Source organism: Hibiscus syriacus, unplaced genomic scaffold (genome assembly GCF_006381635.1).
Source record: "Hibiscus syriacus cultivar Baekdansim isolate YM2019G1 unplaced genomic scaffold, ASM638163v2 tig00111841_pilon, whole genome shotgun sequence".
Lineage (NCBI taxonomy): Eukaryota > Viridiplantae > Streptophyta > Magnoliopsida > Malvales > Malvaceae > Hibiscus > Hibiscus syriacus.
This window is the reverse complement of record NW_024063196.1, coordinates 1282426-1426604: the sequence shown is the minus strand read 5'-3', so window position 1 is coordinate 1426604 and position 144179 is coordinate 1282426. Positions and strand designations below refer to the sequence as shown.

The 144179-nt window shown below is 34.0% G+C and overlaps 5 protein-coding genes, 1 long non-coding RNA gene and 2 pseudogenes across 6 annotated transcripts in view; 5 read left to right on the top strand and 3 right to left on the bottom strand.

The window, feature by feature from the left end:
- Positions 1-2508: 2508 nt before the first annotated feature.
- On the bottom strand, positions 2509-4924 carry LOC120171977 (annotated as a pseudogene).
- A 49344-nt stretch (positions 4925-54268) lies between these two features.
- On the top strand, positions 54269-56011 carry LOC120172041 (nuclear pore complex protein GP210-like). The gene is made up of 6 exons (XM_039179614.1): positions 54269-54402; positions 54473-54689; positions 54826-55168; positions 55403-55582; positions 55716-55854; positions 55938-56011. Exons 1-4 carry the CDS (start codon positions 54283-54285, stop codon positions 55461-55463), a joined length of 741 nt encoding a protein of 246 aa, XP_039035545.1. The 5' UTR covers positions 54269-54282; the 3' UTR covers positions 55464-55582; positions 55716-55854; positions 55938-56011.
- Positions 55833-59934, top strand: LOC120172060 (annotated as a pseudogene).
- Positions 59935-62746: 2812 nt separating this feature from the next.
- LOC120172042 lies at positions 62747-68300 on the top strand. The gene is made up of 5 exons (XR_005520931.1): positions 62747-62774; positions 62867-62935; positions 67615-67761; positions 67877-67996; positions 68202-68300. It is a non-coding gene; the product is annotated as an uncharacterized LOC120172042 (long non-coding RNA).
- An 8827-nt stretch (positions 68301-77127) lies between these two features.
- LOC120172059 (nuclear pore complex protein GP210-like) lies at positions 77128-78978 on the top strand. Its single transcript, XM_039179633.1, has 4 exons — positions 77128-77144; positions 78296-78476; positions 78554-78616; positions 78763-78978. Exons 1-4 carry the CDS (start codon positions 77128-77130, stop codon positions 78961-78963), a joined length of 462 nt encoding a protein of 153 aa, XP_039035564.1. The 3' UTR covers positions 78964-78978.
- Positions 78979-79440: 462 nt separating this feature from the next.
- On the top strand, positions 79441-83595 carry LOC120172058 (nuclear pore complex protein GP210-like). Its single transcript, XM_039179632.1, has 15 exons — positions 79441-79451; positions 79709-79856; positions 79978-80121; positions 80368-80470; positions 80552-80661; positions 80806-80877; positions 81169-81255; positions 81330-81426; positions 81550-81691; positions 81892-81972; positions 82059-82275; positions 82429-82495; positions 82873-82964; positions 83070-83130; positions 83209-83595. The coding sequence occupies exons 1-15, from the start codon at positions 79441-79443 to the stop codon at positions 83256-83258; spliced, it is 1482 nt and encodes a 493-aa protein (XP_039035563.1). The 3' UTR covers positions 83259-83595.
- A 57643-nt stretch (positions 83596-141238) lies between these two features.
- LOC120172022 (cyclin-dependent protein kinase inhibitor SMR6-like) lies at positions 141239-141995 on the bottom strand. Its single transcript, XM_039179602.1, has one exon. It carries the CDS (start codon positions 141663-141665, stop codon positions 141348-141350), a length of 318 nt encoding a protein of 105 aa, XP_039035533.1. The 5' UTR covers positions 141666-141995; the 3' UTR covers positions 141239-141347.
- Positions 141996-143832: 1837 nt separating this feature from the next.
- The window catches only part of LOC120172021 (40S ribosomal protein S17-like), a 625-nt gene continuing 278 nt past the window's right edge, over positions 143833-144179 (bottom strand). The window contains exon 1 of the mRNA XM_039179600.1: positions 143833-144179. This exon is cut by the window's right edge and continues 278 nt beyond it. Within this exon, the coding sequence (XP_039035531.1) occupies positions 143952-144179 (228 nt within the window). The 3' untranslated portion in view covers positions 143833-143951.

The window sequence follows — 144179 nt, the reverse complement described above, 5'->3', positions numbered from 1 at the left end:
CATTTTCAGTGTGTAATTAAATTTTTTAATACATAAAATCTGAAAGTTTACAATTTACTTATTAAATGACATTTATTATATTTAGGTTTAAATTTTATATTCTATCGTTTATAATTTAAATTTTATACAATTTTTATATCAAATAATTTTTAGTACAGATAAGTTTAAATTTTTTAAATTAAATTTATTTTGGATTTATGTGTATATGTGGATGATGTTTTTCGTCTGAGTCTCTCTTGGTCTTTACATGTTACTGTCATTCGTCCTCTGGCAAGTGTTCTCATGACCCATCATGCGACAAAGATAATGTAGAAGCCCCCGTCGAATATTTGGTGTTGATATAAATCGATTGGCATGACTAATTGGTTTTCATAAATCTCTCTCTCCTTCAAGTTGAACTCTGTGTCATTTATATTGGTTTACAGTGTTGGAAGTCAAACTCAACATCTTGGAATTGTGTAGAAAGCTTAACGTGGCAAAACATGATGGAGGCAGCAAGTAAGGTTTTATCACAAGTTCAAGGTGACTGGTAAGTCATCAAAGCATTACGATATATAAATAAATTAAATGGCAGTTTGTGAATCCATGTGGCAACAAATTAAGAAAAGTTTGAGGCGGCAAACAAGTAAAGAATTTCAACAAGGCAAGCGAAGTGACCACGTGAAGAAATTCAAGGCGGTGGATTGAAGCAAATTCATTCACGGCAAGCAATTGGTCAGGCGGCAAAACAAGGTCAATAATGGCAGCATATATGTCGGTTTAGTTTCTTTATAAATATGTGTGTTCTGTAATACGAGTGAAAAAAAATAGAGAGATTTCAGAGGTAGGTTGTGAAGCTTAGCAAAATTTTAAATAGTGTGGTTGTGTTTGTAAATTAATCATAGTTAGTATTGTAATATTAAGGTAGTATCGTTGTAACGTATTTTATTTTATATCAATAATAGTTCAAGTTATAAATTATCGAGTGTCTAAATACGCTTTCAACATACCGGAGGCATGATTTTAAATTCTTGTAAGTCATTTATATTGATTAGCAAAACATTTTCATAATTTATATTTTATTTTAACTATTTTTACAGTTATATTCAAAATAATAAATATAACTATACGTATATATTTATACGTTTATTATATAAGTCATTAAGAAATTAGAAATTAAACTATAAAATATATAAAAACAATTAAAAGTATCAATAAACTCAAAATAATATATTAGAATATCAATGATTCAATATACGTTATTACTAGAACAAAATTAATGTTGATATTGATGATGTTGAGAAAACCTTATACGATCTCGTGTAGCTGAGTTTATGATTAAAATGGATTTGATTGGAAGTCAAAATTATTATTAGTACTATTTTTTCTCCTTAATGCCTAAGTCTCAAGAATTGAATAAGGAAGATGTTACATTTTCTAGCAACATATTAATAATCTTTTATAATTGTCAGGCCCATCTATCTGTAAGTATAGCATATGATATGTAACATGAATTTTAAGGATTCATATTTTAAAAAATATCACGAGCGTTTGAAAGATTATAATTTTTAATTAAAATATTGTAAATTTAGATATTTTAATTTCGTCTTATTATAAAATATTTTAGAGGTCTCATTTTTAAAAATAGCATATATGGTCTTTACATCTGTCAGAACGGGCATGATAATTGTAATGATTCTTCATATTTTGAAGGGACGAATAGAAAGAATCGATGAGAATGAACGATAAGAGTTGATAGAGGCAATCATTCTTTTTTAAAAAAAAATTAAATTTTTATATAATTTATATACTTTTATACTTTCTATTGATAATTTACTTTCATTTATAAAATTCTATAAATTCACCCATAAAAATTATATATCATCATTCAATTTTCTTCTTATTCTTATTTTGATCACTCGAGTTTAATATCTTTTTAATTCAACAATTAAACTATATAATATTGAAATTTTTTAATCATTCATCTATTAATTTATTAACGGGGTCGGTTAATTCTCACTTATTTGACTTTTCAACCTTCTAATTTCTTATTTTTCTTATTTCAACGCCATTGGTATCTACTGCTCTCATTTTTTCCTTACTCCTCCAAACTTTAACTCTCACCATTGGAAATGCACTTCCAGTAGCCTCTAGAGGTCCACAAACTCTTCAGACTATTACACTTCATAGACATGCATCGACTCCCCTACTACTATCATTGTAACTATTGTCTAGTCCACTTTAAACAGGAAAGTTAGAACGAGAAAACTTCAGGAAATCAAAGAACTAATACTTCATATTACATTTAAGAAAAATTATTGATTTTTGTATGACTATTTTGCCTATAAGAAAAAAAATACAGAGAACTAATACACTGATTCATTTATTTTGGAAATTAATTTCACAGTTGGAGAGTTTGCATTCTAATGTCGGTCAAAAAAGATAAAATCAGACCACTTAGCTCTCACAGTTCGGCATTGAATTAAAATTTTTAAGGGTAAAGTGGATGATCAAATGCTTGAATTTTGAAACCTATGAAAAACTCAACATGACAAAAAAGCTACAATGGTACAAATTAAGACAACATTTTGTAACTTCTCCCCCAATAGAGTTCTTTTTTCAGGTTTTTTCCGGGTCAGCCTATCTTCCATAGGGATGGTATCGACCACTACCTGCACCGCTATATCCCCCTCGACTCCCGTAGAAGGAACTTCCACCTGCACCACCACCACCGTAGCTGCCACCAAGGCCGGTATCATAGCTACTACCATATCCACCACCACCAGCTCCAGCACCATATCCCCCGTAAAACTCACCATGGCCTCCGTAGCCACCTCCCATGTCATATCCTCTGTTGAAATTTCCTCCATAACGACCCGAGTATCCAAGGGACGGCTCTCCCCTGTAAGGCCCCTACACCACCACTGCCAGCACCACCATAACCTCCATAACCACCAAAATCATCTCCACCATATGCCCCATAACCACCAGCTCGTCCTCCATAAGCACCACTTGATCTATTGTAACCACCACTACCTCCATATCTACCATAGCCATCCCCGAACCCGCCACCATATGCAGTCCTAGAATCATTATGTCGTTTAGATAGAGGTGGGGGCGGGTTCGGTTTCTTTGGTTCTGCCCTTTTTATCTCCACCTACCAGCAAAGGGACACATCATGAGACTCAGTTTAGTGTTTCCAAAATTTAACATAACATAATGGATTCTCTAAATTCACCTTACTCGTTTTCTGCAAGGGTAAAAAGAACTACAGCTAAAATGTAATTAAGGTCTCAAAGTAAAAGCTCCTCAAAGCAAAATGGTACGTGTTATGGCAATGCCATCATTTGGTAACATCTCAAAGTAAAAAAAAATGATAGCCCATAAAAACGATAAGGTATTTCACAAAACATCAATTCAACTGGCAATCTACATACCTGAGCTCCGGCAAAGTCGATCTTGTTTCCCTTCTCCAAGAGATCATCAACCGCTTGTTCCGTTTCAAAAGTGATGAACCCAAAACCACGGGAACGATTGGTGGCATGATCCCGCATGATTTTGGTGTTCTCTGACTTCTCCATATTGTGTAAAGAAGTCCTTGAACTCATCTGTCAATTTGCAACAAATGGATTAACATTTACGAGAAATATCTACAATGAATCAAGGCATTCCGGACAAAAGGTGTGAAGCTTCAATGTTATATGCTTTCAAGAAAGGAAAAACTGGTATCACCTTCGGATACAGTTGAAGGAATTCCACCTACAAAAATCTTCCTAGTCTTGAAATCTTTACTTCCAGCGGCTCCTTTAGGTATTGTTCTCTTAATCTCTACCTAATACGACAAAATTTAGGCCAAAGAGCAGTAATTCAAGTGAAAAACGAAGCAGCATACACCGGACTACAGTAAGGAAACATAACAATAAACAAAACATTGAGATTAAAGCTGAGTCTTACTTGCTTCCCATTAATAACATGAGTGTCCTCAATGACTTTATCAACCACAGAAGGCTCTGCATAAGTCACAAACCCGAACCCACGAGGCTGTCCCGTTTTCCGGTCCTTCATTATCACAGAATCCGTAATTTCACCATATTTACCAAAATGCTCAAGAAATTGTGCTGCAGAAAATCCGTAAAACAGCCAAATCGGTACAGACTACAGGCAAAGCAATTTGAGCTATAATCATATCCAAGGAGATTAATAAAAATATCTAACTAACAAGCTAAAGAACTAACCAGAACTTGTCTCTCTCGCTAAACCTCCTACAAAAATTTTGCTGCAAATTTCCAATATCGAATATAAATCACAAATCACTTCCAAAGTATTCATGCTAAAAGGGACCTTTCAAAGAAACAAATACCTCTAAACATATCAATATAACCCTACATAAGTCTAAAGAAGAGAAAATATGAACCCTAATTCTTCCTCTTTCATTTTTATTTTAAAATGACATAAATACCAAACTTTTAACAAAAAAAGAAAATAAAAAATGGGCATTTCCATTTCACTAAAATTCGCTTATATTTTCCAAGTCATTAACTAAAAGGTAAAGGAAAAAAGACTCAAGTTCTTCATTAATTTTCTATAATTTCCTCGGGAAACAGAGTAAATCTAAAAGAGCATATACATATGTATATACAAAATAACGAATCAATTTAAGTTTTTCAAGTTTAATTAAGAAATGAATAATCGATCATTTCAAGATTGTCCTTGACCCCTTCCCTCCAAAAAAAGAATTTCTCAAGAAACAAACATAAGAAAGGGAAGATATTTACCCAGGACTGGCGCCATCGCCGGTGTGAGGATTAGACTTGTCGTCTTCAAGATGGTCAGAGGATCTAAAATGGTTGGTTTGGGCGTCGGGAAGGGATTCACCGCCTCGAGGGTCCATTGGCAGAGTGGGAAAAGAAAGAAAGTGTAACCCTAAAAATGTGTTTACAAAGTTTTTGAAAGCATTTGAAGTTAAAATAAAAACCCACATAGAAAAACACCGACAGTTATTATTAGCTAAACAAAGACAATGTTGTGTAAGAACGTTATTCAATGTTAAGGTTAAATTACATCATAGGTGGCCCAATTAATTACTAAAATTATAAATGAGTCCTTTAATTTTATAAAACTACAAAACATTCACTTAATTAATCATGTGTTAGAAAGTGTTGTTAGGAACTATTTTTCAATGATTTTTTAATTCGGTAAATTACACTTCCTGTCGTTCAATTATTAATAAGAATACAAATTATTCATCCATTTATTAGTAAGATTAAAAGTAGGTCATTTTAATTTTAAAAAAATAACAAAAGAATCACTCAATTAATTGAAAAAGAAAGTCGGTTTTGGGTTTTAGGCTTCTATTTGATAATATAATCTGTGAGAGATTATCATTAGTGAGATGAAGAATGTATCTCGATACAGTCATATGATAGTAAACGAAATTGATTAAGGTTTAAGAAGTTTGAAAGTTAATTTTAGGAATCTAATCAATTGAATTACACGAAGATTAAGGTGAATCTTATAGTGATATTTGAGGTTCATCGGTTATTATATATGATAGTTGATACAGTGACATGTGATTTGATTATTATAATCAAATAATTAATTGACTTTATTGTAATTCTCTAAAATCTAATATTTTTATGAATAAAAAATTCTATATTAAAAATAATATAACATTAACTTCCAATGGTATATAACAATTGATTAATTTAATGATTCACTTATAACTTTTAAAATTAAGTGATATATTTATAGTCTTATTAATAATTAATTGATATTTATTATAATTTACATTAATTTTTTTTGACAATTCGAAAGTTTTATTTTTATTATTTTCTTTTAGTTAACTATTTATGTCCAATTTATTGACTAATTGATCTAGATTAGGTTTTGTAAAGACTCATAATGAGGGCAAACCTCCTAATTTAGTTTATTTCATTCACAATTGTCAAGATTCGAACCTCTTATTTTGCTTAAGAAATCTAGTGTCTCATCCTAGTAGACCAATTGGTTGTTGATAAAAGAAGACATATTATATAAAGGCTTAATACAAAAAAAAAATGCCCAAACTATACATCTTTTCCCATTTAGGTTCCTGGACTTTTGTTTTGTTTTGTTAATTTAGGTGTTTAACGTTATAAGTGTTACTATTTTAAGTTTCTCGGCCGTAACGACGTTAAAAATTTTCATTAAGTGACACATGTTGCATTTATATAATTTTAATGTTTTTATTTAAAACAAAAAAATATATTTATATTAAAAAAGTCCAAAATTTTCTCTAATCGTAAAAAAAATCTCAAAACTTTAAAAATCCTAATTTCAATCGTATGCTCACGCCTATTTGTTGAGTTAATCGATCGACGGAATTAGCCAAGAGGGGGGTGAATTGGCAATTAAAAATTCGGTGGAAGCTTTTGCAGAAAATTGAAAAGATTTGCACAACGATTTAGAGTGGTTCGACTTTCTCAAACAAAGTCTACGTCCACTACCTTAGCTATCCACACTAAGGATTTTCCAACAAATTCACTAATTTGTTCTTTCTTTAGAGGCCAAAGAGATAACCTTACAACAACCTCAAGAATATACCCCAATTCTTGAGAACACTCTTTTTCCCAAAAAGAAGATTACAAATTTGCAAACTTACAAGAAAACCTCACAAGGTAAGATGTTTGCACAATTCTAGAACAAGAAAAGAACACTCAAAGATAATTACAAATGAGCACAAATGGTGTTCTTGAAAGCAAAATGAATATTGAAAGGAAAATTGGCTTGATTTGCACAAACTTGGTGTTTGATGCTTTCTCTCTTGTTTCTCTATGATTTCTTGTTGTTGATCAATGGCTTCTAAACTTGTTTAAATACTCCTTGAATCAATTCTGAACGTTGGTGATAATTAGTGGAGTCAATAGAGCCGTTATTGTGTGAAAACAATTAATTTTTCTAGGTGGAGCGTATCATGCATCGATGCATGATGGAGGATGCATCGGTGCATCAGTGTAAAATTCAAATATTTTGACCGTTGGAACACTTGATGCATCGGTGCACCAAGTGTGCATCGATGCATGAAATGCATTCGATGTTTGAAAATAGCCTGAGTGCATCGATGCATGGCTTGTGCATCGATGCATCAAATGCATTCGATGTTTTGAAAATATTTAGAGTGCATCGATGCATGGAGAATGCATCGGTGCATGGAATGCATTCGATGTTTCAATTAATTCACTAATGCATCGATGCATGGTTGATGCATCGGTGCATCACCTCAAATAATTGAATTTAGGCTTTGATTTTGGTTCAAAATACTTTGTGAAAATTGTTTTAAAAATAGTTTAAGTACAAATCACAATTTTACACATTTAGTAAGGTTTAAAATTGATCTTGAAAAACTTGGAGTAATAATTTGATATTCGGTTAATTGAATCGAATATAAAATTGTAAAATCTTAAAATTCATTTAACTTAATTTGTTATATCGAAATATCAAAAATGTTTTCAACAATCTCCCCCTTTTTGATATAACAAAACATTTGAGTAATTTTAAGATTTGTTTAAGAAATTATTTTTGAAATCGATTTTGAAAAACTTACTCCCCCTTACTATAGCACATCTTAAATTTTCTCCCCCTTTTTGTTAAATCAAAAAGACTCTATAAAAACGTTTTAAACAAGAATTTTGAAAAACATTAGCCAATTGATTTATTAATAATAGGCTGCTAAGATCACAATCAAAAGAGAGATTAGCCATTAGTTTTCATAAACAATATTCATAATAAAATGTGAAATGGCATAATTTGGTCATAAATTTCTAATGATGCAAAATTAATAAACAGAAAGCGTTAAAATGTCAAACTAAATATATATAATAAGTTCAAGCATCCTCAAACAAACATCCAACAACTAATCAAGTTCAAAGTACCAAACAAAGCACAAAAATCAAAATCAATCCAAGTTTTAAAAACAAGAAAACATGACAAGCAAGTCTACTCCATCGGAGGATCGGGAGGAGGAGGATAATGAGCTCGAACTTCAAGAGTCAGAGCATCCATACGATCACGCATCTCCCTCTAAAACTCAGAAATTGTAGACTCAATGGAGGCAAAACGTAGATCAAACGACTCTAGAAAAGATCGGAAATAAGGTGGCGTTTGATCATCTTGCCGAGCTGGTACTTCCTCGTCAATATCTCTCATAAGCCTTTGAAGCTCTGGATCATCATCAGCGTCAGGAGCTGGAGGAGGAGGAGGAGCACGAGAAGAACTAGGAGCAGCTCGTGAAGAACTAGCTCCCGGGGTTTGCTTACCGGGTCGAAAAGACCATAGTCCGGTGTTCTCATCCAATTTCCAATCCGATTTCTTTAAGGATGTGATATTGATTGGGTTTTGGAGCGGGATAGGATTGTCAAGGGAGACATCTAGGACGAGTTTGATAAACAAATTGCTTAGTAGACAACCATAAGGTAGGGTTTCTACATGCTTTGAGGGAATGATGTTTATGATATCGACAAGCGCGCTAAAGACAATATGTGGAAAATTGATTTTCTTTTTGTTCTTTATACAGTGCATCCACCATAAGTCTATAGTACGTAGTGTGGAGTACCGGCCTGCGGATGGTCTAAACCACCAAGAGATCATTAAGTGAAGAAATCGATCGTGGTGAGACCTAAAGGTACTGACACTAGCATTAGGGAGATATGGATATTCCACATCTTCCTTCTCATTAAATAAACACTCGTCATCTAAACCAAAATGAGATGCGATAGATTCAGAAGTAATAGTGATATATTGTCCTAAAAGATAGGATCTAATCGCTATAGTACCGCACTGAGTTGTGTTCTGAATACAAACCGCATTGGAATAAAAGATGCGGACAAGTTGGTGAAAGACGATGGGTTGAAGAGAAAAGAGTTTATCAAACTTCCATCGGCGAAGAATTGAGAGGTATTCAAATTCAAGTTTTATCATAGCTTGTAGAGAAGGAATACGCTCTTCCCTAATACGATAGGATTGGAAGGAGTTCATGTACCTAGAGTACAATTTATCCCTACGGTTTTCAGGCATGTTAAAACAAGTACTAATGAGGGATGAAGGAATATTGGATGGATTTTGAGGTCTAGGAGCGGGAGGACGGTTTTGGTGAGACCGACTCGAGGATGAACTAGGGCGTTTGGGATTAGACATGGTTAGGGAAATCGGAAAAGAAATATCACCTGCAATTTTAAAACACATGTATGCATAACAATTAATCCCAAAACTCAAATGAGTCCTCAATAATTCAAGGTTCTCTAACAAAGTCCTAATGGGCAAAGTGTTGAAAACTATTTAAAATTAATGTCATAATACGCATAGTTTTCATGAAAACAACACAATTGAATCAGTAATTTTCGATTTTTTTTTTAATTCGAAATTTCAAAAACAATTTTGAAAGATTATGCGTTTTTTATGAAATTCATTGTAGAAACTAGTTTAGAATCATCATATGGCCAATGCCCGATAATTATTTCAAACTAGAACTAATCTAAACTAGTCCTAAGTTCAAAATTTTAATGAAATAGAGTTTTTGTGAAAATACCTTGAAAAATTCGGATTGAGGGGAATGAGATGTTTTGCGCGATTTAATGAGTGTAGCAGGTTTGTAGGATGAAAATCTTGAAGAATTCGATGTTTTCCCAAAGATTATGAGCAAAAATAGAGATTTTGGAGAGAGAGGGGTTGAATGGCTGTATGTTTTAGTGTTTAGGGTTTAAGAAAAATGAAGAAGATGAGGATTTTAAACCTAAAACCCGACTGATGCATCGGTGCATGGTCTTATGCATTGATGCATATTCAAAGGGACACATCGATGCATTGTTAAATGCATCGGTGCATAAAGCACAAAAATGTCAAAAATCCATTTTAAACACTTAAAATGCTAAATAAATAGGCTCTAGTGGTGTTGGCAACTCATATATCAAAAATTAATTATGTTCAATCAATTAAATTAATCTTTAAACATTATTTGAACATAAAATTAATTTTCACTAAGAATCATAAACTCCCCCTAACTAATAGCAAGAATGCAATCAAAAATTATTATTATAAGCATTTTTCAGTATTTATTAAAAGTGCTAAATTATTTTAAACACTAAGTGAAGATAGGCCAGTTAAACCTAATTCTCTTCTAAGTGTCCAAAACCTTTCCTTGTCTAAGGGTTTTGTAAAGATATCCGCTAATTGATGCAAAGTATCAACATATTCTAGAACTACATCTTCCTTAGTGACATGGCCTCTAATGAAGTGATGTCTTATTTCAATGTGCTTAGTTCTAGAGTTGTTAGATGGGATTTTTAGTGAGACAAATAGCACTAGTATTGTCACACTTGATAGGAATGGTACCTACTTCAATTTCATAATCAAAAAGTTGTTGTTTCATCCATAAAACTTGTGCACAACAACTACCGGCTGAAATGTATTCCGCTTCAGTGGTAGATAATGCAACACAATTTTGTTTCTTTGAAAACCAAGAAATCAGTATATTTCCAAGGAATTGGCAAGTACCGGAGGTGCTTTTCCTATCTAATTTGCATCCTCCATAATCCGCATCAGAAAAGGCATGCAAGCTAAAGCTAGAGTCTCTAGGATACCAAAGTCCTAAACTAGGAGTGTCCTTAAGGTATCTAAAGATTCTCTTAACAGCTAGTAAATGTGATTCCTTAGGACATGATTGAAACCTAGCACACAAGCAAACACTAAACATAATATCCGGTCTACTTGTGGTTAGATAAAGCAATGAGCCAATCATGGATCTATATAATTTAACATCCACACATTTACCTCCTTCATCTAAGTCAAGCTTTGTAAAAGAGCTCATTGGAGTGTCATGAGGTTTCCCATTTTCTAGTCCAAACTTCTTGAGCATATCTTTGACGTACTTAGCTTGATTAATGAAGATGCCATCTTTTCTTTTCTTGATTTGGAGTCCCAAGAAAAATGAGAGCTCCCCCATCATGCTCATCTCAAACTCACTTTGCATTAGCTTAGAAAATTCTTGGCAAAGAACATCATTAGTAGAACCAAATATTATATCATCAACATAAATTTGAACTACTAATAAATCTTTACCTTTATGCTTTAAAAACAATGTAGTGTCAACCTTTCCTTTTGAAAATTCTTTTTCAATTAAAAAATTTAACAATCTTTCATACCAAGCTCTAGGAGCTTGTTTTAAACCATAAAGAGCTTTTGTCAATTTAAGAACATGATCTGGAAATTTTGAATCTTCAAAACCTGGAGGTTGTTCCACATACACTTCTTCTTTTATAAAACCATTTAAAAATGCACTTTTAACATCCATTTGATATAATTTAAATTCATGAAAATATGCAAATGCTAATAACATTCTAATTGCTTCCATCCTAGCTACGGGAGCGTATGTTTCATCATAGTCTATGACCTCTTCTTGAGTATACCCTTGAGCAACAAGTCTAGCCTTGTTTCTCACTATATTACCACTCTCATCAAGATTATTCCTAAATACCCATCTAGTACCTACAGTAGATTTATTACTAGGCCTTTCAACTAATGTCCATACTTTACTTCTCTCAAATTGATTTAACTCTTCTTGCATAGCCATAATCCAATGTTCATCATTTAATGCTTCTTTAATATTCTTAGGCTCTATGCATGAGATAAATGCAACATAATTACAAATATTTCTAAGAGAATATCGAGTTGTTACCCCTTTTGATGGATCACCTATAATTTCACCATCCTTGACATAGTTGTACTCTCTTGGATAAGATACTTCCCTTTCTTCAATCAAGAGGATCATGAGTTTCCTCATTTTTCGTTTCTTCCTTTGATGATGGTTCTCTAACGTCATGTCTAACATCATTTGTATTTATAACACCTACATCATCATTCACACAAGAATCATTCCTCGGAAGGGGATTATCATCGAAATCAACATGTATAGACTCTTCTACAACTAAAGTTCTTTTATTAAATACACGATAGGCTTTAGAATTTAAGGAATAACCCAGAAAAATTCCTTCATCACTTTTAGCATCAAATTTGCCAAGGTTTTCTTTACCGTTGTTTAAAACAAAACATTTACATCCAAAAGGATGAAAATAGCTAATGTTAGGCTTTTTATTTTTGAAAATTTCATATGGAGTTTTCTTTATAATTGGACTAATCATTACTCGATTTACAACATAACAAGCGGTATTTGTGGCTTCCGCCCAAAAATATTTTGGCAAATTATTTTCACAAAGCATGGTTCTAGCCATTTCTTCTAAAGTTCGATTTTTTCTCTCAACAACTCCATTTTGTTGAGGGGTTCTAGGTGCTGAAACATTATGGCTAATACCATTAGAATTACAAAACTCAATAAATCCAAGACTTTCAAATTCAGTACCATGATCACTTCTAACACTAGTGATAGAGTAACCATTTTCGTTTTGGATTATTTTTGAAAATGTGATGAAATGTTCTAATGCTTCATCTTTAGTACTTAAAAATAGAACCCAAGTATATCTAGAATAGTCATCTACCAAGACAAATGCATATTGTTTTCCACCCAAGCTAGTAGTTCTAGTTGGCCCAAAAAAGATCTAAATGGATCAATTGTAATACTCTACTAGTTGATACATCATTAATAGATTTAAAAGAAACTCGCTTTTGTTTTCCTTTAGCACAAGCATCACAGATTTTATCATTATCAAATTTAAGCTTAGGCAACCCTCTTACTAGGTCTCCTTGAATTAACCGTTGCAAAACACTCATACTAGCATGTCCTAGTCTCCTATGCCATAACCAACTATCATGCTCATTCTTAGCAACTAGGCATAAATTAGTCATATCAATAGAGTCTAAATGCACCATGTAAATGTTTCCTATTTTATGACCAACAAGCATAATCCAATTAGATGCAATGTCAATGACTTTACAACCATTAATTTCAAACAAGACATTGAATCCCTTATCGCATAATTGACTAATACTCAATAGATTATGCTTTAATCCATTCACATATAAAAACATTATGCAATGTTGATTATCAAAATTAAGAGCATATGCATAAAGTTTTACAAAGATGTTATGCATTAAAGATTGATATCGATTTAGAGAGATATCATTAAAACTTTGAATTACTTGCATAAACATTAGAACAAAATTTAAGGTCAAAAATCAAATTGTTTGAAAATTGATATCAATGGTTTAAAATGAATATCAATTACGTTAAAATTTTGACCAAGTTTTATTATGATGAACTAAAATTCTAAAAAAATAAATATAACTTTAAAATGTTCATCATAACCATATATTCAACATACATGAGAATAAAACAATTATGCAAAATCAAAAATTATTCAATATTTAAAACCTCATGTATGCACAAACTAAATGAGCAACCAAATAAAATAATAACATTAAGTTTAGAGGTTACCCATTCCTTTTTCATGTGTGGCTAGAGCATCTTGAATATCATCATCTTCATCACCATTGCTCCCACACATCTACAAGAGACATTTAAGTGTATTTTGGTATCCAAATTGCTTTGGATCCTTGAACATTAGTTTCAATGCCTCTTGTTCCTTTTGGAACCCATACTTGTCTAATTTTAAATCGTTTTCCTTTATTTAAAGGACAAGTATGTTCCTTATGACCATGATAATGACAATGTGAGCATATTGTCATTATTGAACTAGATGAATTATTTAAAATGATCTCTTTTTCTTTTGTTAAACATTCAAGCTTAACTTCTAAATCGAAAATTTCCTTTTCCATACTTTCAAACTTTATCTTTGAAAGCTCTAAATTCTTCTTCGAAATTTCATTTTGTTTTTCAAAATCCATTTTAGTTTCTAGAAGAAGTTTGTTTAATTTGAAAATTTCTTTTTCAAAGTTTTCCGATTTTATTTTTGAAAGCTCTAACTCCTTTTTCAACATTTCATTTTTATTTTCCAAGTCCTTTTTAGCTTTCAAAATAAGATCATTTTTAGTAATAAATTTAGAAATCAATTTATTGTATTTGGAGTTCATGGTCTCAAACTCCGAAAATAATTCATCATAAGCATCTTGTAACTCACTAAAAGATTTTGAATTTAATCTATTTGAGTTAGAAGATACCTTTGGCTCTGTGAGAGCTAATAGAGACATCACTTTTATTGGTTCTTCTTTTTCCTTGTCTCCATAGATCTCCTCAAGCTTATCCCACATTTCCTTGGCACTTGAACAAGAAGAAACTCCTTTATATACATTAGGATCAATTGCACAACACAACATATGCATAGCCTTTGTGTTTTGTTGAGCTTCCTTTCGTTCTTGATTACTACACTTCTTCGTAGGAAAAGAATATCCGTTCTCGATTATCATCCAAGCTTCTATATCATGTGCTTGAATAAACATCATCATGAACCTCTTCCAATGACGATAATTTGTTCCATTGAAGTGTGGAGGCACGCCAATTGGTCTGGATTCTTCCATGGAGAATGAACCGGAAGTGGACGCCATCTTTATCGATTTAACTCTTCCCGGATCTACTCAAGAGGTGATTAAACCTTCAAATGAGTGAGGCTCTGATACCAATTGTTGAGTTAATCGATCGACGGAATTAGCCAAGAGGGGGGGTGAATTGGCAATTAAAAATTCGGTGGAAGCTTTTGCAGAAAATTGAAAAGATTTGCACAGCGATTTAGAGTGGTTCGACTTTCTCAAACAAAGTCTACGTCCACTACCTTAGCTATCTACACTAAGGATTTTCCAATAAATTCACTAATTTGTTCTTTCTTTTGAGGCCAAAGAGATAACCTTACAACAACCTCAAGAATATACCCCAATTCTTGAGAACACTCTTTTTCCCAAAAAGAAGATTACAAATTTGCAAACTTACAATAAAACCTCACAAGGTAAGATGTTTGCACAATTCTATAACAAGAAAAGAACACTCAAAGATAATTACAAATGAGCACAAATGGTGTTCTTGAAAGCAAAATGAATATTGAAAGGAAAATTGGCTTGATTTGTACAAACTTGGTGTTTGATGCTTTCTCTCTTGTTTCTCTATGATTTCTTGTTGTTGATCAATGGCTTCTAAACTTGTTTAAATACTCCTTGAATCAATTCTGAACGTTGGTGATAATTAGTGGAGTCAATAGAGCCGTTATTGTGTGAAAACAATTAATTTTTCTAGGTGGAGTGTCTCATGCATCGATGCATGATGGAGGATGCATCGGTGCATCAGTGTAAAATTCAAATATTTTGACCGTTGGAACACTTGATGCATCGGTGCACCAAGTGTGCATCGATGCATCAAATGCATTCGATGTTTGAAAATAGCCTGAGTGCATCGATGCATGGCTTGTGCATCGATGCATCAAATGCATTCGATGTTTTGAAAATATTCAGAGTGCATCGATGCATGGAGAATGCATCGGTGCATGGAATGCATTCGATGTTTCAATTAATTCACTAATGCATCGATGCATGGTTGATGCATCGGTGCATCACCTCAAATAATTGAATTTAGGCTTTGATTTTGGTTCAAAATACTTTGTGAAAATTGTTTTAAAAATAGTTTAAGTACAAATCACAATTTTACACATTTAGTAAGGTTTAAAATTGATCTTGAAAAACTTGAAGTAATAATTTGATATTCGGTTAATTGAATCGAATATAAAATTGTAAAATCATTTGTAAAATCTTAAAATTCATTTAACTTAATTTGTTATATCGAAATATCAAAAATGTTTTCAACACTATTGCTGCCATTTGTCATCATTGCCATTGATTGAACCTCCTCTAGAATCTCCACCCGATGACAAGATGAACTCAACGTCCTTGATGAACCTGATATACCAAACTTTGAAAAATCATGACACCTAGGTGACCCGACAACAAGTGCGACGACGACCGACAAGGGAGATGATAAGAGTAGCGTCAGTGGTCATGGTTGGTAATGGATATGGTAAGGTAAGAGTTAAAGATTTGAGGGATTTTTAATGATTTAGGGTTATTTTTGTAATTTTAGAGTAATTAAGGTTTCTAAATATAATAATATTTTTATTTATTTTAAAAAATTAATTTCTCAAAATTACTTGAAAGTGACATGTGTCACTTAATGAACTTTTTTAACATTTGTTATGATCGAGACATTTGATATGGTAACGTTTATAGCATTAAATACCTAAATTGATCTAAAAAAATTTAGGCACTTAAATAGAAAAGATGTATAGTTTGTTCACATTTTTATATTTAGCCTTATATAAAAGATGTACTTTAAAATTTTATTGAAAAATAATCATAGTAGGAATAATAAAGGATTTGTATATACTTTTTAAAATACGATTTTGATCTTTAATTGTGTAGTTTATAGTCATTTAATTTAAAATTATATAAAAAATGTGAGTATAAAAATACTATTATAATACTATTAATTGTTATTTAGAAAGATATTTTGATAATTTCTTAACTACTTTGATATTTACTTAATGGTAAAAGGGTATGTGAGTCCCTCATACTTTTTGAAAAAAAATAATGTGGTCCTCGTCATTTTTTTACCCAATGTGACCATTCGTTCAACGGTTTCTATCGTTGATCGTCAAGGTAATGACAGTGGTGGGTAATGTTGTTGATGAACTAAATTGATTTTTTTTGTCTAGTTCAAGGGTTAAATTGATTTTTTTCTGAAATTTCAGGGGCTTATTTGATTTTATAGAAAAATTAAAATATTTCTAATTTAAAATATAAAAATGTTTAAAAATTAAATATAAAAATATATATTAAATTACTAAAAATTTAAAATATATCATTATTTTTTACCTCGAGTTCAACCTGAATTTTATTTATATAAACTTGAACTCGATCATCCTATACAAATTTTATTTTATATATTTACCTCAACTCATCTTAAACTCTAAATGTCTTTGTAATTTGATTTCACTAAATTTTTATAAATAAAATAAAATAAAGATTATAAAGTCTTATAAAAATTAAAATTTAAAAATTAGAATTAAAATTAAAATTAAAATTAAAATTTATGTAAAAATTATCATAAAATGTATAATTAAAAAATATTAAAAAATAGTTATACAATTAAAAACATTTTAGTGATTATAATATGGTGAGGGTCTCACATACCTTTTTTTTATATTTTTTTATTTTTCAAGGAATACAAAATTTGTCTCTATAAAATGAAAAAATAAAATAAAAATGACATTAAAATTAACATGCACGGACATAACAATATGGTTATATTGTTAAATAAAATAAAATTCACATGAGATTTTGTCTCTAAATTGAATGAATCATTTAGCAATAACATTTTCAATCACTCTAGTTAATATATATGTTTTAATTTTTTTTAGTAATTCATTTTTATTTTTAATATTTATATATTTATTTTCTATATTTTTATAGTTTAAATTTAAAATTTAAAATTTTTTCTGAAATAAATTAAATAAACTCATGATCTTTTAGAAAAAAATAAATTTGACTCTCAAACTTGACCAAAAAAATCAATTTAGCCTATCTACAACATCACCAACCATGTCACCTGCCACCGTGAAGTGTCACGTCAGCACCTTAATGGTAAATGATGAAAACCATTAATCAAAAGGTCACATTGGGTGCAAAAAAATGACAAAGACCATATTTGTTTTTGTTTTTGTTTTTTAACTACTAGTGTCTTACATACCCTTTTACCTTAATTAATCAATAACATCAATTCAATCGAGAGCATTATAAATAGTATACATTAATCAATTTACTTTTAGTTATAAAATTACAAAACTTTATCTCAAATAAGATCATAAATAATAGGTTAGTTGACTAACAATCAACACTTGTCTTTAAGGTTTTTCTTTTAGGTTCTTTTTCCTCTGCTCTGCTCTGCTCATCCACTTTTATTTTTATTTGGCCGACGGTGACACTAACCTTAGTGTTGATTGTCAACCATTGATACTTCTTGTTTTTTTTACTTATTTTATTTGTTTCTCTTTTGTTTTTTTAGTTTTTAATAAATATGTCTTTATGACATGTGTTTCTTTGCCTATATGACACATTTTTCTTCTGTCTTTTCACATATTCTCGGTCGTTCTTTTCGTTTTTATCTTTTTTAAGGGTTGGATTTAACAACACCTCGACTGATCAAGACGCCACTTATTTATTATTCTAATGATCTTCCTTACTTTGGACTCTCGTATTAGATTAAGATACGCGGTTGCATTCGTGGATAGTTTTCTCACGTCGTTCGGCTCTGATATGTGGTTTTTCGATTGTCTTTCAATAGTTTTTATCTCCTTTTGTGATTTATTTACCGATGTTGTAAGATCTATTCATATCTACCTTTATTTGAGTATTTGGTTGAGTTTTTAACATTTTCCTTATATGATTCTGGTATGATCTCAAGTGGCTTGTTTCTTGTATTAATGGCTATAGGAAAATACCCTAATTACATGTTTTGTTTATGATTATAACAGTAAACATTCATTATAATTTAAGTATTTTTTAATGAAACTAGTGACTTATATTAAAAAATCAGAAACAATAACGATCACTCTACAAGAAATTGCATTTTTAGTGATACTAAGAATGATCACTAAAAGTATCAAATTCAGTCACTCAATATCATAGTGACAAAATTTTTGAGTCGTCACTAATAACTTCGTCTCTATTATATTAGTGACTATTTATTGAATTTTGTCACAATTACTTTTGGTTTTTTTGACTATTTTTTGACAAAAAAAGTATTAATAATAACAAAATTTTAGACACTATTATTATCCTTATTAATGATAAATATTTTATCACAATTACATAATTAAATTTAAAATATTTATTTTTAACTCAATTATAGTATATTTATCAAAATACTAATCGAATTAAGTACTACATAGGCGAGAGTGACCACCAATCCAATTTGATTAAAGGATGCTGTAACATCCTCAATACCGAGTTAGTGACTAAATTGTAAAATTTCAGAATTTGGGGATAAAAGTAGAAAAGTTGAATAGTTCAATGATTTATGTAGAGATATTTCCTGAAAGTTATTAGTAATTATTAAAGGAAATTAAGGGAAAAATGGTCTTTGTTATCTAAAGATAATTATCTTATATCTTTATTAAGAGATAAGCTTGTGGGGAGAGTTATCTAGAAAACTCTTTTCACTTCTTCTTCCTCCTCCACGTAAGAGCTCAAGCAAAGGTAAGATTTCTTGTTGTTGATTATTAGCTGAAATTTAAGGTTGAGTTTTGATTATTAGGTGATAATTAAGCATAAGAAGAGCTTAAATTATCTTGAAACAATAAGATAAAGAGAATATAGGGAATTAAAGAAAAGAGAGGAATAAGTGAAATCTTGAAAGAGGGTTCTTTAATGAGGTTTTAGAGTGAATTTGACTTGTCATCAATCTAATTAACATGTATGAAGTGTTAGACTTGGATTTGTAACATGTTAAAATTTGGGTATGATTCTTGAATTTCTTAAGGAGAATAGGATATGGAGGTTAAAGAAGTGATTATTGAGTAGAAATGAGTGAAAATATGTATATGTAAGTTAGGAATATGAAAGGGGATGAAATATGAAGCATTTGAGTTGAATTAAAAGGATTTTCGGGCTTAAAATGCAAATTCTGGGCAAGGTGTATCGATGCATATTGAATGTGCACCGATGCACTCTTTAAAGAAGAAACATCGAATGCAATTGGTGCATCAATGCATAAGGAGTGCATCGATGCATCCCTTTAAAATGAAAACATCGAAGGTAATTTGTGTATCGATCGATACACATGTTAAAGAATGCATCGATGCACTGTAGAATGCATCGATGCACTTAAAGGGGAAATTGAAATAGACATTTCTTTTGGTCTAAGAAATGATAAATTAGTGTATATAAATTGGATACTGATATGTATCAATGTATGATTATATAGATATCGAGCATGAACAAGTCCGGGTCGATTGTCAAGTTAAGATTCGATCGAAAGAGAGGAAAATCATAAAGTGTATTGGAACGTAGTGAGGTCAAGGTGAGTGCACATTAGATAGTGTATTATGTTTAATGGAAATAAGACTTGTGACAAGTCTATTTCCTATAGTAGAATGCATGAATTCATTAATATGAGCATATGTTTGATATGTTATGTGTGTTATTGATTGTTACATATGTTAATGATATGAGTGAATAAATGTTTATATGATACATGTTAAGTGTCCATGATATATGCACACATGATAATATGATATAAGTTAAATTATGTAATATGATACATAACTATGAGATAAGTGAAGAATTGTTTATATGATAGAGATTATGTATGTGATAAATGAATGATATGAAAAGTGACATGAACTACGTAAAAAGAAGCTACCTGATTACAGGTACATGTGAAAGAAGTTATGAGTTTATAAGAACATGTGATATGAATGTGTATATGTGATACTTGAAAGTGAATCATATTATTATATGAATATGAGAAATGATATGATAAAAGCTATGAGCATATGAGATATGGTTATGTGAAACGATATAAAAGAGAATGCCCATGTAAGTGTTAGGAGAGCTAGAGGTATAGTTGGCATGCCAAGAGTCGAGGGTCTACGCGGTCCTTCGAGACATGTGTGTTATATGTAGTCTTTTGGGACATCTACGTGGTTATTCCGGACAAATTCTACGCGCCCCTAGTGGGAATTATACAAGCTGTGGTGACAACATACTGCACAACCTCAATAGACTAACATATCTACAGTTCTCACATGTGTACATGGGCTAATAAAAAATAATTGTGAAATCAATGTATGTGATATATGTATATAAATTTCATGATATGATATATGTGTGATATGGGTTATTGTATCTGTTACATGAATATATGTTGATGTATATGTGAGTGAGTATAAATGACTTATATATGATGATATAAGAATTTGTTATAAGTTATAGAATATGAATAAGAAATAAGATATATGAAGTATAATAGTATAGGAGCAAGATAAAAACATAAATGATGATATGCATGTAATTGTTATATGAAAAGCATATGAGTGAGATGATTTGATATGATGTGTATGATATGATAATAATAGTTGTTCCTGCATGATTACAAGTTAGAGTTTACATTATATATTTCTTCGCCTCACTAAGTCTTAGACTTAGCGTGTGAGTGTTTCACACGCAGGTTCTTATAAGCTTATGGATTGTTGAGGTGCAAGTCAGGTCAACATTTTTCCTTACAAAGTTTCAGATCAGAAAATAGATGATTTAAATGTATTTTATGGTATAAAAGTCTAATTGGCGTTTATTTAAAAGATTTGAATTGTATAAGCTCTGAATAGTTCTGTAAACGTTTTGAATAAGTTATATGTTATAAAAGTTTTTAAATTACTCACTATTTTATACAAGTAAATGTTTTAAAAAGTCAATGTGACACCTTAGACTCGGATCCAGGTCGGATTTGGGTTGGGGGTGTTACATTTAATGGTTTCAGAGCTACGGTTTAGCCGATTCTAGGCTAAAAACGAAGTCAAAAAATGTTTTAAAAAGAACACATGCCAACACAAAGTGGAAAATTTTCTGATCTGATAGGGTAAGGAGTGTGATGTCTTGTTAATAAGTTAAATTGTTATGTTATATAAGATAAGTGAATACTTGAGAATGATTTATGATATATATATATGTTTATATGATATGATAGAAGATATGTGAACATATGCAAATGACATATGTTATATGATATGAATTGGATGATCATATGCACACGTGATATGTGATAGAAGAAATGATATGAGCACATGAATCTATGAGAGGTTCCAAAGTGAAGCACAAGGTGATAGACCTAAAGGTAATAACATTCACCTACCCTGGCCAGGGAGGAAGAAGAGCGAAAACCTCAGGGAATTCATGTATATGATTAGAGAATGAATCATGATGTGGAAAGGTGTTCCAATGTGTTTTCAATTATATACTTCGTTAACTCATAGAATGACTGTATCGAAATAGTTAAAAGAGTTATGAGCACCCGATCTCAAGGGTGAATTTGAGGAAGGTTCTGTTGTTACAGACCTTTGGATAAATGATACTAAGATAATGCTAGAAGGTGTTTATTTCTCCAAAGTGGAGAAATTAAATTGAGAAGTTCGTTATTACGTGGATAATATAGAATATGGTGAACAAATGTCACCATAAGAACGTTAAAAGATCAAGAGATGTGGTTAGAATTTGAAAAAGGATTCAAGAATAAGTGCATCAGTGATACGTTTATAAGATGAATGAAATCAGAGTTATGGATATGAAACCAAGGGGTAGTATTTTGTATAAGCAAGAGTGTGAAAATAATAAGGGTTTGTACTCTAGAAGAAAGAGTTAGCGTTGGCTAACAAGATTACACAATGAAAAATATGTTGATCATATGAATGTGATATAGTGAAGGAAATAACGATTCTTATGTTTGAAGGAAAGTAAGAATTGAAAGAGAAGTATAAAGTAATATGAAAAGGTCATGTGCCTTAAAGTAAAGATAAGAATTAAGAAATGATGAAAGGTTGGATGTATATGATTGGTTAATTAGAGCTTGTGCTCTAGATTGAATAGTTGTTATTGACTAGCCGTAAGAGTAAAGGTGATAGAATTAAAAAGATTGGAAGCAAAAATAAAGTGAGTTAATTAAGTATGATATGGATTTGAATATGGTTTTGTATTTGGATTATATAGATATGATGAAGACAAATAGAAGAGTATTTACAAGTTTTAAAGAGGGCTTTGAGGAAGAAAAATATAAGTGCAAGAGATGGTGAATAATAAGGTTATGTATAAGTAAAACTGATTATTAAAGTTATAAAGATGGGATAAAGTTGTGAAAGCAACATAAGAACATTAAAAGATATGTTTTTATTGGTATGTACAATGAAAATTCGAGGACGAATTTTCTTAAAAGGATGGGAGATTTGTAACAACCTCAATACTGGGTTAGTGACTAAATTTTAAAATTTCAAAATTTGGGGATAAAAGTAGAAAAGTTGAATAGTTCAATGATTTATGTGGAGATATTTCCTTAAAGTTATTAGTAATTATTAAAGGAAATTAAGGGCAAAATGGTTTTTGTTATCTAAAGATAATTATCTTATCTCTTTATTAAGATAAGCTTGTGGGGAGAGCTATCTAGAAAACTCTTCTCCTTTCTTCTTCCTCCTCCACGTGAGAGCTCAAGCAAAGGTAAGATTTCTTGTTGTTGATTATTAGCTGAAATTTAAGGTTGAGTTTTGATTATTAGGAGATAATTAAGCATAAGAAGAGCTTAAATTATCTTGAAACAATAAGATGAAGAGAATAGAGGGAATTAAAGAAAAGAGAGAAATAAGTGAAATCTTGAAATAGGGTTCTTTAATGAGGTTTTAGAGTGAATTTGACTTGTCATCAATCTAATTAACATGTATGAAGTGTTAGTATTGGATTTGTAATATGTTAAAATTTGGGTATGATTCTTGAATTTCTTAAGGAGAATAGGATATGGAGGTTAAAGAAGTGATTATTGAGTAGAAATGAGTGCAAATATGTATACTTAAGTTAGGAATATGAAATGGGATGAAATATGAAGCATTTGAGTTGAATTAAATGGATTTTCGGGCTTAAAATGCAAATTTCGGGCAAGGTGTATCGATGCACATTGAATGTGCTTCGATGCACTCTTTAAAGAAGAAACATCGAATGCAATTGGTGCATCAATGCATAAGGAGTGCATCGATGAATCCCTTTAAAATGAAAACATCGAAGGTAATTTGTGTATCGATTGATGAACATGTTAAAGAATGCATCGATGCATTGTAGAATACATCGATGCACTTAAAGGGGAAATTGAAATAGACATTTCTTTTGGTCTAAGAAATGATAAATTAGTGTATATCAATTGGATATTGATATGTATCAATGTATGATTATATAGATATCGAGCACGAACAAGTCCGGGTCAATTGTCAAGTTAAGATTCGATCTAAAGAGAGGAAAATAATAAAGTGTATTGGAACGTAGTGAGGCCAAGGTAAGTGCACATTAGATAGTGTATTATGTTTAATGGAAATAAGACTTGTGACAAGTCTATTTCCTATATTAGAATGCATGAATTCATTAATATGAACATATGTTTGATATGTTAAGTATGTGTTATTGATTGTTACATATGTTAATGATATGAGTGAATAAATGTTTATATGATACATGTTAAGTGTCCATGATATATGCACACATGATAATATGATATAAGTTAAATTATGTAATATGATACATAACCATGAGATAAGTGAAGAAATGTATATATGATAGAGATTATGTATGTGATAAATGAATGATATGAAAAGTGACATGAACTACGTGAAAAGAAGCTACCTGATTACAGGTACATGTGAAAGAAGTTATGAGTTTATAAGAACATGTGATATGAATGTGTATATGTGATACTTGAAAGTGAATCATATTATTATATGAATATGAGAAATGATATGATAAAAGCTATGAGCATATGAGATATGGTTATGTGAAACGATATAAAAGAGAATGCCCATGTAAGTGTTAGGAGAGCTAGAGGTATAGTTGGCATGCCAAGAGTCGAGGCTCTACGCGGTCTTTCGGAACATATGTGTTATATGTAGTCCTTTGGGATATCTACGTGGTCATTCGGGATAAATTCTACGCGCCCCTAGTGGGAATTATACGAGCTGTGGTGACAACATAGTGCAAAACCTCAATAGACTCACATATCTACAGTTCTCACATGTGTACATGGACTAATAAAGAGATAATTGTGAAATCAATGTATGTGATATATGTATATGAATTTAATGATATGATATATGTGTGATATGGGTTATTGTATATGTTACATGAATATATGTTGATGTATATGTGAGTGAGTATAAATGACTTATATATGATGATATAAGAATTTGCTATAAGTTATAGAATATGAATGTAAGAGATCATATGAATAAGAAATAAGAGATATGAAGTATAATAGTATAGGAGCAAGATAAAAACATAAATGATGATATATATGTAATTGTTATATGAAAAGCATATGAGTGAGATGGTTTGATATGATGTGTATGATATGATAATAATTGTTATTCATGCATGATTACAAGTTAGAGTTTACATTATATATTTATTCGCCTCACTAAGTCATAGACTTAGCGTGTGAGTGTTTCACACGCAGGTTCTTACAAGCTTATGGATTGTTGAGGTGCAAGTCAGGTCAGTATTTTTCCTTACAAAGTTTCAGATCAGAAAATAGATGATTTAAATGTATTTTATGGTATAAAAGTCTAATTGGCATGTATTTAAAAGATTTGAATTGTATAAGCTCTGAATAGTTCTGTAAACGTTTTTGAATAAGTTATATGTTATAAAAGTTTTTAAATTACTCACTATTTTATACAAGTAAATATTTTAAAAAGTCAATGTGACACCTTAGACTCGGATCTAGGTCGTATTCGGGTTGAGGGTGTTACAAATACAGTGTCTCATCCCACTAGACCAACTGATTGATGATGATTCAACATGTTATTCTTTAATAATTTAATATAATACATGACTTTCAAGAAGATCGAACCTGGGACCTTCAAAATAAAAGTGCAACACTTAACCACTGTGCTAAGAAATAAATATTTTTTTGACAAAAAATAATATTTAGGTTAAATTATTTTTGGATTAATTTTATTTATTTTATGAAAAATATATTAATTATAATATTAATTATCATTATAATAATTTAATTAAATTTTCTATACTTTCTCATATAAAATATATTTGTGGAAGAAAAATATAAAAAATAATTAGGTTGGTTTTAAAATATAAACATATAAATATTAAGATTTAAACCTAAAATAATACTCGTGGAAGTCCTAAATTAAAAAAAATAAAGTACTAATAACTAATCGATGTTAGCAAAATTCACATATATCTCAATTAAGATCATAAATTAAATATAAAAACTAATCAATTCTTTAAAAAAATAAACAAACATAATTGAAGATTAAATGGTATCGTCAAAGTTTATAGTGACCAAATAAAAATATGTCACACTTTAATAGTGACAAAAATAGTTGTCGTCACAAATCACCAACAAAGACTAGTGACAAAATATTTTCGTCACAATTATATTTAATAATAGTGACTATTAAATATATTATCACTATTACAATTTTCCCTGCGAAAAATAAGTTGGTTTTAAAATTGTCACAATTATTGCCTAAAAAGTGACTAATGAAAAATAAGTCACAATTATTCATTTTTAAAGTGATAAAAATAATTTTTGACACAAATAACATATTTTTGTGACGAAATTCTTTAATGTCACAATTAAATTATCACAAATCTTATTTCTTGTAGTGACTACTTAATTCGATTGGTATGATTACTATTATAACATCCAAGAAAACATCAATTTAAATATAAGTATGTATATCTTTTAAATTATTATATTTAGCTTTTATACTAAATGTTTTTCTTAATATTTTTCTTGGCTAAAGTGTATTCTTATTTGGGTCTCTCAATCACAAATACATAGGAATGATACATTTCATAATGCAACTTACCAAAGTATACGTGAACATCATTAATAGGGCATGAGTGATTCATAGAATGTAATATACAATACGAGCATAGAAACTTCTATACCAATATATATGGAGCCATTTATGTATTTTCATGTGGATCTTATTGAATTTCCATGTTAAGAAAGAACTCAATCTATCCCAAATCTTTGAGCAGAAACTCAAAGCTTTTTTGTTTGACAATCGTATCAACCTCAGCCTCATCACTTCAAGTTATCGGTGAGGAATCTGCCTTAAACGTAGAAAACCCTAGCTGTCAAGTGATAAATGTTTTGATGGTGTCGAACCAACCCTTGGTGCCAGCCTAAGCTCATAGAGAGCTTTCTTAAGACGACAATATAGCATTTCTCCATTGGGACTTCTTTTCTTGAATCTAGGTGGTTATCGCATGTAATTTACTTCAGATAGATCACCATTCAAAAAGACATTTTTTATGTGTATCTGTATTGAACATAGAAGATGTTGAGTGTGATGCATATGCCAAGAAGGTTGCAACAGAGGATAGTTAGCACTCAGGTTGTTTAGCAGGCTGTTATAATTGGTTGTAACAACGGCTAGAACGTTAGGCAGTTAGTTGGTTGCAGCATAAGTGTAATGTATATAAAGCAAGAACTATACTTTGTAAAATCAAATTATCAATTTCATTCAAAGCATTCTTTACAGCAGTTTACTATCTTAGATAACATTTCAATATGGTATCTTTCACCAAAGGTCTTCAATTCTAAGCTCCGACTGCGGTAATGGCGCTTGACAGTCTGAATGTCTCTTCAATATCTGGAGGAGGTTCGTTGGTGCGATCGCTTGTGTTCACTAACAAGAAAGTGAACGTCGTCTTGGATGAGATGAACTTCTTGCTGTAGAAACAGCAAGTGCTGCTCACAGTTCGAAGTCATCACTTGGAAAGGATGTTGACTGGCTCGATAGTGGCACCACCAGAGACTGTGGTCGATCAGAATGGTGAGGTTGTGCTAAATTAAGCGTTTGAAGACTTCATGGCCCAGGACAGTGCACTCGCATCCTGGTTACTGTCCATCATCAGTCCACAACTATTACCTCAATTCGTTGGTGGTGAGACAGCAGCTACCGTATGGAACAAGGTCACGCAGTTCTTTGCTAATCGCTCCACCACAACAGTAATGAATCTGCTATACAAACTTCAATCTCTCGAGAAAAGAGATGACAATATGCGTGTATATCTCACACGTGTTAAAGAAGTGTGCGATGCGCTGGAATCTTGTGGAAGTCCTGTTGCACCAGTTGAGCAGATTGTAAGTGTGCTTAAAGGACTACCTTGTGAATACCAGTCCTTTATGGCGGTTATAACCACCATGCGTGAGAAACCTACTCTCGATGTTATCAGTAACATGTTAATTGATGCTGAACCTCAATTGGTTGGATTTGAGTTTTCAACAGACAACCTTCCAATGAGTGCACATGTGGCACAGGCTGCCAATCGGTTCATTTCTGGTTCAAGAACCAACTAAGAAGGTAATTGCAAATCTTACTCGGGTGGTCGATCAGGTGGTCGTGGTCGTCCCCGAGTGCAGTGTCAATTATGCGGTAAGACTGGACACTTAGTTCAATAATACTGGTACCAATTTGATCGTGATTTCCTTGGTGATGGCAGTGATGCACAACAATATAAAGCCAACTCTAGCAGTGTTAATTTTACTGACAGCACACAGTATGACTCCTACAGTGAAGGAAGAGCCACTGAGCTCCCTCAAGCCAAAGCAGCCTCTTCTTCGCGTGAGCATTGGGTAGTCGATTCAGATGCCACGCACCATGTGACGCCAGATGTTGCCAAGCTAGCTCAACCAGCTGACTATATAGGACCAGTTAACCTTCTTGTTGGCAATGATGCTTCTCTTCATGTTGAAACCGTTGGTAACGCTTTAGTCTTTTCTCGGTCACAAGCACTAAAGTTAACCAATATCTTACATGTGCCTGAGATAACTAAAAATCTACTTTCGGTGTCCAAGCTTGCTAGGGACAATCGAGTCTTTCTTGAATTTCATGCCAACGATTGCTGTGTTCGAGATGAAATTACTGGCAATGTTCTACTTCGAGGAAAAAAGAACGGGGGCCTTTACTCGTTCGAGCTGGCTGACGGCAGGCATCCGGTTAATAACCAAGCTAGTGTTAGCTTAGCTACTACCTCCGAGGCGCTTGATTTGTGGCACAAACGCTTAGGGCATCCCTCTATTCAAACACTAAAAGATGTTTGTAATAAGCTACATGTAAAAATTTCAACTAATACCAATAAAGTTTGCTCGGCTTGTTGTATTGGGAAAAGCCATAAACTGTCATTTCAACACTCGCAGACTGTATATTCTGAACCCTTTCAACTTGTGTTCTCTTATTTGTGGGGTCCCGTGCCTACTCCTTCAAACGATTTTCGATATTACGTTGCCTTTGTAGACGCATGCACTCGCCATTCTTGGCTCTACTTGCTAAAAGATAAGTCTCAACTTCTAACTGCGTTCCAGTTGTTTAGGAGTATGGTGGCTACACAATTTAACCTCTCTATTAAAGCCATTCAAAGCGATTGGGGTGGTGAGTACAGACCCCTGAATACCCTTCTGGCCAAAGAAGGGATTATGCATCGAGTAACATGCCCACATACCTCTGAGAAAAATAAGGTTGTGGAGCGAAAACATCGACATTTGATCAAGCTCGCCCTTGTTCTTCTTGCTCAGGCTACGTTACCATTGAAATTATGGTCTTATGCTGTGACCACAGCAGTCTATCTTATTAATAGACTTCCCACTCGAGTATTGCAAGGTACTTCACCATTTGAAAGATTGTTTAACAGGAAACCTGATTATAATTTTATGAAGGTGTTTGGATGTAAGTGCTTTCCACTTCTCCGGTTGTTTCAAAAGCACAAGTTCATGTTTCGTTCCCAGCAGTGTACCTTTCTAGGCTACAGCCCTCAGCATAAAGGCTACCAGTGCCTGGCAGCGGATAGACGAGTTTACATATCTCGCAATGTTAAGTTTGATGAACTAACATTTCTTTTTGCAGAATTTCAATTCTCTCGTGGTTCAGCCAAGAAGAATTTGCCTGCTTTAGATGTAATTCTGCAGCCAAGACGGTTACGTGTACCTATGGCTTCTTCACATGCAAACACCTCTCCTGGGATTACATTGACCCCCACTGCTTCTCGTGATCTCGTCATGCCTACTGGGTCGAGTCTACAATCAACTGAAAACCAACATGCCTCTCCTTCACAAGCATCGGTGTCTCCTTCTACAACCCTGACTCCTGATGAAGAAACATGTCATGAGTCTCGTGCACCTGAACAGCCTGAAGCTGAGCCGGTTTTTATATCTGAACAACCTGTAGCTGAGCCAATTGTACCTGAACAGCCTGTAATTGAGCCAACTCTGGTGTCACAATCGATAACCACAACCAATATGCATCCGATGTGCACACGTAGTAAGGCTGGTATTTTCAAGCCCAAATTTCTCCTTAGCAACCTTGATGAGAACATCCCAGAAACTGTCTATGAAGCTTTTCAATATGAGAAATGGTCTGCAGCTGTCCTTGATGAGTTTAACGCTCTTCAACAAAACAGTACCTGGACTCTAGTGCAACTCCAGTAGGAAGGAAGGCTGTAGGATGTAAGTGGCTCTTCAAAGTTAAAAAGAATGCTGATGGTACTGTTCAAAGGCACAAAACACTTTTAGTTGCGAAGGGGTACTCACAGGTACCAGGACAAGATTTCCAAGAGATGTTTAGCCCTGTAGTTCGGTTCTCTACGATCAACATCATCCTTTCACTGGCTGTCTCGAAGAATTGGCCGCTTCGGCAAATCGATGTTAACAACGTTTTTCTCAACGGTGGACTGACTGAAGATGTTTTTATGACACAACCACCTGGATTTGAGGTGTACAATCCTGATGGCACGCCTCTTGTCTGCAAACTACAGAAGGCGCTCTATGGGCTACGACAAGCACCACGTAGAGGGTCCAAAGCTGACAGCTCCTTGTTTGTTACCGATCAGGCTGGCACTCGCACGTTTATCCTTGTATACGTTGATGATATCATACTGACTGAAGAATCACTCAGTCATATTGAATATGTGATTTGTGAACTCAATAAGCAGTTTTCGCTCAAAGACCTTGGAGACTTATCCTATTTTCTGGGTATTAAAGTCAAGCGTGATGCTAACTCAATTGTTTTAAGTCAGAAAAAGTTTCTGCTCGATTTACTGGCCAAAGCGAAGATGACACGTGCTAATCCGACTGCTTCACCTATGGTTGTAGCTAATAAACTCTCTAAGGATGAAGGTGACTTGTTAGTTGATGCATATGAATTTCGCAGCATTGCTGGATCCTTGCTATATATTTGCCATACTCGACCTGATGTGGCTCTTAGTGTGAGCAAAGTTGCTCAGTACATACAAACTCCTCGCGAATCCCATTTTATGGCAGTTAAAATAATCCTTCGATACTTGGCAGGCACTGTGGACTATGGGTTGTTGTTTTCAACTGCTGGCTCTAATATGTCTATTACTGCATTTGCGGATGCGGACTGGGGAGGTGATCTTGATGACAGACGGTCGATGTCTGGTCATTGTGTATTCCTTGGCAAATGTTTGGTGTCCTGGCAGTCAAGGAAGCAAAAGACAGTCTCTCGGTCAACCATGGAAGCCGAGTATAAAAGTCTTGCGGATGCAGCTGCAGAGGTCACTTGGGTGAATACCGTTCTTGCTGATTTAGGTGAAGACTTGACTTCAACACCAACAATCTGGTGTGATAACTCAGGAGCTGTTGCAATGAGTGCCAATCCGATTTACCATGCCCAATCCAAGCATGTTGACCTCGATGTTCATTTTGTGCGGGAAAAGGTGGCTGCCAAGCATCTACGCGTTCAATATGTCCCAGCCTCTCATCATATTGCTGATGGATTTACCAAGCCATTAGCTAAAGGTGCTTTTGAATGTTTTCGTGATCAGGTTAAGGTGTGTTTAGTAGAAAAACAAGGGAAAAAGTAGGGGGAATATTGAACATAGAAGATGTTGAGTGTGATGCATATGCCAAGAAGGTTGCAGCAGAGGATAGTTAGCACTCAGGTTGTTTAGCAGGTTGTTATAATTGGTTGTAACAACGGCTAGAACGTTAGGCAGTTAGTTGGTTGCAGCACGAGTGTAATGTATATAAAGCAAGAACTATACTTTGTAAAATCAGATTATCAATTTCATTCAAAGCATTCTTTACAGCGTTTACTATCTTAGATAACATTTCAATAATCTGTCACACAACCCAGTTACAAAGAATTGTTGCAGCCAAAATTGTACGAATGGTCGAAGACCGAACTACAATATTGAAGGTCTCTCGAAAGTCACTCCCCATCACTTGAGAGAAACCCTTAATCACAAGTCGTGCCTTTCTTTTCACTTTAAACAATCAGTTACAGCCCACTGGCTTCCTTGACGGAGGTAGAGGCTACAAATCCCAAGTTTCATTCTGAACAAGGCAGAATACTCGACATGAACAACTTCTTGCCAACCAACAAGAAAAGGTAATTTATGTGATTTACCTAGTTGACAAGCATGACATCAAGAGGAACCAACAAGATGCTTTTTATTAGTTAGAATATTACAAAAAGATAGGATTTTAGCTAATACATCAAAAGAGGAATGTCTAAGTCGTTTGTGCCATATATCCAAAGGAACACCATTAGATTTATTAGTATTAATAAAAAGATATGCAACAGAACAATAGTAGATTTAATAACACTAGAAAAATAATATGTAGCAGCACTAGCTAGGGAAACAGGATCAACAATAGTTTTGCGATTGGTAAGATGACAAGCAGTACTAATTTGTGCAGATCCAACAATAGAAGGTAAAAGCTTTGTATCTTGAAATTTATACAAATCATTATCTTTTCTTTCAAGAAGAATTGTTTTTCTTGAACTTAGACCTCTAACTAGACAGTGGTTGGGAAAAAACTAAAGAGAAACCCGATTGTTCTGTGTGAACTTAGACACATTAAGAGCAAACTGAGGTACCAACTGAACTTTTTACGAACAGACTAGAATTGTATAAGCAGGCGTGAGACTAGGAACAGAATGCACCAATGTGGTGGCTCCAACAGAACGTAACATTTGAGGTTGGATATGTGAGGATGTATTCAAATTTCAAAACATCAAGTGAAGTATAAAAGGCATCAGTATTATAAGGATGCATGTTGTCATTATAAGAAGCATGAGTGCACATATTAGCTTAAGCATTGCTGAAATTTCTGTTGTCACCATGTTGATTAGACCTTGAAGACTCATTTTTACATGTCATGTCAAACTTAAAAGAACACTTTCTATAAGATGTCCCAACCTACCGCATAGCTGACATTGAGGCCGAGAATTCTATCACTACCTATTTGTCCCATATTATTATCATAACCATAGCTAATATTATCTATTGGCACAAGAGGGGAATTAATATTCATTGGACTGTATGTAGCTAGAAGACGGAGCAGTGGAGTTGGAAGGCAAACGTGCAGAATTTTGCTGAACAGCAACATTAACAGGACTAGGCATACTAATATGTCTTGCATCAGCATCTGTGAGAATAGTACTAACAGAGGGTAGATATGAAGAATCAAAATTAGCAGTAATAACTAATAACAGTAAGGGTAAAGTATAGTAATGGTCACTGAACTTTTCTAAAGCTTTCATTTAGGTCCCCCAACTTTTAAAACTTGCAATACAGTCCCCCAACATTTAGTCCGTTTGCAATATGGTCCCCCAACAGTTACGTCGGGGACCATATTGCAAACGGACTAAATGTTGAGGGACCATATTGTAAATGGACTAAATATTGAGGGATCATATTGCAAATGGACTAAATGTTGGGGGACTGTATTGCAAGTTTTAAAATTTTGGGGACTGTATTGCAAGTTTTAAAAATTTGGGGACCTAAATGAAAGCTTTAGAAAAGTTCAGTGACCATTACTATACTTTACCCTAAATCAAATCTGTAGTAAATTCTTGAGTAATGAAATGATAAAATTGTTTTGTGATGTAAAAGCGTTTAAAATACTCAAGTTATATCGATAGTGTAATCTAATTAAAACAAAAAACAAAATCAAAATAAAATAATTTATATAAATATAAGCTAAATTAATAATAATTTATTTTGCCACCAAATACACCGACACAAAAATGGTATAAATATGAATCAAAACTCTAGGATAATAGCATTACTCAAAATTTAATTTAATTTATAATATCACATTTGACCGTCGAATTTATTATCGAGTTTTTGAATCATATGATTTATTTGACTCCAATTAAAGATGTACTGCACAAAGTTATCCAAATTCCAGATAGGAACACATTACAATCTAAGACGGCATTCGAAAATGTTAAAGTAAAATATGAAATCAAATTACATGGCTTAAAACCGCTGGCTGACTTTCCATTAAAAACATATATTACTTGGAATTAGTTCAAGCCAAATACCAGGTAAAAAAAATGCTAAGTAAACTTGAATTTGTATGGTGAAATGAATAATAAATAAGAAATAGACATTAAAATAGGACGAAAGATGGAAAAAAAATACAAAAAAAGTGTTGAAATAATGCGTATTAAATTTAAACAGATTTGATATTTGGTGAAAACCATGTCCGGAAATGCTTCCAGATTGACTGTTCGGGAAGCATCGTTGAATGCAACCATCGTGTGATAAACACCGTCTTCACGACAAACTAATGGACGTGAAGAATCGCGGTGATCTCCATAATCATACACTTGTAAGAAGTAAATGCTACTCTTATCAAACTGATTGGGATTTTGCAGTGGAAGGCAACACCCGGGTCCCAAGAATAAGGATTCGATTACCTAGATCAGTTAACCTTGTTACACCCACTGTATATTCAGTTGTTTGGATCTTCAAAATCTCGAATGTAGCAGTTTGATAATACATGAGTATGTATTCGCCGTACTCTTCTTCTCCCCCTCCTCCTCCTCCTCCTCCTTCTCCTTCTTCTTCTTCTCCTCCCCCTCCTCCTTCTCCTTCTTCTTCTTCTCCTCCCCCTCCTCCTCCTTCTACTAATATTTCCCTAGAGCTCATGATATCCCATATTTGAGTGACCAGTAGTAGTTGACCATTTGATTCCACCAAACATGGCCATCGAATGCAGTCCATGAAATACAAAATCATCTCATCGCCATATTCTTCATCAAATATGCAAGGGGGTGGATCAGGTGTGGAACAGATCAGCTTCAGGTTCACGCGATGGCTTCCTATTGTTATGGAATGAGTTTGAAAAGGAGGTTGATCATAATTATTATCATTAGGGTAAAGTATAGTAATGGTCACTGAACTTTTTTAAAGCTTTCATTTAGGTCTCTTAACTTTTAAAACTTGCAATATAGTCCCCCAACATTTAGTCCGTTTGCAATATGGTCCTCCAACAGTTACGTCGGGGACCATATTACAAACGGACTAAATGTTGAGAGACCATATTGTAAACGGACTAAATGTTGGGGGACTATATTACAAATTTTAAAAGTTGAAGGACCTAAATGAAAGTTTTAGAAAAGTTCAGTGACCATTACTATACTTTACCCTAACAGTAATGACGGATTCATACTCGATAGGCCGTCCATTTAGAATAATAGTAATATGTTCATGTTCAGAAATTACATTTATCACATTTAAATTTTATTTTCATTAAGAAATCTATTTTTTTTAGAAGGAAGAAATCTTCTATAAGACAGCAATCTAGAAGTAGTCCTCCAATTATTCAACTGCTGTAAGGTATTTGAGATATCAGAAACAGTGCTAAGACCTGTTAAATGAGTTAAAACATTTTCATTGAGCGTAGATAATAACCAAGTAGCAAGAGCACCATCTTGCTCTTCAAATAACTCAAACTCTGGATTTATATTAACAAAATCATCTTGATTTTACTGTCAATATATTTTAACAGCCTAAGAATTTTGATAGTTACGAACACTTGCTGATACTAAATAAAATAATTATGATCATCTAAAGTGACATTGATTTTCTTAGTGAAAATGAACTTAATAGAAATAAGATGCGCTACATTCAAAGCATCAACTCTAGCGGAAGGCTGAACATGCCCGTGAAAAGGGATATCATTATAACCAGAGGTAGTTTGAGCAATCAGAAAAATAGGAGGCAGAACACAAGAACTTCAATATCGGCAGAAATCAGCCAAACAACCAAAAACCTAATCGATCATGAATCTAAATCAAGAAACAATTTGTCAAGATGATCAACAGATGCAACGATCTAACTTTGAAAAAGATATCAAACAGAACGATGAAACACTGAACAACAGAAATTAAAGGAGGATCAGAATTGCAGTACTGTCAATGTTCCAAAAGCAATGAGAATAGTAAAAGCAAACAAGTTTTGTTAGATACATGCATGCATAAAAAAAGAATAATCAACCATATATTAAATTAGCGTGAAACGACAATTAATACACATATATGAAGACAAAATGACAAATGAATTCAATTTTGATAAGGAATATTAAGATCAAAATCCAGTGTTTTCTTGGGGAGGTTGTCTTTGTTATCAACCCCAGCTTCATTATCTTGGTCTTGCACTGTTAACGTACTGGTGGTGATCAATGCAGTCGCCACATTGTTGATCCTTCCATGCCCGATCTCACTCATGAAATTGTCAACGTTGCAAGCACTCCCAACTTCTTATTTGAAGTTTCCTTTTTCTGGGGAATCCATTCCCAAGATTTGTGATTCTTGTTGCTTCTTTTGCTTCTTGGCTTCTCGGCCTCTCTTTCCGGTGACTAACCAGTTGGATAATCCATCTAACAAGTTGATTACATCAGGCTTTAGTTTAGGCCTGACACTGTTCCAGTTGTTATCTTTCTTCATCTTGCGGGTGATCGGGAAAGGGGGATATTCATCGTCTCCGGCAGCACCTTGGGGCTTTTTATGCACCCGAGAATGAGAATCCAAACCACGTTTAGACCAGAAATCTTTGCCCGCAATATACGCACCTCGAACGTTCTTTGGCCGTTGTACTTTTCTTGGCCGTCCCATCATCACTCCAAGTTACCTTCGCTACGCTCTTCTTCCTCTCAGGTTCTGGGTATTTTTTGGCCCGGGACGAAATAAAAGAAATGAGACTTTATTTATATTCTTTATTTTTTGGCTTGGGACGAAACAAAAAAAATGAGTCCCTATTTATGTGATATTAACATGCATAGCTTAGATATTTCTATGGAAAATATTATGGGCCCTGGGCGGACGCCCCTCCTGCCCCGGCCCAGGGTCGACCCTATTTCCTCCCCATCTTTCCTATTCCCCATATGGAAAATTAAACAACAACAAACGAGTGCCAAGAATTGGAAATGATCTATATATATAGGATGAAGGTGGCAAGGAGAATCTATATAAGACACCGAAGACCCTTCAAAAGAAAGGAAAACTAAAACAAAAATAATGAACATGTGTACCTGTATCCAATCTTCACACTTGAATTTGAGTAACATCATTAGTTTTCTCCAATTGAGATTTATGGATAGATTTCTTCGTTAATCTAAAATTTTCAAGAAATTCATATCTTTCAAGTATATTGTATCATAACTTTTGAGTTAACTCCAATAAGTAGACAATATATTTGACAAGTTTACGTGACATATCAGAGTAAAATTCAAGATTTGATAACTAGCACTACAACAAAACTATTCTTTAGCGGCGTTTTGAGAGTAAACGCCACTAACTTTAAACATATAGCGGCGTTTACATTCCAAACTCCACAAAATGGTAACTTTAGTGGCGTTTCTTTACAAATGCTATAATAGTGTTAATCTATAGTGGCGTTTTTTCAACAAACGCCACAACAGAGTAGTAATTTAGTGGCATTTTTATATAAACACCGCAATAGGGTTAACCTATACTGGATTTTTTCAATAAACACCGCAACATATTAGATCTTTAGCGGCATTTTTATATAAACACCGCAATAGGGTCACCTATAGTGGCATTATTTCAATAAATGCCATAACATATTGGTCTTATACACAAACGCCGCGATAACTCGTACTTTAGTGGCGTTTATTTGACAAACATCGTTACAGATATGTACTTTAGTGGCGTTTGTGTTTACAAATGCCATAATGTTTTATAATTTTAATCATGCGAAACCATTTTCCCCTTTTCCTATTTCCCATCTCTGCCGGACATACCCAAAAACTGACGTAAAACTGTTGTTGTTCGTTGCTGCTCGAAGCCGTCGTTACGCCATCTCTTTAGAACCTCTTATTCCCTAAAAACTTACATCTATTTCATATCCAAGTTATACCTAGCAGCAGGCGCAACATCACAGCAAAATTCCCAAATCCAAGTATGTTTGATTCGGATTTTCTTGTGTTTTTTAGAAAGTTTATTTTTTTTATAATTAAGCATCAAACTTTGTTTGGATTCATTTGTGTTCTTCATTTTTGTTTTATTACCTTGGCTCTGTCGAGTACTATTGTAAGTATTTTAGTTGTTATTAGTTAGTTGCTGGTTGTGGGTGTTGTATATTCAAATTGGTGTCGTCGCTGGCAGTGTAGAGGTCTCAGTGTTTTATTCCTCTGTGTTTCGCTATTGGTGGCTCTACTTAACATATAGTTTGTGGCTTGTGGATTCTAATTTGCATTGGTGTGCCTTAGATGTTAGTCTCATGTATGTGATGCAGAAATGTCTCCATTCCCATCTTTGTTGTATTGGTAGTTGAGCCTAGTGGTTCTAATTTGAGCATGGATTATAGTTGATATACCAGGATGTAATGATGTTGATCTAGTTTTGGTGATGTAATGTGAAATGTTGGTTTGGCTTTGCTTTAGAGCATGAGGGTACAACTGTTGGATTAAAATACCCCAAACATCTAGTCAGTGACTAAAGTGTAAGAATTTAAAATTTGGTGGTTTAATTTGAATAAATTGAAAAGTTCAAGGATTGATTTTGGAATTTGTGTCTAGGACTTATTATTAAAGCTTGAAGAATGGAAGGACAGTTTGGTATTTTAACAGAAATTGAATTTAAAATTCATTTCAAAGTTAATTTAAGCATATGGGAATAGAGATAAGGGAAAAGAAAAATATGGAAACACTTTATTTTCTCTTCTTCCTCCTTCTACCATGACTCCCATGCTAAGGTAAGGGATTGTGAAGTTGATTATTCCTTTCATTTTGGGTTAGTTTTGAAGCCTTGAGTGGTCTAGAAGCTTAAGGAAACTTTAAGATAATAAAAACTAAGAGATTTGGTGAATTATGGTGAATTAGGAAAAGGGGTTTTTAAGGGAATTTAAGAAATATGGTTTGTAGTTAGATTATAAATGCATATTTGACTTGTCAAAGTTCTAATTAAAGTGTTTGAAGCATTAGAAAGGATTAAGAACATGTTTGATTGATGGTTATGATTTTTAGTTTAAGAGTTTTATGGAGAAATTTAGGTGTTATAAGGGGATTTATGGAGGTAAGTTAAGTAAGATAAGTGATAATGAGTTTGAAGGTATGATTGGAGTTAAGAGTAAGAGATTTAGGAGAATTTTGGGTAAAATTCAAAGTGAAATAAATGAAATCTAGGTAAAGGTATTGGTACTGAAAGAACAATATCGATATTATAAAGTTAAAATTGAAGGGAAGAGTTTAAATACAATGAATAATATCGATACTGATTAAAGTAATATCGATATTGATATGTGGGTATTGATACCAAGAGTATGGTATCAATACTATTATTGAGGCTGAAATTCCAAAATGCCAAAACGGTATCGATACCGAAGTGGGTATCGATACCATAAAAGAGAAGTATCGGTACTGTAGGAGGGTTACCGATACTATTCAGCCTGAAATGTTAAATTAGGTGTTTCGTTTCGTTTATGTAAGTGCTAATTGGTTAATCGTGAATGGAGATTCAATATTTAGCTTGAATATGTTGATATGTAGATTTGGATCGAAACTTACTGAACGAAGCGATATAGTACGAGATTGAACAAAAGGAAAAAGACTTTGTTTAGAACTTACGTGACGCAAAGGTGGGTGCAAGTTATTTATTTTATAATAGATATGAGGACAGCTTGTGATAAGCCAACCTCGAAGGTTTTTGATCGAAAAACTATTTCATTTACTTTATTTATTTTATGAATTATTTTTATGATGTTTTATATCAAGTGTAATTTTAAAAAAAAAGTAATGTTTTGATTTTATGGGTATATGAAAATGTGTTATGTGAAAATGTGCTATGCGAAAAATGTTCTACGTGAAAATACCTTATGTGATCTACGTGGATTAAAACACACTCAAAATAATGAAATTTTAAATAATTATATGGTTAAAGCCCAAGGTATATGTATGAGAATTAGAGGTATAGTTGGCATGCCAAGAGTTGAGGGTTCTACGCGGTCCTTCGGGACAATTCTACGTAGTCCTTCGAGACAAATTCTACGCAGTCCTTCGGTGCAAATTATATGAGCAGTGGTGACTGCATTAGTGCACAACCTCAATGTACTCAAATACCTTGAGTTCTCGGTAATATGCATTGGGCTAAAATAATAAAGTGATATAAATTGAATAATGAGTAACAATATATGTATTATTATGAAAAGTAGCTTGATTTCAGTATGAAGTGTTTTAATATGGATTGGTTAAACAAATGTTTTTAAATGCTTTACTACTCTCATTATTGCCTCACTAAGTCAATCACTTAGTGTGTGATTGTTTCACACGTAAGTTAAAAGAGATCAAGAGATTAAGGCTAGGAAGGGACAACATACACAGGAAGAAGATCAGATCAGAACAATTTAAACTGTAGGTTTTCTTATTATTATGTAAATTGTTGACATGTATCATAGTTTTAAATTGTAATGCTTTGATTTGTTTTGTAATTATATTATTTTATATTTATGTAAATTATTAAGTATTTATGTTTAATGTGAGTTATGAAATTTTTAATAGTTACTATGGTTTAAGTGTTTCACCACTTAAATGTAAATAAAAGTTTAAATTTTCAACAAGTTTTGAAAAGTCAATGTAACACTTCATATTCGTATACGGGTCGAGTACGAGTTGGGGGTGTTACATGGATTGCCTCCTAGTCCCTCTGGTTTGATGTGTTTCTGTTGTTTCCTAAAGTTGTAGAATTGACTTTTAATATGGCTATCTTGTGCCAAGTTGAAGCAAGACTTTGTTGGTGCAATTCTCTGTGGTTTTGCTTATGGTTGTGGTTGGTCTGTTTAGTGTGTGTTCCTTTACTTTAAATTTCACATTTGTTCCACAAGATCATGGTACACTCTTTTTCCTCCAACTGAAATTTAGAACTCAAATCAAAGTTGATAATTTTTTACCTATAAATTTTCGATTCAGACTTAAGGATCTTAAACTCCACTTTAATCATATGGTTTACAGCCTTAAAGTAAGTCATGGGTTAGATGTTAATGCAAATACATACATGATTTGTTTTTTGCCATCGTACGATCCGATCTTGAAGCAAGCAATTAGTTTGACTTGAAGTGTGAGTCGGTTCTGAAAAGATGACCTCATCATCTCATCCTAAACTTTATAATATTATTATAACGTCGAATCATGAATATAAATAAATACCTTGCACCTGCACTCACTTTCTCATTTCATGTTCCATCAAATGCTTAGCAGCTAACTACTATATCCAACCTTATCCCTATTCTCATTTTTCTTTTTCTCAAGTTTTAATGCAAAAAAAAAAATATATATAGAAAAACGATAGTGTACAAATTTGATATTTTATATATGAATTTATTACTTCATAACACTCATAGAGACTTGATAGACATCGGGTATGGTACTAGTTAGATTTTATATCTTAATTGATTAATTTATAATTTTATCATTTATATATGTTGATGTTGTCGAATATATATATATATTAATAGTATTGTTGTCGGTAGTTACTAATATTGTTGTTTGTTTATTGCAGATATTATGCCTAGGAGAAAATTAAGTGATTTGCAGATTGTTCGAGCTCCTCAGGAGGAGGAAGAAACAAATAATGAAGAGTCGATTGGTGTTGGATCTACAGAAATTCTGAATATAGTTGAAGAAATTGTAGAAATTGAAGGTAATGTTCGATTTTTTATTTAAATGGTGATTGATTTTCTTATTGACTTGGTTGTGAAAACTTACACTAAATTATTTCTTATGTAGCTGAAAATGGTCAAAGGCGCAAGAGTAGAGGTCGTACGATAATGAAGGAATTGTACCAATCTCCTCTTGGGAACCGCGTGAAAGTATCAAGTAACGATGTCGGTCAACCTCTTGGGACAAAAGCATGTGTTCTATCAGGTTACCTAGGCATTATTGCACACAATGCAAGTCTCCTACTTATCAATTATGAGTCATGACATGAGATGTCGAATAGTAGCAAAAACCAAGATGTGGATTGCATTAAGGTAATAATTTCATTGTAATAAATAATTCATTGTAGTTCAATAATAATATTTATTTACTTTCAACACTTGTGTAATTTATAGGAGAAATTTTCTTTAAAGATATCTGATGATTATTTGAAGCAAGCATTAGGAAAGAAATGAAGAGACCACAAGAGTTTCTTAAAAAATAACTATTTTAAGAAAAATCTCAGCCTTGAAGGAAAGCTGCAAAATGTCACACCTAGAATGCTCAGATATCAATGGGAATATACAGTCAGGTTTTGGAGTTCAAAGAAAGGAGAGGTATGACGCACTTTAAAAATAATATTATGTCACTATATTATTGACTTTATAAGTAATGTGGAGGTCAAATTGTAGGATCGAGAACATGTTGGTATTGCTAGCAGACAACAACAAAAGTTTACTCACACTACTGGATCGAAGAGCTTTTCTCGTGTAGCTTATGAACATGTATTATTTTTTTAATTATGATTATTCATATAGTCATTTTAAGTTAGTATCATATAGTAATTAAAAAAATTCTATTATTTATTACGTTTTTGTAAGTATTAATTTATATTATATATTGTAGGAAATCACGTCCGACAATAGAGTTGGACGAATAAAGATATTTGAAATTACACATACAAAAAAATGGCTCTCCTATGACTCATGAAGTTGTAGAAATTATGGTATATTTACTGGACATAAAATTTACATTATGTTATACTTATAATATAACACTTTTATTTTAAATAATGTTTGAATTTGTTCTTAATTCTTAATTGATTATCAGAAAAAAAATTGAGCAATAAAAGGGTAGAGTAGAAGCTACGGCTTCATTCCATGCTTCTATTAATGCGAACGAGATTGAAAATAAAGTTATTGTTGAAGTTTTCGGTCTTGAAATATATGGTCGAGTTCGCTGTCAGGGATCATTCGTTACTCCAACCAAATATTTTGGATCCAGCTCGTCTAAGTACACGCCATCACACAACCAATCTTCTCAACAAAAAGTTAATCGATTAAAACATCAGCTGAGTCAAGTTGATGAAAAAATTACTCAAATGAAAGCCGAAGCTAAAGTGAGAGAAGCAGATAGAGTAGAGAGAGAAACAAAGAGAGAAACAACATATCTAAAAAAATATGAAGAACTTCAAAATCCAATTGAAGCTATGAAGAAGATAATGCAGCAGAATCATACGAAGAATTCATCATCCTAGGTGTTTTCTTAGGTTAAAGCTTTGTTTATGTTATTGAAAAATGTTGAACTACATTATATTTAAGTTGGATGTTTGTGAACTTTGATTTATTTATGTTTTTATGTATTATTACTTAATTCGAATCATAATTATATTTAAGATGATTATTGGATATTGTTACAGGTTAAATTTGGGTAATACAAAATATGAAGAAGATATGTTGAAAATCAGTGTAGATTAGTAGTATTTTTGGGGATAAATGCCACTAACGGAGTACATACTTGGTGACGTTTTTAGGGAAAAAACGGCATTAAATGACCAACCTATTATGACATTTGTTTCCGAAACGCCGCTAAATATCAAATATGTTGCAGCGTTTGTGACTAAAAACATCCCTAAATAACGAACCTGTTGCAGGAAAACGCCTATAAAAATTAAACCTATTACGACGTTTGTGCCAAAAAACGCCGCTATATGGAGAACCTGTTACGACGTTTGTATACTAAAATGCCGTTATATAACATGACCTTTAGCTATTTTTAGTATACAAACGCCGTTATATAACCTGACTTTTAGCGGCGTTTATTAGTAGAAAACGCCACTAACAGTTGCGGTGTTTTTTTTGCGACGATAATATTTTTAGCGGCGCTTTTAAACGCCACTATAGGACAAAAAATGTCGCTATAGACTAATTCTGTTGTAGTGTAGATCTATTTAGCGTGTTAACTTACAAATAATCATAATTATCTTATGTATGATACTATTAACGATAGTCACTATAGATTTCTCTCAACTATGATTGAGAGAAAGACTCTCTCAACCTTTTCTTCTTCTTTCGATCTCCTCTTATGTTTTCATCTTTCTTACAGAGAAATATTGATTAACGATAGAAATCTTATTGAGTGTGACTTTTCATTTAAATAAAAAAATGAATCATTAAAGTTCGATGACATAAAATGACCCCATCTAACAAAGTTGCTAAACAAATTGGAGAATTTTGCATTTGTTATCTTTATCCAAAGCACTAAACCAGAAAGAACATCTCTTATTATTGTTCATAAGATGCTGGAAATGGAAAATAAATCCCGATAAAAGTTGGCTGCTCCAGATTCCTGTAATTTCATATAATTCATTTGTTATTCAAAACCTAATTCTAAATCTGTTGTTCTCGTTTGAACCAAATTCACTTTCAAATAATTAAGTTTGTTTTATTTGTTCATGTTAGGAAATATATTAGATTGAGTTAAGTTATTAAAAGTTGTTGGACTTGTTAGTTTGTTAATAAATTAGTTAGACTTGTAATGGACTATTGATAACTCCGTAAAATGTCACATTTTGGGACCTTTTTACTTAAGTTATTGAGTGTCTAATAGCTCATTTAGGACCATGTAGATGCATTTAGAATCATTTAGTTGCATGTGGTAGAATTCAGTTTGTCGCGACATTTTATTTTTAAAGTGGTGCTACCTTATGGGAAGGGTGCTTGTTTGATGATGTGCAGGTATAGAAAGCAAGGAAAAGAGGAAAGAAAATGCTGTGACATAAAGAGATTATTGAGCAAAATGAAATTGCCAAGTTTTCCTAGCATTTCGAAAGCACTTAAAATGCGAGAAGATATTTTTGAAGCCAGCTGTCTCCGACTTTCTGAGAGCTCTGCCCGAGGAATCCACCTCGAAGATCCGCCTGGAGGGACCGGCACTGCAACCGCCGGTTCTGCTGATGATGCCGCCTGACCCTGCAAATCATGTCTGTCCTTGGGCGCCTGCAACGGAATTATTCCGGTCACTCAGCCAACTACCCAGGCTGTATCATAGCCTGTTCTGCCCGACTCCCAAGCAACTTAACCATGGTTTTGGGGTTTCCTAGGAAAGTCAACACCAAGTCCTAGGATTAGTTTTCCCCTATAAATAGAGGATGAAGCCACATCGTTGAAGACTTTGGTTCAACCCAGATTTGAGCTTAAAAAGTTAGAGAGAGAATGGTCATCTTTCTCCGTCAATCCTACTTGTCATGGCATTTCTCCTTGACAAGCCTGAGGGAGTGGCGTCCTGAGCATCCGAGAGGAGCCAGTTCGCTAGGAGCAGTTCTTGGTGGCCGAGGGAAGCATTGGCAATGCACGTCAAAGGTCTCTCATCCCATTAGTTCTTTGCTTTCATATTTTCTTATTGGGTTCTAAAGAACGAATGAAACTTGTTTTATGCTTGTTTATTTTGAACCCCACCATGAACTAATCCTATTTGGTGGGAGTTCACTTGGATGTTTAAGTTTTTATTTCAATGAATGGTTGTTTTTCTATGCTTCACTCTGTTTTGTTTATGAGACTTAATGCCTTAAGGTTGTAGGAGCTACGAGAGTAGCCTTTCCTTAGGAGGTCTTGAGGGTTCGAGAGAATGCCTTGGCAAAATATCCTTATTATTCAAGAGAAACTAGGGAGGAACTACATAAACAAGGGGTTCTAGGTAGTAACTAGGCCTAATCCACCTTAGAGAAAATGTTAGGATTTCATTCGACTAAAAGGAATTGTGCAAGAATGATAGGTTAGATGTTAATGCTGTCGCAAAAAGGTATTGCCGAGACATATCCTGTTATCTGAACCAATAGGATCACTGCAGGGGTTTACGCCAATCGGTTTGGCCAGGGCATCTTTAATATGTCAAGTCCCTTACTAGAGATAGCATAGGGCACCTCAGTAGACTCTGTCGGGCAGGCTAGACATAGAAGAAATATCATTCAGAGAAATAGACTTAGATTTTTGTAGTGACTCCTATCACTCATTCACAAAGCTGCTTGTCGTGTGTGAAAACTAAAGTCCTACATTTTAAATCCAGTATTTACATTTTGATTTGCCTTGACATTTTCATTTGTTTGAACTTATCACAATTAAACTTACCACGACATTTCATCCAACTTGCCACGACATATTCAATTACGACCACACTAGCACCATTCCATTTTCACATCAGTCATTCCAATTTGCCACAACATTCTCATTATTACATACCCTCACTAACTTTACTTAGGTGAAAAAGTAAAGTGCCTTGACAAACTTATTTGATTTCCCCAATTCCCTGTGGAGACGATACTCAACTTATCATTGTATTACTTGTTCAATTGTATATACTTGCACATATATCCGCACTCAATTATAGTACTCATACCGAGTGGACAAGTTTTTGGCGTCGTTGCCAGGGAATTGGCAACTGAAAGTTAAATTGTTTTGTCATAGCATTTTTATTTTACTTGTTTATATTTCTTTTATATAGTTTTACCCGTTATTTTTCTTATTTTCTTCAGGATTTCGTGGTGTAGGACCAGAAGTAACCCTGACGAGCCATTAGAACCAGTTGAACCTGAGATTGAGAGGCTCTTTAGGAGAATAAGACGTGCTCAACGCGCAAATATGTACCAAATTGGAAATCTAGGAATTGGTCACGAGGAGGATCAGAATGTCGAGGAAAATCCTTTTGCTGGGAATACACCCAGACCTCGCGCCATTCGTGATCACTTAAACCCAATTTTAGACAATTTAAATCCTGTAATTGTGGCACCAGAAATTCAGGCAGTCCACTTCGAGCTCAAACATGTCATGTTCAATATGCTGAAATCCATAGGGATGTTTGGGGGCATGCCAAATGAAGATGCCAGGCAGCATATTCGTAACTTCTTGGAGGTGTGTGATTCTTTTCGCCAACAAGGGGTGCACAAATATGTTCTGAAATTAAAGTTATTTTCTTATTCTTTGCGTGACTGAGCAAGGGCTTGGTTGAGTGGCGTTCCCGCGGGTTCAACGGAGTCGTGGACTGATCTGTGCAAAAAAATTTGTTGCGATATAACCCTCCGAACATGAAAACCTAACTGAGGAACGCCATTGCTTCCTTTCGTCAAGCTGATGACGAGTCAATATATGAATGCTGGGATCGATACAAGGCATTGCTTCGCAAGTGCTCAAATCATGGTTTTCAAGATTGGACACAAGTAGTGATGTTCTACAATGGAGTAAACGCGCCCACGAGGACGATGCTAGATGCCTCGACAAATGGGACGCTGTCTGAAAAATCACCAGAAGAGGCATTTGACATTCTGGATAAGATTGCCACTAATGATTATCAGTTTCCATCCATAACGCTTGGAGTTGGGCAAAAATCACATGGAGCTTTCGAGCTAGATTCTAAAAATTTGGTATCCGCCCAACTTGCTGCTATCACCAATATATTAAAGAATTTACAAAGGCCAAGTGAGGTGAGAGAAGTGAAGGCAGCTCATTTAGTATGTTTATTATGCCACGACAATCACAATGAGAGTGAATGCCCAACCAATCAAGAATCCATCAACTTTGTAGGTAACTTCAATCGAGGTAACAACAACCCCTATTCCAACACATATAATCTTGGATGGTGTCAACATTTAAACTTTTCGTGGGGAAATCAAGGAAACAATTTCTCATCAACCAGCTCGGCAACAGAATTTCAATGACTCCTAGAATTATCAATCGAATATGCCATGGCATAATTCTAACAAGGGAGGGCAATCTTCATCAAACACCAGTTCTCTGGAGGCCACAATGCAAGAGGTCATAGAAACAATGAAGACAATGTTGCAAGACCATGCGACCTCTATAAAAAATCAAGGGGCTCTGCTTCAGAGCCATAGTTCATCATTAAGGTTGCTAGAGAGTCAGGTTGGTCAAATTGTCGTGGCATTACAAGAACACAGACCAAGACATTTACCGAGTGACACTGAAGTCACCAAACCTCATGGTAAAGAGAATTGCATTGTGCTAACTCTACAAAGTGGTACACAAATTAATGTTGAAGATAAGTTTGGGGAAAGACCGAAGGGTGATTCACCCCTATAACCGTGCAAGTTGATCAACAAGAGCTGGAAGAAGCACCAGATGAAGAGGACAAGGCTGAGGGTTCATCAAGTAAAGAAACTGAGGGGGCAAATAAACATGCCAAGGTAACTTCTGTTCATACCCCGTTAGTACAAGAAGCCAGACCCCCACCCCCTTTTTCGCAAAGACTAAAGAAGTATAATGAAGATATCCAGTTTAAGAAGTTCGTTGACATTCTGAGTCAACTTCAAATCAATGTTCCATTTATAGAGGCTATGGAACAAATGCCTACATATGCTAAATTCCTGAAGGAAATTGTTACCAAAAAGAGAAAGGTTGAGCAGTACGAGACAATTACCACCACAAAAGAATTTTGCTCCTCCTTAAGCAAGTTGCCACCAAAGAGACATGATCCAGGCAGTTTTATCATCCCATGTTCGTTAGGAGACAAATTTGTTGGGAATGCACTATGTGACCTTGGCTCAAGCGTAAACTTGATGCCTAAGTCAATTTTTGTGAAGCTTGGGATAGGGAATACGAGACCCACATCTTTCATCTTGCAGTTAGCTGATCGTTCGCATGTTTGTTCTGAAGGGCGAATTGAAGATGTCATCGTGCGGGTTGACAAATTCGTTTTTCCTGTTGATTTTCTGATTCTGGACTATGAGTTTGACACCACAATACCCATTATCTTGGGGAGACCCTTCCTAGCTATCGGTCGTATTCTCATCGACTGTGAGAGGGGCAAGCTAACCATGCGAGTGGCTGATCAATAAGTCACTGTGAATGTCTTTCAATCTCTCAAGTACATTGATGATTCTGAAGAATGCCAGAGCATTTTTGAAGTAGATACATCAATTGCAGAAGAAGCATATCAATCTTGCCAAGACAATTTCATTCAGCTGGAACCTGATGAGAGGATATTCAAAGACTTAAAGGCCGAAGAGCCTAATGATTTTTCTACCGAGGAAGAGCATGCTAGCTTCCTCAAAGCTAGCCTAGGTACGTATTTCGAACCTCTTAATTTTGAAGAGTTTGTTCCTCCTAAGCCCTCATTACAACATGCTCCTAACCTACAACTTAAGAATTTGCCACAACATTTTAAATATGCTTATCTGGGTAGTAATAAAACTTTGCATATGATTATTTTCTCTTCCCTTACTCCTAACCAAGAATCCAGTTTGTTAAGTGTTTTGTCACAGCATAAGAAAGCGTTAGGATGGACGATGGCAGATCTGAAGGGAATAAGTCCAAGGATCTACATGCACAAGATCCTACTGGAAGAATGCCACGACAAATCCATAGAGCCACAGTGAAGATTGAACCCAATCATGAAGCAATTTGTGATGAAAGAGATTCTCAAATGGCTTGACGCTGGAGTAATATACCCCATTTCAGACAGCTCGTAGGTGAGTTCGGTTCAATGTGTGCCAAAGAAGGGAGGCACGACCATGGTGACAAGTGAAGACAACAAGTTGTTACCTACACGCGTAGTCACCGGGTGGCGAATCTGCATGGACTACCGCAAGCTTAACAAGGCCACCAAGAAGGATCATTTCCCCTTTCCGTTCATCGATCAAATGCTGGATTGACTTGCTGGCAAGGCATTTTATTGTTTCTTGGATGGATACTCAGGGTATAACCAAATTTCCATAGCACTAGAGGACCAGGAGAAGACAACATTCACGTGTCCCTATGGCACTTATGCTTTTCGAAGAATGCCTTTTTGACTCTGTAATGCCCCAGTAACTTTTCAACGCTGCATGCAAGCCATATTCTCAAACATGGCTGAAGACTTTCTAGAAATTTTTATGGACGATTTTTCTGTCTCCATAGATGACTTTAAAAAATGCCTCGACAATTTGGCAAAGGTACTGAAACGATGTGAAGAGGCTGATCTTGTGTTGAACTGGGAAAAATGCCACTTCATGGTGACTGAGGGCATTATTTTAGGCCATAAAATTTCTAAAAAAGGCATTGAGGTAGACAAGGCCAAGATCGAGGTGATCGAGAAGCTACCCTCACCAACTTCTATCAAGGGCATTCAGAGTTTCCTTGGACATGCTGGATTTTATAGACAATTCATCAAGGACTTCTCCATAATATCCAAGCCCTTGTGCACCCTGCTGCAACAGAACCAACCATTTGTGTTCGATCAGAAATGCCATGGCGCATTCGATGAGCTGAAAAAGAGACTTATCTCTGCACCGATCATAGTTCCCCCTGAATGGACGACACCTTTCGAATTAATGTGTGATGCAAGTGATTTTGCCATGGGAGCTTTGCTTGGGCAGCGTAGAGGTAAAATCTTTCATGTTATATATTATGCTAGTCGTACCTTGAATGAGGCACAATTAAACTACACTACCACTGAGAAAGAATTACTTGTCGTGGTATTTGCATTTGACAAATTTAGGCCATACTTGATAGGCACCAAAGTCATAGTTCACACTGACCATTCTGCTATAAAATACTTAGTGAACAAGAAAGATGCCAAGCCTAGACTTATTAGGTGGATATTACTATTGCAAGAGTTTGACTTAGAGGTCATTGATAGGAAAGGTACTGAAAACCAAGTTGCAGACCATTTATCAAGGCTAGAGAACATTTCAGAATGCCATGGCATTTTTGATGTTAAAGAAGAATCCCCTGATGAGAAAATTTTATATGCCACGGCAATTCCGTGGTACGCTGACCTTGTTAATTTTCTTGTTAGTGGTGTTTTTCCTTATGAACTGAACAGCCAGGGCAAAAAGAGGTTTTTTCATGATGCCAAGTTCTATTTTTGGTATGAGACGTACTTGTTCAAGCAATGTGCCGATCAAATGATTCGATGGTGTGTCCCTGAAGAAGAGCAACGCGATATCTTACACCATTGCCACACAATACCCTGTGGAGGGCATTTTGGAGGTGCGAGGACTGCTGCAAAGGTCCTCCAATCAAGCTTTTATTGGCCATCATTATTTAAGGATCCCCACGACTTTTGCAAAGCGTGCAATAGATGCCAGCGCACTGGAAACATTTCCAGACGACATGAAATGCCGCTGCAAAATATTTTAGAAATTGAGCTATTCGACGTTTGGGGAAATGATTTCATGGGACATTCCCATCTTCATTTGGAGATTTATACATCTTGCTCGCAAGGACTATGTGTCTAAGTGGATTGAAGCAATTGTCACACCGAGGAATGACTCAAAGACAGTGCTCAAGTTTCTTCACAAAAACATCTTCACTCGATTTGGAGTACCAAGGGCCATTATCCGTGATGAGGGAACCCACTTTGATAACAAGCTAATTGCCAAGGCATTGCAGAAATATGGAGTGTGACATAAGATTGCCACGACATATCACCCTCAAACAAATGGGCAAGCTGAAGTGTCTAACCGAGAAGTCAAGCAAATCATTGAGAAGGTGGTGAACCCTCGAAGGAAAGACTGGTCCCCAAAACTCGATGAAGCACTCTGAGCCTACAGGACGACATTGAAAACACCTCTGGGAATGTCTCCCTTCAAGATGGTATATGGAAAAGCCTGCCACCTCCCATTTGAGTTAGAGCACGAGGCATACTGGGCAATCAAGAAACTAAACTTCGGCGCGCAACTTGCTGGGGAAAAATGACTGCTCGATCTAAATGAAATAGAGGAGTTTCGAGAACAAGCATATGAAAATGCCAAGCTCTATAAAGAGAAGACAAAAAAGTGGCACGACAAAATGCTTTTGCCACGGCATTTTCATGAGGACCAGAAAGTACTGTTGTTTAACTCTAGGCTCAAACTCTTCCCAGGAAAATTAAAGTCACAGTGGTCGGGACCATTTGAAGTCCACCATGTTTACCCGTACGATACTGTTGATATTAAGAACATAGACGATGAGTCCATCTTTAAAGTCAATGGCTAGCGCCTAAAAGCTTACCAAGGAGTCCCACCATTGCATGACAAGTCTGCGATTCTCTTGCATGACATCGATATTGGTCCAGCATCTTAAGGATGCCATGACATTTTAAATTTACTCATGTGTATAAATAATTTTTACTTTGTCATTATTTTAGTCTTTCTTATTTTTAATTAATTGCTTTTATTTTATTTTTGTTGCAAGGGATATTCCACATGGCTAACACGTGAGGTGTATGGTGAAAGCTTGTGAAAATTTGGGCGGCAAACTTGAATAGTAAAAGGAGGGAAACTTTTTCACTTTTCACTCTTACTTCGGGTTAAAATTTTTACTCTTTCTTTTTGTTTTGTTCCCGCCTAGACCCCACCATTTCACTTTTTATCCCCCACAAAATCTCTATTTTGTTCTTATCTTCTTATTTTGATTCACTTTAACTTTTTCTTCTTTATCTTTCATCTTCTTCTTTCCTCCTTTGCCGAAACCACCATAACCGCCAAAAAACTCCAAGCTTTTTCAACTTTTCTTTGTTTTCTCTTTGAACAATGGTCCAATCACGACCCTCTTCTTCTGTACCACCACATTTTGTGGACGATGCTGCCAAAGATCGGTTCCAAACCATTAAAAACCGACGAGTCTTTTTTGAGTTGGGATTTATCTTCTCTGAGGAGGAGGATGCCACCTTTAGAAGTGAAGTGCTCGATGTAGTTAACAAGAACAAGTGGCATAAATTTGTCAAGCATCCGGCCACTGTCAATGCATTGATCGTGAAGGAGTTTTACTCAAACATCTTCGAGCTAAACCAGCATGCCGTCGTAGTTCGCGACATTTCTATTCGATTCACTCCTACTTCTATTAATCGCTACTTCAAATTGCAGGTTCTGAAAGACCTCCATACTACTTTCGCGCAAGATGCAGACAACGAAACATACCAAGGCATTTTGGAAGACCTCTGTCTTCCTGACACCCAATGGAACGGCCAGCAACTGAGTCGCAAGACCGTGGACCGAGAGAAGCTGCTCCCGCAAGTGAAGTTGTGGAACCATTTTATGAAGCACAAGATGCTGCCCACTTCCCACAACACCACCGTATCTTGCCAGCGGATGCTTTTACTGCACTCCATCATATTTGGGCGCCCCATTGATGTAGGAAAAATCATTGTAGATCAAGCCCATTTATGCCTGAAGCAATCTGCATGTTCCCTGTTATTTCCTAATCTCATCACTGCTTTATGCCATAAAAAGAAAGTTTCTGAGGAGCAGTTCGACGAGATTTTACCGGGTATTGCTGGAATTACCATGGCAAAAATCCCTATGTTGTTGGGGCTGAAGGACGCAAAAGGAAAAGAAAAGGAGGCGACCACATCTCATGTTTCACCATCTCCACATGCCGGGCTGTAACATCCTCAATATCGGGTTAGTGACTAAATTGTAAAATTTCAGAATTTGGTGATAAAAGTAGAATATTTGAATAGTTCAATAATTTATGTGGAGATATTTCCTGAAAGTTGTTAGTAAATATTAAAGGAGTTAAAGGGCAAATGAGTAATTGAACAAGGAAAATAATTAAATAATAATTAATGGGTATTATAATACCCATGTGGAGAATGATTGAAGAGATAAGTTTCCAAGCAATTCTCTTCTTCATCTTCTTCTCTTCTCCACGTGAAAGCTCAAGTAAAAGGTAAGTTTCCTCATTAGTTGATTATTTGTTCAATTAAAGGTTGGGTTTTGATCCTTAGATGATAATTAAGCTTAAGGAAAGCTTAATTTGTCTTAAAATTGAGAGATAAAGGAGTTATGAAATATTAAAGAAAATGGGTTTTTAAATGAATTTTCAAAAAAAAAAGAGTTGATAAGTTGAATTTGAAACTGAATTTGACTTGTCATAGGTGTGAATAATAAGTTATAAGTGTTAGAAATAAGTTTGGATTACATGGAAATTTTGGCATGATTCTTAGTTTTAAGAATTTGAAATAGATATGAGAAATTCTAAAGTGTTGGAATGATAAAAGTTAGTTAAAATGGTTGTAGTTGAGTTTAATGGTATGAAAGGAGTTTATATGAGGAAATTTAATGAAAAGTTGTGGAATTTTTGGGTGAAAATAAACTATTATGGATAGGTGCATCGATGCACTATGAATGGGCACCGATGCACTAAGACAATTTTGAAGGTGCATCGATGCATTAAGGGGGTGCATCGATACACTCATAAAGGAAAAGTGAATTTTGGTTCATTAAATTAGGCTAAATTAGTAATATCAAGTTATAAGGTTTAGGCTTCTGAAAATCGTCTCGAAATTATGTTTATGTAGATGTTGAGCCTAAACAAGTTCCGAAACAATCAAAGAATTAGGATCGAATCAAAGCAAGTCTAAGGTGAGTGTAATTTAAATTGTGGAAGTTGATGCCTAAAACTAGTGGATCGAGTCATCACCTTGCCCATGTTCCTTTGAAGGATTCTCCCTTAAGTGATTGTGGTGGACTGTGTGGTGACTTAGATATTCAGATACAACTTGAAGAAAAGGTAATTGTTTGGTACAGTTCCCATGTAATCTTGCATTAAGTCAAGGCTTATTCTGTAATATTTGCTGCAGGGTGTATTTTCAGATTTATTTGTTGTAAAAGGCATTCATACCGGCCATGAGAATGTTTCAGTACAGTTGCTTGAGCCACCGTTAGAGGTCATGGATGATACGATTGTTCTAACTGTTGCAGAAGCTATTTCACTATATCCACCATCACCTGTTTTTGTTCTTACTAATGCTACTCTTCGTTATGGTCTTAAGGTTATCCGTGGGAATGTCCCTCAAGGTAACACGTTCTAGTGATTGAATTGATGGGTATTTCTTTATACTATCAAGCTTATTTGGAGGAAACTGGCTATTTTTGTTGCATTGATTGATACTCCTGGGAAAAGTCTTAAGTATCTTTCAACTGGTATTTGCAGAGATAACTCTTCCATCACCACATCATCGATGGTCTGTATCAAACAGTTTAGTTGCCCGAGTGGACTCTACAATGGGTTTCATTCACGCCTTAACATTGGGTGAAACGACTGTCATTGTTGAAGATACTAGAGTTGATGGCCATAGTCAAATGTCATCTCTTAAGGTGGTCTTTCCAGATACCTTATCTTTGTACATTTCACTGTTGTCTAGTGGAGATCCAGTAGAAGGAATGGAACCAGTTCTGCCCATGGCACGTTGGTATTTGTCTCTGGAAAACGATACCTCATTCAACTCAAGGTTTTTTCTCGGGGTCCTTATGCACAGGAAATCTACATTACAGAGGTAACTTATGGGTTATTTATTTTCCCTGTGTAGCAGTGAAATAAATGAGTTATGTTAACACTGAACATTTTGGCCTAGCACTAAATGATTAGGTTCTCAAATGTTTCTTGACGATACTTGAAGGGTCAATCATTTTTTTGGGTTAAAGATTTGTTAGCTCATTAGTGTAATTTCATAAATTTCTCATTATTTTCCTTGTTATTTTCAAATCAGACTTCCTTTCCTTCATTGCAGAATGATGATATTGAGTTTTATGACAACCAATCTGGCTACTGGAAAATTGTCCCAGTGTTAGAGCCTATTGCATCCAGATACAGCAGGATAAGTGCTAGAATTTTGGAAGCAACTTCAGAGGGATTGGGGAAATTGACAGCCTCTTTAGTTTACTATAATGGACATCATGATACTAAAGAGGTGAAATGTCATTTACTTTCCCCTTTCTCTTTTCTTCTTATTCTTTTGAGAAACAAGATTATAGAAAGCATCATTTTTTTCTGATTTATTGTTCGACATTGATTACATTTTTCTCTCTTGCCTTGTCGTTTAGGTTCTCAAGGTTGTGCAAGAGGTTATTGTTTGCGATCAAGTAAAGTTTAGCTTGGAGAAAGTAAGTGGTGAATCTCAAATTGTGCTCCTTCCTTGGGCACCTGCGGTACATCAGGAGATGGAGCTAAAGGCTGCTGGAGGTTGGTAGCATTTTACTTGTCCATTTCCAAAATTTAGTTTTACAAGTTCTGACACCTTTTAATGGGCTTCAATGCTATCATAGGTTGTGCAAAAGCCTCAAGTGACTATAAATGGTTTTCGTCGGACATTACTGTTGTTTCAGTGACTGCATATGGATCCTAGTGAAGGTGATGTCAAGTTTTGATTCATTAAATTTTGACGAGGTAACAAATTTGTTCCTTCTACAGCTTTCTTTGTTCTTATGGTTAGAAAAGATCCTAGTGTAGCATAGAATTTGTAAAGGTCCTATGGTGGATCTGGTTTTGTTGCTGCTCTAAATTCTGAATACGAACTTATTTGTCTTTTTACCCTATAAAAGCTTCCAGTTTCACATGGTCCATTATTTTTTGAAGCTACTTTCTGCAATGTTTCTGACAGGTCGTGGTTGAAGTTTCCACTCCATCCTATATGGTTATGTTACAAAACTTCCCTGTTGAGACTGTTGTGGGATCACATATCCCAGCTGCTGTTACAATGGAAACTTCAAACGGTTATATCACATTCCAGAATCATTAGGAAACTTCTTTTCTTCCCTGCAAACATTCCTGTTAAAGTTGACTTGCCATTTGCAGGTGCCTACATTTCTAGATGTGATGCATTTCATTCCTTTATAAAGTGGAAAGTTGGAAGCGAGTCTTTCATTGTTACCAATGGAACAGGGGAGGCACCAGTCCTTGAAAAGGACAATTTGGAGCTTCATGTTCCAGTGGATGGTCCTCCATGTTCATGGACATACACATATATGCTTCTGCATCTGCTCAAGCAATGCTGCACGCAACATTTTCAAAGGAATACAATCATTTTGATCCCTCTTTTAGTGGACCTATTGTTCTACGAGCAGCTTCCAGAATTGCATCATACAGACCACTTACTCTGCATCAGATAGGTGATGGGAACCAGTTTGGTGGTTATTGGGTTAATACAGCTGGTGCTGAAGCTGGTAATCAACTAGAAGATCTGGATAAGGTATATCTTGTGCCTGGAACTCAGTTAGATGTTATGCTTTATGGAGGACCAGAAAGGTGGGACGAAGGTGTTGACTTCGTGGAAACAGCGGAGATTTTTGATGAAAAATGGGCACATGATAACGGGGTTCTTGTGCATCAGATTTATAGCAGCCATGGCAGTTTGTATAGACTTTTATGCCAAACACTGGGGACTTTTGTAAGCTCCTGTGCTATTTCCTAGACAACCCTATACGAGTTGCAATTCAAGTCTATATTCTTGCTATTTATTTCTTACCGATATGGTCTATTTAGTCCTGAATCATGATATATTTGCTTTCTATGGTTCCTAACTGTTCAGAAACTTGTTTTTAAACGTGGAAACTTGGTTGGAGATTATCATCCTCTTCCCACATTAGTAGAAGCGGCACTGTCTCTTGTTTGCAGCCTTCCTTCCTCTATTGTGGTAATAGTGGATGAACCTGGTAAATGTTATTATTATTTGTATTGGACTGATGTGAAATATGACCTTTGATTCCGCTACTCCCCTTTTTTACACCTGTCAACTAGTTGTGTGGTTTTGGTTGATGTGACAGTTAATGATCGAGATGTTATTCGGACTACAATTCAAGTTGATCGTAGCCCAGGGAAAATTCAAGTCACACCTGTTACTGTGGCAAATGGGCAAACTATTAGAGTGGCCGCTGTCAGCATTAGTACCAATGGAGAGCCTTTTGCAAACTCTTCTTCCCTGTGCTTAAAGTGGGAGCTAGGCAATTGTGACAGTCTGGCTTATTGGAACCATGCATATGATTCTGAGAACCATAAATAGTCTAGTTGGGAGAGGTTTCTTGTGCTGCGAAACGAATCAGGATCGGTACTGCCGGACAATGATTTGTTAGTTTCTAGTTTTTTAATTATTTTTAGCAACATCTTTGCCATGAAATGACAGTAGAAAAGCTATGAAACTATTATTTCCAAGGGAAGGGGTGAGAGGTCTTTGCCAAAATGGGAGGGGGAGATTGAGCAAAGAGTTAGTTAACTAAAATACAGTGAGGGTAACTGTGATAATACTCATTAAACTAACAAGATACCACAGCTGAAAAAAGTATTAGTAGTATCTCCCTGCAGTAATATTTTGAAGTTGTTAAGCATGAAAAAATGCATATGGATTTAAGTTAGCTTCGAGTAGAAGCTGGCGATGTGGATAAATACTTTTTTTGCAGCATTTAAATATCTAGTATTGGCTTCAATTGATTAAGAATCAGGTTAGATGGGTTTTTCTTGTGTGTTAGGGCATAGAATAACTAGAGAAGTGGAAGACTGCCTAACTTCAGAGCTTGCATCTGTTTCTCATTCAGTTTTTTCCCATCCTATATGTTTTATCCTCAATCATGTAATAATTATGCACATTTGATTCATAATGAATGTTAGATCATGTCGCCAAAAAGAATAACGATTATCATGTAGGCTAGTTCCAACAAATGATTCACAAGAGAAAATTTGCCCAAAAATCAAAGAAAAAAAAGTCTCTAGAGTTTAATAAAATATTATAAAGTCAAAAAATTGTCCAAAAACTGTTATAGGCAAAAATCTTATTTATCGAAATTTTACCAAAAATAGAAAAATCCCGAAAATCACTCTAAATTGAAATTCAAAATAAAATAAGCAATCTGCAAAAAATCCGACCGAAATCGGATTTAAAATGACTTCCTAATTGACAATCGAAATATTATCATAAATAGTAAAAATATCTAAATCTAGTGATTCGGAGAGGAAAACGGCAGAATTTGAGGTCAAAAAAAGGCCACATGGAGCGTATCTCATGTGGACAGCGTGCGCGTCGAAAAGAGCTTTCTGGATTGGGGTCTTATGCGCGATTCTGACACTCGTAGCCAAAGTTATGGCCAAAATACTGAAGCACACTTAAAACGGCCCCAATGAGGAACATATCACAATCAATTCCCGCCTTTACGCTGATCTGCCAACTCATGGTATCTCAGCGCCATCAAGGTGCAATCTGACAGCTCATCATCATCTGTCTCTGATACATCTGTATCAGATCAACATCCCTGAACAACAGTTTTACCCGTTCTAAGTGGAGGTTGTACAAGTTTTACAATTTTGGATTATTCCTACCCAAGCATCTAGTCTACTAATTGTTTTATTTGTAATATATCAATAGAAATTGTTTACCACTGAATACTTATATGTTATATCTTTGCTATTTTAGAACTTTTATACTATTTTGGACTTCTATATGTTTTTATTCCTTCCTTAACTATTCAGTACATAATGCAACTTTTTTTCTTCCTCATGATGTGTTATGTTGGGATAAATGAAATTTCAATTGCTTTTGTCTCAGTGTATTGTCCGTGCCACTGTTACTGGATTTATTGGTAGTTCCACAGTCCATCATTATTCTTCTGAATTTTCAGAAGATTTAGAGAATTTTCTTACAGATGCTGTATAAATACAGGTAGGCTGTGAATAATCTACTCAAATGACATAAATTTCGTTAAATACCTTTGTCTGCCATTTTTCTACTGTGAACGATATACTGAAACAAGCTTTGTTTGCCCTCTATGGTTCTTCCTTTCTTTTGAAAAAAATATTGCTTTGTTTATTTTTTTTTGGGTTGGGGGGATAGGAGGGGTTAAGGGTTGACATGTTATAAAAAATTATTCTAATATTATTCTGTGTTAATCTTTGCAGCTTGTTTCTACTCTAAGAGTGACTCCAGACTCCAGAGTTCAATTTGTTATATTTCAATCCTGATGCCAAGGGAGAAATCCAGCACCATCACTCTATTCATTTGGTGATTTCAATTGAATATGCATTACTATTTTGAAACCAGTTCAATGAAGTTGTGTGGTATGCATTTCTTTTGAAGCTGATTTGATTATTCTCTTTATGATATGCATTACTGGAGAGATATTTGATGCACTTTTGATGAATGAAGAATACCGATAACATGCAAAGAAATTGATGTTTTTGCTTTGAATAAACTTGTTAGCTTTATACTTTTAGATCTGTAACCAAATGGTGACTGTGGCTATCTTGGTTTCCCATTTTCTGGCCATTACATTTTTGTAAATCTAATTATTTGCTTGCAATGATCTGTTTATTTGTTCTACTTGCTAGTTGCCACATGTAATGAATAGCTTGGATTGGAGTGATACCATGCTCCCCTTACTAGTTGCTAGATTTGACATTTAAGAAATAATGTCTTGGGCAGTGCTTGCTCTTAAGGCCTTCAATAAGGAATTAAAAGAATGGATAGCTGAACTGGCAATAATTTTTGTACTAAACAACTTTCATCTTTGCATGTCTTTTTCATAACGAAAAAAATGAATGGTAAAACATGGGGGAATTATTGTAATATTATTGCTAATTTTACAATTCCATCCATCCCGGGTCACAGTATATCAGCCTTTTTTTTTTTTACCATACTAATCAGTCGAAAAATCTACCTTGCTACTAAACATTTATGTAATTGTCATGAATCTCATTCTATGGCTTTTAGGATGTGGTGTCTTGTTCAAGCTCGTCATTATTTGTTGATTTTACATTTTCTTTTTAGTTGAATAGAAGGGAAAATTAGATTTTAGAGTAAGGTATTATAACTGTATTTAGGGACTGATGTTTAATGGTACCTAATGCGTAGAAGCTTTTGAGCAGCACATCATACATCTTTCTGAGCCTAATTTATTTGCAAACTAAGACTGTTGGTTTAATTTTGTTTTCCAGCATAAGTACTCCCAGATTATTCTTTCTTCTGGGAATTCTGGTCATTTAACAATTTTCATACAATATACTTAATCATTGTATCCATTAGGCAAATTTGTCAATTACTGGAGGGAGTTGTTTCTTTTTTTGATAAGAATTTCAGGCCTCGTTAAAAACCCCCTTCTTGATTAATGGAGCTTATATGAACTCCTTAATCAGCATAAGGAGGAAAAAAGTGCCTTAGGATTTTATTGAACCATAAAATTACATAAGATACAACCATCATACACCCAACCAACCAAAAAAACTCAAAACAACCATAAAACATCCAAAATATAAATATAGAATTAGCCAATTCCTTCTTTAGCTAAGGCATCAGCCTCTAAATTGGTTGTCCTATTAACCCATCTGACAACATCTTCTAAAACATTAAGCGTATGAACAATATCTTTAATCAAAAAGCATAAACATCAGGAACTAGATCCACTTTCTTAATCCAGTCTACCGTAACTTTGCTGTCGCTTTCAATAATTAGACGTCCATTCCACTCTCGTAAATTCGCATAGAACATTAGACCATTCTGAATAGCTTTTAATTCCATAAAAGTTGGAGGGCCCGGGCCAGCAGTTTCCTTGAAAGAACTTAAAGTCAAACCCGAGGAGTCCTTTAGAACACCTCGTAACCCACTCTTCTTCCAATCTCTAGTAGTAGCCGCATCAACATTTAACTTTACAAAGCCTTGAGGAGGAGGAGACCAAGGAAATTTAGTTACAAGCTGATTAGGATAAAGAGAGCACAAATCCCCTAATGAAGGGTCTGAAATAAGAGAGTCCTTAGGAATAGACACCTCATTGACTTAGCAAGGAACCAAGAAGCTAGTCTAAACCTTGCTAGGAAAAAATACTCAGCCAAATCCAACTTTCCCTCTTCAAACACAATAAGATTCCTAACTTTCCAAGTAGTCCAAATAACTGCCCCAGGAATAAAAGACCAAATTGTAGAGGTAAACTTCAAATCAGCCCAAGCAAGTAGGAAGTTTTTCGCATTTACATGCAAAACAGACTTAATCTTTCAGAAATTCAGAAATTTGTTCCAAATCGTCCACACCACCGAACACGTGAAAAACAAGTGCGAGGAAGACTCCACCTCCCTTTTACAAAGAGGGCACATAATGTCTACAATTCCTTGTATTCCCCTTTTAACAAGTTCTGTCCTAACAGCCAGCTTCCCTAACACCACCTGCCACATAAAGGACTCCACTCTAGGTGAAATCTGGCCCCTCTAAATAATCTTCTTCCAGAAATATACCTCTTCCGAATCCGAAATAATGGCTGAACAAATCTTAGTTCCAGATTTAACAGTGTAAACCCCATCTCTAGTACCTTTCCAAATCACCCCATCACATAACTTCGTAGATAAAGAAACAGAGGAAATAGAATTCATCAAGTTAACCCATTGTTCTACTTCCCAGTCGTTAAAATTTCTTCTAAACTGCACATCCCAACTCCAACCCGATGAGATGTAATTCCCAAATTCAACCAGATTACCCATTTTGTTTGTGAAAATGGAAAACAAACGAGGGAAAATAATAAGAAGAGGATAGTCCAAAACCCAATTATCCTGCCAAAACCTAATCAATCTGCCATCCCCAACTCAGAAAGAATACAAACTTCTAAACAGTAAATGAAAATACATTTTATTTACTTGAAATAACTTTTAGGATCTCTTGGCAAATTTGAAGGAAATGAAAATTGAAAGAAATCCCTTTCTGGGGATGTTGATGCTGTTCAGTGTTCACATTTGAAAAATTATTTAAAAGCAACTTGCTAGAAAACATTTTTCAGTTTATAAAATTTTTGTGTTTTACGTGTGTTGAGACCTGCAAATTCAGTTACAAATGAATCCTTGTTTTAGTTAGAGAAACATGTGGAACTATGTTTTTTTAATCTTGGAATGTCCATGTAAAGGAATCACTTTGACCAAATTAATGTTCTCTTTCATTTCTTTGCAATGAAATGCTGAGTTAATTTGAAATTACAACATGTTATTTTTTTGAAAGCTCTGATTTCTTTCTTTCTCTACAAATGATACCTTCATGTTTGATATCTCATTACTCGTAATTTATTACTCTGATGACATTTTAACAGGTCCAAGTTTCGGATATAGACTGGATTGAGATTATTTTAGGAGAAGAGATAAACCTTACGGTGGGTTTTTTCACTTTTCCATATAAATTGATACTTTTCCTTCACTTCCAAACTGGGTTTACTCTTACTGACTGGTAATTTTTTATCTGAAGGAAGGAAGTTCAAAGTCAATTGGTTTGATGGCTGGGGTTTATGATGGAAGCACTTTTGACATTCCTCAGGTTTGCAATGATTTCCATTTATCATTCTCTTGGAGCTATGTATACATGATATTCTTTTGTGGATACATGTTTTAGACTAAATAATTTGGGAAGTATACTAGGTATTTCTCCAAGATAAGTATAACTGAATATTGGGCACATGTGCCTTATGCATATCTTTGTCCTCCCATGTGAGGGATCCTTTTGTATAACCTAATTATTCTCTAAACAAGATCTATACAAACTATTTTGACAATGTATCTCATGATATACCGTGTTCTTTAAAAATAAACCTTCATGCATGTCAGTTTACCCCCTTTTCTAAAAGTTTCTGATGTGTCTATTGTTGGTTTTTGGCAAATATCCCACATTGGTTTTGTATAAGGAGGAGGGGAAATTCTTTTGTTATAAATAGAGCCATCCTCCTCCTTAGTTTAGCATCCCACAAATATAAGTCTTCTTTTATATTAAAGGCTATTCGTATTCTTTTTTTTCTCTTTGTAATATTTCCTCTACTAGTGAAATATTATTTTAGTAGTGTTCGAGGAGGTAGGCATAATTTTTGGCCTAACCTCGTTAAATATTGGTGTTCTCTTTATGCCTATTTAATAGCTATTGTTGGGTATAGTTGTTGTTAATTATTGTCCTATTAAAATTACTTGTCTTGGTTGTTCTGTCTAAGGAAAATGGGTTTTAAGAGGGACCATTGTGACCCCTCCTCTTTCCTGGGAATCTACCTTGGTGTGATTTTTAGTACAATCGTTTTCATACTAGTCACCTAGATAATAGTTTTCAAGGTGAATTTGTTATTATTGGTGGAAATTAACCCGAATTCCACAACAATTGGTATCAGATCTCTTGGTTTATTTTAGTATGCTCTGTGGTTGCGGCTTAGGCTGATCTTCCACATCAGAAAAAAAATTCCTTGGGACAATTGGCATTCCGCATTGACAGCTATTAAATAGAATTTGTAGCAGAAATGGCAGACGTAACAAAAACATCCACATCGTCGTCAACAGCTGTGACAAATGTTAGATTTGCAGTGGAGATTTTTGATGGCACCGGTCATTTCGGCATGTGGCAAAGTGAGGTTCTAGATGCCCTATTTCAGCAAGGTCTATACATTGCTATTGAAGGAGAGAAACCAGATGATGTTGAGGAGAAAGAATGAAAGATGATCAATAGATTGGCATGTGGTACTATTAGATCGTATCTTTCTAGAGAGTAGAAGTATGCATTTTCTAAGGAAACTTCTGCAAGTAAATTGTGGAAGGCACTGGAGGAGAAATTTTTGAAGAAAAGTGGTCAGAACAAGCTCTACATGAAAAAGAGATTGTTCCGCTTCAACTATGTACCAGGTACCACTATGAATGATCACATTACTAGCTTTAATCAGCTGGTGACTGATCTGATGAATATGGATGTGACTTTTGAAGACGAAGATCTGGCTCTGATGTTGATAGGATCACTTCCTGATGAGTTTGAGTATCTTGAAACTACTCTACTTCATGGGAAAGTTGTTGTGTCTCTCACTGAAGTAATTGATGCCTTGTATAGTTATGAATTGAGAAAGGAAGACAAACAAGAAAACCCAAGTGTCGAAGCAGAAGCTCTTGTTGTTAGAGGTCGTTCGAAGAGTCAGAATAAAGGAAGGAGAGGGAGATCGAAGTCAAAGTCCAGATTGAGCAAAGATGAATGTGCCTTTTATCGAGAAAAAGGGCACTGGAAGAAAGAATGTCCCAAGCTAAAGAACAAAGGCAAACCTGAAAGGGGAAAGGTTGTCTCTGAATCAAATGTGGTCGAGTATGATGATGCAGATTCAGATTTCACATTCGCTGCTACGCTATCAACCAGTTGTTCTAGTGGAGAAGGTTTGGTGTATATTGTCTAATACTGGGTTAGACAAAGAATTTTGGGCTGAGGCTTTGGTCTATGCTTGTCACCTTGTCAACCGCTTACCATCGACTGCTATTGGTGGTAAAGCACCTTTAGAAAAATGGTTTGGAGTATCTGCTACAGATTATGATTCCTTACATGTGTTTGGTTCCACTGCATACTATCATGTTAAGGAGTCAAAGCTGGATTAAAGAGCAAAGAAGGCGATCTTTATGGGGATCACCTCTGGTGTGAAAGGCTATCATCTTTGGTGTCCAGAAACAAAGAAAATAATCTTTAGCAGGGATGTTACCTTTGATGAATCTACCATGTTGAGAAAGGTGACTTCAGAAAAATTGAAGCAGACAGGTTGAACTCCCAAACAGGTGGAGTTTAAAGGAAGCAGAATTGACCCAACCAGTAAAGAAACTGATGTTGACTCTCCTATGGTAGAAGAAGAGTCAGATGAAGAAGAGGTTCAGACCCAACCTCCACAGCAACATGAATCAATTGCACTAAGAAAGGGAAAGAGGACCATTAGACAACCTACTCGTTATGCTGATATGGTCTCTTTTGCATCACCAATTGCAATTGATGACGTTCCTGCCACTTTTAATGAAGCAGTACAAAGTTCAGAACATAAAAAGTGGAGGATCGCCATGAATGAAGAAATACAATCCCTTCAAAAGAATCAGACATGGAAACTAGCTAGTATTCCGAAGGGAAAGAAGGCAATTGGGTGCAAGTGGGTATATGCAAAGAAAGATGGATTTCCTGACAAGAATAACATCCGCTACAAAGCAAGATTGGTGGCTAAAGACTACGCTCAAACGGAGGGAGTTGATTATAATGAAGTATTTTCTCCAGTTGTAAAACATTCCTCCATCAGAATTTTGTTGGCTTTGGTAGCACAGTTGGATTTGGAATTAGTTCAGATGGATGTAAAAACTACATTTTTACATGGAGACTTGGATGAGGAAATCTACATGACTCAGCCAGATGGATTAAAAGTTGCTGAAAAAGAAGAGATGGTGTGCAAATTAGAAAAATCTCTATACGGATTGAAGCAATCTCCAAGGCAGTGGTACAAGCGATTTGACAAGTTTATGATAGGGCAGAAGTACACAAGAAGCAAATATGATCATTGTGTGTATTTACGCAAACTACAAAATGGATCCTATATATATCTTCTTCTTTATGTTGATGATATGTTGATAGCTTCCAGGAGTCAAACAGAAATTGCAAAACTAAAGACTCAATTGAACAGGGAGTTTGAGATGAAGGATCTTGGTGAAGCAAAGAATATTCTAGGCATGGAGATATCAAGGGATAAGAAATTGGGGAGGCTTTGTTTGTCTCAGAAAGAATATCTGAGGAAGGTACTAAAATATTTTGGAATGAATAAGAAGTCAAAACCAGTTAGTACACCTCTTGCTCCTCATTTCAAGCTCGGTGTATCCATGTCACCTAAGGATGATGCAGAACGGGAATACATGTCAAAGGTTTCGTATGTAAGTGTTGTTGGTAGCTTAATGTATGCAATGGTGTATACGAAACCCGATATTTCACAGGCAGTTGGGGTTGTGAGCAGGTATATGCATGATCCTGGAAAGGAGCATTGGGAAGCTGTGAAATGGATTCTGCGGTATATTCTGAACACCGTAGATGTTGGTTTGGTCTTTCAGCAGGACAAACAAGATGGTCAGTGTGTAGTTAGGTATTATGATTCAGACTATGCAGGTGATTTGGACAAGCGTCGATCAACTACTGGTTATGTGTTTACATTTACAAAAGCACCAGTCAGTTGGAAGTCCACCTTATAGTTAACAGTGGCTTTGTCTACTACAGAGGCAGAGTATATGGCAGTTACAGAGGCTATGAAGGAGGCAATTTGGCTTCAAGGGTTGTTTGGTGAATTGGGAATGGAACAAAAGCACATCAAAGTGCACTGTGACAGTCAGAGTACTATTCATTTAGCAAAAGAACCAAGTTTACCATGTAAGGACGAAGCACATCGATGTTCGATATCACTTTGTATGAGAGATTCTAGAAGAAGGTGGAGTCATAATCCAGAAGATTCGGACCACTGAGAATCCTGCTGATATGTTGGAAAAAGTGGTAACTGTGGTCAAGTTTAAACATTGTTTAGACTTGGTCAATATTGTTACAAATTGAAAGATGAATTTGCAGACACTACTGAAGATTGGATTTTTTTAGAGACGTGTGTGGAATTTGCCAATGTGGAGATTTGTTGGTTTTTGGCAAATATCCCACATTGGTTTTGTATAAGGAGGAGGGGAAATTCTTTTGTTATAAATAGAGCCATCCTCCTCCTTAGTTTAGCATCCCATAAATATAAGTCTTCTTCTATATTAAAGGCTATTTGTATTCTTTCTTTCTAATATTTCCTCTACTAGTGAAATATTATTTTAGTAGTGTTCGAGGAGGTAGGCATAATTTTTGGCCTAACCTCGTTAAATATTGGTGTTCTCTTTATGTCTATTTAATAGCTATTGTCGGGTATAGTTGTTGTTAATTATTGTCCTATTAAAATTACTTGTCTTGGTAGTTCTGTCTAAGGAAAGTGGGTTTTAAGAGGGACCATTGTGACCATTGTGACCCCTCCTCTTTCCTGGGAATCTACCTTGGTATCATTTTTAGTACAATCATTTTCACACTAGTCACCTAGATAATAGTTTTCAAGGTGAATTTATTATTATTGGTGGAAATTAACCCGAATTCCACAACATCTATTCCCCTACATCCATGTATAAGCCATGTCTTCATATTCTTTCTATTACCTTGATGGGTTCCTTTCTGTGCAGTTTGCTTACATGAATATCCACGTGCATATTGAGGATGATATAGTGGAACTTGTGGACAAGGATGATTTCTCAGTCCCTAATGGTGGATATGTTAGAATGCAGAATTTCAAAATCAGGGCATAACATCTTGGCATCACAACACTTTACGTAAGTTATTTATCCTCTTGAAGATCTCTCTTACGTTATCATTTCCTTGGGAATTGTTGTAATCACTCAATCCAGAGTTTGTTTGCATTAATTTGAAGATAGATATTAATAGCAGGTCAGTGCTAGACGCCATTTTGGACATGAAATATCAAGTCAGGCTATCAAGGTTGAAGTTTATGCTCCACTAACAATTCACCCACCAAATATTTTCCTTGTACCAGGTCCCTCTTACTTGGTATGACTCTGTATTCCTTTACTTTCTAAATATATATACACATCATGTTATTATGTGAACAGTGTGAACAGTCCTTGTTTCATATTGAACTTCATATCTTCTTCCCTTTTACTTCTCTTTGCAACCCCTTTTCCTACTTTTATTTGGAAATTGAATTCTTTTTTCTTATTTCTAATTATATCACATGCATTGATCATTCTTTTAGCTGACTATAAAAGGAGGTCCGACCCTTGGTGCCTTTGTGGAATACACAAGTACAGATGATGTTGTGTTTTAAAAGGCGCAAGGCGCTCTAAGGCGATTAGCTACCCGAGAGCCTCAATTTTTGAGGCGCTTTGAGGCAAAGGATTCATGTACGCGAGGCGCTTAATTTTACAAAACATTTGTAAATATTTTATAACCATACCTCAAACACAAAACAACTTAATAATTAACTTAATAAGCAAAAACACCAAGTAGCATATATCATATTGTATCTCAAAAAGACCTGTTGCAGTGTTGTTTTCTTTTTACAGAATAACTTTTAAATGTTCGCTCTCTTTAAGATGTTTTAGTTTGCTCGCAACCCATTGCTTGAGATTTGAGTCTAAGATCGATAATGCAAGAATGAAATTTGATGTCTAATGAACCTGTAAAGCTACCGTCAACAACAATTTATTACTCTTAGAATCATTTGCAAGTTCCACACCATGGTCTTACTGAAATTTGCTTAAAATCACCTAGAACATTAATTGAACCATCCTTAAGAAAGTTAAACTTAATCACGGGGCTTCTCGCCATCATCAATCTATTCGTACGGATAATTGACAACTTGACGACAAGCTAAACACACCCACTCCCACCTCTCGCGCATAATAATCAAGGATAAGTGGAGATAAAATGAGTAGTACAACTACATCTAAAACACTCTAGAACTAAAATTCAACTTATATTGATGAATGAATAATTCACTGAAACAATCAGAAAAGAAACGACCATTACTAATCAGTTATCCAATACCTAAATCTTTTGAAGATTAAAGATGATTGGAATAAAAAAAATAACAATAAAAAACATATCTGATCAAATTGGCAAATTAAAATAACTACTAAAATTTAATCAAATATAGAGACAGGTAAGGAAGTAATTAGAAAAAACCAAAAAATTCATAAAAAAAAGTGAGAAATGATATTTTATATGTAGACATTTTTGCGGAGATACCTTTTCCAGAGATCGCGTTGCGATTTGGCGGGGATGGAACGCTAGAGACGATCCATATCGGTGTATAGGGAGTGGATATGAGATATCTTTTTTAACGGAGAAAGAGAGTTCAGGTGAGTCGGCACCAGAGACGGAGCTCTCGAACCTCTCTAACCGTTCGATCCCGTCCATTGCTCGAAGAAGTATCCTTCTGGCACTCTGATAAACTTCTGATAATGTCCCTCATCCTTCGTTCCCCGCCATGCTTTGATTCCAAACAAAGCGTCATCTTGATTTTCACTTGTAAAAATGGTGATTGATTTGATTTTTGGTTTTGTTTTGTTATTATTTATTGAATTGCAGTTTCTGAATTTGTTTTGATAGTCCAAACAACGAAGAAAATATCCTTTTTGACTATCATTGTACGTGAATCGCTAAAAGCACCGCCTCGTCGCCTCTCGCTGCCTCCGACGACTGAATCGCCGCCTCATGTACTTTCCGCCGCCTTGGTGGTCGGAGGCTTTCTTCTAAACGCCTCACCTAGCACCTCAAGCGCGCTTTTTAAAACACAGAGATGATGCCACTGCAACAGTGGACAAAACTTCAGGGCGACTGACTACAATTTCACCTGGAAACACTGTAAGATATAAGATATGATAATTAAATAGTTGTTTTGTTTATCTACACAAATGCAAAATGGTTTATAACTTTTTAACTTACCTTAATGAAGGTTCATGTTAATGATGCTAGAGTTTGTTGAGCACTTAGTATTTTCAAGTTGTAAATAAACTAGACATGCCACTTGAACGAATTTGGTTTGTGATTTTTTTATAAGAAATGGAGACCTCATTAAAATACCCCTTCATGATTGTTAAGACACCATAAGGTGTACCAAAAATCAGCGGAATGAGGAAAAGAGTTTCTCAAATTTTATTTATAGAAGATTAATACAAAGTCGAAGATTACAACTAGAAAATTCAAACACAATAGATACAACCACAAACAAGGAAAAAAACTCCAATCCCATATCCTAGCTTAGCCAATTCCGGACTTTGCTAAAACATCTGCCTCTAAGTTAGTTGGCCTAGCAATACAGTGGATAATGCCTTCCAAGTTCCTAATCTTATCCACAATTTCTTTCAAAATTGAGGCATACAAGTTAGGGCATTTATCCAGATTCTTTATCCACTCCAAAAACATTTTACTATCACTCTCCACAATCAACCGTCCCTTAGAGCACCATTTAGAAGATTCAAAGAACAATAAACCATGTTTAATGGCCTTCAATTCCATAAAAGTAGGGGGACCCGGACCAACAACTTCTTGAAAAGAACCCAACACTGTGCCAGACTCATCTCTTAAAATCCCACCCAAACTACTAGCCTCCCAACTACTATTGACAGTAGCATCCACGTTCAGCTTAAGAAAAACCGCTTGGGGAGGGGACCATGACAATTGTTTAGTTCGAAGACTTCCTGAAACAGAACAAGAATCACTGAGCGTTGGGTCTCTGAGATCCCTTAAGATGGCATTGTTGGAGAATTTAGCTAAGAACCAATAAGCTAATTTGAACTTTGCTATAAAGAACAATTAAACCGGATCGAATACATTCTTCTAAAAAAACAATGGCATTCTTGTATTTCCATATCGTCCACAACACTACACCAGGAATAAAAGTCCAAATAGTAGAATTAGGCACCAATTCCTCCCAAGAATAAAGAAAACAATGAGCATTCTCGTGTAAGACAGTAGAAATTTTCCATAATTTCAAGAACCTACTCCACAAACCCCATGTAGCAGTGCAAGAGAAGAATAGGTGAGGGGAGGACTCCAGCTCTATTTTGCAGAAAGGACACAAGGGATCCAATATCCCCGATACACCTCTCTTTAATAATTCAGTCTTAACTACCAATTTTTTATGGACAACTTGCCACATGAAAGTTTATTCTCTTGGTGGCACCAACCCCTTCCAAAGGTAACCCTTCCAAAAATGGTCTACAATCTGATTAGTGGAGCACGTTTTCAAGCAAGAGTTAACTGTGTAAATGCCATCCCCATTCTCTCACCAAAATAGACTATCTCTCGAATTCTCCGATATGCTTATATTGTTGATTATTGCCATCAGTTCGACCCATTTATCAACCTCCCAGTCACTCAGTTTCCTCATCATCTTTACACACCAAACTCAGCCTGAATTTCCTAATTCACCAAACTCCCTTAAATTCCCATTTTGATTGGAAGAGAGTTGTGTTTTAAAAAGCGCTCCTGAGGCGCTTTGAGGCGCTAGGCGAGGCATTTAGAAGAAAGCCTCCGACCACGAAGGCATTGACGAGTACATGAGGCGACGATTCAAAAGTCAGAGGCGGCGAGAGGCGACGAGCCGATGCTTTTAGCGATTTACATACAATGATAGTCAAAAAGGATATTTTCTTCGTTGTTTGGACTGTCAAAACAAATTTAGAAACTGCAATTCAATAAATAATAACAAAACAAAACCAAAAATCAAATCAATCACCATTTCTACAAGTGAAAATCAAGACGACGCTTTGTTTGGAATCAAAGCATGGCGGCGAACGAAAGAGGAGGAACATTATCAGAAGTCTATCAGAGTACCAGAAGGATACTTCTTCGAGTAAGGGACGGGATCAAACGGTTGGAGAGTGTAACATCCCAAACTACGGGTTAGTGATCAAATTATAAAATTTCAAAATTTGAGGATAAAAGCAGAATAGTTGAATAGTTCAATAAATTATGTGGAGATATTTCCTGAAAGTTGTTAGTAAATATTAAAGGAGTGAAAGGGAAAATAAGTAATTGAACAAGAAAAATAATTAAATAATAATTAATGGATATTATAATACCCATGTGGAGAATGATTGAAGAGATAAGCTTCCAAGCAATTCTCTTCTTCATCTTCTTATCTTCTCCACGTGAAAGCTCAAGCAAAAGGTAAGTTTCCTCATTAGTTGATTATTTGTTAATTTAAAGGTTGGATTTTGATCCTTAGATGATAACTAAGCTTGAGTTATCTTAAAATCAAAAGATAAATGAGTTATGATAGATTAAAGAAAATGGGGTTTTAAGTGAAATTTTGAATAAGAAGGTTTAAATGAATTTGGTGGATAATTTGACTTGTCATCTATGAGAATAAGAAGTTAGAAGTGTTAGAATTAAGTTTGAATAACATGGAATTTTGGTATGATTATTGATTTCTATGGAGAAAGAATTTTGAAGTTTAAGATGAAATATATATATAAATGAGTTTAAGCATGCATATTTGAGTTAAGAATATGAAAGGGAATGAAACTTGAAGAATTGAAATTGAAAGAGTGATTTTTCATGCAATGAACAGTGATTTCTGGGTATGTGCATCGATGCAATAAGGGGTGTATCGATGCATGGATATTTCGAAGCTATTCTATGTACGTTCACCCATGCATCGATACACTCTTAAAGGAAAGCTTAAATTTGGTTTATTAAATTAGCCTGAGTTATTAACATAAAGTTATAAGGTTTAGGCTTCTGATAATCGTCTCGGAAATTATGCTTATGTAGAAATTGATCCTAAACAAGTTTCGGAATAATCAAAGAATTAGGATCAAATCAAAGCAAGGCTAAGGTGAGTGCAATTTAAATTGTACTTATGTGATTGATCAAACATTGACTTGCGAGCCAATGATAGAGTTACTGGTAAGAAGTAACTTATAAAATGTTATGTGATTACTATGTGTGTATTAGTACATAGAAATGGATGTATGTTATTATATGTTACATGATTTACATGCTTACGTGAAAATGCAACATATGATATATGTTACTTGATATGACATGCAAGGTTACATGAACAAATGAGAAATGATAAAAGCCATATGAAATGATCTATGTGAATACATGCATTTGTGATACGTGTTATATGGTATTAGATATATGCTTACACATGCATTGGTATGTGACAGAAGAGAAGGAACATGTGATTATGAGATCAATGATTACACGTACATGTGATACGTGACTGAAAAGAAAAGATATGTGTTTATAAGAGAAAGGATATGAATAAGTAATGTGAACTGTTATAAATGATAATGCCCATGTTATGTGATATGAGAGCTAGGGGTATAGTTGGCATGCCAAGGGTCGAGGGTTTACCTATGTTCTTCGGGATATATGGACTGTTTACCTATGTTCTTTGGGACATATGGATTATTTACCTATGTTCTTCGAAACATATAGACTGATTACCTAGGTTCTTAGAAACCTATGGACTGGTCCTTCGAGACAATTATACGAGTTGTGGTGACAGCATAATAGTGCACAACCTCAATGTACTCGCATACTTTAAGTTCTCACTGGTGTACATGGGCTTGAAATGTTTATGTTTTTATTATATGTTTTATATGCCTCACTAAGTCGTAGACTTAGCGTGTGATTTTTTCGCGCGTAGGTTCTGAGAAGAGAACGATTTATAAGAGTTATGCAAGACAGGTCAGTTCTACTTTTCAAAGATCAGATCAGAAAAGAAATGTATAGTATGTATTTTGTAATAAGGAAAGTGGTTGGCATGTAAATAAAGGATTAAATCTATTATGTTCTAATCGGTTTTGAAAAGTCATACAATTGAGTTTTGTAATGTTTTAAATGTGTTTATGTAAATGACAATTGTATAGTAATGAACGGTTAAATTTTTACGAGTTTTATGAACGTTTTACGAAGTAACTGTAGCAGTACTGTAGCAGTGCATCGATGCACTGTAGCAGTGCATCGATGCACAATTTTGCTTCGAATTTTTGATACATCGATGCACTGTAGCAATACATCGATACACTGTAGCACTGTTCATAGCACTATTTATAAATACGTTGTTATCTCAAAATTTTATACCAAACACAATTGAAGAATATATGATCGTATTTTCTTAATATAAGTTCAAATGTTCAGTTATTTTACAAGAACAAAGGTTTTAAAATGTCAATGTGACATCTCGAGACTCGTATCCGGATCGGGTACGGGTTGGGGTGTTACAGAGAGGTTCAAGAGCTTCGTCTCCGATGCCGACTCACCTGAATTCTCCTTCTCCGTTAAAAAAGATATCTCTCAGATCCACTCCCTATGCACCGATATGGATCACCTCTGGTGTTCCATCCCCGCCAAATCGTAATGCGATCTCTGGAAAAGGTATCTCCGCAAAAACGTCTACATATAAAATATCATTTCTCACTTTTTTTTGAATTTTCTAGTTTTTTCTAATTACTTCCTTACCTGTCTCCATATTTGGTTAAATTTTAGTAGTTATTTTAATTTGCCAATTTGATCATATATGTTTTTTATTGTTATTTTTTTATTCCAATCATCTTTAATCTTCAAAAGATTTAGGTCTTGGATAACTGATTAGTAATCGTCGTTTCTTTCCTGATTGTTTCAGTGAATTATCCATTTATCAATATAAGTTGAATTTTAGTTCTAGAGTGTTTTAGATGTGGTTGTACTACTCATTTTATCTTCACTTATCCTTGATTATTATGCGCGAGAGGTGGGAGTGGGCGTGTTTAGCTTGTCATCAAGTTGTCAATTATTCGTATGAATAGATTGATGATGGTGAGAATCCCCATGATTAAGTTTAACTTTCTTAAGGATGGTTCAATTGATGTTCTGGGTGACTTTAAGCAAATTTCAGTAAGACCATGGTGTGGAACTTGCAAATGATTCTAAGAGTAATAAATTGTTGTTGACGGTAGCTTTGCAGGTTCATTAGACATCAAATTTCATTCTTGCAATATCGATCTTAGACTCAAATCTCAAGCAGTTGGTTGTGAGCAAACTAAAACATCTTAAAGAGAGCAAACATTTAAAAGTTATCCTGTAAAAAAAAGCAACATTGCAACATGTCTTTTTGAGATACAATATGACATATGCTACTTGGTGTTTTTGTTTATTAAGTTAATTATGAAGTTATTTTGTGTTTGAGGTATGGTTATAAAATATTTACAAATGTTTTGTAAAATTAAGCGCCTCGCGTACGTGAATCCCCTACCTCAAAGCGCCTCAAAAATTGAGGCTCTTGGGTAGCTAATCACCTTGGAGCGCCTTGTGCCTTTTAAAACATAGGAAGAGAGGGCAAAAAGTCTAGGGAATACTTCTTTGAGAGAGGATTCCAAAGCCCAAACATCATGCCAGAAGTTAATATTCTCCTCATTTCCCACTCTGATTCAAAATTGGTTAGACATCAGGAGCCAAAAGAGTCATCTTTAAAAAAATTATTCATCACCGATCTCCACATCCATGAAGCCTGAGCTGGTAAACTTTTGTTAAGTAGCAACGATCTTTGATTTAACTTGTACTTGCTACATATCAACTGCCTCCACTTGGAATCCTTTTTCTTTTGTAAACTTCCAAGGCCACTTTCCCAAAAGGGTTTTATTCATTAGATTGAGATCCAACACTCCTAGTTCTCCATTGTCTTTAGATTTACAGATAGTCTCCCGCTTACCCAGTGTATTTTGTTCCTCTCTCCTCCTCCCTATAGGAATCTAGTCATGATGGAGTTACACAGTGGATGAGAGCTTGAAAATCGACAAGAAGTAGGTTGGGAGAGAGCACATAATCGCTTTTAATAAAATCAAACTCCCTTCCAAAGAAAGAGTTGTTGCCTTCCAACCTGCGAGTTTCCTATAAAACTTTTGTAAGACAGGTTCCCACAAAGATGTTGAATTTCTCTTAGCTCCGAGCGTAAGACCTAGATATTCGGATGGAAATAGGCCTACTGTGCATCCGATAGAACACGCCCAGTCCTTCACCTCATCTCCGCTTGTATTTATGCCAAATAAACTGTTTTTGGAGAAATTCAGCTGGAGACTCGACATAACTTCAAAAACACGTAAAAATCTATTCACATTTCTAATCTGCGTCTTCGAAGCGTTGCTGAAGACTATAAGGTCATATGCAAATTGAAGATGCGATAATTTGAAAGATCTATCATTCCTTCCAATTTCAAAACCGCAAAACAACCCACTGGAAACCGCCTTCAACAACAACAAATTAAGAAGTTCCCCAATCAAATTAAATAACAATGGAGAGAGAGAGCAACCCTGTATAAGTCCCTTAACCGTTAAAAATTCCTTAGTATGAACCCCGTTTACTAAAACCGAGACCGAAGCCGAAGTGACACATTTACTCATCCAGCTGTGCCATTTCACCCCAAATCTCATGTTCTCCATTACTTTGAACAAGATTGGTCAATCAACTATGTCATAAGCTTTTCTAAAGTCCACCTTGAACACACCTCCCTTAAGAGCTTTCTTCCTCCAATAATCAATCCCTTCATTGGCAATGAAGGAGCAATCCAGAATTTGACGTCCTGGAATAAAAGCAAATTGAGAAGGACTGATTATGTCACTGATACAAATTCTTAGCCTTCTTCATGGACACTTCGAAAGAATCTTATACATCCCTCCAACCAAACTAATGGGTCTATAATCATCTAGGCTTCCTGGATCGAGTCTCTTCGGGATGAGTGTGATGAAAGCGTGGTTGATTCCATGCTCCCAGTCTTTGCCCAAGAAGAAGTTCTGGAAGAATTTTATAATGTCTTCTTTGAGGAATGTCCATAACGTTTTGAACAACCCCAATTTGTTGTTATTACAAGAATTAATAGCCTCCCAAATCTCCTTCGAGAATTCCTTTTCTAACAAAAGACTTTGTTCCAAGGTTAATTTGGCAAAATTCAGCTTCATATCTCCAACTTCTAGAGTCGATTTGGAATTATAAACCTCAAAGAAATGATCTCGGACACTTGCCTTAATAAGAGTGGGATGATGAATGGAGACATTCTTGTGTGTGGATGTTGTTGAATGTTTAAAAGCATTTTCTAGACCATTACTTTGTTGTAGATGCATTAGGTTCGTATTCTTTGCACCCTTTTCTCCCTTCCTTTATTTTACAGGTTGTATAGTAGTACAATGTTTAAAAAGGCGAGGTGAGGGTGAAACGCCTAATTAAGTCTAGGAGAGGCAGTTTTAATGAACTGCAGCAAGGCGCACTAGGCGCTGCCATTTTTTTTTTAATTTTTTTTTTTTTTTTGCCTTTTATTATGTTTTACATACTAACTTATATATCAACAACAATATCAACAACAACAAAAAGTAAAAATGAAATGTCAATGAAGAAAAGAGTAAAACATGGTGGGGATGATTAGAAAAGAGAGTTTTATGGGAGACGTATGAAAATTTGGTGTGAAATACAAATAAAGGGGGTGCTTTACCTTATATAATCACGGTTTGTTTTGAAGTTTGAAAGAGAGAAACAAAGGGGATGAATAGAGGCCATTTTTTGTGTTAAAAAAGGCAATCAACTGAGCAAACAAAATGAGAGGGGCATGCATGCATAAATTGAGAATCGGGGGTTTCAATGAGTTTTGTTGCACAGTGATGGGTCTTGAGCAACAGGTTTAGCACATGGTGAAATTTGAATCCATGAGAAAGAGAAGAAAAGCTTGGAAACACAATTTAGAAATACGAAATTGGAGGATTAGGACGGATAGAGGAGGGGCTTAGGGTGTAGGTGGTGTTAACAAGGAGGAAGACGCGTTTGATGGAACAAAAGTGATGTTTAATACATAAAATGCTGGTAATGAATACTCTTTGATATTTATATTGTATGAACTGTTCTTTTTGTTTGATTATACAACTGGAAAAAAAAACTTGTATATCTTTTATTTTAAAAAAGTGTGCCTCACTTAAGTAAGGCGCGCGTCTTGCGCCCTGCTCATTAGCTATAAAATCCCTATCGCCCTAGTGCGGCTTGCGCCCTTTTCAACACTGCAGTAGTGGTGAAATCTCATTTGTACTCAGCAACTGTACTAAATGAATGAACTGAGTGCTCATCAGCTGTTCTTACTAGAGCATTATGTGGATAACTAATAAGTCTTTGTCAGCTGTTCACGGTTGTCATATTTATGGGATTAGACAAATAGACTCATTGCCATGCGACAGTGACATTAGTTCTTTTCGAAAATTTTATCATCTAAAACTGTATTAAGGTTAACCACTTATTACCAGCTTGCTTCGTCACCGAAGCAGTGAAGTGCCAGCACTTGGTTTTCCCTAATCATATAAGTTTTTAATTTAGATTTATTTTTTGTTTTTACCGTCGGACTTTGATTGCCAAAGTTTATGGGAATGGTGATGATGTGATTTGTCAAGCATATAGCAGTCTTAAAGTGGGAGTACCATCTTCAGCAATATTGAATGTACAAAGCGAACAACTTGCTGTTGGCCGTGAGACACCAATTTATCCTTTATTTTCTGAGGCAAGTGTGGACATCCTGAAGAAATCTCAATCAACTACTTATTCTATTCTGAATTTTGACACAGATTTTATTTTCAGGGAGATCTATTTTCTTTCTATGGGCTATGCAAAGATTATGAGTGGACTATAGAAAATGAAGAGGTTGAATTACCTGTTGTTTCCAATTGTGTTTGTCTGTGATGTATTAATTTGTCTTCGATTTTTGGATAATTGATTTATTAATGTTAACATATGCTTCAATTTTGCTGGATATTTGCATAAAGTATTTGTTTCATTTTGCTTTATAGGTGTTAACGTTTGGGGTCCCGCTGGTTGGTTCAGAGGCAGTTCAGCGCTTTAATTATGTGGATAAGGAAAAACTTAGTTTTATCAATGTCCTCTATGGACGGTACACTTCTATTAATGAAAATTACCGTCATCTTTCTTTTATGGAAACCCATCATCATCATGTTATTTATTTACTGCTTCATGTAACCAACAAATTATGACTGTGCACTTGAAACTATAGTTTTCATTTTGGAAATGATTGGGGTGGGGGGCACCTTGATGAATATGGTTGTTTTCCCTACTTCTTCGCAAAATTGTTCATTGTGAGGTATCCCTGCTGGAGTTCGAGTGCGTAAGTAGTTTATACTGCATTTTATTAGTTTGATGAATGATTTATAAATGTCATTTTTCACCAAATTTATTTGTTTTTTAGAAGTTATTAGGAAAATCTGAAGTTGGTGTTTCCTTTAAGGGAAGGTATTTATTTAAGTTAAAGGTTTATCTGCAAGGTTAATACAGTAATATTCTTTTGAATGTCTCTTGGAATATAACTATTGATTGAGATGAGAAGGCACTATTTGAGTCCAAGCTCTTACAAAATGATTTTGAAATAGAAAGGAAAATCGTGAAAAATCCCTTTCTGCCTCTTTGAAGTATTGAAATTTGGTCTTAGATATTTGATATTATTCAGGAGAAAGATGATATCTAGGTAAATTTTGATTAAATTTGTTCATATGGCCAACAATGTTCAAGGCCTAGATGATCTTGTAGCTATGTTCAGGAAATACAGAAGCTTAGGGATTTTATGGATTTCAACATGATTTGCAACTTACAGGCTCATGCTTGTAATTCAAATTCAATCTAGAAGTGATTATAAATCTATGTTGGCAAGTTGAATCTTTGTTATCCGACCAAACTATCTAATTATGCTAGCTATTCTAATGAGCACTTATCTCTCTTGTTCAGGGCCCCTGGAAGAACAAATATTGCAGTTTCATTTTCATGTGATTTTGTTTATCCTGTTTCACACCTAAAGGCAAGGACTTACAATGCATCCCTCTCCCTATTGGTGGTGTCTGATCTTCCCCTGGCACTTGGAGATCTAATTACATGGGTTATTCCTCCCCCATTATACCACATCTAGCATCTTGCCTTCATCAACAGAGTCACATGGACAAAAAGATAGTCAGAGCCGCAAAGGGAGCATAATATATTCTTTGTTAAGAAATTGTGAGGAAGAAACAGAAGTTTCACAGCGTGCTGTTTCCATTGATGGTGACAAAATAAAAACAGAAGAGAGCAATAATCTTGCTTGCATTCTAGCCAAAGATTGCATCACTGGAAGAGTTGAGATTGCTTCTTGTGTCCGGGTTGCTGAGGTAATTTTACAACCTTTTGTATTTCCTGCTCAATAACTAACATATGTAGCAATTAGTCAATATTCCTTTACCATTAGCCCCTTTGACTATCAAACTTTATTACTGTTCATATATGTTTAAAATTTATACATGTTACTTAGTCGCTTATTTATTTGATGTCTCATCAATGAAAGGACATAGTGTTAAACACAAGTGTTTCAACATTTACGTAATATCTTTTGGGAAGATAATATATATTCCTTCTAGGTGGAGCAAATAAGAATAACAAACAAGGAGTTTCCAGTCCATGCAATCGATCTTGCTGTTGGTGCAGAAATTGAACTTTCAACAAGCTATTATGATGCTCCAGGTAAGGTTGTTATGTCAAACTATTTCCACACTGTTATTTTTTAGATCCTAATTGACATTCTCTTGTGATTTTATTTCCCAGGAAACCCCTTTTATGAGGCATCTAATGTTATTCTCCACCATGCTGAAACTAATTCTCCGGATGTAATCTCTGTTAACAGTACCCGCGATACCAACATGATTCATCTAAAGGTCTGTTAATCGATTGAAATTAATTCTTTTTACTTCTATTGCTTTATGATTTATCATATAGACTGCATTGACTAAAAGATCTCATTCAAATGCATGACAATTTAACGTTAAGTAATATCATTTAATCAAATGTTTTGCTTGAAGGCAATGCGACATGGTAGAGCTCTTCTACGGGTATCAATTGACAATTGTCCTCAGAAATCGGACTATATGCTGGTACGTATTTCCTCAACACTAAATTTACTTTGGTCAGACAATCATTGCACAACATGCACCCGCACGTTCATGAATGCTATAAAACTTTCTTAGGCTGATTTTTCTTGAGCTTATTCTAAGCATATGCCTTGTTTTGGTATTCATTATATTCAAATTCAATACATCCTATCCTCCAAAATTCACTACATTTATTTCTATTTGAGAAGCTTTCTACTTTGACCAAAATCTATTCATTTGTGTGCTTAAAATAGTTTCTCTTCAATTTATAAGCCTTAACCTTCATTTCTTCAGATTTCAGTTGATGCCCATGTGCAGCCCCAAAATACTTTCCTCCTCCAGGGGAGTTCTATTAACTTCAGTGTAGTAGGTGGGTTTATGGTGAAGTATTATTTCTAACAAAGGATTTTATCTTGTTTACTCTAATATGGTTTTTTGTCCATTTTATGTGTTAGGCTGTGATGATCAAGCTTCAGTGTCCATTTTATAGTGTTATAGTTTTACACACTCGATCTGGACAGGCAGAAGCAGTTGGGGAGGGATCTACCCAAGGTACTAAATAATCATTAATAATATCCTTATATTTTTGTTGAATCTTCCGTGTTTTAGAAAATTTATGTGAAATATTTCATCATACTGAGATGCCATTTGATTCAATGTTTGTTATTTTAATAGTTTATTTTGAAAGTTCCGATGTGAAGCTGCAAACGAAAGTCACAGTTCTACCTGGAAGTACTCTTGCTGTGGATGCTCCAAAGGAGATGCTGACAAATGTTCCTTTTCCCTCTCAAGGATATAGCTTTTCTGTGAAGTTCAGGTTTGTAGATTAACTATTGCTTTTAAGCGTGTTATGTCGACTTGCAACTTGACTCGGAATGGTTATTCTAAAATTTCAACTGGTTAAGAAGACAACTTACGGAAAATCAACCTTATGAACATTAGAATTTTGTTTAGTTGTGTTTTGAGCAAAACAAATACGGTGAATAATCAAAATTTTTAACTCTTACCATACGCCAGTGATACAAATGACAAGATCAACACCATTGGAAGCAGTAAAGGAGCTCCATATGACTGTAGGGTAGACCCTTCTTTTGTTGGGTATCTCTCTTTCTCTCATTCAAGTTTGAATGTTGATCAGGCAATATAAGAAGCATGCTATATGTAATGATTTTTGTTCTCTGCAGCTATGCAAAGCCGTGGGTGGATATTGATACTGGCAGTTCATTTTGCGTATTCTTCCCGTACTCTCCAGAGCATTTGGTCCACACCGCACCCAAGTTGATGGACATGAAACCTTATATTTATGTTTCCATCAATGCTTCATTGAAAGAACACAGCCATGTTTCTGGATCCGCATCTGCACTTTTTGTCGGGGGATTTTCCATCATGCAAATGGGAAAGGTAACTGGTTAATGATTTATATTATTTATTCTCAATAAGGAATACCTATGTTGAATTTGAGGATTATTTGGTATGTTCGTAAGTTGTAACAAGTTTTTTGTTCATTAAACGTGAATAAGGATCGTGGACGATTTTCTAAATGTTGTGTTTCAGGATACGACACAGTTGAATCTGACACCAGACTCTAACAAGACTATCATAACCATCTTGGGAAATACAGGTAAAATACCCGAGCACACAATCGGTCTCTTTCTGTGCATCTGCTCGCCTCCTTTATCGTTTGCCAATTGAAACTTACAGCCAATTGATGGATGGTTGCAACTGTGAACCATTCACATGTCATTTTTCGGTTTCGACATTTGGAAGTTGGAACTTCTAGAAGTTCTGTTTCTGTACCTTTTAGAAAAGGTCTGAAAGTTTTCTCGAGATTGAATGTTTGGTCTTAATAACGTAAATTGTATGCTAACCTCGCTGATGCATAAGACTATTGTTTGTGCAATGCAATCTCCAGCTTCCACTCCCACTTCCTACTGTTGCAGTCCATGTTTCCATTTGTCAATCAACTATTATTCTCCTCTTTTCGTATGATCTCTGCAGATGTTGAAATCCACTGGCATGGCCAAGGTTTGTTAATGATTAATCCCATTCACGAAGAAGGATTTGGTGCCGCTCGCAGCATACAGTATGAGGTGAGAGTTGCACATTCTTATTGAATAGCAAATTTGGTGGCGATGATTTTTTAGACTCCTTTTTGATTTCTTGATCTTGATCTTTACTCTTGTTTGCAATTTCAGGTAAAAGCATCGAGTGCCAAGCGATTCACGGATAAAATCATTGTCACACTCCCGTCTACCGGTCAGCTTAGTCTTGAAACCGGATTTTTTTATTTAGATGTTGAATAGCTTCTCTAATCTATTCTTTCTTTTATTTCAGGTCAAAGAGCGGAATTGGATGTTAACTATGAACCGGATGAGAAACCCTAAACCAAAAGCTACCATTAATATTTATTTTTGGGCAAAGGTCGTGGGAAGTCTTGCCCTAACAGTAATCACAGTGATCGTCGGCTTCATATGTTTACCTGAGCGACCTCTTGGATCATCTCAGCCATCATCCACTCCACAGCCCACTTCAACCATATCAGCACCTGTCACGCCCGACTGGAGAAGTCCCCTTCGTTTCGATGAACAATCTCCACAGACACCACAACCATTTGTAGATTATGTGAGGAGAACCATAGACGAGAATCCGTACTATCGGCGAGAAGGTAGGAGGAGGTTTAATCCTCAGAACACGTACTGAATCTCTATCAATTTGGCATCCAGTGGATCTACCTTTTTTGTTGATTGTTTAGAAGTTAGAATCTGGCGAAAAGTTTGCCAATTTTTGTTGTATCAACATATGTATATTAAGACAACTTTTAACTTCAAATTTCAATGACTCGATGATCGGTTCATAGTAGGCTGTATGCATAAGTTCATATTTTTAATTTAGTTCGTCTTAGTATTAATTTTCGTGTCATAATCATGCTCAAGGTGTTTTTGTTTTCTTTTTAAGTTTTGATTTGTTATATAAATTGACGCGTTCGTAAATTTGTAGTGTTATTGTTACATCTATTTTTGCTATGGATGGGTAGAGGGAGTCATTCAGATCTAATTTAGATTAGGTCAAATTGGAGTTTATGTTACATTCAGTTTAGGCTTGATTCAGGTCGAATCAAATTTAGTTCAGAATTTTGGGTTTATGGTGAGTCAAGTTGGGTCTTGGGTTTAGGTTAATATTAGATCGGATGCATATTAAATTGGTTAATTTTTTAATTGGGTTAACCTTTGGATCTTTGAGTCATTTTGAGTTGAATTAGATACGAGTTCAATCGTATATACAAAATTACTGATATATTTTTATGAAAGAAATTATCTTTTTATTCGTCAATCTAATTATATACGTTTAATTCAAAATTAGTTATTATTAGGGTTAATGATGAATATTTGTCAAGTCCTTGCATGAATCTATACAGGGATTTTAAAAAAATTGATGGAGTCGAAATTAGGTTTGAAGTAAAATTATCGACCTTAGTACATATAATAAGGTTTTAATTTTGAGACCACTTTAAGATTCAAAGTGAAGTTCAACTTTTTTATACAATTTTATTATTTTTTAAATTTCATTAATAAATTCAGTGTATTTGATATACGTAGGAGTAGTTGAATCTATTTATTTGACATGGTTTAGTTAATCTCTTTTGGATGTAAACTTTTTATTTGAGGCTTGTGTTTTATGTTTTCTTTTAATGTTAACTATAACTATGTTGTCTAAGTAATGTCAGTTAAAATTAATCAAATGATCTAAGATTTCATATAGTGAATAGTTTTATTCTATAATATTTCGTATAAAATATTTAGAAAAATAAAAATTATCGGATGAGATACATAGATGATTGTTTAAAGGAGAAAATAAAATATTGAACCACTAAATTATTATAAAAAGAGATAATAATTTAACACATTGCTAAAATCATATCATACTGATAACTAGTAAAATAACACAAGAAATATACATCATTTTATTATTTATTATATTGTTAATAATAGATAATAGTAATAAAAAATTGTTGTTCACTTTGATTCAATTATCATGTTAAAATCAAATCCATATTCGGTTCATATCAAATTTAAGCAAATTAAATTTAAGTTATTTTTTATTCAATTTACTTTCATTTGAGTCAAATTAGGTCAGTCAATATCGATTCATCCAATATTTGAGTTGGCTTTGGTTCATTTCAATTTTGTTGAATTTCAGATCTAATTTGAGTCATCATGTTCGGGTACATATCCCATCTTGGATTGAAACAATTGTGAAATCGAATTATCAAGATTGTAGTAATTGATCGATTCATAATGAATCTTGAAATTCACTTTCGTAGAAGCAGAAACATACAAATACTGACATATAATTTAAAGTTCTAAACCCTAGCAGAGATTGCAAAATAAATTTGGTCAACTTAATGATCACATAAGATTTTAAAATTTTCTAATCGGTATTCTACGGATTTTTTGGAACTAAGAATAATATCATTCGAATTAATCATCTCTTAATTCATTCAAGAATAGCTTATCACATATGACTTATCAGGAAAAAAATCAGTGATTAGAATCATGTACGAAATAAATTCATGACTAATATGGACTACATAGAATGCTCATGACATACCATAAGGTTAAACCGTCTATATCGAACTTATTTCACAACAGGTCAAATATAATTTATCATAACAAAAAAATTTAAGGGAATTATATATACTTTATTTCTTGTGTTAACCGAGAAGATCCCTGTATGGCTCGAGATCCTATGACATCGAAATAGTTAAACATCTTATCCATAAAGAAATCATATTGTATTAGTTGTGTAGACAGTGATTTTTGCTCCATGATATCATTATTATTATTATTATTATTATTATTATTATTATTATTATTATTATTATTATTATTATTATTATTATCATCATCATCATCATCATCATTACAAGCCACAAAAAAGGGGTCCAATAGACATGGGTCCAAATCACATCACTAGGCCCGATTACAACACTAAACAAGTGACTCGATTCTGACCTAAACTCAAGCCCAACAACCCAAGGACCCAAGAGGATCCGACCCAACCTAATAACACCCTAGAGTTTCTGAAACCCTAACCCTAGGGAGTTGGTATTGTTGATGTCGCCTCTTGCTGCTGCCACCACTGTCACTCTTGCCATAACCATTTCAACCAACCACCTGCACCAAATCAACCATAAAAAAAATATATCCCAAAGCAAAACCTATTTTCGATGGAGAACACAAGACAAAAGAAGTCGAGTCACCGAAAATAGGATAATGATATCATATTTTCTCATGGCAACAGGACATCAACCATCAATCAACCAACAGAGGGGCTGAGGGAGATAAAAGGGGAAATCAGAGAGATAGTTGGGGGAGGGATTTTGAACAAAAAAAAAGTAAAATCTAGAGATCTATTCAAAAAGAAAAGGAAAGGGAAAACTTAGAGAGGGAATAGAAGCTTACCTTTGGAGCCAACCTTCATCATCGGAGCTTCCAAACGCTGACGAGAGGTCTCGATTTTCGAAGGTATATCCCTAGATCTATGGTGTTTGGATAGTTTTTAGGGCTAAAGGTGTTTAGATTCGGGTTTAGGTTAAAAAGGGGTTAATTTGGGGTGGTTTTTCGAGCTCCGATCACCGTAGGCTGCGGCGGAGAGCGTTGGTGGTCGGTGGTCGGGGGGCTGTTGGTCTGATCATTGTTGGGGAAAAGGTAGAGAGAAGTCAAAGAAAAAAAGGCTTCTCTCGTTCTAGAGAGAGAGGGGAAAATGAGAGAAATGAAGGCTTAAGGTTATTTGGGGTCGGTTATTGGGTATGTATACCCTCCCTCATACGAAGTCATTTTGGGGGTTCCATGGGGGGTGGGAGAACCATCTCCGTGAATCTTGTACCTTTTAATTTTTTCATTTTAGTCACTGTATGCAAGTTTTAATTGTTATACTATGAACTCTAGATTTATCCCCGTTTATATTTTAGTTTATACTAGTTATATTTTTTATGTTTATTTTAATTTGAGTACCCTATTTTAACATTTTTCATTTTGATCCTAAAATTTAGCAGTGGTTAAATTGCCTTTCCAGTGCCTATTTTGTGTATTATTTTCGTTTGTCCATGACTTTCGATTGTTTACAGTTTAATCCTTAAGTTTAAAATTTTAATTCTGAATAATATTATTGGGCTATTTACGATTGAAATGCCTAAGATATGAAATGTTTGCATTTGTTGCCTTAATCTTTTGTTAGTTTTGTAATTGAATCCCTAAAGTTATTATATTTATCATTTTGATCCCTCATTTACATATTTATAAATTTCCTACTAATCGAGGTACTTTTATATATTATTTTATACGAATGATTCAAGGAAACGACCCTTAACTGACAAGGAGCGTGTTTCTAAGAATTGTTCGAGTAAAATAATGCCTTTTATTTTTAAATAAATTTTTATCCTTTTGTATTTTTATTTATTTTATTAGATTCATTGTATCTAAAAACTCTAAGGAAATATTACTTTGTACGAGGAATCAATAAAAATACCCTCTTAACTGACTATAAAGGTATTTTCGAGGATTGTTTGTACAAAATAATATTCCTTTTAATTTATTAAAAAAGAGGATTATAATTTAAATGTATATTCAAATTTGTCAATTTCAACATTTAAATGACGTATAATCGATTAGGTACCGATTTCGGACGTTGTGGGAGTGTCAATCCTTCCCCACACGTAATCGACTCCCGAACTCTTTTTCAAAATGAATTTCTGGTTAAAAACATATTATTTTTTTATCTTTTAAAATTATTTTTCTTAAAATTATTTTAAAATGTATTTTTAGGTATTCAACCTACCTAACCCAAAGGTCGATGGCGACTCCGAAAAATACATTTTTATATTTATTTTGAAACCCAACTTTTTCCTAAGATTAAGTTGGATCGATCCCCACAATGAGCCCTAAAAAACTTAAGGATCGTTCGGACAAGTTGCAAGTCACAATAATCAAACATGAAATAAACTCCAATGTGACACATGTAAAATATATACAAAAGACTTAGGTTTAATCCTAGAATTGACTAAACTTAGGTGCTAATACCAAATATAACACATATAACTAGGTCTAGAAGAAAATCATATAAAAGATATTACAAAACTTAAACTGAAATCAAATGTTCATAAATCATACATAATATCACTTAGAAACATCAAACGGAACCAAATTATCAAAATTCTAAATTGTATCATTGTGCTTATCACTCACTAATTAAATCACAATTGATGTGTATCAAAAAAAATTAAATCACAATTGATTTCCTACTTAGGGTTTTTATTAAAATAAATAATGACAAAATTAGTTTATAATGTTTGAAAAAATAATCACTTTGGTCCCTATTTTTTAAGCACTTTGACCCTCAATGTTTCTTCGTGAGGCCAACACTTAGTTGATTAATTGAACCAAATGCATTTTGACCCTATGCATAATGAAAATCATTAGTTGATTAATAGGCAACACATCCTATTAACGTTACATTTCTATATGGATTAGAATGTTAAAGTGACATGTCCACGTGGGATGTCACATCAACAAAAATAATATTTTTAAATTAATTAATTACAAGTAATTATTTTTTATTAAATTAATAATAATTAATACGATGACATGTTACATTATTTGACTAAAATTAAATTTACCCAAAAATAGGCTATAGGAAATTTAACCCAAGTTTAGTAAGGCTTGACACCTATTCACCAAGTTAAGGCAAAATTATAAAAATATTGTGGGTGGAAAAGAGAATTAAGAAATTGTGGCAAGTGAAAAATTATTCAGGAATTTATGATATTAGCTATAATAATTTGAAACTTATCATGAAAGGGTGACGGATTTTAATAAAATATATTTTTATAATATAAATTAATTTTATTCATATTTATAACATTAACGTTAAGTTAAATAATTTTTATTTAATTTTAATAATATATAAAGTTTTTTTTATTAAGCTAAGGTGATTACAAAGTAATATTTGTTCGAAATAGTTTCATCCATTTGACAATGAATAATCAATCACCCTGTTGCAGTTGCCGGTACTTGAACCCGTGACTTCTTGGAATAATAACAATTCATTTAACCACTGAGATAGATTGGTTCGTGGTATATATATATAAAGTTTGATCTTGGAATAATGAGTTGTAAATTGGCTTCAATGTTTGGATAAAAATAAACCTAGAATTAAGAATATGCAAAATATGCACAAACAAGTTATATTAGTAGTTAAAAAATGATTGTTATTTTTAGAGGTACCAAGTTCGAGCATCAGATAATGCTAGGTATTTGAGTGTTATTATCAAATGGTTGATTGTCTTTAGAAGAGATATTACTACTTGTAAACACTATAGATTAATAAAATAAAAATTTGCAAAATATAAACGATTAAAAATAATAAAATTAAAATAATCTTGAAGAATTTATACCATAACTATAAATTTTAGCATTCTTGATCTAAAATAATAAAATTAAAATAATTTAATGTACTGTTAATTTTTTTCATTTTTCAGTTTATATAATTTTTAATCATATATCCCATAACATAAATTAAAATACATGAAAATATTCTCAACAACAGTTACATGGATGCTGGTTTATGTCTCAACTACTTCGAAATGATTCTTATTAAATATATAATTTCTAAATATTTTTTTAATAATTTAGATGATTATAAAATAGTTCCGGTTTAAAATTTTCTTAATCAATTTAAAATGTACACGTATTTTATAGATGTAGTTGTTCAAATCATTATCTTTACGAATAATAATATTTTCTTTTACCACCAGTGACGGATTTATAAATATATTTAGGGTGGCATATATATATTGGTAATAGAAATTTTTCGTATAAGATAGATGCAAATAAAAATTTCAAGGTGAATAATAATAATAAATTGAACAATTAATATAAAAAAATTTGGATTTCAAGATGGACATTGAGCAAGCCTTACATTTGTCACTGTTTACCACTGAAATCACTTGATAAATTCTAATTTTTTAATAATATTTTTTAATTAATATGGGGTAAGTAAAAGACAATATTTATTCAAATATAACTTTTAATTTTTATAGAATAAACGCTTACACCTTTGCCATCTATGATGCTCAAACCTAGGTCCTCAAATAAATAAAAATAATTCATTTACTACATAGACTACTTAATTAGTATATACAATTTGTATAAATAAAAAATTTTATAATTTTTTTATTCAAACAAACTTTAAGTTTTAAACCGGATACGTCGTATTAAAATATATAAAATTATAAAAACTAAAATTTACATGGTTTATATATCAAATAATTTTTCATAATATTATATTCATTATGATATAATGATCATCTTCTATAAATTTAATTTTGTAACTATTATACTTTAATTATTAATTATAGTATTTGTAAAATCTTTAAAAATATAAAAACTTTCCAAAACTTGATGTTGTTCTTTTGACCAACGTGATCTTAAATTGGACTCTATTTAAAATTAATTTTTTATCAGCAGTACACGTGTAGGCGGAAACAGTGAATAAAGTAAAAGAGTACCGATAAATAATAAATAAAAGTAAAAGGACACATTTAGTTTTCATCATTTCACCAAACAATAACTTCAAAAATAATACAATTTCACGTTCATTAAAATTTTGGGTAAGTACAAAAATGGCCCCTCAATTATATGGTGCTACTTTATTGAATCTCTGACTATTAAAATTTCTAAAATGGTCCTTTAATTTTAGGATGTTGCTTTTTTGAGTCTCTCAACTATTAAAATTTATAAAATATTCATTCAATTATTCATATGTTCCAAACTCATATTTTTTCATTAAAAATTAACAAAAACATGAGTTGCACATTAACATGTTGACTGTGATATGATAGTCGTTTGAAATTCAGGGATCATATTTTATCATATCATAGTCAGCAAGTTAATGCTCAACTCAGATATACAATTAATTTTTTAACAAAAAATGACGAGTTTAGAACATATGAATAGTCAGATGATCCTTTTGTAATTTTTAGTAGTTACAAGACTTAATAAATCAACACCCTATAATCGAGAGATCATTTAAATACTTTACCCTGAAAATTTATAGTTTTGTACTCCCAAAATTTTTTAAAATTCGCATCTCCTTGATATAAAATCATAGACATGTCTCTATGTTCAACTCTCAATTTTTTTAAATAATCAAAGTTTCTCTTTGGTAGGGGAAAAAAAGTAATATCAGAGATTTTTTAAGGTATATTTTAGGTCAAACTTTAAAAAAATAGTTTAAATATTATATTAAAAAGATGATCGAATGTTTTATTTAATTTATTCACATAAATTATACACTAATTTTTTAAGAGATTTAAAACATCTATCTCTTTAATGTGAAACACTTTAAACCCTTAAATACATCATAATGCATATACTTATAATTGGTGAAATCCTATGCATATATGTTGAATTCTTATAATATTAAACTTAATTATCGATCAAATCTTAATTAGCTTAACATTGTTATTAGTATAATAACTTGAAGGATAAAGTGTTTAAATGTGTAATTTTCTATTTTGTCAGCGTTTTATTTATGTTCATTAATTAGATGAAATATTACAATTTTTAAATAATATTAATAATTCGAATCATAATATTATTAAAATAACAAATTGAATTAAAAGGATTATTAACCCTAAAAAAACCAATCACTGATTCAGCTAAAAGATGGGCAGCCGCCAGGAACAATAACCCGATTGATCCTTTAATTGTTTTGGGCGGGAAAGAAAACCCTAAAAACTGTAAATTCAAACCCAGTTTTCCCGCTAACACTGGGCAGAGCCACCCAAAAGGGCGGGGGCGGCGGGGAAATCAAAACCGCGTTGAATTGAGAAATAAAGTAAGGTTGGTCTGCGAACAGCTATGGTGCCACGTATGTCACTATTACACGCTTAGTAGTTATAGTATCTAATTATTTTTTAAATCATACTTAATGTTTAGTTAAAATTTCAATTTCATACTTGCTATTAAAGAATTAATAGAATTATTGACATCGTATTTTTTATCTTTTTTAATGTTGATGTACTATTATCATATAGTGCATGTCAATATCATCGATAAGTTTTTAACGGTAGGATACTAAAATAAACCTAAACTAAATATTAAATATAACTTTAAAATTAAAATTTTGGTAGAACTAGATATACAATTTATCCTATTATTTATGGGGTTTATAGAATCTTCTTGCCCTTGGGATTCCTTTATTCACTATGCACATTGGATTCTTTTTCCAATTATCAACTTTGGTTTTTGGACCAAAATTTCATTTTTCTTGTGTACATTAATTAGCTGAATTGTTTGAATATTTTTCATATTCTTGTAAAGTGTGTCAACTCATTATTATGATGTGGAGATGCAATTCAAGCCTATCAAGAAAATAATTAGCTCACATTTATTGAGTTGATATTAATGTTTTGTTTTCTAAAAAAAGTTGGTGAAAAATATCTGAAAATATTATATGCTCGAAAAAGAATTTTCGGATATTGTTTTAAGGTCTAATTATTAAATATGTTTAAAGTCAAATTCTTTAGTATAATTGAAAATTATTTACTAACTCGAAAGTCCTTTTAACATTATAAATAACTAACAACATGAAAATTCTTATATAGAAATATCTTTCAAATCAGTATTTTCAGGTATGAAATTATCTAAAGATCGTCATTTATTCTTCATATTTTTCATAGATTATACTTTCTAACATACATTAACCTTGGCATTTTAACTTCAAATCTAATTCAAACATTTACATTTATATTAATAGAACTCATCGAATTGTCTTAATGATTAAAATGTATTATTTTCTATTCAGATTTTAGATTTAAATAGTTATTAGGGTTGTTCATGGATGATTAATCGTACCATTTAACATAAATAGTCAATTAACCGTTATAACAGTTATGAGATTTTTCTAATTGTAACCTAACTATTAAGAAATAGTTAACTACTAACGGTTAACCGTTATTAACGGTTCAGTTATAGGTCAACATACGGTTAACCTATTATAATTATTTGTAATTTTTTTCCATAATTCATACTATAAAAAATGCATCACTTAACACATGCTTACATAAGTGTAAGTGAATGAAATAAAAAAGTGTAGCATTTAGCACATAGTTACACCAGTGTAAGTATGTATATTTCCCGATGTCTTAGTACCTAACAATAAACACATAATTATATTGGTATAAGTATGTTTTGTATTTTCAAAGAAATAAAAAATAAAAAATAACAAAAAAATATATATTAAGTTACTTGTATACAAGTTTTATTAAAAATATATATAAATTAGAAATAATAAAAAATATATTAAATTATATGTATAAAAAATATAATAAATTATAAATTTAATTTATTAAGAATTAACTGTTAATCGTTTATCAGAATTCGTAATCATAATCTTAATCGTTAACTATCATTTTTAATAGTTTAATTAATTAAAACTGATAATAATTAACGATTTGGTTAATTAACATATTAAATGTAATTGTTATATCGGTTAATGGTTACAGTGAACAATTATAGATTTTTTTAATACCCCTAGTAGCTATGTCAACAGTATATACCCCTAATAGCTACGTCACCTCAAACTATAGAAAATATTTACATTAACGAACTATATTTTTTTTACCCAACAACAATGAAAAATTTGAAGGTAAATAAGATATTAGATGGTTTTTAATCCTGTCAAATAAATGCATAATATTTCAAAAATATCAAATAAAAGTTTAATATTTTTTAAATATTTTAAAATAAAAATATTTATTTAAGAATATTTTCTAAAGATTAAACTGTTATTTGAGTGAAATTAAAAACACAAAATATTTGTTGATTAAAAAGGTCATGATCCACTTACAAAATGCAAAACTATTTAGTTTTACACAGATTTATGACTGTTAGATGAGTAGAGATAGATGACTGAGATTGACTCCTTGTTTTTTTAGTGAATATCTTCACATTTCCTACTTTTAATATCATCCATCTATTTTCACTTATCTAACGGATCTAAATTTATATAAAACTAAAAGAGTTTTACATTGTGTAACATGATCATACCCCTATTTTAAAATAGTATACATTTATTTGAGTATATATAAAATTAGGTCATTATTAGATTATTTTAAAAGTTTAAACTATTATGTGAGTATATATATAAAATTGATCAAGTAAGTTTTTCTTACGCAATAAATAATTAAATGAACAAAAATAATATAAATTTATGGTAATAATTAATTTACATTGCTTAAACTAAACTTCTTCATTTTCTATAAACGATGATGATTTATTGTTCCTACACCTTTGTTTTACATTCCCACCGTTTATTCTTTGTGCTTAGGTGTCGTCTAGAATGTTTATGAGAGAATTGGAATCTGTGAAGGAATTGGAATCTGTAGGAATTGGAATCCAATTCCATATTCTGTTTGGTTGACAGGAAATGGAATTGGAATCCAATTTTATATTTTGTTTAGTTCGTAGACATGTCAGATGAATTTGATTTCAGTAATGTAAAATGACAGAATTGTCATTCTTTTTTTTTTTGCTTTATTTTAGTTTATTTTACAACTTACATGTAGTAATATATTATAAAAAATTAAAAAATATTAAATTTTCATTTTATTGATTGATTATTCATTTCAATAAATTATAAAAATCATGCTAATAAACATTATAAGTTAAAATCATTGCAATCAAAATATGTTAATAAGTTACCAAAAGATAGAGCAATATTTCGATACATTCCAATCGGAGTATGTTAATTAGTTTCCAAAAAAATATACTAAAAACTATTTTTATTCAATATATGAATTAGAAACTCGACCCGACACGACTCAAAATAATAAAAAAATTATTTTTATTCAATAAAAACATTGACTTAATTGAAAAAAATTATATATAGAGGGGTATTATTGTAATTATTTCTAAATATATAAGGTAAAATTATATATTTTTTTCGGGTTGGTCCGGTTTTTTTCACCCTAAACCCAAACCCGACCCGACCTGACCCGAATATCACACTTAAAAAAAATCGACCCGACTCGACCCGAATATCACACTTAAAAAACCCGACCCGAATAAAATAAAGTTTCATCCGACCCGACCCGAATATATGAATTAGAAATCCGACCCGACCCGAAATAATAAAAAATTATTTTTATTTAATAAAAACAGTGACTTAATCCGACCCGACCCGAATTATATATATTTTCAGGCCGGTCCGGTTTTTTTCACCCTAAACCCGAACCCGACCCGACCCGAATATCACACTTAAAAACCCCCACCCAACTCGACCCGAATATTACACTTAAAAAACCTGACCCGACCCGAACAAAATAAAGTTTCATCCGACACGACCTGAATATATGAATTAGAAATCCAACCCGACCCGACCCGAAATAATAAAAAAATATTTTTATTTAATGAAAACAATGACTTAATCCGACCCGACCTGAATTATATATATTTTCGGGTCGGTCCGATTTTTTTACCCTAAACCTGAACCCGACCCGAATATATAAATTAGAAACCTGACCCGAATATATGAATTAGAAACCCGACCCGACCCGAAATAATAAAAAAATATTTTTATTCAATATATGAATAAGTTACCAAAGGATTGATGAGGGTAGTATGGTCAAATTTCAATTCCCTCCAACAAGGGAATTGAATTCCATCCAACAAGGGAATTGAATTCCATCAGGGATTCCAATTCCCTTGAAAAACTTGAACCAAACATGGGAAAATGGTAGAATTAGATTCCAATTCCCACCAATTCCAAGGAATTTCATCCAACCAAACGCCATCTTAGTTCTTTCTTTTAGTCGAAAAGGTTTGCAATTTTTATGTACAGTTTACTTTATACATTTTTTACCAATAAAATGACCAACAATCATAGAAGGTGGTCGGAGGGTGATCTTAGCCATGGGAGAGAAGGTTAGAAGATAGTTCAAGTTATGATCTCCTTTAGTCTCTTTTGTGTGGTTATTTGTAGGGCCTTTGATTCGACCTTGGTTAAGAGTTGTCATGTCATTATTCTTTACTGGCTGTCCAAGATTGGCTTTGATTGATCGTTTTGGGGGTGGTGTGATAGGTGCTGGTCAATTGTCTACAACTATCGTATTCTTGATCTTGATTGATTGCCTTGGGAGGTGATAGGTTAGGCTGAGATGTTATGTGTATGGACGTGTGGTTATCATTGGTTATGCATAAGGTATGTCCACATGAGTGGTTATTCGCTTGGTAATGAGGGCTCGTTTCTAATGCATGCGGATGGTATTAAAGTTCGCATGTCTACTGGTTCACAGGTAGTAATAATTGCCCCTATGTGAGTAAAGGTTATAAAGTGACTTCAACAAACCTGAAAAATTGGTAGGGAGTCAGTGCTAAAATGATTTCTTGGGATTTTTCTTTTGAATTTTGAGTGGTTCCTAGGTGAACATGTGTTTTAATGAGATGTTTCATTTCATTATAACATACAAAACATTTTGGAGAAGTCTTTAAGGTTTATAAATTAAACCTTTTTTTTAAATTTCCCTATTTCACTGATATCTTCAGTTTTCTGTGTAACGTCTTAAATCTCGGGTTAGCAGTTTCTGGTTAATATGAGAGGGTTTAGATAAGATCATTAGAGTTGTAGGAAAACTTAGTCCAAATGGGTGTTGGTTTGGTAAAATAGATGTTAAAAAGGACTTTTTCAATCATGAAATAAAGAAAGAAAGACTATGTGAACAATTATCCCATAAACTCGCTGAAAGGTTGAATTTGTTTAATTGTGGGTGAGGTGACGTAGCATGCTCTCTTTTTCTTCCTTATATCTGTTATATTCTTCTTCACCTAAACTTATACATTTTTTCTTAGTAACTTGAGCAAAGGTGTGGGCTTTATTGGTCATTATTTCTAATATGAGTTTACAAAGGCAAGAGGCGTAATCTCCATCTTTAGAGCTTCGATTCAAGCTTTCAAACTCAAGTTTTGGTCATGGTGGCCATATGTGGGTTTTAGTGGTGGTTTATAAAACCAAGTGTTCTCAACCCGTTTTTGAGGGATTTAAACCGTATGATATGTTCTTAATATCTTTCTATGCCCTTGAATAAGTTAGTAACTCATTTACCTTTTCTATGTTTAGTGAAAGAGTTTGGTGAGAGCTCTAAAGGAAAGGGAAAGGAAAAGTTAGTTCTTGGGTGAGCTTTGAATCATTCCAGTAGCTTAGGAACCCATATAATGCATTCACAACTTATTCATGCCATTTTTAGTCATTAGATGCTTCTAGCTAGTGTATATTGAGTTTTAACATATTTATTGGCTTATCATGACCCCCTATTAACACACATAAGACTTAAACAACATTTGAGAACCCTAGTAGGGCTTTTGAGAGATTTAGGAAGCCATTTTCGTGCCCAAACAGGGCATCCATGGGTTCGAATATTGGTACCAGAAGAACAATACCAATATTGTTCATTTATTAGCTTAAAATAAGAGGATTTTGGGCTAGGAGCATTGATACCCGTTCATCAAGTATCAATATTGCTGGTTAGATATTGATACTCGCATGAGGAGTATCAATACTGAGTTCACTTTGCATATTCTAGTATCCTATTTTGCCAGTTTTTTTTGTTAAGAAGAAAGACGAGTCAATAATGTTGTGCATCCACTACTAAAAATTGAATAAGTTAACAATCAAGAACCATTATCCTCTCCCTAGAATTGATAACCTTTTTAACAACTTAGAGGGATATGTGTATTCTCTATGATCAATTTGAGGTTGAAGTACTACCAGATAAAGGTTAAGGATACCAACATAGCCAAGATAGCTTTTAGGGAAAGGTATGATCACTATGAGTTACTTGTAATGTCGTTTAGACTAACTAACACCCTAACATCATTCATGGATTTGATGAATCGAGTCTTCTACCCATACTTAGACCACTTTGTGCTGGTCTTTATAGATGATATCCTTGTTTACTCACGTTCAGAAGAAAAACAAGACAAGCACCTCCGCCTTGTTATGCATACACTCCGAGAATGCCAATTGTTTGTTAAGTTTGGGAAGTGTGAGTTTTGGTTGTCAAAGGTTTCTGTTTTGGGTCATGTCGTGGAAACATATGGCATTAAGGTTAATCCTTATAAAATTTAAGCAGTTATTATCGTATGTTTATTAAGGGTTTCTTAATGATAGCTGTCCCTATGACCAAACTACTTCAAAAGGGAGTTCCTTTTGTATGGGACGAGGAACGACATAAAATATTTGATCAGTTGAAAGCCATCTTAACTCAACCAGAATTTAGAAAGGACTTTCACAGTGTTTAACGACGTCTCACTAAATGGCCACAGTTGCGTTCTTATGCAAGAAGGGAAGGTTGTAGCTTACACATCTCGTCAACTTAAGTAACACAAGTGTAATTTACCCCACCCACGATTTAAAGCTTGCAGTAGTAGTTTCTGAACTTAAAATTAGAGGCACTTCTTGTTTGGTGAGAAGTGTCACATTTTTACTGACCACAAGAGCCTTAAGTACTTAATTATGTAGAAGGAGTTGAATTTGAGACAGTGCAGATGGGTGAAGTTGCTAAAGGACTACGATTGTGTGATTGACTACAACCTAGAAAAAGTTAACGTTTTTGCTGATACTTTGAGTAGGAAGTTGATGTCAGAGTTGCAAGCATTGTTAATATGCTTGAGTTTACCTAATGATGGTGGGTTATTGGTCGAACTTTTAGTAGAACCTCAGTTAGTAAGTGAATTCAAGAGATTGCAGAGTTTAGAAAATCCCCTAATGTCTCGCGTGAAGTAAGTTCACCGAGGCGAGGCCCTAAGTTTTGAGTTATACGATAAAGACATACTTTTTTAGGGGTCGTTTGTGTGTACCCACATATTAGCAGTTACGAAATAAGATCCTTTGTGAAGCGTATTTTAGCCCACACTCAGTTCATCCATGTAGCAATAAAATATACCAAGAATTCTTACTGCTATATTAGTGGTCGGGCATGAAAAGGGAAGTATATGAGTTTGTTGTTAAGTGCTTAGTGTACCAACAAGTTAAGGCAAAACACCAGGTTCCTTCAAGGTTGCTCCAACCGATTCAGATACTATAGTAGAAGTGGGATAGAGTAGTCATGAACTTTGTGACTAGATTACTGATTACTAGACTAAGGCACGACGCAGTGTGGGTTATAATGGACAGGTTGACCAAGTCGAATGACTTTTTGCCATTTCAGTTGTACTACACCTTAGAGAGATGAGCATAGTTATACATCCATTAGATAATGAGGTTATATGGGATTTTTACTTTGATCATTTCAAATAGAGGCCCTCGTTTCACTTTTCAGTTTCGAAAGCTCTTCACGAATCTTTAGGTACCAAGCTAATCTTTAGAACCTGTTTCCATCCACAGAAAGACGACAAATGTAACATCCCAAACATCGGGTTAGTGACCAAATTGTAAAATTTTAGAATTTAGTGACTAAATTAGATAAATTGTTAGGGATGTTACATTTACTTGTCATTAGTTAGAAAAAGAAGTAATAAGTGTTAGAAATGAGTTTGGAATATGTTGTAAATCTAGTAAAATTCTTAGTTTAAAGAATTATGGTGAGATATTGAAGATGATGAGGTGTTAGATTATTAAAATATAGTTATAGTGAATATAGTTGAGTTTAATGGTATGAAAGGAACTCTAAAAGTGAAATTTTGGTGAAGTGTTGATAATTTTTTAGTGATTGGAGTATATTTTAGGTTGATGGTATTGGTACTGAATGAGTAAGCACCGATACTACAAAGCCATTATAGCTGATAATATTGTGTAGGTATCGATATTGCATGAACAGTATCGATACCATAAGGCCAATGTTGATAAATTCTTAATGAGGTATCAATACCGAAGGGGTAGTATCGATACCAAGGGTACCGATACCATTATGCAAGTATCGATACCATTTTGGAAATAGAATTCCAGAATCAGAAAAGGGTATCGATACCATCGTAAAGGAAGTATCGGTACTGTACCTTGGGTACCGATACTACTTAAAAGGAAAATATGAATTAAGTACTTCTGTTAGCTTAGGTTATTGAAAATCGATTCATAATGTTTAGGATTTTGATATGTGCATTGAAATTACATTCATGTGGATATCGAGCATAAACAAGTTCCAGAACAGTTAACGAGTAAGATCGATCGAGGGAAAGAAAAAGAGATATATGTGTGTTGCTTGGACTAGTGAGGCTAAGGTGACTGCATAATTTTAGAATATATATATTGCGATATGGAAATTAGACTTGTGACAAGTCTGTTTCAGAATATTTAATACATGATTGCATGAGTAGAAGCATAATTTTTAGTTGTACTGTGTAAATATATCTTGGTTGTATTACATGATATGATATATGACATAAACTTATATGATATGCATTATAAGACAATGATCTAAGTGAACATATGAGAATGTTAAATGAACTATGTGATATGAAGCTACGATATTATATGTCTATGTGATATAAGTCATGTGAATTGTGATAAAGCCCATGTTATGTAATATGAGAGCTGAGGGTATAATTGGTATGCCAAGAGTTGAGGGGTTTGCGTAGTCTTTCGGAACATATATGTGATCCTTTGGAACATATATACGGTCCTTTTTGGACATATATTTGGTCATTTGGAACATATATGTGGTCATACGGGACAATTCTATGTGGTCCTACGAGACATATATGTGGTCCTTCGGGATATTTTATATGGCACTTCGGTGCATTTATACGTGATACTTCGGTGCATTTTATACGAGCTGTGGTGACAATATTTGTGCACAACCTCAATACACTTACATACCTTAAGTTCTCAGTAATGTACCATGGGCTAATAAAAGATATAATATGAAATAACATTGAATACTGTGATAGGTTATTATGTGTTAAATGCATATCCATGTATGTTGTATTGAATAAATATATGATTGTATGTTAGAAAATTTCATTATAGCATTATTATATATTATGCCTCACTAAGTCAATGACTTAGCGTGTGAGTGTTTCACACGTAGGATTAAGGAAGTCAGAATAACAAGGATAGGCAGTTGGGACAGCATAACTCCTTCAGATATTAGATCAAAAGCAACTTAAATTGTAGGTTCTTTTGTTATATTAACCAGTGTTGGCAAGTAATTAAATGTTTAAATTGTATATGCTATGATCAGTTTGTAAACTTTTTGTATTGGATTTATGTAAATTATTCAGCTTATTTAATATAAGCTTAAATTTTCCACTATTTTATATAAGTACATTGATTTGAAAAGTCAATGTGACACCTAGGACTTGTATCCGGGTAGGGTACAGGTTGGGGTGTTACATTTAATGGTATCAAAGCTAAGGTTTAGTCAATTCTAGGCATAAACCAAGGTCAAAAGTGTTTAAAAAAAGGTTTACATGCCAACAAAATAATAAATACTTTTGATCTGATATAGTATATGAGTATGTTGTCTTGCTAATTGAGTTATATGCTTATGTCTTATTAGATGTCGGATCGAAAGAGCTCCCGAAGTGAAACGGGATATGATAAGCATGAGGATAGTAGCAATTCACCTGCCCTGGCCAGGCAAGGTAAAGAGCAAGCACCTCAGGGAGTGTCTGTACAAGACCAATATATGTTCTTTATAACGTTGGATGCTATTCTGACGCGTTTCCAACCTCATACTCCATCGACTCATAGACTAAATGTGGCAAATGAGTTGAAAGGATTGGGAGCTCCCTAATTTAAAGGCGAAGCCGAGGAAGGTCCTGTTATAGCATACCTCTGGATTAATGATATGAAGATCATGTTACATAGTCTCTACTGCTCAGAAGTGGAGAAATTAGATGGAGCGGTTTCTTTGCTAAGAAGACAAGATAGAATATGGTGGACGAACGTCACCTTGAGAATGACAAGTGACCAAGTGACATGATCTTTGTTCTTGGAAGAGTTCAAGCACAAGTATATTGGAGATCAATTTATCAGGCAAATGAAGCAAGAGTTTATGAGCTTGAAGCAGTTGAATTGCACTGTATATGAATATGAGTGCGAGTTTAATAAGTTGAGTCGATTTGTTGTTGAGCTTATTCCAACAGAAAAAGACGCTTGTAAATGGTTTGTGGAGGGCTTGTGCCCTAGATTGAAGGAGATGTTGATTGTATTGAATATGTCCTCATTCCAGGAGGTGGTTAATCGTGCTAAAGCTCTTGAGAGAGCTCAGAATGAAAGGTTTGGAGAACAAAGAGTTCAAACATATAAGAGAGTTGGTGCTTCTTCAAGCTCTGTTAGGATTTTCGAAAGCTAAAATCGACAACCGGAACAATTTGCAAAGAGGGGTCAGAATGGTTTTGTGTTTAGGGAGTAAGGAGATTGAAAGATAGAGAATTGTACATCGATTTATAGTGGTTCGACTTTCTCAACCAAAGTCTACGTCCACTACCTTAGCTCCTCACCATGGATTTTCCAACAAATTCACTATTTTGTTCTTTCTTTTGAGGATAAAGAGTAACCTTACAAACTCCCTAGTTTTTCCGGGCTAAACTAGAACCTTTCCCTAGCTTTTACACGGGATTAGCTAGAACCTTTCCCCTTTACAAAATGATAAGAAATGTAAACAAGAAAACCTCTCTAAGGTAGGTGTTTACAAGATTGAGCTCATAAGAACAAAATATATACAAGAGAAAGATGAAATAAGAATGAAAAACTCTTCTCTTGTGTTTGATTGCTTGGATAGTTGTTCTCTTATTTCTTCAAGTGTCCTGAGCTTGTATTTATAGCTTTGAATGTGTTTGAAGTCATATCTAGCCGTTGGGGATGTTTTGGAGCCGTTTGGGAATGATTTTTCTGCAAAAATAGGCTGCCCAGAATGGGAGGAATTGGTACCCCTTCATAGGGAATCGATACCCCTTCATAATATTCAAATATTATGACCGTTGGGCTGATGAACAGTGAGGGAATCGGTACCCCCTTGGGGGAATCGGTTCCCCTTTTACATACTGGAATTTTTGAGCCTCGGGGTATTATTCAAACAGTGATTTACTGTTCAAATAGTAATTTATTGTTCAAATAGTAAATTACTATTCATAAAACATTTTTGTGCTCAATTTTAAATTAAAAGAACTTTGAATTATTTTTATAAATTTTGAATAAATTCAATTAAGTCCAAATACATTTTGTAAATTCAATTCAAGTCCAAAAACCATTTTGCCTTAAATTGTTATATCGAAACATAGTTCAACAAGCTCAACACCATAAAAAACAGGTAGAGATTATGGATTTCGATCTCAGGTGAGGTTTGAGTCAGTTGTATCCTCTGCTAGAGGATCAAGTTAGATGAGAACCAGATAGACGCAATCAGTGGGATCTGGTGTTAGGAGATCAAATCAGGGTCAATCAAGACAATGTCAACATTGTGGGAAGAATCATTCTGGAGTGTGTCAAATAGTCTCCAGAGCCTGTTTCTGATGTGGGAACACCGTATATTTTATCTGGGATTGTCCATTGATGGCCGGTGAACCTACACAATCCGAGGGAATTGTTATGCATCTCTAAGAGGACGAGGAAGAGATAGAGAAAGAAACCAATATGAATCCTCTACACAACAGAAAGTGCGTTCACTGCACGAGTGTATAATATAAAGACAAATGAAGATCATGATGATCTAGAGATTATAGAAAGTACTTTTCAATTATATGATAAATTTGTATTGGTATTGATTGATCTGGGTTCCACTTATTCATATATTAGTAGTTTGTTAGTGAATAAGTTGAGAATTCCATTAGAAGCTACAAGTAATGAGGTGAAAGTAATTAATCCTTTAGGGCATAGTGGTCGAGTAAATAAAGTATGTCAAGGGTGTTCATAAGGATTCAGGGAATTGAATTCTCTGCTAATCTGATGGAATTACCCTTTAATGTGTTTGAAGTAATTTTGGGGATGGATTGGTTGTACCATTATCATGCAAATGTCAATTGTAGACTGAAAAGAGTAACCTTGATTAGTTCAGAGTGAATAAAAGTGAATGTGATCAGTGAAAGATTGAATCCGTTAGCAAATGTAATATTAGTGATGTCAGCACAGAAGTTATTTCTACAAAGATGCCAGGGTTTCATTGCTAATGTGATAGATATCAAATCCAAGGATAAATGTTTAGAAGAGATTCCTATAGTTAGAGAGTTTCCCGATGTCTTTTCTATAGAGTTGCTAGGATTACCTCCAGATAGAGAGGTTGAATTTCAAATTGAAGTAATGTCTGGAACATCGCCTATTGCAATGGCACCTTATCGAATGACTCCGAAAGAATTGCACGAGTTAAAGATTCAGTTACAAGAATTGTTAGATAAGGGATTTATAAGACTAAGTGTATCACCTTGGGGAGCTCCAGTATTGTTTGTTAAGAAAAATGATGGTTCAATGCGTCTCTACATTGATTATCGACATCTCAACAAAGTGACCATAAAGAACAAGTATCCCCTTCCAAGAATTAATGACTTGTTTGATCAATTAAAGGGAGCTTCGGTATTATCGAAGATAGATTTACGTTCTGGTTAGCATCAATTGAAGATTCAGGAGAAAAATATTCCGAAAATTACTTTTAGAACGAGATATGGTCACTATGAGTTCATTGTTATACCGTTTGGGGTAACAAAAGCACCTGCTGCTTTTATGGATCTTATGAATAGAATATTTCAACCTTATCTGGACCATTTTGTAGTTTTTTTATTGATGATATACTGGTGTACTCAAAGTCTAATGAAAAATATAGTGCACATTTGAGGGTAGTTTTGCAAACTCTACGAGATAAGAAGCTTTATGCCAAATTGTCTGAGTGTGAGTTTTGGTTGAATGAAGTGGTTTTCCTTAGGGATGTGATTTCTGTATAAGGGATTCGGGTTGATCCTCAAAAGATAAAAGTCATTTTAGAATGGGAAGTTCTAAAGAATGTGTTTGAAGTTCGGAGTTTCCTTGGGCTTGTTGGTTATTATTGAATATTCGTTAAGAATTTTTTGATGATAGCTCTGCCTTTTACCAAGTTGATAAGGATAAATGTGCCATTTTTTTGGACTTATGAGTGTCAAGAAAGTTTTAAAGCGTTAAAGATAATTTTGACAGAAGCTCCAGTGTTGGTCTAACCCAAATCTGACAAGAACTACATGGTTTACAATTACGCGTCCCATAATGGATTAAGATATGTACTAATGCAATAAGGAAAAATGGTAGTATATGCGTCTAGACAATTGAAACCATATGAGAAGAACTATCCAACGCATGATTTGGAGTTGGTTGCAGTAGTGTTTGCTCTCAAGATTTGATGTCACTATTTATATAGAGAACGTTGTTATCTTTATACGGATTATAAGAGTTTGAAGTATCTGATGACTCAAAAAGAATTAAACTTGAGGAAGAGAAGATGGGTTGAGTTTCTAAAGGACTACGATGTAATAATCGATTTCCATCCTGGAAAAGCGAATGTGGTAGCAGATGCCTTAAGTCGAAAAACGTTTGCAGCCTTACGAGCTTTAGACACCAGGTTATCATTAAATGGAGATGGTGGTCTATGTGCAGAATTAAAGCTTAAACCAACACGGTTGGATCAAATTAAGGAATTGCAAAACAAAGATGAAAAGTGTTTGAAGAGATTGGAACAAGTAAAGAATGAAGAAAATAAGGATTTTGAGATTAAGTCTGATGGGAATTTGTATTATCGAGGAAGAGTGGTGATTCCAGATGATGAGGAATTGAAGAATGATTTATTGACAGGGGCTCACTGTAGTCCTTTGACGATGCACCCGAGTGAAAACAATATGTATATGGATCTTAAGAGTCGATATTGGTGGCAAGAAATGAAAAGAAATATCACTGAATTTGTGTCTAAATGTTTGACATGTCAATAAGTCAAAGCCGAGCATCAAGTTCCTTTAAGATTATTGCAACCACTCTCCATTCCTCAATGGAAGTGGGAGAATGTAACTATGAACTTTGTTTCAGGGTTACATCTGACTCCGAACAAAGTGGATTTGATTTGGGTAATAGTTGATCGATTGACCAAGTCAGCAGATTTTATTCCTATTTGAACTGATTTCTCTATGGAAAAGTATCTTGAGTTGTACATTAGAAAAATTATCAGATTGCATGGAGTGCCTATTTCAATAGTTTCTGACCAAGACCCTCGATTCACATCGATATTTTGAAAATCTTTACATGGAGCGTTGAGAACTCGACTGAATTTCAGTACAACTTTTCACTCTCAGACAGATAGACAATCTGAGTAGATTATTCAAATATTGGAAGATATGTTGAGAACATGTATAATCGAGTTCAAATGATCATGGGATAAGTATTTTCCACTTGTTGAATTTACTTACAACAATAGTTATCAGTCAAGTATTAAAATGGCACCCTATGAGGCTTTATATGGGAGAAAATGTCATACGCCACTAAACTAGTATGAGCTTAAAGATCGAAGTGTTCTTGGTACAGATTTGATTCAAGATGTAGAAGAGAAAGTTCGAGGAATTCAACATAATCTCAAAGTAGCATTTAACCGACAGAAGTCATATTTTGATCTTAAGATGAAAGAAATTGAATTTGAAGTTGGAGATAAAGTTTTCCTGAAGGTATATCCCTTGAAGAAAGTATTAAGGTTTGGACGGAAAGGGAAGTTGGGTCCTGGATTCATTGGGCCATACGAGATTAATAAGAGAGTAGGACCAGTGGCATATCAGTTAGCTTTGCCACCGGAAATGGAGAAAATTCATAATGTTTTCCATATTTCCATGCTTCGGAGATATAGATCTGATCCCTTCCATATCGTTACATCGGAAGAAATTGAAGTCCAAACTGATTTGACCTTTAAGGAGGAACCAGTGCAAATATTGACATATGAAGTCAAGCAGTTAAGAAATAAAACAGTTCCATTGGTCAAAGTTTTATGGAGTAATCACAAAGTAGAGGAAACAATATGGGAATGCGAAGAAGATATACGTAATCAATACCCCCATCTCCTTGTGTAATAAAAATTTGAAGATGAATTTTCTTAAGGGGAGATTTGTAATATCCCAAACATCGGGTTAGTGACCAAATTATAAAATTTTAGAATTCAGTGACTAGATTATATAAATTGAAAAGTTTAGGGACTTAAGTGGAATACTTTTATGTAGGAATGAATATCAAAGAATTATGAATGGAAGGGAAAAATGGTCATTTGACAAGTAAATGAATAAAAAAAATTTGTTGTGGTTATGTATATACCACGTGGAGCTAGGAAAAAAGGGAAAAAGAGAGATTTCCATAGATATCTTCATTCTTCTTCCTTCTCTCAGTGTGAGCTCCATATGCTAAGGTGAGTTGTGTTTTTAGCTGGTTAATTCTTGAAATTTATGAGTGGTTTTGATTGATGAAGCATCAGGAAAGTTTATAGAAACTTAAAGGGATGTAGAAACTCAAAGAATTGTAAGTTATGAATGATTGAATATAACAAGTTTATAAGTGAAATATTGAATAAGAGGAAATAAATGAATTTGGAAGTTGGAATTGACTTGTCATTAGTTAGAATAAGAAGTAATAAGTGTTAGAAATGAGTTTGGAATATGATGAAAATCTAGTAAGATTCTTAGTTTAAAGAATTATGGTGAGATATTGAAGATGATGAGGTGTTAGAATGATAAAAGATGGTTATAGTGAATATAGTTGAGTTTGATGGTATGAAAGGAACTATAAAAGTGAAATTTTGGTGAAGTGTTGATAATTTTGGGGTGATTAGAGTATATTTTAGGTTGATGGTATTGGTACTGAATGAGTAAGTATCGATACTACAAAGCCATAATAGGTGAGAATATTGTGTATGTATCGATATTGCATGAACAATATCGATACCATATGGCCAAGGTTGTCAAATTCTTCATGAGGTATCGATACCGAAGGGGTAGTATCGATACCAAGGGTACCGATACCATTATGCAAGTATTGTAACACCCCAACTCGTATTCGACCCGAATACAAGTCAGAGATGTCACATCAACTTTTCAAATAATTTTCTTGTATCAAATAGAAAATTTTCCAACCCAATATAAAACATACTAAATAATTTACATATGCTTATCTTTTCTTGCTCAATCTTATCTCGTTGACTCATCAGAGGCTCACTTTCGATCGATATTTATACGAATATAAAATCCAATAAATATCGATATACGAATTGCTTGATATGATTCATATCAATACAACTAAATAAAGCTTCCAATTCAACTTTCTAACTTAAGAGGTATCGATACCTCCTATAGGGTATCGATACATCCCTTAACTAAGGTATCGGTACACTATCTATGCATCGATACCCAAATTACATTCGATAATTTTCATTTCAAGGGGGTATCGACACACTCTTTAGGGTATCGGTACCCTTTGAATATCTTCCTGAATTTACTCTTGAGGTATCGGTACCCATTCCTCGGTACCTGTTGAATGGGTACCGATACCCCCTTTGCCCAGAATTCACTTTTAACCTGAAAATTCTCTCTTATTCACCCAAACCTTTCATACTTTAACCTCATTCATATTCTTAACTCAAATATACATACTTAAATACATTTTTACTCATTTAACACACATTTTCCTTCAAAATTCTATCCTCTACATGGAATTCAAGAATCGTACTAAATTTCCAAGGTGTTTTAAATTCAATTCTAATGCTTTAGATTTCTTAATCCCTCTTATGACAAGCCAAATTCATAATTATAACTTCAAAAACCTCTTCATACTAACAATTCATTTATTTACCCTTTTTTACAAATTCCCTTCTAATTCTTTCTTCTTGTTGTTTTGATCTTATATAAGCTTTCCTTAAGCTTATATAACACCCAAAGAATCAAAATCAACTTATAAATTCAAAAATTAAACATCTAAAATCAAACTTACCTTTAATTGGGGCTTACGGGAAAAAGAAGAAGGAGAAGAAGAAGGTTTCCAGAATTCTCCCAAAACCCACGTGTGGATTCTCTTATAAAGGGAAAATAAAAATCTTTCTTGTCAAATGACCATTATAAGCCTTACTTTACTTAATATTTACTAAAAATTCATCCATAAATTTTTTACCAATTTAGTCCTTAAACTTTTTAATCTTTCAAAATCATACCTTAAAGTTTCAAAATTTCCATTTTAGTCACTAGCCCCGATTTCGGGATATTACAAATATCCCCTCATTTTAAGAAAATTCGTCCTTGAATTTTCATTGCACATACAGATAAGAACATATCTTCTAATGTTCTCATGTTGCTTCATGTACTTAATCTTTCCTGTCACTATCAGAAACTTACTTTTCTTTCTTTAGTTCTTTAACTACCTTTCTCTTGATACCTCCCTCTACTTTCACTTATCATGTAGATAATAACATCAATTCTTATAACTCAAAATCATAATTCGATCAAATTCCTTATCAATCTTCAATTGCCTTGCAATAATAACCAAACTTTTGTTTAATCCTTACTTGGCTATCTCATAAACTTCCTTAATACATATAAATCATTCTTTATTTCGCTGACTACATCTACTTGAACAAGAAACATATCCTTAAATATTAATTATAAATAATTAAGACATACATTTTACAAAATCAAATAATCTTTCACATCATCTGACGAACCTTTTCTTACTTCTGATCAAACTTATAATCTACATCTCAATATAACTCTTATCTTACTTGATCCTTTAAACTCAATCATTTTTCATTTCTCTCTCCATTTATCCTTTCATAATCAAGATCTTCTTATAATATAACTAAACCATATCTTTCACCAGTGTTCTCATACTCTTTTCATTTCACTTATACTTATCTCTGATTACCCATCTTTATTACATCTTCATAACTCTTATAATCCATATGAATTGCCCAAAATCTTGTTCTTGTACAAAATCCTTATTCTATTTACAATATACATATTCTAATACTATCTATAGCTTTCTTTGGATACATAAACTCTTATCTTCTTTTACATACTCAGAATACACCACCATATCCAAATCCACATTTATTCTCATACTCCATGTAGTTTCCATTAATCAAACTCAACATTCTAACTTCTTTTGTCTTATAAACTGATCACCGATGTACTCATTATTAAACACTTATTATCAATCCTTAGCTTCCCTCAAACATACAAAACCTCACCTTTTTCACTATATCATATTCATACGATCAAAATATACAGTTGTATCCAGATCCACTTCATATTTGGTTATCTTAACCTGACAATATCTTAAAATCTTATAACTCCAATAAATTTTTCATCACATAATCTTGTTAGCCAATGCTATCTCTTTCTATCTAGAATGAAAACCCTTATCATATCCATAATCTTGCTTATACACAATATTATCTCTTTGTTTCGAATTCATAACTCTGGTTTAATTTATCTTATAAACTTATCACTGATACACTTATTCTTGAACTCTGCTACAAAATCTCACCACATCATTTGCTCTTTTAACGTCCTTATGGTGACACTTGTTCACCATATTCTATCTTATCCACAAAATAATGAAACTACTCCCAATTATTTTTTCGATTCAAAATAGTAGAAACCCTCTAACACTATTCTATCATGATTTCAACTTTCTGAAATCCACCTTTAATCTTACGAGGCACTTCCTATGGTGTCCGCTCTTCATCCTACCTGGCCAGGGCAGGTGAATTGCTGTCACAATCAGGAATATTGCCTCTAACTTCACTTCAAAACTATCATTATCATACTTCTATTATAACATGTCAATCTAATTCTATTAGCAAGACAATACACTCCTTACACTATCATATCAGAAATTTTCACTTTGAGTTGATATATACACATTTTAAAAGTCTTTTAACTTCGGTTTAAGCCTAGAATCGGCTAAACCTTAGCTCTGATATCATTAAAAGTAACACCCCAACCCGTATTCGACCCGAATACAAGTCCGTGATGTCACATCAACTTTTCAAATCATTTTCTTGTATCAAATAGAAAAATTTCCAACCCAATATAAAACATACTAAATAATTTACATATAACTACTCAAAATTTTTACAAAATTGTTCAGAGCTTAAACAATTTACTCTTTTAAATACATGCCAACTAGATTGTTATATACAAAAATACATATTATTTATTTTTCTTCTGATCTGACTTTCGGTAAGGAGAACTGACTTGTCTCGCTTCTCTTAACTTCTCTTATCGATATCCGGGACCTATGTGTGAAACAATCACACGCTAAGTCTATGAGATAGTGAGGCTTAAAAATATATCTAATACAATTTATAACCACCAACCATGCATGAATATTTTATCCTATCATATCATACAACTCCTATACTTTTACATGGAACACATATATACATACCTACATACATGTTATCATATCAATCATTTATACTCATTCACATATATATTAGCATATATTCACTTATATCCTATAACATATACAATAATCCATAACACATATATGTAATATGTTACACAGTTCATATCACAAAGCATATATAAATATCATATATATTGTATTCAGGGTTATCTCTTTATTAGCCCATTGTAGACACCATATTTTGTCCTAATTATGTGATTATATATATATATATATATATATATATATATATATATATATTATTTACACATTTTCTTCTTTTTGTTTTACAGGCCCATCAAAAGCCTCAAATACGAGCCCAATGCAACAGCCCAAGTTATATGCCCAGTTTCCAGAACCCTAGTGTTCTCAGTGCCGCTCCTTCCCAAGCCCGCCTCCAGCGCCGCAATAGGGGAGACCCGTCCCAACCGAGGACTCTTCGCCACTGCCGTGTTTGACGTCAGATTCCTCGCCCACATTAACAACCCAGACAACCAATAATTATTAGGATTCTAGTTGGAATAAGAATGTTAAAATAGGGTTTTTATTCGACTATAAAAACATGTAATCCACACTATGTGAGGGAATTTTTTTACACGATTTTTGTACATGAAAATATTGTGGAAATACATACGAAATATAAGCATTTTTTTACGAATAAAATATCTGTAATTTTTCTCTTTTCTTTGATTTTATTTTTTGAACAAACTTCAGAAAAGAGGGGTTAGAAAGTACCTTGCTGCCTGTGGTGTTCCTACACCTTGTGGGTTGCGGTCGGACTCGGATGGCCACCCATATAGGATGGTCGAGGCGTGGCTTGCTTTAACTCGTCGGAGGATCAACCATGTTGGTCACTGCTTGCGTGAAGGAAAAGAAAGCAGAGGAGACATGGACTAGATGAGATGCGTGGATCTGTAGAGAATGGCAAAAGGAAAATCCATGGTGGGTCACGTATGCTTAAAACATGGCAAATGAATTGAAATGCCTTTGGTGTTGCGTGAAAAGTAAATAAACCCATATGGTTTAGAACTTTGGCCAAACTCTCCCTTTAGTCCCTTAATTATTTTGGTTTCCTTCCTTTTATTTCATTTTTTTATTATTTATTTGGTTTCTTTTATTCCTTTATTATAATTCCAAACTTATTTTTTTTACCTTGCAGGTTACATTTATTTTATTTTGGGCATTTTCTTTTATTTTATGTTTTATTCTTAATTTATTAAATATTTTTTCCTTTCATTTGATTCATTTTTATTTTTACTTTTTACTCTATAGACGTTTTTTATCTAACGTTTTTGACACATTTCATTAATAATCTCAATCGATCAAAGGTAAGCAATTCGAATCGGGTAATTTAAATTATTATTTTCGCAATTAAAGGCAACCGATAAATTAATTGGTACCGAAAGGGCGGTTCAAGGGTGTTAATCCTTCATTGACCGTAATCGACTCCCAAACCCGATACGTTTTTGGTATAACGCAGATCAGGTAAGATGGTGTCCGACCCACCTAAATTCATTTTAAAGTGGTTGGTGGTGACTCCCAACCCAATTATTTCAAGTCGAAGACCAATTCGGGGCACAACCGAAAGAAGGCTGCGACAGCTTGGTGACTCCGCTGGGGATAGGTAAGTGAGTCAGGCCGAAATTAATTTTCGGTTGTCTTTTTTAGTGAAAGTTATAAATTTTAATTTATTTATTCGATTCTAATTATTTACCTTTGATTATTTTTCAAGTAAATAGTTGTACTGACGTTTTTTAATGATTTCAGATTTTTCAAAATTTTCATCTCTAGCTCTATACCCAAGCTCTGAACCCTTTTAAGTGGGGGTGAAAGTGACGCATTCGTGTGAATTTATTCACCGTATGGGCCTAGCAAGTAACCTTCGGGATTCATATACCTTATGTATTCGTGTGAATTTATTCTCCGTATGGGCATAAGGGAATGTTTCCTCTCGAGTTTAACTTAGTCTACATAAGCTTGTAATAGGCTTAGGACTAAGGGTCTGGTAAGCCCAAGGGGGCACCGGTAAGGAGAACTCGAGTACAGTTTTTAGAACCTAAACCGGGAGAGTATAGGGAATTAGAGCCTACCCCAAAACCTCATTTCAAACCATATATTGCTTTGATATTATTTCCTGTCTTATTTTTTTTTCAAAGCATGTGAGCTAGAATTTATGCGGTTAGGATTGGTTCAAAATTAACATGTGGGAGAGAGATCATGTCCGGGTAGGAATAATAAGCATGTGGGGTAGATATCATGTGGGGTAGGACTTTTTATTTTCATGATTGTTTTGATTATTATTTTTACCTCACTAACTCTTTTCATTTTTGTTCTCTTTTATTTTTTGCATCATTTAAAAGAGGTGTTGATCCACCGAAAACGTGTTTGTTAAACATAAATTATTTGCATTAATGGACAAAGGGGTTGTAATAGAAGAGGTAAAAAACGCAGAGGTCCGACTATGGTCAGAAAAGACTCAGAAAGAAAAGGAGGACAATCTGCAAGCCAACTATGTGTCACATTCGATCAAGAAGATGTTGTGCCCACAATCAAGTGCATCAAAGGTTAACTTTTCAAAAATGGGTTGAGAATGGTGGCAGGGGCAAGATAAGAAAAAAGTTACTAACCTCGAGATTCCGTTCAAATACAACAAGATCAAAATGGAAAAACAATAGCTGAATTGGAAGTCATTGTCGACAAATTCAAGAAACAAGCAAATGAACTTCAGATAATCCCTTTGATGGAGGATTTCAATGGAGTTTCTGATTCAGCAAAGGATGAAAGTCAGAGATGCAGTCATTCGATACTTTTGGGAACAAGTACAAAAAATAGCTCGTCACTTGCACGGTTCAGCCAGAGAAGTCGGAGCGGTTCGACAGGGTATTCGACCTATAACAGACGAAGGCAAAAGACTAGTTAACCTGTTTTGGGGTCTAGAGGATTTAGTTCGGATATACCTTTAAATATGTTTATTGTCTCTTAAAAGATAAAACACTTTTGTCCCAATAAAAATTATTTATAATACTGGACACGTTTCTGGATCAATGCCTCGAACATTTTATGCATTCTGCATTTTTGCATCTTCATTTCATTTTTAAGCATTTTCATAAACAGGAAATTTCTTCATAGAGAATTCGATGAAGTGTTTTAACCACATGACACCACATGGAAGCAAGATTGTAACAATTAAAAAAACTGAAATCAGTACAGTGGGAGCCCGATCAGCTGGTTGTATGACTAATCCTGCCAGGATGATCTAAGAAAAGAGTCTACATATCCTAAGGGTTACGATGTTGAAGCTATTTGCAGTTGCCACATAGGATGCTCCAAACATTCCTCTGAGAACTATAAGGCGCTGAAGCGCAAGATCCAAAACCTGATGGATTCAGGGGCATGGACAGTCGAAGAATGGGGCATTGCATATACCATTTGCACCTAGATGATTGTTTTGTTTGAACACGTCTTTGATATTTTGCTTAATCTTTTAAATGATTGAATTTACGCTACTTTCTAAAGTGGAGCAATTGAACAAATTTTAATCTTTAGTTATTCGAATATTAAATGAATTAAGGATTCTTTTAATTCTTCAAGAATTATAGATTTTTGACATATGACAAGATTAGACCTTTCTTATCCTGTCTCAAACCCCAAAATAAAATACCTTGATTCTTTACCCAAAATAACTCATGGTCATTACCAAAAGACAAAATTTTGACATTACCCCCATTTGAAATTCTTAAACATTGCCTTTATCTTTTCGATACACCCATACCTTTCTTTGAGTCAATAAAGTCACACCATTGTCTTTTTAGACTCAAAATTGACTTTTTTATACCATTTAAGCCCAAGGCATTGAGTTGTTCATTTGAACATGAGCATTCTTCTAAAACACAACTTGGGGCATCTCGTCGGGAGCCTGAACATTGAGACATGTTTGGAGAAAGAAGCAAAAAAAAATAATTCATTCGAAATAATTCTATCATGCATTAATTACACTATTTTCATGTGAATAGAATTAATCCTGAAAATCTATCCCCCTGGGGATACCTTTTCTGTAAAGACTTACATGTATGAGATGATGAACGGCTTTCTTTCTTTATCCTTTCACAACAGGAGAAAATATATATCCCTTGTATCCCTTTTTGAGCCTATAGTGTTTTTCTTCTGATTCAACCCTAACCAAGGATCACCCTCCACACTGGGGGGCAAGGTGGAGAAAATCTTCTCGCATGAGTGAAGACAATGATTCAGATGAGATACCAAAAGGTGAACCAAATGCCAAGTGCGAAGATTCAATCAGAACAAAAAGGGAAAAAAGAAAAAAGAAAAGAAGCAAAAAAGGAAAACACAAGAACAAAAAAGAAAAGAAGCAAAAATCCAAAGGACAAGGGAAAAAAGCACATGCAAAGATTCCCTAAAGACAAATGGCACATCAAACTTCAAACTATGAGATTGGTCAAGCACAATCATTCCTGAATCACTTCACTCGAAGATCATAGAGCATCAAGAGAAAGAGACATTTTGAGCAAGACAAGATCCAGGGCATCAGAATGAATTGATCCTTGGTTCAATACCCTGAAACACTTATTTGGGCCTATTTATCCTTTTCTTTCATAACCATGAGCCCTGGCCTACATTACGTGCCTTAAAAGTCCCTTGTAATCATACATGAATTTCTAAACAGAAGAGACTATCTTCATATTTCATCCCGCCCATCAGGATTAATCTTTATTTGCAAAAAACAATGTAATTAATGCATGGTAGAGAAAAATAACAAAGGGGGTTCAAGACGTAAATTCTGAATAACGTCTTGAAACCAAAGGAGGGTTCGAGTTGAAAACCTGAAAAGGTGGCTCAAATATAAAAATTGTGCAAATTGAGGCGATCACGCAAATTCCTTGATAAGGCATCGCACAATCCGAGTGTGACAACGAAGGTTGGGAGTCAGAGAACACTTCCAGCAGAGGAGCATGCAAGCTACCCCATCAATCCTTTGAGAATCAAATACCAAACCTTTGAGCATCAAATGCCAAACCTTTGACCAAACACAACAACCTGAGACTTTTTTATCCTTTCCTTACTTAACCATTTCCCAAAGATAGTTTTGATCTTGGCACTTGTCAAATAGCTATAATTTATTGAAGGATTAACATTGTAATTAATTCTTTGATATCCGATGAACTCTAGTTTTATGATTCGTCTCAATTGTAAAACCGTGAAAGTGATAATATTTTCAAAAACTTTGGATCAAACATCTTTCAAAACTCTTTTAATTGATAACTTTGAAAATAAAAGAGAAAGAAAAACATTTTTTTCAAACAAGACAGTCTCTCTAGAGTGGATCTTGGTAAATGACATGTGACTCTTAGACACAAAACTCATGCTCAGAATCAATGTTGAAGCAAGAAATGAGGAATATTTGGGGCATCTTTGAAGATTCAACATCCTAATGCGAATTATCATACATTTTTCAGGAGATAAAACATAACCAATTCATGTTACATGCATCTTATGCGTACATTTTAGAACATCATATTTGTCATTTTTTCCACATACATAATTTTTTGCAGCTTTTAGAGTCAAGTTTCGACATCAAGATGAAGGATACTCAATTCAAAAGCACCTTTAAAGATTGATGTTGGTTGCTTAACTCAGCAGCAAGAAGCTACACTTCAACCAATTTGACATATTGAAAGATCGACAGATCTTAGAATTAACTTCAGACAAGTTTGAGAGCTAATTCAGAACCGATCCAGTTCGTATTTTCAAGTTGAATTTCAAGTTCACGACGAAGGATATCCAATTCCTGGCTCAACTTCACGGCGAAGGGGCCACCCACAGTTTCAACTTCACGACGAAGGGAATCGTGCTCACCATTGTCTCTCTTGAGACAGTTTTCTTGAAACAAACTTTGTCTCTCTTGAGACAGTTTCCCTTAGTAAAAAACCTTTCAAATCATTTCTTTTGAAACACAAAAAACATTTGAAAAAGTTTCTCTTAAAACATAACCATTGAAAACATTTCCCTTGAGATGAATTTTGTCTCTCTTGAGATAATTTCCCTTGAAGCAAAATATTTGAATATGTTTTCCTTGGAACTAATTTCATCTCCCCGTGAGACAATTTCTTTTGGAACTAAGTTTTGTCTCTCTTGAGACGGTTTTTCTTAAAACAAAATTTTGTCTCCCTTGAGATCGTTTCTCATGAAACAACAGATATCTTTGAGATCGTTTCCCTTGAAACGAATTCTGTCTATTTCGAGACACATACTTGGGATGGTCGAGAAGCATTTCTCAAATCAAAAAATAGAATGTGTACATCAGATTTGAACATTTGAAGAATTCGAGATCAGGGATCAGAACTTGAAGATTACAGAACTAAGATTCCAAAAAATCAACCGGAGATCGAGATTTCTCTCCTGAGCCCAAAAATAATATATGTTGCATATGCATTTTAGGCATACCTAAGAGCATTACATCCATCTCATCACATATGTGCATAACGTTTTCAGGTTTTAGCTAGAGTCAATTTCAACTTCGCAGCGAATGATATTGAGCTCAAAGCTACACAATCAACTCGAGAGTAGATTTCAACTTCGCGACGGATGATATCTAGCTCGAAGCCAAACTTCACAATACTTGGATTTCAACTTCACGACGAAGGATATTCAAGTCAAGGCTCAACTTCACGACGAAGGGGTCATCCACGAATTTAACACCACGACGGAGGATATCGTTCCCACACATCCACGATTTCAACTCCACAACGAAGGATATCGTGCCATTCAAGACAACACAAGTTCAACTTCACAACGAAGGGATGGCTGGTTGTCAACAAACAACTTCCCAATTTCAGAGCCAATTTCAACTTCACAGCGAAGGATATTGGACTCAAGACAACACAAGTTCAACTTCACAACGAAGGGACGGCTGGTTTTCAACAAATAATTTCCCAATTTCAGAGCCAGTTTCAACTTCACAGCGAAGGGCATTGGACTCGAGACAACACAAGTTCAACTTCACAAAGAAGGGACGACTGGTTGTCAACAAATAATTTCCCAATTTCAGAGCCAATTTCAACTTCACAGCGAAGGGCATTGGACTCGAGACAGTACAATTTCAACTTCACAACGAAGGGACGGCTGGTTGTCAACAAACAACTTCCCAATTTTAGAGCCAATTTCAACTTCACAACGAAGGATATTGGACTCAAGATAACACAAGTTCAACTTCACAACGAAGGGACGGCTGGTTGTCAACAAACAAATTCCCAATTTTAGAGTCAATTTCAACTTCACAGCGAATGATATTAGATTCGATACAGCATAAGCTCAACTTCACAGCGAAGGGGCGGCTGGCTGTCAACAAATAATTTCCCAGTTCTAGAGCCAATTTCAACTTCACGACGGAGGATATTGGACATGGAATAATACTACCTACTTGGATTTCAACTTCACGATGAAGGATATCCAATTACCAGGCTCAACTTCACGACGAAGGTGCCACCCGCGGTTTCAACTTCACGACGAAGGGAATCATGCACACAAGCAGCATCCATCTTTTGATTGAATTTCAACTTCACGGCGAAGGATATTCAACTCAAAGAAGGAGTGTCTTTCAACAAACTTTCCAGTTTCAGAGTCAATTTCAACTTCATGACAAAGGATGTTGGCCTCAAAACAATGCAACTTACATTGGATTTCAATTTCACGATGAAGGATATCCAATACCATGCTCAACTTCAAGACGAATGGGCCATATACGATTCCAAATTCACAAACAGATTGACCCAACTTCACGACGAAGGAGTCATCTGTAACACAACAACGCCAAAGTCTTCAGGACAAGTTTCATCTTCACGACGAAGTATCTTGAGCCAGAAGACGATCCAGGAGCTACTGGTCAAGGCTTTGAGTAAATTTCAACTTCACGACGAAGGATATCGTGCTCAGAATTTTCCAGTTCAGCTCAAACTCACAACGAGGGAGTCATTTTGTGATTCAATCCAAATGGGTTATGACAAATCAATCATGACATCGGATTTCAACTCTACAACAGAGGATATTCGATGTGGACGAAATTTGTGTCTTGTAATCTTTGCTCTATTTTCGTTACACGATAATGAGCAAAGAGGGGCAGCTGTAGACACCATATTTCATCCTAATTATGTGATTATATAATATATATATATATATATATATATATATTTTATACATTTTCTTCTTTTTGTTTTACATGCCCAGCAAAAGCCTGAAATACGAGCCCAATGCAGCAGCCCAAGTTACATGCCCAGTTTCCAGAACCCTAGTGTTCTCAGGGCCGCTCCTTCCCAAGTCCGCCTCCAGTGCCGCAATAGGGGAGACCCGTCCCAACCGAGGACTCTTCGCCACTACCGTGTTTGACGTCGGATTCCTCGTCCACGTTAAAAATCCATACAACCAACAACAATTATTAGGATTCTAGTTGGAATAGGAATGTTAAAATAGGGTTTTTATTCGACTATAAATAACATGTAATCCACACTATGTGAGGGGGATTTTTTTCACGATTTTTGTACATGAAAATACGGTGGAAATACATACGAAATATAAGCATTTTTTTACGAATAAAAAATCTGTAATTTTTCTCTTTTCTTTGATTTTATTTTTCGATCAAACTTCAGAAAAGAGGAGTTAGAAAGTACCTTGCTGCCCGTGGTGTTCCTACACCTTGTGGGTTGCGGTCGGAGTCGGATGGCCACCCATATAGGATGGTCGAGGCGTGGCTTGCTTCAACTCTTCGGAGGATCAACCATGTTGGTCACTGCTTGCGTGAAGGAAAAGAAGGCAAAGGAGACATGGACTGGATGAGATGCGTGGATCTGTAGAGAATGGCAAAAGGAAAATCCATGGTGGGCCATGTATGCTTAAAACATGGCAAATGAATTGAAATGCCTTTGGTGTTGCGTGAAAAGTAAACAAACCCACATGGTTTAGAACTTTGGCCAAACTCTCCCTTTAGTCCCTCAATTATTTTGGTTTCTTTCCTTTTATTTCGTTTTATTATTATTATTTATTTGGTTTCTTTTATTCCTTTATTATAATTCCAAACTTATTTTTTTTACCTTGCAGGTTACATTTATTTTATTTTGGGCTTTTTCCTTTATTTTATGTTTTATTCTTAATTTATTAAATATTTTTTCCTTTCATTTGATTCATTTTTATTTTTACTTTTTACTCTATAGACGTTTTTTTTATCTAACGTTTTTGACACATTTTCAGTAATAATCTCAATCGATCAAAGGTAAGCAATTCAAATCGGGTAATTTAAATTATTATTTTTGCAATTAAAGGCAACCGATAAATTAATTGGTACCGAAAGGGCGGTTCAAGGGTGCTAATCCTTCCTTGACCGTAATCGACTCCCGAACCCTATATGTTTCTGGTATAACGCAGATCAGGTAAGATGGTGTCTGACCCACCTAAATTCATTTTAAAGTGGTCGGTGGTGACTCCCAACCCAATTATTTCAAGTCAAAGCCCAAATCGGGGCACAACCGAAAGACGGCTGCGACACCCATATACACACGTGAGAATTAAAGATATTTGAGTACATTGAGGTTGTGCACCTATGCTGTCACCACAACTCGTATAATTCCACTGAGTGGCATATGAAATCTATGTCCCAAATGACCTATCCTTATGTTCCGAAGAACATAGGTAACCTGTCCATATGTCCTGAAGGACATAGGTAAACTGCACATATGTCCCGAAGGACATAGGTAACCCTCGATTCTTGGCATGCCAACTATACCTCTAGCTCTCAGGACACATAACATGGGTATTCTCTTTCATATCATTTCCCATATTCACATAAACATATGATTCACTTTCACATATCACATATCCTTGTAATCACATACCTCATTTTTCATGTAATTCATATCACTTTTCATGTGATTTCATATTCATATATCACATAGAACTCATAACCTTTCTTGTATAATCATTTATATCATATTATATCGCTTACCCTTGGGTTATCTTATGTTTACTTATATTATATAATTCCTTAGCTCATAGCTTATGTCACATGTTCATATCATTTCTTATGTCTCAATTATACCTCTTATTGCATATTCCTAGATAATCATATATATCATTTTCACTATTTCACATAACTTATCGCACTAACATGTATTTACACAAATCATGCAACATATACAATAACATGTCACCCCATCTACTCATGCACACATATGAACCATAACAAATACATACTTCTATCTATAAATTCATGCATTTTACTATTGGAAATATACTTGTCACAAATCTTATTTCCCATTAAACATTATATACTAAATCATGTGCACTCACCCTAACCTCACCAGCCCAAGACATATGCTTATCTTTTCTTGCTCAATTTTATCTCGTCGACTCATCAGAGGCTCACTTTCGATCGATATCTATACGAATATAAAATCCAATAAATATCGATATATGAATTACTTGATACGATTTATATCAATACAACTAAATAAAGCTTCCAATCGGTACCCTTTGAATATCTTCCTGAATTTACTCTTGAGGTATTAATACCTGTTGAATGGGTACCGATACCCATTTTCCCAGAATTCACTTTTAAGCCCGAAAATTCACTCTTATTCACCCAAACCTTTCATAATTTAACCTCATTCATATTCTTAACTCAAATATACATACTTAAATACATTTTTACTCTTCTAAATCACATTTTCCTTTAAAATTTTATCATCTACATGGAATTCAAGAATCATACCAAATTTTCAAGGTGTTCTAAATTCAATTCTAAAGCTTTATACTTCTTAATCCCTCTTATGACAAGTCAAATTCGTAAATTATAACTTCAAAAACCTCTTCATACTAACAATTCATTTCTTTACCCTTTTTACAAATTCCCTTCTAATTCTTTCTTCTTGTTGTTTTGATCTTAAATAAGCTTTCCTCAAGCTTATATAACACCCAAAGAATCAAAATCAACTTATAAATTCAAAAAATAAACAACTGAAATCAAACTTACTTTTAAGTGAGGCTTACAGGGAAAAGAATAAGGAGATGAAAAAGGCTTACAGAATTCTCCCAAAACCCACGTGTGAATTCTCTTATAAAGGGAAAAATACAAATCTTTCTTGTCAAATTACCATTATAACCCTTACTTTACTTAATATTTACTAAACAATCATCCACAAATTATTACCAATTTAGTCCATGAACTTTTTAATCTTTCAAAATCATACCTTAAAGTTTCAAAAATTCCATTTTAGTCACTAGCGCCGATTTTGGGATATTACAAGTATCGATACCATTTTGGAAATAGAATTCCTGAATCAGAAAAGGGAATTGATACTTAAGCACAATATCGATACCATCGTAAAGGAAGTATTGGTACTGTACCTTGGGTACTGATACTACTTAAAAGAAAAATGTGAATTAAGAACTTCTGTTAGCTTAGGTTATTGAAAATCAATTCATAATGTTTAGGATTCTGATATTTTCATTGAAATTACATTCATGTAGATATCGAGCATGAATAAGTTCTGGAACAGTTGATGAGTAAGATCAATCGATGAAAAGAAAAAAAGATATAGGTGTGTTGCTTAGGCTAGTAAGGCTAAGATGAGTGCATACTTTTAGAATATATATATTGCAATATGGAAATTAGACTTGTGACAAGTCTGTTTCAGACATATTTAATACATGATTGCATGAGTAGAAGAATAAATTTTAGTTGTGCTGTGTAAATATATATTGGCTTCATTACATGATATGATATGTGACACAAACTTATATGATAAGCATTATAAGACAATGATCTAAGTGAACATATGAGAATGTTACATGAACAATGTGATAAGAAGCTACGAGATTATCTGTCTATGAGATATAAGTCATGTGAATTGTGATAAAGCCCATGTTATGTAATATGAGAGCTGAGGGTATAATTGGCATGCCAAGAGTCGAGGTTTCTACATGGTCCTTCGGGACATATATGTGATCCTTTGGAACATATATGCGGTCCTTTTTGGAAATGTATTTGGTCATACGGGACAATTCTATGTGGTCTTACGGGACATATATGTGGTCCTTTAGGACATTTTATATGGCACTTTGGTGCATTTTTACACGGTACTTCGGTGCATTTTATACGAGCTGTGGTGACAACATTTGTGTATAAACTCAATACACTCATATACCTTAAGTTCTCAGTAATATACCATGGGCTAATAAAAGATATAGTATGAAATAACATTGAATATTGTGATAGGTTATTATGTGTTAAATGCATATCCATGTATGTTGTATTGAATAAATATATGATTGTATGTTACAAAATTTCATTATAGCATTATTATATATTATGCCTCACTAAGTCGATGAATTAGCATGTGAGTGTTTCACACGTAGGATAAAGGAAGTTAAAAGAGCAAGGATTGACAGCTAGGACAGTATAACTCCTTCAGATATCAAATCAGAAGCAACTTAAACAATAGGTTCTTTTGTTATATTAACCAATATTGGCATGTAATTAAAGGTTTAAGTTGTATATGCTCTGATCAGTTTGTAAACTTTTTGTATTATATTTATGTAAATTATTCGGTTTGTTTAATATAAGTTTAAATTTTCCACTATTTTGTATAAGTACATTGATTTAAAAAAGTCAATGTGACACCTCAGAATTGTATCTGGGTCGAGTACGGGTTGGGGTGTTACAACAAGTCTGAGCGTGTTATTATGATCTTATAAGACATGCTTATGTGCATCATCATAAACCTTGAAAATAGTTGGGAGGACCATTTGCCACTAGTAAAAATTGCTTACAACAATAGTCACTAGCCTAGTATTCATATGGCTCCATACGAGGCTTTCTATTGATACAAGTGTATAACTCCCCTTTGTTGGACAACTTAGTGAAGGAAAGATAGTGGGTCCGAACTTGATCAGAGATACTGAAGAGAAGGTTCGGTTGATTTAGGGTAGGTTGAAAGAAACGTTTGATAGACAGAGGTTGTATGCTAACTTGTAACATAAGTATATCAAGTTTTTTGTGAGAGACAAAGTGTTCCTCAAAGTGTCTCCGTGAAAGAATGTACTTCATTTTGGGCACAAGAGAAAGTTAACCATGCGTTTCATAGGGCCTTAAGAGGTAATGGAGAGGGTTGGTCTTGTAGCATACCAATTAGCTTTACCATCAGAGCTGGAGCCTATTCACAATATAGTATATGTATCTATGCTTAGGAGATATCGTTCTGACCCCTCCCATATCATATCTATGGAACATATTAAGGTGAACGAAGAAATGACTTATGAAGCAGAACCAATCAGGATCTTGGAAAATGATGTTAAGAAACTAAAAAACAAGATGATTCCCTTAGTTAAAGTCTTGTGGATGATTTCATAGAGGGGAGAGTTGTAATGCCCCCAAATCCTGAGTTAATAGTTTCAGGTTAACCCGAAATGGTTTAGATAAACCCATTAGCCTTGCGGAAAAGCTTAATCTAAATAGGTGTTGGTCTAGGCTTAGTTTAGGACCAATAGATGTTAAAAATGACATTTTTAATCTTGAAGTAAAAGAAGAAGGACTAGGAGAGTAATTATCCCATAAACTCTTTAAAAGGCCAAATTTGTTTAATTGTGTTAAGGCCACATAGCTGACTCTCTTTTTCTTTCCCATATCTCTTGTTTTCTTCACCCAAACTCTCATATTCTTTCTTAGTAACTTGAGAAAAGGTGGGAGCTTTATTGATCATCATTTCTAACCAGTGTTCACAAAGGTAAGGGATATAATCTTCAGTTAGAGCTACGATTCAAGCCTTCAAACTCTTTTTTTAAGAAATGGGCCTTAATAAAAAAACCCTTTTAGGATCTACAAGGGGAAAAGAGTGCTCACAAAATATATTAACCAGGATCAATGTCATAAGTTATAGCGGAGACAGTAACCTCGGCACAAACTCAAGTTTTGGTTATGGTGGTCATATATGGGTCTTATTAGGGGTTTAGAAACCCAAATGTTGCCAACCCATTTTTGATAGATTTAAACCGTAAAAGATGTTTTTAATCTCTTTCTAGGCCCTTGAATGAATTAGTAAATCATTTATATGTTCTATGTTTAGTGAAAGAGGTTGGTGAAAGGTCTAAAGGATTAGGCAAGGAAAAGCTAGTTCTTGGGGTGAGCTTTGAATCATTCTAACAGCTTAGGAACCCATGTAACATATTCACAATTTCTTTATACCATTTGTGAGTAATTATATGCATTTAGCTAGTGTGTATTGAGTTCATGACACACGAATGAACATCCATGGTAAATATCAGCTAAAAATGTTAATTAGCATGTTTATTGTCCTATCATGACCCCCTATTAACATACATAAGACTTAAATAATATTTGAGAACCATAGTAGAGGTTTTGGGAGATTTGAGAAGCCATTTTCATGCCCAAACAAGGGATTCCTAGGTTTGAGTATCGATACTAGAGGAACAGTACCAATATTATTCATCTGTTATCCTAAAATAAGAGGATTTTGGGCTAGGAGTATCGATAGCCATTCATCAAATATTGATACTGCTAGTTGGGTATCGATACTCGTAGGAGGGATATCGATATTGATTTCACTTTACATATTCCAGTAACCTATTTTTGTATCGGTACTCATAGGAGTATCGATATTGTGGGAAATGTATCGATACCCTCAGTAGGGGTATCAATACTGAATCATTCTTTTAAAACATCGAAGCTAATTTTGATATCGATACTCAGGATATTATTGATACCCTAGTTCAAAAGTATCAATACTCATGCTAAGAGTATCGATACTACCCATTCCTCTAAGATTCCAATAGCTATTTTTGGTACCAATACCAAGGATGGGTATCGATACTCAAGGGTCAATGCCGATACTGATGGACTCAGTATCGATACCAACGTACATTGTTTGGTAATAAACTCAAATAATTAAGGGGATAGACTTGAGGGCCCCAATAACACCAGAAAACCATCAAATAAAACTACAAGTGGGAACAATAATAAATGCAATATAGTTAGAAACAATATCAACTAGGATAACATAAAACTAATAATTGTATGATACTCGTGAAATAGCCATAACACCTGAGTTACTTTAGTAGTTGATGGTCGTCTCATTTGTATGGAATATCCAGATATACCTCATTAAGTGCACAAGGCACTTCAGTGACTTACTAGGGCGCCACAACAAGTGTGTTAGCCGGGTCTTATTTTTTGATGCAGAAATTTCGAATCTCACTCTAGGTAGACTAGAGGGGTGTGTGTCTTGAGATGCAGAAAAGCCTTTCGACAACACCATGATGTCTACCTAGCATTGTGTGCAGAATATGTGTATGTATATATATATATATATATATATATATTTTTACTTGCTAGCATGAGCATTTAATAAACACGTGTAGTACTATTTAGTTGTTAGTGTGACACTGAGCTTGTGCTTTTTAGGAAGAGATCACGCCCGCGACAATGGCAACTCGTTACGTAACATCCGTAGCATCCGCAACCGTGACACCACAACCGCATCCGCAACAAATCTGTAACCGTAATTTGCTACTATGTTTCTCATCCACTTTCTTATCTAGAGAGAGTAACTCTGTGAACCTTGAGCATAGGGACAAGAGATCCAGGGATTCAACCCTTAATTCGCAACAACTTCTGAAAGATGTCTTGATTTATTGATGTTTGTATTTTTTCCCTTTCTTACAGGACTTTAGTTGTCTACTTTGTGTCTGAATGTCTGACATAGGTTCTCCTGTTGTTTCTGAGATTTCTGGTTCGTTTGCCTAAACTATGATGTTTGTTTCTTTTATATTGTAGTAGTGACTGAGGTTGATTTTTATTGTATTTTTAAGGGATGTTTCTGGTGGTGAAAATGTTGATCTTGTGAACATCATTGTGACTCATTCTACTGTAGTTCTTGTGACTCCTAGCAGCGAGCCTCTCGTTAGTGGTGTTGTTACCCGTACCTTGGCCTCCACTATGGTTTCGGTTCCCCCTCTTCTTCTAGTGTATCTTGGTGCAGGGTCATTTTTAGGTACTTTTATTGTGAGAGATGTTGTTAGAAAGATTCTAGGTGACAAGCTCAGAAGGTTAACTACTGTCATCTCTCCTGAACATGATCAGCATACTCAGAAAAGGCTGAAAATTCTAGTTGAAAGGGTGGTTTCTCCTTCTGTTTGCACATTGTATGCTGTTGAGAATTTAGTTTATAATGTTTCTACTCTTTTTTCATATTCTTTTTTTAGTAATATTTTTTAAGTTTTTGCACTTATTTTCCTCATTGTAATGCTTTGGTTGTTTGTTTGTGTTGTTTCTTTATCGTTATGATTTTCGGGTATGTAGGTCATGTTATGTCTCCTATGGAATCCACAATTATGCGTACTATTATTGTGAACATATCATTGTCGAAACGATTTTTTTCTTAAAAGGTGAAAAAAGGTGAGATTTTGAAAACCACATCAATTTTTAACTTATCTCTTTCAATTTATTTTTAATTTAAAAACAAATGCGATTTAAAAACTTCTCGTTTCGAAAATTTTGAAATTCTCTTTACGTTAAAAAAAATATTGTTCAAAGAGTCGCCACCAATCTTTGATTAGGGTGTGATTGGGCACCCAAAAATGTTTTGTTATTTTAAATAAAAATTAATTTTAATTAAAACAACAAATTAAGGTCTGCGTTACCAAAATCCGAGTTCGGGAGTCGGTTACGTGCAGGGAAGGATTAGCACCCCCACAACGCCCTAAAATGGTACCTAGTCAATTAATTAACGTCTTTGCAATGAACTTTACAAATTCGAATTTATTTTAATTTTTGATCCCATAAAACAAAAATGTAAATTTAAAACATTCAAAAACACTCAAACAAATTAAATTAAAATTACCAAGTCATTTTAGAAAGATAAAGAATGTTCGATTATTTACAAATATTGAGACCAGATCTTAAAGATATAACAACCTTTTCTCGATATATTTAAATAAACGAACATTTCTTTTCTCTCGTTCCCAAATTTTAGGTGACGAATCAATTTTTTGGTTTCACTTTCGGGATACACTTTTAATTTAAAATCATTAAAAGCGAACCTCAAATCAGTTATGACTGCCCACTTCAACAATTTTAAATTAAAAGGATATTACCCTTAGTTAAATTATGTAATAATGTCCAGTTATGCACATGAGGATATCCTGCATATTATGCAAAAAGAATGCCATGAAAAGCTTAAAAAAAATTATCTAGTTTTTTTTAAAAATAATATATAGAAAATCAACCTACAATATGACCATTTAATATAAAAATATATATATACATATCTTTATAATTAAAGTATATACATACACTATATACATATTTTATTTAATGAACAAATATGACTTAAACCTAAAAAATAAAATCATAACACAACAAATTATAAATTTCTAAAAATAAGTATATTTATTAACGAGGGCTAAAAAATAATACACATAAAATATGAAGACCAAATTAATAAGGCGCAAAAGATTCGTTCGAGGACCAAAATGAAAGTTCCATAAATTACACAACCAATATAAAAACAGTGCAAAAATGACCCTAATATGTAACTGGACTAAAATGTAAAATGCTTAATATTAAGAGACCATATTAAAATAACAATAAAGCTCGAAAATGTCTGATTTTGGGGGATCGAAATGGAATGCGCGCAGAATACTGGGTCAGAAATAAAAACTAGGAAAGTATCGACTGAAACGACGGCGTTTTGACATATGATTCTAATTTACTTCTTCTCTCAACCCCTAAGCCAGACAACTCCCCCCTCGCCGCTTTTCTCTGGTTTTTTCCCAACCTCACCTTCGTGGTCCGACGAAACCCAGACCAAACCTCTAGCCAACAACAGCGTCGCTCTTCTCCTTGAACCACCATACACGACCCTCATCTCTCTTCATCTAACTTCTCATCCCCTAACCGAGCATAAACCCTCACTATAGCTTCCTTCTTCTCCCACAGCCGAGACTCCAAAAGCCTTAGTCCCCACCGGCCACCACTTAGTACAACTGAAAATGGCTAAACCGACACCCAAATCGACCTAAAAACCATCTATTTCCCTCTTAATCTTGAATCAAACCCCAAAAAAACCAAAACAGACCCAATCGCCTAAGACCGTTCCTAGTCTTCCTCCTCTCCTCTCCAGCTAGAGGTTACTTCTCTAAGGTAAATGGTCTCTCTTTCTACTCTTACTCTTTTTATTCGAAACCCCCAATCTAGAAACTAACCCCTAACTAATATGCAAGGTTTCCTGAGCAACTCTTAACGCGTCGGTCTCAACTCGGTGACTCAAATCGGTAAGCTTCTAACCCATATTATCATTTCAAACAAAAATCTCATACACACACATATAAATCTCTACTGGAAAATAAACAAAATGAAAGAAATACCTCCTAAATGCGTCCTTTTTCTGGTTTTGTTCTTGTTAATACTTTCTGTTTTTTGGTGTTGCTTTTACTCGAGACAATGCTATGGCATTTGTGAATGATTGATGCTTTCCTTCGAATGGAACCGTGAAATTTTTTTAAAAAAAAATTTACTTTCTTTTATTGCTTCCAAAAATGATGAACCAGAAAGTCTTTACAAAATTCCCCTCTTTCCTTTTCGTTATCTCTGTAATCTCCTGCTCCTTTTTTTTTTTTGCCCTCTCCTTTCCCTTCCGTTTTTTCCCTGTGATGGTGATAACCCTCCCCTCTTTAGTTTCCAGCGGTTACCCCCTTTAAACTGATCGTTTTCAGTTTTTTTTTTCAAAATTCCCCAGTCGTGCTCCTCTTTGTTAACTGCCTTCTAATCATTTTTGTTTTCAACTCCCAAAAACTACTTTCAATTGCCCATGATATAGGCCCAGACAAATTAAGCATCTACAATCATCAAGTATACCTATGTAATTTTCCTTTGCTCTTTCATCCGTTATTGGTGTATCATCATCCTCTTTGCATCATCCACTTGTTAGACCCTATTTGGGTGATTTAATTGAGTTATCTTCTTAGAGGGAACGTGATAATGTGTATGACTGGATTCATCCTACTTTTTCTTTGAAGAGGTTGTGTGGCTAGTCTCGGAGAGTGATTTTTCTTTGTTGCCACTACAGCAAAACAAGTTTTTAGCGGCGTTTTTCCGAAAACGCCACTAAAAACTCGTAATTTGGTGGTGTTTATATAAAAAAGTCACGATATCCATATATATAGTGGCATTTTATTAGAAAATTCCACGATAAATGCATACTTTTAGTGGCGTTTTATTAGAAACGTCGCTATAAACGCATACTTTAGGACCGTTTTTTAAAAAACGCTGCTATAGAATGAGAAGAGGTGGCGTTTTTATCAAAATGACGCTATAGAATTGTACATTAGTGGTATTTTACCCTTTAAATGCCGCTAAAACCTTAATTATATGTCCCCCTTTCTCCCGATCCCTAAAACCTTTATTATATGTCCCCCTTTCTCCAGAAAACAAACCTTAAATAGTCAATTCTTTCTCTCTTTCGATGATTATGCTTTCGTGGTGAAATGAGTATGTTACAAATTCTTTTCTTTGTTGATTTGTTTTATGGGTTTTCCTTTTTCTCGTTTTCTAATACGCACTGAGTTGCTGGGAAACGTGTTAGACTTTGACTTGGTGCTTGATTTAGGTTTGTTTTTTGGAGATTTATTTTTTTGATTGAAAACCCTTTTTAGGGTTTTGATTGTATGTTCATAGTTTTTGAGATGTTGATTATAGGATTATAATGTATGAACCACTGCATGCTTCAAATAGTTTGTGCATTTTCTTTTCTTTTTCAACGATCCACAAAGTACAAACCCCGATGCTAAGTTAAACTCAATTGAAAGCCGAAAAACTTTGCAGATTTAAGCTTTTGAAAATCATTTAATGTTAGTGGTGCCAGCTTGATTGCAAATGAAAAATGGAATTCCATTTGTTTTTGTTTCATTTGGAGTATAAAATATGAACTCTGTTCATCTTCTGACCTTTATTATGGCTTGTTTTGTAATTGCATAATTCTCACCTTTCTCACTGTAAGTAAGTGCAAAAGTTGTTGAGCTTTTGTGACGAGTCTTACCAAGGTTCTGATCCTTTTCTTCTAGCATCTTGTTCTTCCCTTAGCATGGTAAGTTTTTGCCATTTGCATAGCACCAATTATTTGTTCAATTATTAGTTACATGTTATTTCCATGTTTGTTATTGAAGTTGGTTAACCTTATAATCGTAGTTGCTTTTGCAAATTTGATTCATGCTTTTGAGTATTCGATTCATGGTTATTGTTGGCGTGTGTACATATATCATACATACTCAGTGCAAAATTCCATCATAAATATTTTATTTTTCTTTATAAGATATATATATGGTCAATACCATGTTTGTGTCCCCTGTTTCAATCATGAAACACTTGCAAGTTTACACTACAACTATCTATTAAATTTCTTCAATATTCTTTTCATGCATTATAAGGTGCCACTTTGCTAATAACTCCTTATGGGGATTATAGTGCTACTAATGTCCAATACTCATGGATGGCATTGCTTTCACATCACAAATTTTCTCCATTTCAATCTATCTTAAATAAGAGGGGATGTTTTCTAACTAAGTTTGATTCATTGTACTCAAATTTTGCCATAGAGATAAACTTTAACATAGGTTAAAATTTGTTTAAAAAATCAGCTTTGGGAGACAAATTTGGAATGCCATTATAGGACTATAATTCAGCTTTGGAGACAAATTTGGGATTAAACTTTAGAAAATTTAATCCACAATCCCTAAGCAAAATCGTCGAAAAGTCCACGTGGCGTATTTGCTCTGACGACGGATCAAATTATCGTTGGGAGGCTTTCGGTCCGTTCTTGTAGTCAAAACCCGATGATGACCCGAAAGGAACTCCTATTGCTTCATACCCTTCCATGGTCGATCTCCTACTTCAAGGTAATAATCTCTGAATCTTTTCGCCACTATATTTTTATTTTGTACTCTCAAATTTCATAGATCGTACGCAAAATGTTCGAAGTTTATTGAGAACGATGATAGAGGAGTGGATAAATACCTGATGTTTAGAACCGGTTTGGACAAATTTGTGGTGTTAAAAGAATCTTCAATTGCAAAAAAATATTTATCCTCGATGAAGACGACGCTGCCTCTACTGTTACTCCAAGTAAACGCTTCTCTCTTTTACTTAATTGTTTTTGTTTAATGTTTGATTCAGTTCCCAAGCCACCTCCAATCAAGTTTCATACTGTAGGTGGAAGGCTGTTATCTGTTTCAAGTGAAGCACTGAAACACGAAAGGAGTCTTCTTGATGAATCGGAGCTAGGAGATTTATTTGGTGAAATTGATGAAGAGCTTCTCCATATACAGTCTACACGGAGGAAAAACTTAACGATTCTTCATCAAACAAGGAAAACTATTTTTTACTTCCTTTCCCCGCGAAGGAGCAATGAAGACTAAATTCCAGTGAACAATATTTTTTTTCAATTGAAAGTGAAAGAACCCACACTAAATTCTAGAGAACAATGTCAAACTACATAACATTTAATTTTAATATTTATAAATGTTAATTTATTTTGTTGTTAAGTATTTTTCTGCATAATTTATGTCTTAATTAAATTTTATGGTTGTTGTTAATTAAATAAAGCTACATGATATTAAATTTAGGTGATGTAGAGCAGAAATGAAATATGCAAAATCAATTAATTTTAACTAACGAAAAGTAATTAGCGGCGTTTGTATCCAAAAAAACGACGCTATAGATCTGTCCTTTTGCGGCGTTTGTTCGAAAAATGCCACTATAGATCTCGACCTTTGCGGCATTTGTCCCAAAAACGCCGCTATAGATCTTGACCTATTGCAGCATTTTTTGTTCTCAAACGCCGCTAACTTTAGTGACGTTTCTTGCGGCGTTTTAACTATCGACGTGAGTTCTTTTAGCGGCACTTGAAAACACCGTTATCGGACTAAAAACGCCGTTAAAACTCTGTTTTGTTGTAGTGTGCCCCTTATTGAATACGGTAGTTTAGTTATTGGGAGTTGAGGACTTCTCTATGAATTGTTTCATTCGCAATTTCATTTTTTGAAGGTTGTATGAACTTTGAAAGAGGAGCGAGATGAGGTAAATTCCCTATTGGAGCATCTTGAGGGAGAGAAATTTTATTGAATGGGCAACTTCGAGATCATGATGTTGAGATTTCATAATTATAGACCCAGATTAAGGTTTTGTATGAGGAAAAGAAAACTGAGGATGTCCCTGCATATTAGGTGAATTGAAGGCATTCTGCGAATATGAATGCTCTTCAAAATGAACATTCTTTTTTAAGGGGCTTGAGGGGGGAGATGCATCAACTAAAATTCTTAATTGCGAGGGAGATAGATATGAAGATGTACGAGGTTGTTACCACTGTAGAAGAGGCCTCCACATGTTTGTGCGAGAAGTTGAAGGAAGTGTAGGATGTTGCGATTTTCTTCTTCAAAGTTGCTCACAGTCATGTAGATGTTTCTCATGTAAAATTTGATCTATTGCGTTGGGAGATTGTGGATTTTGAAATAAGTAACCCTGAGGGGACCTCTTGGATTAATTTTGTTTCTAACAATATATCTGTTGAGATCGTTTCTCTTGAGGAACCAATGGCGCCCTTATCTGCAGTGAACTATATTGAGGTCGAGATGGATTGTGAGAGGAATTGATAGGATTAGGAGCAACCATGGGAAACATTGAAGACTGTTTTTTGTTATTTTTGCTATTTTCAACGTTATCTTTTAGTTTAGAACTTTATATTTGTTCGGTTAATGAATTTCATTTCCTTTTTCACGCTCTACTGAGCAAGTAGACTTATATAACTTGAAGTGATTTATTATAGTTTACTTGTTTATGTTATTTTTTTGTATACTTCTGATGATTGGTGTGCGCTTAGATTAATACTCTTGAGAGATGTAGTATGCATTTACTTGGGAGTAGTGAAAGTTTGTACTTGGAAGTGACTTTAGAGATTCATTTCTTAAGCGCACTTACTTGGAAGTGACAAATGTTTATGAACACACTTTTGTTTAAAGTGACGAATGTTTGTAAGTACACTTTTATTATAATTGGTGAATGTTTGTGAGCTCACTTTTATTTAAAGTGACGAATGTTTGTGAGCACACTTTTATTTGGAGTGGCGAATGTTTTTAAGCATCATACATTTGGGAGATTTTCGTTTGAGGGCGAGCTCACTTGGGAGCATTCGAATTCTTTGGATATTTTCATTTGCGAGCTCACTTGCTTGGAAGAGCTTGCTCGTGAGTGTTTGAACCCTTTGGAGATTTTTATTTGAGGGTGAGCTCGCTTGGGAGCGTTCAAACTCTTTGGAGATTTTTATTTAAGGGTAATTTCGCTTGGGAGCGTTCAAACACTTTGAAGATTATTGTTTAAGGGTGATTTTGCTTGAGTGTGTTCGAACCCTTTGGATATTTTTGTTTAAGGGTGAGCTCGCTTGGAAGCATTTGAATCCTTTGGAGATTTTCTTTTAAAGGCGAGCTTGGTTGCGAATGTTCAAACCCTTAGGAGATTTTTGTTTGAGGGCGAGTTCGCTTGCGATTGTTCAAACCCTTTAGTGATTTTCATTTGAGGGCGAGCTTGCTTGGGAATGTTCAAACCCTTTTGAGATTTTCGTTTGAGGGCGATCTCACTTGGGAACGTTCAAAAGAGATTTTCGTTTGGAAGCAAGCTCGCTTTGGCGCATTCAAACCTTTGAGTATTTTCATTTTATTCTTTTTTCTTCCTTGGATGTTGATTATGCTACACATACCTATTAATAACATTCAAACTAGCTTTTATCTTATGAACTAAGAACCTTACCTACCTAGTGTTGTTGCAAAGATATATAACAAATTTGATTTTTTAAATTTTTACTTGGTAATTCGGGTGACTGCACAACTTTTCCTTCTTTAATTGTTTGGTAGTGGTGAACACCCTTTCTGCTTTTATTCCTTGAAAGTCTTATAGTGGCAAGTATTACATGATTTTGTAGGTTCTGTCCTTGAGTATAAATCACCTCTAATGCAGTTGTCCTCTTGCGATGGGTGTTTTACAGCCATTTTGGTCGATGACTGGTAGCCAAAATTGTTTATACCCTCTGTATCACAAAGGTAAAGCGGTTGAATCTGCTTTATCTAGAGGGACTGGCAATTAACTCTCTTTGTTCTCCTTGGGATGGATAAGATTTGCCATGTTTTAAGAAGCGATTTTCCTTCTTAAACATTCCTTTTTTATATTGCATGGTTAGCCTCTTCGCATAGACAACAGACTCTGCTTCAAATCAAAATTTATTTTCATGGTGAAATCATTAGTTTGTGATTAGATTGTACCTTGGAGGTCAGTCCTTATTAAACATTCAGCTTATTTGGTGGACATAGGATGTAGACTCCAAGGTCTAGCAATGGTAAACCCCTTTTATCATCAGTATCGACGCGTAGTTATCGTTGATAGCGCACAAGGTATGTCTGCATGAGTGGTTGTTTGCTTGATAATGAGGGTTTCTTTCTCATGTATACATGTGGTAATAAAATTCACACGTCTATTGGTTCGCATGCAGTAATAATTTTTTTATCTTTTGATTTTTAAACATCAATTTTTTATCAAAAATAAATCTATAATAAAAAATAACATATTTTAAAGATCATACTTTTTTATACTTTTTCATATTTTTTTATAATTTTTACAAAGTTAAATATTTTTCAATATTTTATTTTAAACTATTTAAAATTATTCAAGCTTATATAATTTTCTTTTTGATTCTTGTGTCCAATATGACAATAATTGATATCAACATTAATTAAAAGATAAAATGATTAATGTCAATTTAACAGATCTGTTATTTTTTCTATCAATCAACTCCATTAGAAGTTAAGTTTCAAAAAATATAAAAAATGAAAGGTTAAAATTACTCCTATTTTTTAAGTTTGAATGCAAAAATTATCATATTGAAAAAGCTATTGTTTTTAGGTTAAAAAAATATTGTTTTAACTGCGTGGAATTCATCAAAAATAATTATTGAATATTGATTTATTATTATATTCAAATATTTTTTAAGGTTTAGTTTGTATTCAATATTTATTTTTATTTTAATTAGTAAAGATAATACTTCTATTGGGTAACTAAATAGGAAATATAATAAGATTACAGTCTTAAAAGGTTAAAAAAATTGAAATCGATTAATCACATCCGCCCATCATCTCCTTCAAATCATCAAAGAACATAAACTAACAATTAAATAATTAAAATTAAAAAATATAAAGAAATAGCTAAAAATTTAGCCAAACAACTTAAGAAATTAGAAGATATGAACAAACACTGATATTAAAGGTGAAAATTAAACATTGTCAACACTAACATGAAAAATAAACATAACGATTGAAGTGTGTTGATAATTGATTTTATCAAAGCCTAGATGTAACTTATCTACGATGATTAGAGCATCTATTAATATGAGAGAATCAATTCGAGAGTTCAAACCAAGATAGATTAACAAAATAAACAAATAAACATAAACTAGATAGGCATGCCAAAATTAGCCCTCCAACGTTTATCAAAATGGTCATTTTTCCCTTATTCTATTTTTGGAGCATTTTGTTCACACAACGTTCTATTTTAGGGGAAAAAACCACTAACATTTGAAAGAATAATCATTTTATCCTTTTTTTTGGCATTTTAGCCTTAAACAATTCATTTTAGCTTAAAAAATGTCTCTATTTTAAAGTGTTAATTGTATGTTAACTAATTGTTTTCACCTGTAAAGAGAGCTTTTTGTCCCAAAATAAAAAGTTGGGAGCCAAAACTCCAAAAAAAAAGAATAAAGACCAAAACTTAATAAATATTTGAGGATATTTTCGGTATTATGTCTCAAATCTAACCCTAAAAGAGGGAGAGAGAGAGAACATGCTACTTAAATAATAAAATGTTTTAAAACTCGACACATACCTACTTAAATAGAGAAATACGATAATCATAACCATAGACACTATAATGGATTTGTGTAAAAGTAATATATATAATACATAAAGGTCCATTTAAGATTAACACCATGAGACAAGAGCAGTTAGGTCAAATAATATCCTTTATTGGTTTAGGGTTTGCATGATGAAACCCTTTTTTCGAGAATTAATTCTTTTTTCCTTTTTGATTTTGGATTGTCAAAGGACGCAGCTCAAAGTCCATTGATTCTACAGTTACCTTCAAGATTTGACGTGAAATATATAAACTATAATCGACGAAAAAGTATAAGACTACCGTATAAGAGACTATATTAAACTCTAGAATTTTAGTTATATATATAGTTGTATAAATTGTATTATACCAAGGAGATTCCGTACCGGCACTAGTCCCGTTAGGTAGGGGTGAGCAAAACTCGATTTGAATCGAAAAATCGATTTTTTACTCGATTTGATTCAAAAAATCTCGACTCGAATTGAGTTCGAATTGTAATTTCATAAACTCGACTAAAAAAAATCAAATTCAAATCGAGTTGTAAAATACAACTCAAATAACTCGAAATTTTTAGTAATTAATAGATTGATTTTCTAGTTTAAGTCAAAGTTTGAGTTGAGTCACTGTACTTTATATGTTATATATAAATCACATATGAAAAAATACAAATAAATTTATATATGATTATAAAATATTATTTAAATTAAAATTAAATAATTCCGTAATATTATAAATATTTATAATTAAATTTAAATAGAAACTCGAAAATTTGACTCGACTCGAATTTTATAAAACCGACTCGACAAAAAAAAATTCAAATCAAATCCAAGTTATAAAATATGACTCGTCAACCCGAATAACTTGAAATTTTTTTACTTGACTCGATCGAACGTTCACCCCTACCGTTAGGGTCAAACGATAAGTGGTGGACCGCGATCATTGGATATATTAATCCGTGAGCCTTTGTATCTATAATGAATCTTTTATTTTTCATTTAATTTATTTTTCACTAAAAATATCGTACTATGTACTTTTTCAAAATCGAATCAAATAAAATTTAAATCACAAATTCTTACAATAAAATTATATATATTGATTGGTTGCATGCAATGCAAGGACAAAGAGAAAACCAAAATTGATTTCAATAAATGAAACCTAATACAAGCAACCTAAGTTCATAGGATATCTATTTAAGACACTAAAATTGTTTTTTTATGCTAAAAAATGCTGTCATAAAGGAAGCTAGTCCCTAACCTTAAGATGAAAAGGTTAAACTCCCAATCTCCTCTATCCTATTATATATTATCTTTTAAACAAATCCTTTGATCATGCAAAACCTTATGATAAAATTATTTTATCAACCGTTGATTTTTTTACATGTAAGCGGTTGTGTCATTTTATTAATTTTTCTTACAATTTTTAATTATAGAGATGTACGGGAATCTTATCCACTATCTACACCTCAGCTTTGAATAAAACCCTAATTTTAAAGATATGCTAGCCATAAAGGACTAAAGCCCTATCTATCCATGGTGCCGTCCTTAATTCGAAACACTTTAATGACGTGTTCTATAAATTACTGGTAAGAAATACTATATATTTAACTATATTTAAATTTATATTTTTACATATAAATTTCAAAGTTTGAAGTATTTAATGTTATTTTGCATGAGCCTCTTCAAGCCCAGCATTGGATTCCATGGTTTTTAACTTCGATATAAAAAATGGAAAAACACAAAGCTTACCGCTATAATCAACAAAGTTAAGACTCTGAAGTCTGTTGATTTAAAGATGTTTCTGACCTTTGACAATCTCCATTAATGGAGACAAATACTTTATTAATTTATTGGCACACAATATACAAAGTATGATCCAGTTATGTATTATATTTTTAGTTTTATAATGAATTTTATGAAAAAAAAAAGAGAGAATTAAATAATCTCAACCATCAATTTATATTCATCTAAAATAAATGTAATTTTATTTATTTATTATGTAAGTGGATACTATCTAGGGATGGGCATGGGTCGGGGCCAACCCGACCCAACCCGAAAATTTTACATCCTTCACCCGACCCGAAAAATATATACCCTTCACCCGACCCGATTTTTTGAGATAAAATCCGAACCCGACCCGAAATAATAAAAAATATTATTTTTATTTAATAAAAACAATGATTTAATTGAAAAAAATAATATATATATAGGGGTATTATTGTAATTATTCTTAAATATATAAGGTAAAATTATTTTTTCGGGTTGGGTATTTTTCACCCTAAACTTGAATCCGACCCGACCTGAACCCGATTTTTTTTAAAAAAACCCGACACAATCGGGTTCGAGTCCCATGCCCATCCCTAATACTATCCCTGTATATATTATGTATTATTCCTCTTTCTTTTTGTATAAAATACATTATAAATAACTGAATTATATCAGAATATCTATTTAATTATTAAAATTTTAAATATTATAAAATAATTATTAAATTTCTCAAACTCTTATAATATATAGCAAAATCATTTGAAAATTTTAAAAATTATTTAATAATATTTAAAAATTCACTTATTAGAAAATGATTTTGATATTATTTAACTATCTCTAATATATATATATCATCAAAGTGTCTGATTTATAGTTTTATCATTAAAATATATTAATCGATTGAAAATTATGACTATCCTTTTTAACAATGTTATCAATTATTTCATAGACCGACATGATAAAAGTGCGAATGGTACTTGATCATACTACATCCAAAATCAAAGTTCTTTTATAAAAAAGAATATAATTTCTTGTTGTCAAAACCCCACATTGGATTCTAACCTACCACTCAATATCACTTTGTCCTTTTTTCATAATCAGATAAAGCATAAGCACTTGGCACCAACTTGGGGTTTACCATTGCTAGACCTTGGATTATTTTAATATTTTATATACAATAATTGTATTCAAAGTATTATATATTTATATAAATTTTAATATATTTATCACATTAAATTGATTAAATCAAGTAGATTTTATTATATTTGAATTATTATTTTTAATAATATGATATAAAGATAGTATGAATACATAAAAGTCAAGTAAAAGATTTTGCTTTACAATTTTTTTGTTGGGACAGCTTTGAGACTTTGTGTATGAGTATACGATCTCCACGTGTGTGTAGTTTTTTGTAGAGTCATAAAAAGAGAAAAAGTTGAAAGAAATTTGGAATAAGTGCAAAGTTTTGATTAAATAAAGATTCTTTTGACAATTTATTTTTTTTAATGAAAATATGTACGATATAGAGATTTAAATTATCTAAATTTGATGCTTTTTAATTTGATTTTATGGTGTTAATTTATTTAAAAAGAATTAAACTTATAACATTTTTATGGAGAGTCGAGGTCAAATTTAAAATTTAAATATTTTTAAAAAAAAACTTGAAATCCAACTCAATAAAAAAATTATACTATAATTCTCTTACATATATTTAAAAATAATTACTATAATACCTTTACATACGTAATCCTCCTATCCTAATAAAAACATGGACAAATTATTACCCTAAAATTATGAATGAATTCGAAGCAACAAAAAGAAATATATTCTTTTCTATACAAATTAGAACACTAGAAGAGTATGTAAGATGTGTTGATGTGATAGTATGATATTATACTCTTACAAACAAAAAGCAAATTCAAACCTTCAAGATTATATGAACAAGAACCAATAAAATGAAAATAAAGGTTGTTCATTTGAATATCACCCAACAATCCCAAAGTCTTGAAGCATTTCAAACAAGTAGCATTAATCCAAACCATTCAATATTCCATTCCATAACAATATGAAGTAGTAGGTTCTACTATTAGCTAAAGCAAGAAACATTATAATATTATATGGTGGTCAATAAAACTTGGAGCTAAAATTAAACTAAATCAAAACTAGTCTAGTCATGTCATACAAAGCCTTTTATACACCTTGAGCTCTTCTCCTACTATGTTGGCTAACCTAAGAAAACCTCAAACTTGTTTCAGGTCTAATAAAAAAGGGGAATAGTTTTCATGTTTTCAAACTCAGTTTGCTTTCTCAACAGCATGGAGCTTGAATACTGATTCCAAATCAGGAGGACTAAAGAACTCCCTAACTCCATTATAATGGCATCTAAGTGTGGACCTACGCTTCCTTGGGGCTAAAGGGCATCGTAATTTCTCCGGTATCTTTGCTTCTTTTGAAGTTGGAGTTGTGGACTCTTCTTCATCATTGTCTTCGCTTTCTTTTGCTCTGGGCAGCTTCGTGTTTATCGGCTTCAATGAAGTCCTTAAGGTGATGACCCATTTCTTCCCTTCGGAGTCCAATGCTCCATCGAGTTGTGGTTTTTTGGAGAACCCCATTTTTATTAAAAGCAGGGATTTTGATGGGGAAAAAAGAGAACACAAGCTTGGAAATGGTTGGTTTTGGATGAAAATGGGTTAAGACAGAGTAATACAAAGAGTGCAAAGCAGGGGGAAATGTGTTTTTGTTTGAGTAAAATCAGGCAGAAAATGAGCTTTTTTTTATCAAAAAGAATGACTTTGGGAAAGAGGGGGAGGGAGAGTTTTGAATTTGAGGGGAAATGAGAAAGAGATGTTTATTATGGCTAAGCTTTTGATTTCTTAAAGGGGAAGAGAAATATAAGGGGTTAATGCCCGGATATTTACGGGCAGCCCAAGGGGGATCTTTTTTATTTTGGCGCCAAATTAGGGTAGGATGATGAGCAACGGCTCTTCTTCCCGCTGAGATTTAATGAAGTTTACGACTTTGCCCTTTTTGGTTTTGACATGAATAAATGATTTTCTGGGGAATTGCAAAAAGGACGGCTACGTTCCGTATAAATGTAAGAGTGACCCCTTTATAAGCCAGGCCGCCTCTAATGGGCTACACTGTATACCATTGAAATTCCACAGATAGTAAGCAGCCCATTTAGCTCATTAATGATCCTATGGCGCCAATAGCTTTTAGTTTGAATTATAGATAAACCCTTGGGGATTCAAATGGGTTCCAAAACAACTGCCCCACTGATAATCTTTTCGATCCACTATTCTTTCCAATGGCAACTTTTACCCAGTCTTCTTATGCAATCCAAACTCTGCTTCATAGGGGCGGGGCAGGGCATTTCTAGTCCGTGTTGTACGATTACATAATATCAACCTGTCCTTTATGATGAAAAAACAGACTCGTTAAGCGTATGATAGATTGTTTAATTTCAATGCGATTATGGGTACACTTGGCAAACTATGTAAAGCTTGGGAAATGTGTGCTATAAACGTTTTACTAAAAAAGTTTTATTGTAATACGGATTCTTAAAAACACAACCTTAACAGTCATTTGGGGACCTTACGTTCAAGAAAAATGATACAAAGGTCATCAAACATTCAAGCACGGATACATACTATTGTATATCTATTTTGCGCTGACTTTTTTTTCTTCTAGTAGCCATCTTCGATTAACATTCGACCCATGGATATGAGAATATGAAACCCAAATATTTTCAAAATACATATAAAATCTTTAAAACACCTGACCATAATAACTGTATTGGACGCATACGCACATCGGACAGATACATGATCCCATACTTGCATATGAGTCCAAATAACAGTCTGAAATAACCCAGGAGAGAACTAGTGGCTAAACAAGTAATTGAAGAGAGGAAATTAAACAGTAAATGAGGAACTAAATGCTTTAGTAGAACATACCTACAATTCAAGGACAATGAAGTGAATTAAGGAGGATGAACACAGTGACACATACTGTAAGTCTGTAACCAATGCCATCATGATGCGTAGAGATACCGACACTAAACCACATAAGAAATCTCATAACTATTAGGTGTTGAATCAAAACCCAAGCAATCAATTGCAAGATGAAGAATGCAATCACCAGAAAATCTTACAAAAAAATCGAATCAAAACCAACATCACCAAGGGGAATCAAGAATCGAAGAACTCCAGATTCAGTAAGTAAGGAATCAATCAGATGTTCTACTAAGGGTTTGTTTTCAACCAAAATTTTGCTGATCATACTATTTTTTTAAGCTTGCTCAGGCTGTGTGGAGTAAATATACACCATAGGCTTATCATCAAAGACTTTTATGGACAAATTGCAGTCCCAAAATTTTCTGAGTAAGAATCTAAGAAAAAAATTCTGCAAGCTGCAGTAGGAAACCTAATCCTGTAAACATTGAAACCCAACCATGAAGAAAAAGATGTACCCAAGGTTTTTGCAAGTGGGGTTTGAAATGGAACCATACAATATTCTAGTTCTTGCTTGCAATTGCCATTGATGAAATAACCTTATGTTTGAGAGGAAATAACCATAATCGGGATTCTTTAACTCTATTCACCTCATAATTGAATGAAATCCAAGAAGTGGAATGCCAAATGGTGCCTTAATCTAAAATTAACCAATTCAATCAACCAACAGCTAAACAATACCTCAGTATATAGAATTTTGAATTCAAAAATTAAATGGGAATTGATCATTCAAAAAACTGAAAGTTCCTCATTCCAAACACCTTCAGAAATAAAAGTGCATATCCAACTTAATAAATTCCAATACCCTTATAACATTACTAACATTGTTCCGGAAAAAAAATACTTGAAATCAAGAACCCATCAAAATAGATGAACACTCACCACCTAAAACCTCCTCCCGGGTCCACCACCGCGGCCGAACCCGATTTGAGGAACAACAGCAACCGGGTCAACCTTAACAAGACCGGGGATATCAGCCATCCCAAGAACCGAAAGCATATCGAGCGTTTCCTTATCGACTTCGATTTGGTCGACCTTGATGGCGGATTCATCGGGGACGAAATCCATGCGACGCTCACGCTCTTCCTCTTGGAGCTTAAGGGAAATGCCGCG

Bases quoted from the DNA above. Each gene is read 5' to 3' on its own strand.
- LOC120172022 (XM_039179602.1), bottom strand. From the start codon at position 141,665: ATGGGGTTCTCCAAAAAACCACAACTCGATGGAGCATTGGACTCCGAA.
- LOC120172059 (XM_039179633.1), top strand. The intron at 78,477-78,553 runs GCAAGTGTGGAC...TTTTATTTTCAG, and splicing joins TTTATCCTTTATTTTCTGAG to GGAGATCTATTTTCTTTCTA. The intron at 78,617-78,762 runs GTTGAATTACCT...TTTGCTTTATAG, and splicing joins GGACTATAGAAAATGAAGAG to GTGTTAACGTTTGGGGTCCC.
- LOC120172041 (XM_039179614.1), top strand. From the start codon at position 54,283: ATGCCTAAAACTAGTGGATCGAGTCATCACCTTGCCCATGTTCCTTTG. The intron at 54,403-54,472 runs GTAATTGTTTGG...TATTTGCTGCAG, and splicing joins AGATACAACTTGAAGAAAAG to GGTGTATTTTCAGATTTATT. The intron at 54,690-54,825 runs GTAACACGTTCT...TGGTATTTGCAG, and splicing joins CCGTGGGAATGTCCCTCAAG to AGATAACTCTTCCATCACCA.
- LOC120172058 (XM_039179632.1), top strand. The intron at 80,471-80,551 runs GTAAGGTTGTTA...TTTATTTCCCAG, and splicing joins AAGCTATTATGATGCTCCAG to GAAACCCCTTTTATGAGGCA. The intron at 80,878-81,168 runs GTACGTATTTCC...TCATTTCTTCAG, and splicing joins AGAAATCGGACTATATGCTG to ATTTCAGTTGATGCCCATGT.